The sequence below is a fragment of the Zalophus californianus genome, chromosome 5, assembly GCF_009762305.2.
Source record: "Zalophus californianus isolate mZalCal1 chromosome 5, mZalCal1.pri.v2, whole genome shotgun sequence".
NCBI classification, from domain to species: domain Eukaryota; kingdom Metazoa; phylum Chordata; class Mammalia; order Carnivora; family Otariidae; genus Zalophus; species Zalophus californianus.
In genome coordinates this window covers 64,241,794-64,385,972 of record NC_045599.1, presented here as the reverse complement: position 1 = coordinate 64,385,972, position 144,179 = coordinate 64,241,794, and positions in this window count along the sequence as shown.

Sequence of the window (144,179 nt, the reverse complement as noted above, 5' to 3'; positions counted from 1 at the left end):
AATAGGCAGGTGGAATCCATCCAATTCATATGTTTATGAATAACCATATCTAGAGTTTTCTTTTTGAACTTGTAGCTTTATTAAACATACTCCCTAATTAACATCAAATGACTAAAAACACACAGAAAATGAGTTTCCTAAACCTTTGGCGCCATAATATACCAAAATTTGCAGTATCAGTAGGTAGTTTCTTTTTTCCATTGAATTCATGATTAACATAGATAAAGGAGGGATAGTTAGATTATTTTTCCAGGGACTGGGGATCAATAAGCCTGTCCTCTTTAGAACCCACATATCCTGGATATTTGCTTCTTTTCTTTGAACATTTATCACTTAGCTCAAGGGTTTAATGTAGTTTCTCAAAGTTTTGTTTTTGAAAATGGAGTCATTAATTACTCCGAAAATGGTGCTTTCTTGCAATAAAAAAAAATGTTGCAGATATTGACTGCTCTCTTCACCAGCTCTTCCTAGAATGGTTGAAGAGTGCTGGTCCTCTCTGTATGCTTAAATCTGAGCTCTCTGGGCCTCTTGGCCTCTTTACCTAAAGGCTTCCCTTGACCACATTTTGGATTTTGGTGCCAAGTGGGGGCGGTGTAAACCCCTTTTGAATTACTTACAGGACTAGCTATTGTAGTTAATAGAAAGGCACTTGGTACCTCAAATGGTTAACCATTTTCTCAGAAGAAATAGGTGACAAGCCTTAATATTTAATTGTCCCTTTCCCCATAGTGTGAAGGCTACATTTAAATAGCTTTATTTAACTTAAATAAACTTACAGCTTCTACCTTTTAATATCTGCTAAATGCTTCTATCATTAGTTCACTTCAAATTTTATTATTTGCTCTTTAAATCTTTCTAAATCTGAATGTAGCTAGAACAGTGGTATTCTAGTGGTTCTGGAGCAGTGGTTCTCAAACTTGAGAATTTACTTTTCTAACAAACTCTCTGGTAATGTAAATGATGCTGTATCTGGGGGCCCATTTACAAAACTACACCTTGAAGAAGAGGCAAGACATTTCTCTCTTTTTTTTTTTATTAAAGATTTTATTTATTTATTTGACAGAGATACAGCGAAAGAGGGAACACAAACAAGGGGAGTGGAGAGGGAGAAGCAGGCTTCCTGCCGAGTGGGGAGCCCGAGATTCAGGGCTTGATCCCAGGATCCTGGGATCATGACCTGAGCCAAAGGCAGACGCTTAATGACTGAGCCACCCAGGCGCCCCAAGGCATTTCTCTTTTTTGCAGGGAAAAGTCTCCACCAACATATGATTAATGATTCTTATACTTACTTGTTAAACATATTCACAAACTACAAATACTCATAGGGTCAAACATTAAAAAAGTCTTAGGCAAAACAAATAAGAAAATATGTAAAGAAGAAAATATGAAATATAAGAGAGGCTAGAACATTAAGTAGCCAGTTACAAAGCTGAGATTAAAATTAAGGTTTCTAAACTCTCAGTTCATTGGCCTTTTCTCCCATAAATTTTTCTTCATTTTATGTAGCTAATAGTATATAATATCAATAATATATGAAATGCCAATTTTAATTTGATATTTTGATTTTCCAGAGTCCCAGCATGCAGTTTACTATTGGGTGGTTTTAGTCTATGAAGTTTCTCATAACTCTCATGCTTTCTTTGAATGATAAAATTAGGGAGATTTATAAAAACATCTTTTTATAGGTCTACACTGGAAATGGCATGGTTAAAAAAAAAAGGCATTGCACAAGGAGTCAGGAAACTGTTGTCAATTGGCTGTAATTCTTGAGCAATTATATCCCTTATCCTAGGCAGTTTTGCTTTTAGACCCTGCCCTGAGCCACTAGTGTCAGGGTATTATTAAATACGAGGATATTAAATGCTTCATAGAAGCCCAGAAAACACTTCAGATCTCTTGCCCTTTGTCTTTAACACAAGGCAATAATATTTAACTGAAGTGAAGATGTGCAGGTGGTGCCGTAGCGAAGGTGGGAGCTAGACAGACACTGCTTCAGAGCATGGGGAGAATTGGAGTGAGAGAGGTATACAGATAAAAGACAAATTAACTTGTCAAATTCCTCCTTTCAGAGAGTATGAATGCAGCAGCCTTTTCCATAAAGAAGTGTCATTTTCTGTCATGCTAAGTGTCCATTTTTCTTCTTTTATGGTTCTAGAGATAAAACAAATTACTGCATATTCGCCATGGTAGCAATGATGGCTAAGGAATGTTTGGTATTATTAAATAATTTACATGCTTTGTATATACTTAGGCCTAGATGCACATGCATGAAGAAATTCTAAAAACTCAGTATTTAAAAGAATCTAAAATAATAAACACAAGCTTATGACAATGTAATGGGCTTTGGCCCCAAATCTTGAAGTATATTTTGTGTGTATGCACGCGCCATTTATAGTGTTTAGTTTAAATTTGCTTGTAGGGGTCATGGCCTCAGTTGTGCTTACAATGATGACATTTTTGGTAACAAATCATAGTTTCAATATAGTATATTCTGAATCTACCCCAAAATAAAATATCTTGGTGAATGAAACATAGGTCAAACTTGACCTTGCAGGCACTCTCAGACACAAAATATGAATTTCAGCTAAATGTGTTAAAGCAATTTGATTAAGTTTATCAAAATGCTTAAGAAAAACTGCAATGACCATTTTTAAGAGCAAATTGTAGTTTCTGTAAACTAAATTAGTCTCATTTTATTCTACACATAGTTGTGTCAATGGCAAGTCCTGTTCCCTGGCCTCTGTTCTTGAGGGTAGGCTAGAAAGAATTCAGAGCCACATTCTGAAGCAAGCAAGGGTTTTAATAAAGTGTAAGTATGCTCTAGAGATAGGAGAGTGGGTAGGCCCAGAGGTGGCACCAGTAGCAGGGAGTCAGGGTTGTCTTTCTCTGTTTTAATAGGTTATGGGACATTGCGGGGGCGGTTCTTGACTAGGGTTGCAGCCATTCATCTAAGGGACTCCTACGAGTTGGAAGGGGGAGTTTGGGGTGCTACATGGTCCTTGTGGAAACTGTCATGGCAGTCTTCCTCCGCCAGGGGGGTTAAAACCGCAATGAAATGTATTGTAATGAAGCTATAGGTTACTGTAGGGTGCTGGTCATAGGGGAAAATACATGCGCATCCCCTGGGGTGTGTCCCTGCTGTTCAAAGGTGGTTTTATCAGTCAGAAAGCACTTGTTCCCTGCTCATATCTAACTGCCTACTCTATCACGAGTGTATAAACTTCTATTTGCTGTTAATATTAGTAAAAACTTAAGAAAACTGTTTGACAGTTGTCCTTAAAAATAATTGTTTAAATATTTATAAAATGTTTACAGAAAATTGAGATTTTCTAGACAAATACATGACAAAATTGATCTTCTAATATAATGAAAATACAGCAAGGAAACAAACATTTCTGTGACTATGGAAACTTATTCAAGAAATGCTGAAATTAATTGCTCCTTACACCATTATTTTTGCCTTTATATGTTATAAAGAAAAAAAAAAACTGTTGCTTTCTCCCAGACATGTGCAGTAATCATTAAATTCAATTATTTAGAATATTTTTACCAAGTTTAAGCATATTAAAAACATAGGTTTTTTGATTGTTATGTTGATACTTGTAGATTGTCAAGGAAGGAGGAGAAAACATGTTTTACTTAAACATGTGGCTTAATTCATGACCCTTAAGATTAGATATATACACTGGCCTCTATTTACATTCTTGGACTAGGCCCTACAGATGCTAAAGATAAACCTGAGCTTACATCTCAATTTCTTCAATAAGAGTTGTGAGTTAGATCTCTAACTGCATCATATATAAGCTGTTGGTTTGTTTTGTTTTGTTTTGTATTTTTGTGGTTTTTTTTTTTTTTTTTTTATGTAATCTCTACACCCAATGAACTCATGACCCCAAGATCAGGAGTCACATGCTCCACTGACTGAGCCAGGCAGGTGCCCCCATATATAAGTTTTTGTTTACAAAGAGAAGAGAATTACCACTGGCCTTTCCTGGAGAAGCCAACTGAGTGACTGGGCCTCAAGCCTCCCATAGGCTTAGTAGTTTTGATTAGCACCATCTACATAAATAATGTAATGATGATTAAGCCTCTTAGTCTTGCATGTCTCTGCTAAACAGCTTTTGGTACAGCTGTCATCTTCCCTGACAACCATAGAGTTAATTGAAAAAATGTGATTGCAGCTCACACTTTTTCTTCCTAGAAAGAGTGTGGTAAATACTCTGATTTTCTGTCTCGATGTTGAATCTTTATCTGCACTGGAATTATCTCAGATTATTTCTTTAAATACGTTAAGTATTCTCAAATCATTTGTCTTTGAGTTATTTCAGGTTCAATAAATAAACACAGCTTCAGATTTTGGCCTCATTCTACCCCTGCTGATAATGAATGAATAGAACAGAGTATGATTTCACTTAACTATTTTACTTCAAATGGTAATGACAAATACAAACTTTTGTTAGCTCAGAGATGAGTGGAAGAAGGCTTTAAATGGGGGGTTTTCTACGAAAGACTGAGTCTCCTTCTCCAGCTTCCGAGTTTGGAAACAAATAATGAAATTTCCTTTTTTGTTCAAAGTTACCGGTTTCTCCTGGGTTATATTTGCATAGTTGTACTATCAGGTGAATTTCAGGAATAAGCCATTTTCTTTGAGAATGTCAATAGAGAGATAAGTAACTTTTCATGGTGAGATAGCTTCAGGACTCTCGACACAAATGGAAGTTTATGATTTGCTGCCGAGTACAGCATCCCGAATTAGTGACACCCACTGGCCAGATCTAGTTGTTGCAGATGTTTCCGTTTTTATTTCCTCTATTTTTTAAAAGCATGAAGAGACTACAGGCATTTTTTTTCTTTTTTGGAGATTATTGCACTGTTCCTGATGACTGAAATCATTTGCACTTCAGCCTTAACTCTTGTAAAGATTTTGTGGAGATAGAGGAAGGCACTTGTTGTCCATGTCTTATTGCTCAATTATGAAGCACAGAAAAGGTTCCTTCATGGGTATCACAATAACAAAATGGGTTCATACCTAATAAATCAGGAAACGGACTCTTCTAGTGTTGGCAAAATTCATGCATAAATGAGAACTCACAGACTCATTTTTTTTCTTAGGGAATCTGAACTTTTCATTAACCAATTTTGAAAATGAGAAAATCTGTATTGGTACTAAAGCACTGATAGATGTATCGCTTAGTAAAATAAAGCTTAAATTAAGAATTATGTTCACTGAAGAATCCTATTAAGAAAGAAAAAATATCTAAAAAGATGAATTCACATCTCACTTTATTTAATTACAATAAACGATATCACAAGTACAGCCAGACTCTCCACATAAGAGCAGTAATCTAAAATCTGAAATTCTGCTTTGCAGACTACCTAGGAGAAAAGTTCTGGAGTGGAATATAGTCATCTTTCAATGAGTTCTTTCCATGAACTCATATAAAGTCTTATTTATTACCATATTATTGCCTGTTTGGCCTGAAGCAACCTCTAAGAGAACAATTTCAGCTGATTTTTTTTTTTCTATCATACTCCAAGAGATAAAGTCTCTTGTTTAGTAATGCAAATTACCAGAGTCCTGCAAGGTTTTTGGCCTGAACAAAATTAGGCTTAGCCTGAGATGAATTATAAGCTTGAAAATCTCCTGTTACAACTGACATCGTGACTCAGGAATCTTTATTGAAGTTATCAGTTTCTTCGCTGACATATCCTTCAATATTGTGATGTTAAGTTCAGCCTGCTGTACTGAGTATCAGCATTTTTCCCCATAGCCATTGTCAGGATCATGTTTATTTTTCATTTGTTTTTGACTGTCCCCTCCAATAAAATGTAAACTTAATGTGCTATTCATACCCAAATCGTGGCACTTGGCACAATGCCTGGCAGTGATATATTGAATAAAGGAGTAAAAGATTGTTTGTTAAATATTAAGCCACAGTATTTTTCTTAATTTTTAACAGTTTCATTACACTAAGATTAACATCTATGTTTTGCTTTGAAAGACTGACTCCATACTGTATTTTTGACGCTATTCCTAGATCTTATATGTTTGTCAGAGTATTTACACTTGGGTTGTTTGGGCATTTTATGAGGGAGAGTTTGCAAAGGCACTGCATGATAATGAGGCTACATGAGGAACCTAGGTTCTTCCTTATTTACTGAGACAGTAACTCCTTTTATATTGGTGAAAGCAGGTGAACTATTAGAAATGTTCATATTTCTTAGAGTTTGGAAGAACAGGAACTTGGGAGTTTTTCATTTACAGACTGAAGTTTTTATGTTCCACACAGATGAAAGCATAAATGGCATGAATCAATGATGACAGGACATCCCCAACCCCTGAGAGAATCTCTCACGTGAGAAGAAATTTGCTCTGACTCTTGTGATACACCTGTATACTGGGTTGGCTCATGCATTCCACTTAATCTCAACTTTATCCTTGGGCCAGGATAGAGCATTAAAGAGCTTCGGAGTTGGAGAGAAGCGACCACTTACTGGAAGGTAGGACATGCGGAGAAGTGAATCCGAGGCGATATTCAGGAGGATAGATGGAGGGGGAGGGGGCCTCTGTCGGCCGCTTCTGGCAAGTGATAGAGCCGCTGAGCACAAAATCGGAACTTTGAGAAGTCGGCTCCGCTGAGGGACGTTGCGCCAGTGGCTAAGTGGGGGGTGGAACCCTCCCTGAGACAGTGGGGTCTCAGGACCCTCTGGGTCTCAGAAAGACGGGGGGGTGCCTGGGTGCGGCAGAGCTCCCATATATCGGAGCGGGGAAGTCAGCTGCAGTGATGCAGCCAAGGCTCGGGCTCTCAGCTCGGGGTTGCCATAAACCGTGATCCACGGCCCAGTCGGGCCACTGCTCCTCCAGCAGGGACCCAACAAGCAGCAGAGCCGGGGAGACTCCCCCTCACCTCGGGAGGAGCTGCGCCGGAGCGCACCGCAGGGATCTGCTGAGTTTGGAGACTCCACACGGGGTCAGGTGCCAGAGATAGAAACGCTCGGTCACAGGCCGGGTGAGCACGGAGTTCCGCCAGAGACCAGGGAGACGGGAGTGACTGCTTTTCTCTGGGGGCGCACTGAGGAGCAGGGCCCCAAGTTCTCAGGTCCTCCGGGCGGAGATTGGGAGGCCACCATTTTCACCCTGGTCCTCCAAAGCTGTGCCGAGAGCTTGCAGGGAACAAAACCTCCCGAGAGCAAACCCGAGCAGCTTCCTTAGCCTGGACCGACAAGGGCGGGGCAATTCCGCCTCCGGCAAAGACATTTAAGAACCACGGCAACAGGCCCTCCCCCAGAAGATAAGCATGAACAGCCAGCAAGCCAAGACCAAGTTTACCGATCAACGAGAATGGGAGAACTCCAGCGCTAGGGGAATACTGCACATAGAATTCATGGCTTTTTTACCATGATTCATTAGTCTTTCAAAGTTAATTTTTTAACTATATTTTTTTTGAATTTTTCTTTTTCCCTTTTTCAACCAACATCTTATCAATCCCTTTTTTATAAAAACATTTTTTATTTTTCATTTTTAGAGTCATATTTTATCCCTTCATAGTAGTTACCCTTATTTTTGTCATATATATATAAGTTGTTCTCTCTTTAAAATTTTGAGATACAGTTTCTTCTAACAGACCAAAATATACCCCAAATCACTAGTTTATGGCTTTGTTCTAGTCTCCTGCCTGATCACATTCTCTCCCTTTTATTTTTCTTTCTTTTTTTAAAAATCTTCTTTCTTTTTTCAAACAACTTCTTATCTTATCAATTCCTTTTATAAAATCTTTTATAATTTTCCTCTTTACAGTCATCTTCCATCCCTTCATTGTATCAACCCTTATTTTGTACATTTAGGAGTCTTTCGTCCTTTAAAATTTTAGGAGGCACTTTCTTCTAACAGACCAAAATACGCCCAAAATCTAGTGTGTGGCACTGATCTATGCACTAGGCTGATCATATTTGATCATATTCTGTTTTTTTTGCTTTGTTCTGTTTTTGTTTGTTTTTATCTTTTTCTTTTTCTTTTCCTTTTCTTTTTTTTTTCTCTTTCTTTTTTCTTTCTTTCCCTTTCTTTTCCCCTGGCTTCAGGTCTTTTCTGATTTGTATAGAGTATATTTGCTGGGGACGTTGTTAACCTGTTAGCATTTTGTTCTCTCATTCATCTATTCTCCTCTGGACAAAATGACAAGACGAAAAAAATTACCTCAGCAAAAAGAACAAAGGGTAGTACTGTCTGCCAGGGACCTATTCAATATGGACATTAGTACGATGTCCGACCTAGAGTTCAGAATCATGACTTTAAAGATACTAGCTGGGCTTGAAAAAAGCGTGGAAGTTATTAGAGAAACCCTTTCTGGAGAAATAAAAGAACTAAAATCTAACCAAGTCGAAATCAAAAAGGCTATTAATGAGGTGCAATCAAAAATGGGGGCACTAACTGCTAGGATAAATGAGGCAGAAGAGAGAATCAGCAATAAGAAGACCAAATGATGGAAAATAAAGAGGCTGAAAAAAAAGAGAGAAACAACTACAGGATCACGAGGGCAGAATTCAAGAGATAAGCGATAAGGTAAGACGAAACAACATTAGAATAATTGGGATGCCAGAAGAAGAAGAAAGAGAGAGAGAGGCAGAAGGTATATTGGAGCAAATTATAGCAGAGAACTTCCCTAATGTGGTGAAAGAAACAGGCATCAAAATCCAGGAGGCACAGAGAACCCCTCTCAAAATCAATAAAAATAGGTCAACACCCCGACATCTAATAGTAAAACTTACGAGTCTCAGAGACAAAGAGAAAATCCTGAAAGCAGCTCGGGAGAAGAGATATGTAACCTACAATGGTAGAAACATTAGATTGGCAACACACCTATCCACAGAGACCTGGAAGGCCAGAAAGGACTGGCATGATATCTTCAGAGCACTAAACGAGAAAAATATGCAGCCAAGAATACTATATGCAGCTAGGCTGTCATTGAAAATAGAAGGAGAGATAAAAAGCTTTCAGGGCAAACAAAAACTAAAGGAATTTGCAAAAACGAAACCAGACCTACAAGAAATATTGAAAGGGGTCCTCTAAGCAAAGAGGAACCTAAAAGCAGCATAGATCAGAAAGGAACACAGACAATATACAGTAACAGTCACCTTACAGGCAATACAATGGCACTAAATTCATACCTTTCAATAGTTACCCTGATTGTAAATGGGCTAAATGCCCCAGTCAAAAGACACAGGCTATCAGATTGGATTAAAAAACAAGACCCATGAATATGCTGTCTGCAAGAGACTCGTTTTAGACCCAAAGATACCCCCAGATGGAAAGAGAGGGGGTGGAAAACCATTTACCATGCTAATGGACACCAAAAGAAAGCTGGGGTGGCAATCCTTATATCAGACAAACTAGATTTTAAAACAAAGACTGAAATAAGAGATGAAGAAGGACACTATATCCTACTTAAAGGGTCTATCCAACAAGAAGATCTAACAATTGAAAATATCTATGCCCCTAACATGGGAGCAGCCAATTATATAAGGCAATTAATAACAAAAGCAAAGAAACACATCGACAACAAAACAATAATAGTGGGGGACTTTAACACCCCCCTGACTGAAATGGACAGATCATCTAAGCAAAAGATCAACAAGGAAATAAAGACTTTAAATGACACACTGGACCAAATGGACTTCACAGATATATTCAGAACATTCCATCCCAAGGCAATGGAATAGACATTCTTCTCTAGTGCCCATGGAACATTCTCCAGAATAGATCACATCCTAGGTCACAAATCAGGTCTCAACTGGTACCAAAAGATTGGGCTTATTCCCTGCATATTTTCAGACCACAATGCTTTGAAACTAGAACTCAATCACAAGAGGAAAGTCGGAAAGAACTCAAAGACATGGAGGCAAAAGAGCATCCTACTAAAGAATGAATGGGTCCACCAGGAAATTAAAGAAGAATTAAAAAAATTCATGGAAACCAATAAAAATGAAAACACAACTGTTCAAAATCTTTGGGATACAACAAAGGCAGTCCTGAGAGGAAAGTATATAGCAATACAAACCTTTCTCAGGAAATAAGAAAGGTCTCAAATACAGAACCTAACCCTACACCTAAAGGAGCTAGAGTAAAAAGAGCAAATAAAGCCTAAACCCAGCAGAAGAAGAGAAATAATAAAGATCAGAGCAGCAATCAATGAAATAGAAACCAAAAGAACAGTACAACAGATCAACGAGACTAGGAGGTGGTTCTTTGAAAGAATTAACAAGATTGATAAACCCCCGCCCAGACTTATCAAAAAGAAAAGAGAAATGACCCAAATCAACAAAATCATGAATGAAAGAGGAGAGATCACAACCAACACCAGAGAAATACAATTATAAGAACATATTATGAGCAACTCTATGCCAGCAAATTAGATAACCTGGAACAAATGGGTGCATTCCTAGAGATGTATCAACTACCACAATCAAACCAGGAAGAAATAGAAAATCTGAACAGACCTATAACCACTAAAGAAATTGAAGCAGTCATCAAAAATCTCCCAACAAAAAAAAGCCCAGGGCCAGACGGCTTCCCAGGGGAATTCTATCAAACATTTAAAGAAGAATAATACCTATTCTCCTGAAACTGTTCCAAAAAATAGAAATGGAAGGAAAACTTCCAAACTCATTTTATGAGGCCACCATTACCTTGATCCCAAAACCAGACAAAGACCCCATTAAAAAGGAGAATTACAGACCAATATCTTTGATGAACATGAATGCAAAAATTCTCACCAAAATACTAGCCAAAGGGATCCAACTGTACATTAAAAGGATTATTCACCATGACCAAGTGGGATTTATCCCTGGGCAGCAAGGTTCGTTCAACATCCGCAAATCAATCAACGTGATACAATACATTAACAAAAGAAAGAACAAGAATCATATGATCCTCTCAATAGATGCAGAAAAAGCATTTGACAAAGTACAGCATCCTTTCTTGATCAAAACTCTTCAGAGTATAGGGATAGAGGGTACATACCTCAATATCATAAAAGCCATCTATGAAAAACCTAAAGAAATATCACTCTCAATGGGGAAAAGCTGAGAGCTTTCCCCCTAAGGTCAGGAACACGGCAGGGATGTCTACTATCACCACTGCTCTTCAACATAGTATTAGAAGTCCTAGCCACAGCAAACAGACAACAAAAAGAAATCAAAGGCATCCAAATCGGCAAAGAGGAAGTCAAACTCTCACTCTTTGCAGATGATATGATACTGTATGTGGAAAACCCAAAAGACTCCACCCCAAAACTGCTAGAACTCATACAGGAATTCAGTAAAGTAACAGGATATAAAATCAATGCACAGAAATCAGTGGCATTCCTAAACACCAACAACAAGACAGAAGAGAGAAAAATCAAGGAGTCGATCCTATTTACAATTGCACCCAAAACCATTAGATACCTAGGAATAAGTCTAACCAAAGAGGCAAAGGATCTGTACTCAGAAAACTATAAAATACTCATGAAAGAAATTGAGGAAGACACAAAGAAATGGAAAAACGTTCCATGCTCATGGATTGGAAGAAAAAACATTGTGAAGATGTCAATGCTACCTAGAGCAATCTACACATTTAATGCAATCCCCATCAAAATACCATCCACCTTTTTCAAAGAAATGGAACAAATAATCCTAAAATTTGTATGGAACCAGAAGAGACCCAGAATAGCCAGAGGAATATTGAAAAAAGAAAAGCAAAGCTGGCGGCATCACAGTTCCAGACTTCCAGCTCTATTACAAAGCTGTCATCATCAAGACAGTATGGTACTGGCACAAAAACAGACACATAGATCAATGGAACAGAATCGAGAGCCCAGAAATGGACCCTCAACTCTATGGTCAACTTATTTTTGACAAAGCAGGAAAGAATGTCCAATGGAAAAAAGACAGTCTCTTCAAGAAATGGTGTTGGGAAAATTGGACAGCCACATGCAGAAGAATGAAACTGGACCATTTCCTTACATCACACACAAAAATAGACTCCAAATGGTTGAAAGACCTAAACGTGAGACAGGAGTCCATCAAAATCCTAAAGGAGAACACAGGTAGCAACCTCTTCGACCTCAGCTACAGCAACTTCTTCCTAGAAACATCGCCAAAGGCAAGGGAAGCAAAGGCAAAAATGAACTATTGGGATTTCATCAAGATAAAAAGCTTTTGCACAGCAAAAGAAACAGTCCTCAAAACCAAAAGACAACCAACAGGATGGAAGAAAATATTTGCAAATGACGTATCAGATAAAGGGCTAGTATCCAAAATCTATAAAGAACTTCTCAAACTCAATACCCAAAGAACAAATAATCCTATCAAGAATTGGGCAGAAGACATGAACAGACATTTTTCCAAAGAAGACATCCAAATGGCCAACAGACACATGAAAAAGTGCTCAACATCGCTCGGCATCAGGGAAATCCAAATCAAAACCTCAATGAGATACTACTTCATACCAGTCAGAATGGCTAAAATTAACAAGTCAGGAAATGACAGATGTTGGCGGGGATGCGGAGAAAGGGGAACCCTCCTACACTGTTGGTGGGAATGCAAGCCGGTGCAACCACTCTGGAAAACAGTATGGAGGCTCCTCAAAGAGTTGAAAATAGAGCTACCATACGATCCAGCAATTGCACTACTGGGTATTTACCCCAAAGATTCAAATGTAGGGATCCGAAGGGGTATGTGTACCCCAATGTTTATAGCAGCAACGTCCACAATAGCCAAACTGTGGAAAGAGCCAAGATGTCCATCGACAGATGAATGGATAAAGAAGCAGTGGTATATATACACAATGGAATATTATGCAGCCATCAAAAGGAATGAGATCTTGCCATTTGCAAGACGTGGATGGAACTGGAGGTTGTTATGCTAAGTGAAATAAGTCAATCAGAGAAAGACATATATCATATGACCTCACTGATATGAGGAATTCTTAATCTCAGGAAACAAACTGAGGGTTGCTGGAGTGGGGGTGGGGTGGGAGGGATGGGATGGCTGGGTGATAGACATTGGGGACGGTATGTGCTATGGTGAGCGCTGTGAAGTGTGGAAGACTGTTGAATCACAGATCTGTACCTCTGAAACAATTAATACATTATATGTTAAGAAAAAAAAAAGATAGCAGGAGGGGAAGAATGAAGGGGGGGAAACTGGAGGGGGAGACGAACCATGAGAGAGGATGGACTATGAAAAACAAACTGAGGGTTCTAGAGGGGAGGGGGGTGGGGGGATGGGTTAGCCTGGTGATGGGTATTAAAGAGGGCACATTCTGCGTGGAGCACTGGGTGTTATGCACGAACAATGGATCATGGAACACTACATCAAAAACTAATGATGTAATGTATGGTGATTAACATAAGAATAAAAAAGTATAAAAAAAAGCTTTGGATTTGGATTGTACCATTCGGGTTTTTCATCTAATTGCTTTTGTGAAATTGAGTTCTGGTTTTAGGCTACCAGCCGACACTAAAGGGCATGGAAAATAATAAATACTATAAACTTGTAATTATTTTTACTGTGGAGATGCTGTTGAGACCATGCTGCAGTGTATCTTTTATTTTATTTTATTTTTATTTTATTATGTTATGTTAATCACCATATACTAGTGTTCCATGATTCACTGTTTGTGTATAACACCCAGTGCTCCATGCAGAACGTGCCCTCCTTAATATCCATCACCAGGCTAACCCACCCCCCACCCCCAGAACCCTCAGTTTGTTTCTCAGAGTCCATAGTTTCTCATGGTTCATCTCCCCCTGTGATTTCCCCCCCTTCATTCTTCCCTTCCTGCTATCTTCTTCTTCTTCTTTTTTTTTTTAGCATATAACGTATTATCGGTTTCAGAGGTACAGATCTGTGATTCAACAGTCTTACACAATTCACAGCGCTCACCATAGCACATACCCTCCCCAGTGTCTATCACCCAGCCACCCCATCCCTCCCACCCCCCACCACACCAGCAACCCTCAGTTTGTTTCCTGAGATTAAGAATTCCTCATAACAGTGAGATCATATGATACATGTCTTACAGTGCCTTTTTATTTTTTTTATTTTTTTTTAATTTTTTTTAATTTTTTTATTGTTATGTTAATCACCATATATTACATCATTAGTTTTTGGTGCAGTGTTCCATGATTCATTGTTTGCTCATAACACCCAGTGCTCCATGCAGAATGTGCCCTCCTCAATACCCATCACCAGGCTAACCCATCCCCCTACCCCCCTCCCCTTTATAACCCTCAGTTTGTTTTTCAGAGTCCATCATCTCTCATGGTTCGTCTCCCCCTCTGACATACTCCCCTTTTCTTCCTCTCCTGTTATCTTCTTCTTTTTCTTTTTTCTTAAAATATGTTGCGTTATTTGTTTCAGAAGTACAGATCTGTGATTCAACAGTCTTGCACAATTCACAGCGCTCACCATAGCACATACCCTCCCCAATGTCTATCACCCAGCCACCCCATCCCTCCCACCCCCAAACACTCCAGTAACACTCAGTTTGTTTCCTAGGATTAAGAATTCCTCATATCAGTGAGGTCATGTGATACATGTCTTTCTCTGATTGACTTATTTCACTCAGCATAACACCCTCCAGTTCCATCCACGTCGTTGCAAATGGCAAGATCTCATTCCTTTTGATGGCTGCATAATATTCCATTGTGTTTATATACCACATCTTCTTTATCCATTCATCTGTTGATGGACATCTTGGCTCTTTCCACAGTTTGGCTATTGTGGACATTGCTGCTATAAACATTGGGGTACACGTACCCCTTCAGGTCCCTACATTTGTATCTTTGGGGTAAATACCCAGTAGTACAATTGCTGGATCGAACGGTAGCTCTAATTTCAACTGTTTGAGGAACCTCCATACTGTTTTCCAGAGTGGTTGCACCAGCTTGCATTCCCACCAACAGTGTAGGAGGGTTCCCCTTTCTCCACATCCCCGCCAACATCTGTCGTTCCCTGACTTGTTAATTTTAGCCATTCTGACGGGTGTGAGGTGGTATCTCATGGAGGTTTTGATTTGGATTTCCCTGATGCCGAGCGATGTTGAGCACTTTTTCATGTGCCTGTTGGCCATTTGGATGTCTTCTTTGGAAAAATGTCTGTTCATGTCTTCTGCCCATTTCTTGATTGGATTATTTGTTCTTTGGGTGTTGAGTTGGATAAGTTCTTTATAGATTTTGGATACTAGCCCTTTATCTGATATGTCATTTGCAAATATTTTCTCCCATTCTGTCGGTTGTCTTTTGGTTTTGTGGACTGTTTCTTTTGCTGTGCAAAAGCTTTTTATCTTGATGAAATCCCAATAGTTCATTTTTGCCCTGGCTTCCTGTGCCTTTGGCGATGTTTCTAGGAAGAAGTTGCTGCGGCTAAGGTCGAAAAGGTTGCTTCCTGTGTTCTCCTTTAGGATTTGGATGGACTCCTGTCTCACGTTTAGGTCTTTCAACCATTTGGAGTCTATTTTTGCGTGTGGTGTAAGTACATGGTCCAGTTTCATTCTTCTGCATGTGGCTGTCCAATTTTCCCAACACCATTTGTTGAAGAGACTGTCTTTTTGCCATTGGACATTCTTTCCTGCTTTGTCAAAAATAAGTTGACCATAGAGTTGAGGGTCCATTTCTGGGCTCTCGATTCTGTTCCATTGATCTATGTGTCTGTTTTTGTGCCAGTACCATACTGTCTTGATGATGACAGCTTTGTAATAGAGCTGGAAGTCTGGAATTGTGATGCCGCCAGCTTTGCTTTTCTTTTTCAGTATTCCTCTGGCTATTCTGGGTCTCTTCTGGTTCCATAGAAATTTTAGGATTATTTGTTCCATTTCTTTGAAAAAAGTGGATGGTATTTTGATGGGGATTGCATTGAATGTGTAGATTGCTCTAGGTAGCATTGACATCTTCACAATGTTGATTCTCCCAATCCATGAGCATGGAACGTTTTTCCATTTCTTTGTGTCTTCTTCAATTTCTTTCATGAGTATTTTATAGTTTTCTGAGTACAGATCCTTTGCCTCTTTGGTTAGATTTATTCCTAGGTATCTAATGGTTTTGGGTGCAATTGTAAATGGGATCGACTCCTTGATTTGTCTCTCTTCTGTCTTGTTGTTGGTGTATAGGAATGCCACTGATTTCTGTGCATTGATTTTATATCCTGCTACTTGACTGAATTCCTGTATGAGTTCTAGCAGTTTTGGGGTGGAGTCTTTTGGGTTTTCCACATACAGTATCATATCATCTGCAAAGAGTGAGAGTTTGACTTCCTCTTTGCCGATTTGGATGCCTTTGATTTCTTTTTGTTGTCTGATTGCTGTGGCTAGGACTTCTAATACTATGTTGAATAGCAGTGGTGAGAGTGGACATCCCTGCCGCGTTCCTGACCTTAGGGGAAAAGCTCTCAGCATTTCCCCATTGAGACTGATATTCGCTGTAGGTTTTTCATAGATGGCTTTTATGATATTGAGGTATGTACCCTCTATCCCTATACTATGAAGAGTTTTGATCAAGAAAGGATGTTGTACTTTGTCAAATGCTTTTTCTGCATCTATTGAGAGGATCATATGATTCTTGCTCTTTCTTTTGTTAATGTATTGTATCACGTTGATTGATTTGCGGATGTTGAACCAGCCTTGCAGCCCAGGAATAAATCCCACTTGGTCATGGTGAATAATCCTTTTAATGTACTGTTGGATCCTATTGGCTAGTATTTTGGTGAGAATTTTTGCGTCCATGTTCATCAAAGATATTGGTCTGTAATTCTCTTTTTTGATGGGGTATTTGTCTGGTTTTGGGATCAAGGTAATGCTGGCCTCATAAAATGAGTTTGGAAGTTTCCCTTCCATTTCTATTTTTTGGAACAGTTTCAGGAGAATAGGTATTAATTCTTCTTGAAATGTCTGATAGAATTCCCCTGGGAAGCCATCTGGCCCTGGGCTTTTGTTTCTTGGGAGATTTTTGATGACTGTTTCAATTTCCTTAGTGGTTATAGGTCTGTTCAGGTTTTCTATTTCTTCCTGGTTCAATTTTGGTAGTTGATATATCTCTAGGAATGCACCCATTTCTTCCAGGTTATCTAATTTGTTGGCATAGAGTTGCTCATAATATGTTCTTATAATTGTTTGTATTTCTTTGGTGTTGGTTGTGATCTCTCCTCTTTCATTCATGATTTTGTTGATTTGGGTCATTTCTCTTTTCTTTTTGATCAGTCTGGCCAGGGGTTTATCAATCTTGTTAATTCTTTCAAAGAACCAGCTCCTAGTTTCGTTGATCTGTTCTACTGTTCTTTTGGTTTCCAGTTCATTGATTTCTGCTCTGATCTTTATGATTTCTCTTCTCCTGCTGGGTTTAGGCTTTATTTGCTGTTCTTTCTCCAGCTCCTTTAGGTGTAGGGTTAGGTTGTGTATTTGAGACCTTTCTTGTTTCTTGAGAAAGGCTTGTATTGCTATATACTTTCCTCTCAGGACTGCCTTTGCTGTATCCCAAAGATTTTGAACAGTTGTGTTTTCATTTTCATTGGTTTCCAGGAATTTTTTTAATTCTTCTTTGATTTCTTGGTTGACCCATTCATTCTTTAGTAGGATGCTCTTTTGCCTCCATGTATTTGAGTTCTTTCCGACTTTCCTCTTGTGGTTGAGTTCTAGTTTCAAAGCACTGTGGTCTAAAAATATGCAGGGAATGATCCCAATCTTTTGGTACCGGTTGAGACCTGATTTGTGACCTAGGATGTGATCAATTCTGGAGAATATTCCATGGGCACTAGAGAAGAATGTGTATTCCGTTGCTTTCGGATGGAATGTTCTGAATATGTCTGTGAAGTCCATTTGGTCCAGTGTGTCATTTAAAGTCTTTATTTCCTTGTTGATCTTTTGCTTAGATGATCTGTCCATTTCAGTCATTACAGTGCCTTTTTAAAGACGACTCTGAGGAGAAACTTTTCTCAGCTGTTTTAGAGAATGTTCATCCTTAATAGTTATTTGCTTTTTTCTCTTTGGGTTTAGAATTTGGCAGCTGACTGCCTTTTCCTCTTTTCAATTAGGATATTGCGAATCATTCAGTTTTCTGTCTTTATTTGATGGATATTGGGAATCATTCAGTTGTCTGCCTTTCTTTATTTGGCATTCAGGAAGCTCAGAATCAAATTTGGCCCTTCATGCTAACTGTATACAGTAGATATATGCATTCTAGGTTTGCTAGGTTGGCCCAGGCTCTATTATCTTCCTACCTTGTTCTTGACTCTCTCACCTATTAATTTCATTCTTTTTTACCATCTTTATTTTCCTAAGCCATCTCAAATCCTTTGCTGCCAGAGAGATGTGTCTGAGTCTCCTCATGGCATTCTTTCTTGACAATGTTCAATGTTTTTGTTTATGAGACAAAGTCTAAATAACTTTATAGCCTATAAGACTCCCCAAACTGGTCATCTGAGTCTACCTCATCCTCCCCTTTCATTCCAGGACCCTCTGTTCCAAGACGATCCATTTAGTTTCTCTAGCAAACCATGCTGTTCCATGCCTCTGTACCTTACTTCCTATCTCTGTGCTATCTTAGATACTATATCATTTCTTTTCATCTTCTTAGCTCGCATCCCCCCATCAAGTAACATTGACACATCTCCTTTGTTCTACTCTATGTTTTATAAATCTCTATCTTAAAATTAAAGCAGATACTTCGATATATCTCTTTCACCAAATCTATCTCTGTCACTAGACAATATAAACTCTTTGAAGGCAGAAGTTTGGTTTTTAAAATGAAATTTTACATATTTCCTGGCATATTATGCATATTTGATATGTTTGTCATATGAATAATAGGTGGATGAGGTAACATATGAATGTGTTATTGAATACTACAGAGTCCACTGTAAGCATTACAGTTCAAAAATGGGGCCAGATAGTGGGTACCTGATTGCCCATGCTGTGTTCGTTCTTTCAGTCTCTGGACCTATACTATATGAAAAAAATGATGATAAAAATAATGGAATACTGGGGTCATATACTGAGACAACGAATTTATCTAGAAAGTTTTCAAATTTAAAATGTTAAAGTACAGACATTATATTTGTGAATATATACATGAAGGAGTATTCAATTTTCATAAATATGCCAAAATTTATGTAAATATAGATAGAATCCACCTGTTGCTATAGTTGTTTTGATTTCCTGGGAGCTCACCACCATCATATTTATTTTTTCTTTAATTTGCAATAATAATTAGGAATGATGCTTTAACTCATATGTTACTGAATAAAACTTTAGGGTCGTGAAACCCAAATTAAGTACGTTGGGTCAAGTCATTGTTTCAGTAGAAAGAAATGAAACATGTAAAATAGACCTCAAGGTTTCATTCTGTGGGCCGTCAATTTCTAGTCAATGATTCTGATTTCCCAAAGCTTTCTAGGACTTCCATTTTCAGAAACAAGTAGATGAGACCATGAATAGGAGTTTTTCAGTCAGTTTTCATTTTAAAAGCATTTCAGAAAGACTTTGGAATGAAACTTAGTATTACTACATGCTGAAATACAATGAACTTTTATTATTTGACTATATATTTGCGTTCTATTAAGGGTGATTTTTCTTAAGACTTATTTTGTTTGTTTTAGAGAGTACGAGTGCTTGTGAACACAGGGAGCGGCAGAGGGAGAAGGAGAAGGAGAGGCAGACTACCCGCTGAGTGTGGAGCCCAGTGCAGAGCTAGATCCCAGGACCCTGAGATCATGACCTGAGCTGAAATCAGGAGTCAGAGACCTAACCGACTGAACCACCCAGGCACCCCATACATGATTTTTTGAAAACTTTAAATGTATGTAGCCTTTCAGACTCCTTCAGTTTAACTGACACTTAGTAGATGACCCTTAAACTCTTTAATCATGGGTTATGAGATTATATAATCTTACATATTGTTACATATTGAAGGGATTTTATGACCCACTTTAGTTTAACCCCTTTCATTAATACTGATTTAACTAAGGCCCAGATAATTTAAGCAACTGGCCAAAACTTTGACAGGATTTATGATTTTGGGGGAAGAAAAAGTAAATTCCTAGCCATGGATAAATGCTTTACTTTTGTTCAGATAGTAGTATATTAATAAAACTGCATTCCATATGTAAATCACAGATATATTGAATGTGTAATTAGGACCACAGAGATAAGAGTGCTGTTCTTACTGATACAGAATTTCCATTTTACAGCCTTGGCAATTCACATTAATTCATGAAAGGTATATATGTAGTGACTGGCTTAGTTTTGTCAGGTTTAAAATTGTTTATAACTTCTTCTTAATTGTCCTTTGAAAATTGTGAATTCTAGGAAATGTGATTGAAAATGTCAGTAATTATTAAGAATACACACATTGAAACATTACTTAGGGTAATAGATTAAGAAGCATAATGAAGGAACTTAATAGACTAGCAGATCAAGTCCTATATAAGGCACTTGAAACTGGGAAGCAATTATATAGATTAGCTTCCCAATATTAGTGATGATATTATATTTCCAAGTATATTTTTTTCCTATTCCTTAGACCTGCTAGGGCTATTGCAATTATGTTACAGAATGTAACAAATGTGAAAATCATAAAGTTTTAAATTTTGTGTTAAAGGATACCATTTTAGAAAGAAGCAAGATCTGTAGATGACAATATCTTATATGTAGAAAATCCTAAAGATTTGATGAAATACTACTAATAAATTCAATAAAGTTGCAGGCTATAAAAGTACACAAAAATTAGTTGTATTTCTATGCACTAAAAATGAACAGTCTCAACAGAAAATTAGGAAAACCCATCTATAATAACATGAAAAAGAATAAGGTACTGAGGAATAAATGTAACCAAGGATATGAAAGACTTGTGCACTGAAAACTAAAACTGCTGAAAGAAACTAAAGAAGATACCAGTGAATGGAAAGACAACCCATGTACATAGATTGGGATATTTAGTATAGATAGGATATCAATATTACCCAAAGTGATCTACAGATTTAACTTCATTTCTATTAAACTCCCAATGTCATTTTTTGTAGAAATACAAAAATTCATCTTAAAATACATATGGAATCTCAAGAGACCAGAATAGCCAAAACAATTGTTAAAAAAAAAAAAAAGGTTGAAAGACTCACACTTCTTATTTCAAAACTTATACTACAAAACTATAGTAATCAAAACAGTATGGTACTGGTATAAAGACAGACAAATAGACTATAAGAATATAATAGCCCAGAAATAAACCCACACATATATGGTCAAATGATTTTCAAGGATGCCATTATCACTCAATAGGAAAAGGACTGTCTTTTCATAAAATGGTGCTGGGGAAATTGGATCTTCACATTCAAAAGACTGAAGTTGGACTCTTACCATATACAAAAATTATCTCAAATCAAGATCTAAATGTAAGACCTAAAACTATAAAACTCCTAGAAGAAATTACAGAGAAAAATCTTTATGACATTGGAATTGGCAACAATTTCTTGGAAATGACACCAAAATCACCAGCAACAACAGCAAAAATAGACAAATGGGACTATATCAAACTTGAAATTGTGCTTAAAAACACAATAGAGTAATAGACAAGCTATGGAATCAGACAAAATATTTGCGAATCATATATCTGAAACGCAGTTAATATCCAGAATGTATAAAGAACTTCTATAACTCAACAAGAAAATTAATTAACTTGATTAAAAAATGGCCAAAGGACTTGAATAGAAATTTCTCCAAAGACAATATACAAATGGCCCACAAGCATATGAAAAAGATATTCAACATCACTAATGATCAGAAAAATTTAAATCAAAACCACAATGCAATCCCTCATACCTGTTAGGATGGCTACTATCAACAAAACAACAAACAAAAAAATAGTAAAGTGTTGACAAGGACATGGAGAAATTGAAGACTTGAGTACTATTAGTGAGGTTATAAAATGGTATAACTGCTATGGAAAATACTGTGGAGTTTCTTCAAAAAATTTGAATGAGAACTACCATATGACCCAGTAATCCTACTTCTGGATATATATACAAAAGCATTTTTGAAAGCTGCATCTTGATGAGATATCTGCATTCCCATGTTTATAGAGAACTGTTTACAATTGCTGAAAGGTGGAAACAACCCAAATGTCCGTTGATGAGGGAGTAACCAAAATGGTACATACACACAATAGAATGTTATTCAGCCTTAAAAAGAGAAATTTTGTCACATGACACAAAGTGGATAAATCTTGAGATGACATGCTAAGTGAAATAAACCAGTGACAAAAAACATATAAGATTTCACTTATGTGAACTTTGTTTCTAAAGTAATGAAATTTATAGAAATAGAAAGTGCTTCTACAGTGGTTACTAGAGGTTAAAGGGAGGGGGAAAGAAAGGAGTTGTTTCCTGGGTATAGAGTTTGATTTATAAGATAAAGAAATTCTGGAGCTTTGTTTCACAACAATGTAAATACACTTAACATTCCTGAATTTTACACCTAAAAATGATTAAGATGGTAAATTTCATGTTACGTGCTTTTACCTAAATTTTATAATTAAATTCTCTACATGTTTCTCCCTTGATTCAAAATCATTACGTTATCTTTAAATATCCAATAATTAAAATGAAAATAAAACTTTGCTCTCTGTATAGAGACATAATAATGTGAAAACATATGGTACAAAGTTCAACATCTGAAGGAAGCTCAGATAGGGAAGAAATAGCTGCATAGTAAATTTTACATTTCATCTATGGAAGTTCCAAAATTCTTATACTATGTTTAGTTGCTTAGAAAAATCCCTGAACCAGTTCTTAGCCTTAACACTTACATATAAAATAAGGATGACTAATAATCTGGAAATAAGATGAAACTATATATAAAGCCATATGAAAGCATAGAGAAGTAGTTTAATTTTACACACATGCACACAATTTTAGAATATATCAGCATCAAGTACAGAAAATAAAAATGTAAATGAAAAAGGGAGCAAATTGGTTGAAAACTAGACAGTATCAAATTTCTGAAGGATAAAATCTTTTAAGTTTTGATCTGGATTCCTGTATAGTTAATATACAGTGTTATGTTAGTTTTAGGTGTACAATATAATGTATACCTATAAATGTACATCTATACATTGCTCAGTGCTCATCATTACAAGTGTACTCTTTAATTCCTATCACCTATTTGACAATTCCCCCCACCCACTTTCCCTCTGGTAACCATCAGTTTGTTTTCTGTAGTTAAGAGTCTGTTTCTTTGTTTATTTCTCTCTTTTCCACCCCTTTTTTTGTTTTGTTTTTTAAATTCCACATGTGAGTGAAATCCTATTGTATTCTCTGATTTATTTCACTTAGCATAATAATCTCTAGCTCCATCGATGTCAATGCAAATGGCAAGTTTCATTCTTTTCTGTGGCTGAATAATATTCCATTGTATACACATATCACTTCTTTATCCATTCATCTATCATTGGACACTTGGGCTGCTATCATAATTTGGCTATTGTAAATAATGCTTCAGTAAACATAGGGGTACATATATCTTTTCAATTGAGAGTTTGTTGTATTCTTCGGCTAAGTATTGAGTAGCATGATGACTTATCTTTCTAATTGAGAGTTTGTTGTATTCTTCGGCTAAGTATTGAGTAGCAGGATGACTGGATGGTAGAGTAGTTCTATTTTTAATTTTTTGAGAAACATCCAAACTGTTTTTCAAAGTGGCTGCACCAGTTTGCATTCCTACCAACAGTGCATGAGGAGGGTTCCTTTTTCTCCACATCCTTGCAAACACTTGTTTCTTGTATTTTTTTATTTTAGCCATTCTGACAGGTGTGCAGTGATACAGTAGTTTTGATTTGCATTTCACTGTGTTGAGTGATGTTGAGCATCTTTTCATGTGTCTGTTTACCTTCTGTATGGCTTCTTTGGAGAAATGTCTGTTAATGTCTTCTGCCCATTTTTTAATTGGATTGTTTCTTGAGTGTTGACTTTTATAAGTTCTTTATATATTTTGGATACTATCCCTTTATCAGATATGTCATTTGCGAATATTTTCTCCCTTTCAGTAGGTTGTCGTTTAGGTTTTTTGATTGTTTCCTTTGCTGTGCAGGAGCTTTTTATCTTCATGAAGTCCCAATAATTCATTTTGCTTTTGTATCCCTTGCCTGCAGAGACATGTCTAGTAAGAAGTTGCTATGGCCCATATCAAAGAGGTTTCTGCCTATGCTCTCTTCTGGGATTTTTATGGTTTCCTGTTTCACATTTAGGTTTTTAATCCATTTTGAGTTTATTTTTGTGTACGGTGAAGGAAGGTGGGCCAGTTTCATTCTTTTCCATGTAGCTATCCTATTTTCCCAACACCATTTGTTGAAAACTATCTTTTTCCCATTGCATGTTCTTGCCTCTTTTGTGGCAGATAATTGACCATACATAATCATTTGTTTGTTTCTGAGGTCTCTGTTTTGTTCTTTTAATCTGTGTTTATTTTTGTGCCAGTACCATATTGTTTTGGTTACTACAGCTTTGTAATAGAACTTGAAATCTGGAATTGTGATACCTCCAGCTTTCATATTCTTTTTCAACATTGTTTAGGCTAATCGGGGTCTTTTGTGGTTCCACATAAATTGTAGGATTGTTTGTTGTAATTAGGTGAAAATGCTGTTGATATTTTGGTAGGGATTACATTAAGTCTTTCGATTGCTTTGGTTAGTATGGACATTTTAACGATATTCTTCTAATCCATGAGCATGGAATGGCTTTCCATTTGTTTGTGTGATCTTTAATTTCCTTGATCAATGTTTTATAGTTTTCAGAATACAGATCTTACACTTCCTTGGTTAGGTTTATTCCTAGTCATCTTATTATTTTTGGTATAATTATAAATGGGATTGCTTTCTTAACTTCTCTTTCTGTTGCTTCATTATTGCTGTATAAAAATGCAATGGATTGTTGCATTGATTTTGTATCCTGTGACATTACTGAATTCATGTATTAGTTCTAGTCATTTCTTGGTGGAGTCTTTAGGGTTTCCTTTTTATTGTATAATGTCATCTGCAAGTAGTGACAGTTTTACTTCTTCCTAACCAATTTGGATGTCTTCTTTACCTTTTTCTTATCTGATTGCTATGGCTGGGAATTCTAGTACTATGCTGAATAAAAGTGGCAAGAGTGGACATCCTTGTCTTCTTCCTAATCTTAGGGTAAAACTCTGTTTTTCACCGTTGAGTATGATGTTATCTATGGGTATTCATATATGGTCTTTATTATGTTGAGGTATGTTTTCTCTAAACCTGCTTCATTGAGTGTTTTTATCTATTGAAATGATCACATGGGTTTTACTCTCTTATTGATATGATGTAGCACAGTGATTGATTCATGAATATTGAACCACACTTACATCCCAGGAATAAATCCCCCTTGATCGTGGTGAATGATTTTTTTTTTAAACTATTGTTGGATTCAGTTTGCTAATATTTTGTTGAGGATTGTTGCATCTGTGTTCATCAGAGAGATTGGCCTGTAGAGTTCATTTGTTCTCTCTCTCTCTCCCTCTTTTATTTTATTATTATTATTATTATTATTATTATTAATTATTATTATTATTACTTTTTGGTAGTGTCTGTTTCTGGTTTTGGTATCAGTAATTCAGGCCTTGTAGAATGAATTTGGAAGTTTTTCTTCTATTTTTTGCAAGAGTTTGAGAAGAATAAGTATTAACTCCTGTTTATATGTTTGGTAGAATTAACCTGTGAAACCATCTGGTCCTGTACTTTTGTTTGTTGAGAGTTTTTTGATTACTGAATCCATTTCATTGCTGGTTATTAGCCAGTTCTAATTTTCTATTCCCGATTCCATTTTGGGAGGTAATATGCTTCTAGGAATGTATCCATTTCTTCTAGGTTGTCCAGTTTGTTGGCATATAAGTTTTCATAATATTCTTATAATCCTTTGAATTTCTATGCTGTTAGTTATTTGTCTCATTTCTGATTTTGTTTTGAGTCCTCTTTTTTGTTGTTGTTGGCTCTGGATAAGTGTTTATCAATTTCGTTGAACTTTTCAAAGAACCAGCTTCTGGTTTCATTGATCTGTTCTATTTTTTTAGTTTCTACTTCATTTCTTTCTTTTTTTTTTTTTTTTAAAGATTTTATTTATTTATTTGTCAGAGAGAAAGAGAGCACAAGCAGGGGTAGCGGCAGGCAGAGGGAGAAGCAGGCTCCCCGCTGAGCAAGGACCAACTTAAGACGCTTAACCAACTGAGCCACCCAGGTGTCCCTGTTTCACTTATTTCTGCTCAAACTTTTAACATTTCCTTCCATCTCCTGGTTCTGGTTTTGTTTGTTGTTCTTTTTCTAGCTCCTTTAGGTGTACAGTTAGGTTGTTTGAAATTTTTCTTGTTTTCTTGAGGTATGCCTGTATTGTTGTAATCCTCCCTCTTAAAATGGCTTTTGAGACACACCAAAGATTTTGGACCATTTTGTTTTCATTTTCATTTATCTACATATATATTTTTTTACTCACTTTTTGATTTCATGGTTGACCCATTCATTGTTTAGTAACATGTTATTTAATCTCCATGTATTTGTTCTTCCCAGATTTTTTCTGGGGGATGATTTCTAGTTCCATAATGTTGTGGTCAGAAAAGATGTATGGAATGACTTCAAAAGACTTGTTTTGTGGCTTAATATGCAGTCTACTCTGGAGTGTGTTCTGTGTGCCCTTGAAAAGAATATGTATTCTGCTGTTTTAGGATGGAATGTTCTGAATGTATCTATTAAGTCCATCTGGTCCAGTGTGTCATTCAAAACCACTGTTTCCTTTTTGATTTTCTGTTTGAGGGGTCTGTCCATTAATGTAGGTGGGGTGTTAAAGTACTCTACTATTGATTATTTCCTTTATGTTTGTCAATAATTGTTTCACATGTTGGGTGCATAAATATATACAATTGTTTTATATTCTTCTTGGATTGTCTCCAAATGATTATATGGTGTTTTTGGTTTGGTTTTGTTTTGTTTGGCTCTTGTTACAGTGTTTAAAGTCTATTTTGTCTGATACAGGTATTGCTACTCTGGCTTTCTTTTCACATGTTGTTTGTCCATCCCTTCAATTTCAGTCTGCATGTGTCTTTAGGCCTGAAATGAATTATTTTTTAAGATTTTATTTATTTATTTGAGAGAGAGAAAGAGAGAGCACACCAAGGGAGAGTGAGAGGGAGAAGCAGACTCCCCACTGAGCAGAGAGCCTGAGGTGGGACTTGATCCCAGGACCCTGAGATCATGACTTGAGCTGAAGGTAGACACTTAACCAACTGAGCCACCCAGGCACCCCATGAAATGAATATCTTGTAGGCAACATATAGATGAGCCTTTTTTGTTTGTTTGTTTGTTTTGTTTTTGTTTTTTTTTAAAGATTTTATTTATTCATTTGACAGAGAGAGACACAGCGAGAGAGGGAACACAAAAGGGGGAGTGGGAGAGGGAGAAGCAGGCTTCCCACGCAGCAGGGAGCCCAATGTGGGGCTCGATCCCAGGACCCTGGGATCATGACCTGAGCCGAAGGCAGACGCTTAACAACTGAGCCACCCAGGCACCTCTGGGCCTTGCTTTTTTACCATTCTGTCACCCTGTGTGTTTTGATTGGAGCACTTCGTCCATTTACATTCAAAATAATTATTGATGTGTATTTATTTTATTGCCATTTTGTTACTTGTTTTATGGTCGTCTTTGTAAATTCTTCTCTGTTCCTTTCTTCCCTTGCTCTCTACTTACATGATAAGTTGGCTTTCTTTAGTGATATACTTGGATTCCTTTCTCTTTATTTTTTGCATATCTATTACTTTTTTTTGATTTGTGATTACCATTTGGTTCGTACACAACCTTTTCTGTATGTAGCAATCTATATTAAGTTAATGGTCATTTAAGGTGGAACCCATTCTTTACTCCTCTCCTCCCCATATTTTAGGTGTATTGTGTCATACTTCACATCCTTTTATTTTGTTAGTCCCTTGTCTGATATTTACAGATACACTTACTTGCACTGCTTTTGTGCTTCCTACTTTCCTTACTCTTACTTATGGTCTTTATTTCCACTTAGAGTCCCCTTTCATTATTTTGTGTAGGGCTGGTTTAGTTGTCATGACTCCCTTAGTTTTGTTTGTCTGGGCAACTCTTTACCCTTCCTTCTATTCTGAATGGTAGCTTTCTGATTAGAGTATTCTTGGTTGCAGATTTTTTTCCTTTCAGCAATTTGAATATATAATATCACTTCCTTTTGGCATGTAAAACTTATGCTGAAAAATCAGTTTATAGCCTTATGGGGTTTCCCTTGTATGTAACTGCTTTCTTTTCTCTTGCTGCTTTTAAAGTTCTCTTTATCATTACTTTTTACCATCTTAATTAGTTTGTGTCTTGGTGTGGACCTCCTTGGTTTGATTTATTGGGGCATCTTTGTGACTCCTGGATCTGGATTTCTATTTCTTTCCTTAAAATCAGGAAGTTTTCAGCTATTACCCCTCAAATAAATTTTCTCCCCCTTCCCCTTTTTTTCTTCTCCTTCTGAGATCCATATAATGCAAGTGTTACTATTCTTGATGGTGTTCCCGAGTTCTCTAAGTCTTTTCTCAATTTGTGTGTGTGTGTGTGTGTGTGTGTGTGTGTGTGTATTTTTTTTTTTAACTCTCACCCAACTTGACTGCTTTCCATTACTCTGTCCTCCAGGTTGCTGATTCATTCTTCTGCTTTTTCTAGTCTATTATTTATTTCATCTAGTGTACTTTTATTTCATTTATTTTGTTCTTTGTCTCTAATTGATTCTTTTTAATCTCATTGATTAAGGTCTTACTGATGTCATCCACTCTCTTCTCAAGTCCATTGAATATCTTTAGGATCATTACTTTAAATTCTCCATGAGGCATATTACTTCTCTCCATTTCATTTAGGTCTCTTGCTGTGATTTTGTCCTATTCTCTCATTTGGGATATGTTTTTCTGTCTCCTCATTTTGTCTAACTCTCTGTGTTTCTGTGTGTTAGGAAAGACAACTATATCTCCTGCACTTGAAAATAATGGCCTTATGAAGAAGAGGGCCTGTAGTTCCCTGCTGTGAAGTGTTCCCTGTTCATCTGAACCTGGAGCTCAGGAGCATCTCCTATGTGTGAATCATGTGCCCTGCTATTGTGGCTGAGTCACTTTTTCCTTCAGTCCAATTTTCTGCAATAACTCTTTGCTTGTTGTCAGCAGTGATTGGTCCCTGTGGTGTTAGTAGGCCTGTCTAAGGGTGCCTTGGGCTTGAGTCAGACCAGGTGTTTGCCAGAGATGGAGTGGCACCAAACAGCAGGACACTTTCCCTGTGTTGTCCCCTGAGAAGCTTTCATTGGTGGGTGGGGCCTGCAACCAGACCAGCTGTCTGCCTCCAGCCCACTGCTAGGTCTTTGTCTGACTATTGTAGGTAGTTATCTTTCCCTCTCTCTGGGGGTAGGAACCACTTTGGAGTAGTAATGGCCACTGTAGGGGCTGCTTGCCTATGCCATGCCTGTGGCACCACCCTGTATGGGCTCTGATCAAGAGCATGTTGGAGAGGGTAGATCTGCTGAAGCACGGTGGGGATGGAGTGTGTGTGGGATGAGTGCAGTGGTGCTAGCAAGTTGGAGGGAACTGAGGTGGGCTGTCCAGAGGAGTGGGTTAGTGGAAGACACAGTGGGGCCGAGTGGGTTGCGGTGCTAGCAAGTTAGGTAGTGAGTCTGCAGGTGGCCCTGCATTTATGCTGGGGGATTGGAGAGGGAAATGGTGCCTGCCAGTTCCTTTATTTCTGGGGTTTCCCAGAAATTTCTGTTCCTCTGGGATAGGCTCTGAGATTAGTAAATAATTTTACCTCTTGTATGTCTCAGGCCCCTTACTTAGCTGCTGCTTCTGTGCTGTATTTCTGAGGGCTCTTTGTTGTGTTGTCTCTTTAAGGGGGGGGGGGCTCAGTTTCCTCTTGGCCCCTTAGCTCTCCCGGAGCCCAGCTTGCTGATTTTTTAAAATTCCAGGTTTTAAGTCCTGCTGGTGGTAAGAACTCACAAAATGTGGCCCCTCTGATTTTCAAAGCCAAATGTTATGGGGATTCATCTTCCCCATGCTGGGTCCCCAGTGTGGGGATACTGTTTCTCTCCCCTCTCCATGCCCGTGATATCTTTTCTCCTGCAGATAGTACCACGATTCCCTTGAGTTCCTGACCACATGTCCTCCCTTCCTACCCTCTTTGTTGTTATGCCTCTTCTCTACATTTAGTTGTGGAGTTTATCCTGCCAATCATTGGATCATTTTCTGGGTTATTTACACTCATGTGAGTGTTATCTAATTGTATGCATGGGATGAGGTGAGCCGAGGATTCCCTCTACTCTGCCATCCTCCCAAGAAGTCTCCAAAGAATAAAATCTTTATAAATTTCTATTTCAAACTTGAAATTTTATGTGTTTTCGGCTTCCCCAGAGATATATAGAAATTTATTATTAAAAACAGTTTGTCAATTTTTGAATAATTCTTTGCATTAATTTTCTTCCTGAGAAGGGTTTTATTTTGGAACCAAGAACTCTGAAAACAATATAGATCATGAAAGAGCTCCTACCTTTCTAATGCTCTTGGCAAGAATCAAAGCTCCTTTAACAGCGCTTAGAACCTCCTCCTCACACATACTTCCAGCCATCTAAAAAAATAATAATAATTCCATTTACAAATAGATTTAATGCAAATTATGTGCCATAAAACATGTTTTAATGAAAGTGAAATTCCTGATGGTCCATAATGGAGATCATTGCTCCTGAGAAAATCTTTCATATTTTAGTTTTCCAATGTGAGTCCTCTGCTAGATGACTTGATACTAATTTTTATCAATAAATTGAATTGTGTCACATTAATCCAGTTTTCACGTGTTGTCCATTTATTTTCTGTAGAAAAAAAAAGTTAACTTTTAAACTGAAAGGAAGTCCAAACCACATTTTTGCTAATCTTTGATTTCTCTTGAAGTGTATCCTCAGGACTCTGCTGCTTCGAAAGCAGTGTAGAGAAATTAAGTGGTATTATAAGAAGGTAAACTTGGACACCTGAATAAAGGTTGCAAAAGAGCTCCCACTTCCCAGAGCTTTTTCTTTCCCAGATTCTCAGAATGCAAATTGGAAGAATGCAAACTTTGCTTCTTGGTTAATCAGTTATTCCCTCAAGAAACATTTAAAGCAATACTTTACCTCCATTATCAAGTCTTTAGAAAGGACTAAAAATTCCCAAGCCTTCAGATAATAAGCCACAGGCCACTTAAAGGTACTACAGAGAGTAAGAAGTTTGGCATTAGAATATTTAGTCACAGATGGTAAATGGAATTTCCACTGTCTGTTGCATCCCAGATACAGAGATTAAATCTCTCTCTCACATTTGTCTCCACATCTTTTAAACTGTTTTTTTGTTCTATAAAGTTTATTTTGTTCTGCAGCATTTTAAGTTTGAGCTTCTGAAGAGGTTGGTACTTTCTCATTTTCCGGGGAGGAAAAGTGATAGATTGCCTTTGTAAATGAAGACTCATGCTGTTATTGTCTACGGTTCGTAGTAGTCATGTTAGATTAAACAGCATTCTGTTGTGGGCTCCTTATTAATTATGATGCTTCCTGCTGCCATGCTGATTCTTTTTTTTTCTGATGGCTTCACTGTGGAGAAGCACAGCTTCTTTCAAAGAAGCCCATCACAATGCAAGCAGCTCATTAACTTCAGCCTTCCTCCCAGTTTCCTGTGACAAGCTGAAGAACCTTTCCTAACTAACTTTAGAGAGAGATAATAAAGTTTTATTTCCCTTTCACAGCATTTCAAGGGCAGTTTATCATGTTCTTTTCTTCCAGACAGAATTTTGAACAGAAGCAGAGAGACTCAGAACTTTACTTTTTAATCTCTGAATGTCACGAAATTGGAAGTTCCTATAAATGACACTTCCTTAGATTTAGTAGTTACCTTATCTTATTAAAAAAAAAAGTGGGCATATCTTTGTATGCATTTGCTTCAGAGAATAATGAACTGAAATGGAAATCCTGTGACTGTCTTTCCAGACTCAAGTTCTATGGCTATTTTTCGGTAGTTTTTGTTTTTTGTTTGCTAGCAAGCAGAAGAGTACTTGCCTACTATGGAACCCTTCAAATATGAATACTCCTTAGGTCTCTTAAATTCTAAAATCCCACCATTATGTATTCTTTCCTTTGGTGTGTTTCTCCACACATTTTCTAACACTGTAAATTCTTTAGAAAGGATACATACCTGAGTGAATCCTTTATGCAGTCTGAATCGGCTATGTTACGCTATAATAACATATAACCCCCAAAAATCTGAGTGGTCAAATACCATAAAAAATTGTGTTTCTCTCATGCTACAAGTGCAATGTGAGTTGGCATTATATTTGCTCAAGGATGAAGGTTCATGGAAATTCCATTTCCTTACATGTCTCCATGATTGCTGGAGCAGGAAAAGGGAAGACATTGGATTAAAAACTAGCTTTCACAATTCCTCAGAAAGGTGGCATATGCAGTCAGCCAAAGTGAGTCCCATGACCATGCCTAACTTCAAGATGGTAAGAAAGTACAGTCCTACTCAGAAAGAGAAGGAATAGAATATTCATGAACATCCCCAGTGATCCACAGCACTCTGTTGTAAATTAGTTTCTTATACCACGTCCTAGCTGACAGCCACTTGGGTTAAAGAATAGGAATTTGTAAGTGAGGGGTAAAAGAAAAATAGGCTTTTAGAGTATAAAAGACAAACCTAACAGACACAGAAGAAATGTGAGGCTAGGCACCTATGCCAGTGACAGGAGGGGTTATGCGGAATCAGTATCTCACCTCACCAGCCTTTGGGGTTCTTCACTAAAAATGGTAATTATTAGGTAAATAATTTTCTGAATAATAGAACTGCAGCAAAATGAACACAATCAATTAGTACATAATAAATGATACATGGCTTTTTAAATCATAACTTTCTTAAGTGAAAACATTAAATTGTTGATGATAAAATGGTTAGGAACTATGGACCTACAGTAGAAGACTTAAAAGGGAACAAGGGCTGTGTCTCCAGTTGCTAAGTTACAGCCGACTGTATTTGTTCTAGAGCCTAAAAAGAGCATGGGAACTAAAAGGCCTAAGTTTGAGTCCTTGTCTGACCACTTACTTGCTGAGTAATTATGAGCAAGTAGCTATTGCTTTTGCCTACTTAGCGTTCATGTCTCCTTTTGCTGATAGTGTCTTAATCCCCCTCCCCCACCTCCTGGATGACTATAAACATTCATTCAGTCCATGTGGTTCCATTGGGCTTCCATCTCTTTTCTGGGATAATAGATTTCTCAACATAGCCTTTCCCTATGGTCACAGTGATTGTTTCAGAAAGTGGTGCATGTTCAACATTTTCCATTGGAGACTTTTTTTAACCCATAGGAAAGAAAAACTCATATTTATCTGACGGCTGCTGAACGGATATGATACAAATCTAAAGTGGTCAGCTACCATATTGCCCAAAAAAGGGGAAACCCTGTCTGAGAAAGGAAACAATGCAGGAAAAACTCTAAATGGAATTGGGGGGGTGGGGAGAGAGGTTATGAATAACAGACTAAAGTAATTGTTTGAGTCCTATGTGATTTGACTTTGACCTTTTAATTATAGGACACAATTCATGTCCTTCTCATTGAACTATTTGGAGTTGCAGTCTTTAAAACATGAAACATCCTGACAAACCTTCCTGAGTATGTTTCTGTGTGTATAAAATGAAGCATTGCTGTAATAATATGTGGATTTCCCTAAAATAACTACAAATCCTTAAAACTTATATATGAAGTATGTTTGTGGAAGATTATAAATCCAGTTTGTGGAAATGTTGGGTTTTAGCTGCCTGTAGTACACGTTAGCAGAAATAAACATTTAAGTTGGATATACTTGTCGAGAGCCCAGGAAATACATACGGGAGGGAGATACAGATTTGGGAGTGAGTCATCAACATAGAAGTGGTAATCAAAGCCAAGGTGATATATAAAAGTGCCCTGTCAGAATGTATGTATACTAAAATGAGAAGAAGGGAATACTGTATATTTTAAGTTTGATAGAGCATAAACAGCAGAGGGGCCTGGGGGAGAGGGACCTTTTTTTCTGAAGTTGGCAAGAGAATACATTGGCCAGTTTATGTAGGGTCTGGACCTGAAGCAAGTTATTAAGGAACTTAGATTTATCACTTAGGCCAATAAATGGAGGTTGAAGAAAGGTTTCAAGCAAGAGACAGAATAGCACTTCTACTTTTATTAAGATCACTCTTGTGGAAGAAGAGAGAGTATAAGTCGAAGTGAATGATGTCAGATACTAATCAATTATTCTAATTATTTAAGCAAAAGATAATGAGGACTTAAATTAAGGCAATAGTGGTAGGAATTAAGATGAGGATATGGTTGGAAAGAGATTTAGGAGAGATTCTTACATGATTAAAGGTGTTTGAGGGCTGAGGGTGAGAAATAATTTCAGTATAAGGATTTTTACTAGAGTAATTGAAAGAATAGTGACAATTCAATTAAGAGAGGCAATACAAAATGAAGAATAAAGTTGGAGCAAATTTTAGTTTTGCATAGGATGGTACTAAGATATAAAACCAAGAGAAGAATTTGGAGTTCATTTGCCCACAAATAGGTATTAAGACCTGTGACATAAGTTTTTGTTGTTGTTATAAATCTAAGAGGTGATATAGTATGACAAAAGGATGAACTCTGAGGCTGCAGCCCTACAAAGGCCAGGGCTCTGAGAAGACTTAAGAATGAAAGAACCTAACAGTAGAAGGAGAAACAGAAGACTTTGGATGCCCCCTAACACAAAGAGAATATTAAGCCTGAGATAATGGCTGCTGGACCACCATATATGCTGGAAAAAAAAAAAAAAAAACTGGGGAAGAACTTGAGAAACAAAGTGTTCACTAATAAGATAGTTCTACTCTGAAGACCTCAATAATCATTCTCAAGTGCAATTTATTACTGTTTACACAAATTTCTTTAGTTTTAATCAATTCTGCCTGGCAATAAGAAAGGACTGTATGTTTCCTCTTGAAACCCCTTTCTTCTATTCCTGTTTAAATGTCCCATTCTCTGGGCTCTTAAAATAACCCTCTGTGTACACTTTCTTCACACTTAAAACTCTCCATTTTAATTACTGATTATATTATTTTACTTTACTAAAAACTGTAAGGTTCTTGAGGATAGGATTTCTTTTCTTTCTTTATTCATACCACTAACTACCTGGCCTGGCTCAGAAGAATGTTTATTGAATGTGTCTCCTTAATACCTACCATTCCTTTTTCTAAGTGTGGTTTCTCTTAATGTACCAATTAGAAGTCTTAATTTTCCTGTTTCTCCTACATGGTTGCCCTCTTATGTTTGCCATGTCTTAAGTCAGCCCCATCACTAATGACAGCCACTGGTCTTCATGTAGTAGACCACTGAATATGTCAACACCCCGTCTTCCATTGAACCCTGAAGGAAATCGGATGAAGCATAGCCAAACCATTTAATCATGTCGACTTTCAAAAGACCAGTGATTGGACTGCAATTCAAATGTAAAACTCAAGACTAATATATAGACAACAACTACAATATAGTAGGAACTAGGTGGAAATTCTAGTTAACTTAAACTTTCCCTAATACCACATTAGGGTAGAATATTTAAGACAAGGGATTTCACGAGAAGAATTGAACTTGCAAATTCTCTGTGAGGTCTGCATGCCTCAACGAATACCTCCATCTTTTTAAATCTCTTTGTCCAGTAGAACACACTTGCTTCCTTTGGGAAAGTACCTACCTGATTGACAGGAAAATATCTTGGGTCTTTCCTGAATCCTTATTCCAGGCGGTATGGGCAATGAGAACTCCCTCTACTCACATTATAAATTTTCAGGAGATTTCACACTATAATCAAGCATTAAGTAGGATCTCAGATTCTAGTCCACCTTTCTACCAACAAGAGTCATGCCACAGATTTCTTTATCTGGTAAATAATTCACTGTCTTCAAAATATATTATCTTCCTCTGAGACATCACAATCTAATTGCATTTTTTAAGAGAACTTTCTGCACATTAACAAAACTCTGGACATGCCATTATGGAACAGGGCTTCTTGTCTGCTCTACTTGGGACTTCAGTAACATTTATTGCCTATTTATTGGCTAATTCCTCTTGAAAAGTGATTCCAATTATTTTGATTCAACTCTTGATTCAGATTTTGATTTGTATCTTGCTGTGATATGGAGGTCAGTTGCCAAATCTGTCCCCTAAGAATGAATGAATGAATGGATCTTGTTTATATTAGATATATTTTACCACACTAAATTCTTAAATAATACCTACATCCACTGCTCTTTTTAATGGTTTCATATGATACTGGTGCAACTATAACTCACTTGACTCTAAGTACTCTGTCTAGAATAAAATTGGGCTTGGTTCCTTATAGACAATGATTTAATGGGAGGGGGGCATTTATTACACATGTAAGCCCACTTGCCTGCTGGGATTAAGTATTTAAAAAGATGAGGCAGCTGTAATTGTTTGCATGCTAATTTACCATGAAATCTTTTTCCAGCCCTAAGGACACAAAAGCTTTATGTTTAATATTTTAGTCCAGTGTAACAGATAATTTAAAAAATCATTAGGACCAAAAAGTTTTTTTTCTTCCGTAACTTCTCCATATTTATTACTACCATCATTGCACCAATTCTTAACTATTAGACAGAAACCTAGGTTTTATCCTTTGCTGTTTTCTTTTCTTTCCACCTATGTCCATCATTATGTCCAGTTTATTTTACTTTCTCAATGTCTCTAGAATTGGTAGCCACCTTCATCATCACTGGTTCTACTTAAGTCCACGTCCTTACTAATCATACATGAATTATATCATTCTTAACTGACTTCCTTGTTTCTAATCATTTCAAGGCATTTTCCAAAAAACAACCTGATGTTACTTTAATATAAATCCTTTAAGTGCTTACTATTATTGTCTTATGAAATCCACAGACTTTTGTTATCTGGTTCGCTTCAAACTCTCCAGTCTCGTTTGTAGCAGTCCTTTATGCCCCAACATTGACCTTCTTCTCTAGCCATACTAAACTATTCAGTCATCACCTTTGTGTGTCTTTACAAATACTGTTCTCCTGATTAACTCAGGTTCCTCCATCTTGTATTCTTGGCTAACTACTTCTCCATCTCCAAAACACCTGAGTGTCCTCATTGAGAAGCTAGATTACACCTCTGCTTTGGCTTTGCCCAACGTAGTGCATGGGCCTATATCTTCATTTTTTTCACCAATATTGTACTTGCTTCTTTACTCCTTTGCGTAAACAGAGTACTAGTAAATTCCCATTCCATTGTAAATCCAGACATTAGAAGAGAACTGGGTATTCAAGAATGCTTATGCATTAATTCATGAGTTAAAGAATACTTTGAGGTACATTTTACTTTTTATTTTTCAATTTTTCCATTTTAATTGAAGTTTAGTTGACATACAATATTATATCAATTTCAAGTGTACAATCTAGTGATTTAACAATTCTATACATTATGCAATGCTTGCCACAAGTTTAGATACCATCTATCACCATACAATGTGATTTACAGTATTGTTAACTGTATACCCTGTGCTGTACTTCTCATCCCCGTTACTTATTTTATAACCAGCAATTTGTACCTCTGAATCCCCTTCACCCATTTCACCCTACTCACTTTCCTCTGGCAATCATTCGTTAGTTCTCTGTATTTATGAATCTGTTCCTGTGTTTCATTTTTTTTTTTTAGATTACACGTATATATGAATCATGTGGTGTTTGTCCTTTTCTGACTTATTTCACTTAGCCTAATACCCTCTAGGTCCATCCATGTCCCAAGTGGAAATACTTCATTCTTTTATTTTATGGTTGAGTAAGATTTCACTGTGTGTGTGTGTGTGTGTGTGTGTGTGTGTGTGTGTGTGTGTGTGTGGTGTGTACACAAACCCCACATCTCCTTTATCCATTCATCTACTGATGGACAGTTGGGTTGCTTCCATATTTTGGGTATGGTCACTGCTACAGTAAACATAGAGGTTTATATATCCTTTCAAATCAGTGTTTTCATTTTTCTTAAAGTACTTTTTAAACAATGTGTTGTTTTATTAGTGTTAGGAAAGTGGACTATTTGTCTTAAGCACTTTATTCTTTCTCACTAGAAGATTTTTTTGAAGATCTTTATTCAGGGAAAACAGAGCAGAAGAAAATACACTAGACAGCATTTCCCTCATTTTATGATGCTTCCTAAAATTTATGTATATACTCCTCCAGGATTTACCTTTCTTTGTGCTATGGAAGTTCAAACCTTCTCTAAGATTTCTATAAACTGCTGGGGAGAAGGTGCTATGTTCTCTGAATTACTTCCAGCTCAAAATGCCACCTCCCAATTACCTTAAATAGTTTAGGTATTACTTTCAATCCTGACAATTCTGTCTTTGTTTCATTCTTTGTCAACCAAGGTGTAAAACTTAAGCTTTGTCTCAATTTTCTGAAAAAGTTCAGGCTCACAGGGCATTTGTGAGTAGAATAGACTTCACTGAAGTTTCTTTTGTTTTTGTTTTTGTTTCAGGATCGTAGGTAAGGAAGAGGGTTCAGGAAAGTTTTTTAAAACCTATCCATGCTAGTAGTAAACATGCCTCTTGTGTAAGTTCCTTCAGTTATCCCTCCTCTATCAATACTCTGCAATTCATCTCACTCTAAATTGTTATCCCGTCATTATGCCATTTTAGTCCCTCATTTATTATTCATCAGTAATTGTTATTATCCCTTGGAAATCAATGATTTTAGGTTCCAAGATTTCTAAACCAGAAAATTCCTAAATCACAGAGACAAAAATCATAAATTTTGTGAATAGATCCTGAGGTATAATACTATGAGAGGACATAGTTACATTCACCTACATATTGCAAGATCACTTTATCCCCCCACAGCTGTTTTTATTGATATCATTCTGGTTTGTTTCTTGTTATAATAACTAGTCCAGAAATCACATGTACATATCGCCTGATGGTTAAGCTGCCACTTCTTATATTCTAGACTCTGTCATGCCCTTTGAAATAGAGATGCATATTTCAGTGGTAGCGTTGTATACCTAAATCCCTGACTGATAGAGGACAGATGCTTTGGTGTTTTCAAGGATGTTGGTGCACCCCTCACTGGTGTATTTTGCAGTGCATTGAAAAAATAAATGTCCTTTTTTATCTTCTCAGAAAATAGGAAGTGTGAGAGTGGGTTGTATTCTTACCTCCCTAAATTTTTAAAAAAAATTTTTTAGTGTTATGCTAATCACCATACATCATTAGTTTTTGATGTAGTGTTCCATGATTCATTGTTTGTGCATAACACCCAGTGCTCCACGCAGAACATGCCCTCTTTAATACCCATCACCAGGCTAACCCATCTCCCCACCCACCTCCCCTCTACAACCCTCAGTTTGTTTTTCAGAGTCCATCGTCTCTCATGGTTCGTCTCCCCCTCCGAATTACTCCCCTTCATTCTTCCCCTCCTGCTAACTTCTTCTTCTTTTTTTTTTCTTAACATATATTGCATTATTTGTTTCAGAAGTAAGATCTGTGATTCAACAGTCTTGCACAATTCACAGCGCTCACCACAGCACATACCCTCCCCAATGTCTATCACCCAGCCACCCCATCCCTCCCACACCCCACCACTCCAGCAACCCTCAGTTTGTTTCCAGAGATTAAGAATTCCTCATATCAGTGAGGTCATATGATAAATGTCTTTCTCTGATTGACTTATTTCACTCAGCATAACAACCTCCAGTTCCATCCACGTCATTGCAAATGGCAAGATCTCATTCCTTTTGATGGCTGCATAATATTCCATTGTGTATATATACCACCGCTTCTTTATCCATTCATCTGTCGATGGACATCTTGGCTCTTTCCACAGTTTGGCTATTGTGGACGTTGCTGCTATAAACATTGCGGTGCACGTACCCCTTCGGATCCCTACATTTGAATCTTTGGGGTAAATACCCAGTAGTGCAATTGCTGGATCGTATGGTAGCTCTATTTTCAACTCTTTGAGGAACCTCCATACTGTTTTCCAGAGTGGTTGCACCAGCTTGCATTCCCACCAACAGCGTAGGAGGATTTCCCTTTCTCCGCATCCCCGCCAACATCTGTTGTTTCCTGACTTGTTAATTTTAGCCATTCTGACTGGTGTGAGGTGGTATCTCACTGAGCTTTTGAATTGGATTTCCCTGATGCCGAGCGATGTTGAGCACTTTCTCATGTGTCTGTTGGCCATTTGGATGTCTTCTTTGGAAAAATGTCTGTTCATGTCTTCTGCCCATTTCTTGATTGGATTATTTGTTCTTTGGGTATTGAGTTTGATAAGTTCTTTATAGATTTTGGATACTAACCCTTTATCTGATATGTCACTTGCAAATATTTTCTCCCATTCTGTCGGTTGTCTTTTGGTTTTGTGGACTGTTTCTTTTGCTGTGCAAAAGCTTTTTATCTTGATGAAATCCCAAGAGTTCATTTTTGCCCTTGCATCCCTTGCCTTTGGCGATGTTTCTAGGAAGAAGTTGCTGTAGCTGAGGTTGAAGAGGTTGCTACCTGTGTTCTTCTTTAGGATTTTGATGGACTCCTGTCTCACGTTAGGTCTTTCAACCATTTGGAGTCTATTTTTGTGTGTGGTGTAAGAAAATGGTCCCGTTTCATTCTTCTGCATGTGGCTGTCCCAATTTTCCAACACCATTTGTTGAAGAGACTGTCTTTTTTCCATTGGCCATTCTTTCCTGCTTTGTCAAAGATGAGTTGACCATAGAGTTGAGGGTCGATTTCTGGGCTCTCGATTCTGTTCCATTGATCTATGTGTCTGTTTTTGTGCCAGTACCATACTGTCTTGATGATGACAGCTTTGTAATAGAGCTGGAAGGCCGGAACTGTGATGCCGCCAGCTTTGCTTTTCTTTTTCAATATTCCTCTGGCTATTTGGTGTCTCTTCTGGTTCCATACAAATTTTAGGATTATTTGTTCCATTTCTTTGAAAAAAGTGGATGGTATTTTGATGGGGATTGCATTGAATGTGTAGATTGCTCTAGGTAGCATTGACATCTTCACAATATTTGTTCCTCCAATCCATGAGCATGGAACGTTTTTCCATTTCTTTGTGTCTTCCTCAATTTCTTTCATGAGTATTTTATAGTTTTCTGAGTACAGATCCTTTGCCTCTTTGGTTAGATTTATTCCTAGGTATCTTATGGTTTTGGGTGCAATGGTAAATCGGATCGACTCCTTGATTTGTCTCTCTTCTGTCTTGTTGTTGGTGTATAGGAATGCCACTGATTTCTGTGCATTGATTTTATATCCTGCTACTTTACTGAATTCCTGTATGAGTTCTAGCAGTTTTGGGGCGGAGTCTTTTGGGTTTTCCACATACAGTATCATATCATCTGCAAAGAGTGAGAGTTTGACTTCCTCTTTGCCGATTTGGATGCCTTTGATTTCTTTTTGTTGTCTGATTGCTGTGGCTAGGACTTCTAATACTATGTTGAAGAGCAGTGGTGCTAGTGGACATCCCTGCCGTGTTCCTGACATTAGGGGGAAAGCTCTCAGCTTTTCCCCATTGAGAATGATATTCACCTTGGGTTTTTCATAAATGGGTTTATGATATTGAGGTATGTACCCTCTATCCCTATACTCTGAAGAGTTTTGATCAAGAAAGGATGCTGTACTTTGTCAAATGCTTTTTCTCCAGCTATTGAGAGGATCATATGATTCATGTTCTTTCTTTTGTTAATGTATTGTACCACGTTGATTGATTTGCGGATGTTGAATGAACCTTGCTGCCCAGGGATAAATCCCACTTGGTCATGGTGAATAATCCTTTTAATGTACAGTTGGATCCCTTTGGCTAGTATATTGGTGAGAATTTTTGCATTCATGTTCATCAAGGATATTGGTCTGTAATTCTCCTTTTTGATGGGGTCTTTGTCTGGTTTTGGGATCAAGGTAATGCTGGCCTCATAAAATGAGTTTGGAAGTTTTCCTTCCATTTCTAATTTTTGGAACAGTTTCGGGAGAATAGGTATTAATTCTTCTTGAAATGTTTGGCAGAATTCGCCTGGGAAGCCATCTGGCCCTGGGCTTTTGTTTGTTGGGAGATTTTTGATGACTGCTTCAATTTCCTTAGTGGTTATAGGTCTGTTCAGGTTTTCTATTTCTTCCTGGTTCAATTTTGGTAGTTGATACATCTCTAGGAATGCACCCATTTCTTCCAGGTTATCTAATTTGCTGGCATAAAGTTGCTCATAATATGTTCTTATAATTGTTTGTATTTCTTTGGTGTTGGTTGTGATCTCTTTCATTCATGATTTAGTTGATTTGGGTCATTTCTCTTTTCTTTTTGATAAGTTTGGCCAGGGGTTTATCAATCTTGTTAATTCTTTCAAAGAACCAGCTCCTAGTTTCGTTGATCTGTTTTACTGTTCTTTGGTTTCTATTTCATTGATTGCTGCTCTGATCTTTATTATTTCTCTTCTCCTGCTGGGTTTAGGCTTTATTTGCTGTTTTTTCTCTAGCTCCTTTAGGTGTAGGGTTAGGTTGTGTATTTGAGACCTTTCTTATTTCCTGAGAAAGGTTTTATTGCTATATACTTTCCTCTCAGGACGGCCTTTGTTGTATCCCAAAGATTTTGAACAGTTGTGTTTTCATTTTCATTGGTTTCCATGAATTTTTTTAATTCTTCTTTAATTTCCTAGTTGACCCATTCATTCTTTAGTAGGATGCTCTTTTGCCTCCATGTCTTTGAGTTCTTTCCGACTTTCCTCTTGTAATTGAGTTCTAGTTTCAAAGCATTGTGGTCTGAAAATATGCAGGGAATGATCCCAATCTTTTGGTACCAGTGGAGACCTGATTTGTGACCTAGGATGTGATCTATTCTGGAGAATGTTCCATGGGCACTAGAGAAGAATGTCTATTCCATTGCCTTGGGATGGAATGTTCTGAATATATCTGTGAAGTCCATTTGGTCCAGTGTGTCATTTAAAGTCTTTATTTCCTTGTTGATCTTTTGCTTAGATGATCTGTCCATTTCAGTCAGGGGGGTGTTAAAGTCCCCCACTATTATTGTATTGTTGTCGATGTTTCTTTGCTTTTGTTATTAATTGCCTTATATAATTGGCTGCTCCCATGTTAGGGGCATAGATATTTTCATTGTTAGATCTTCTTGTTGGATAGACCCTTTAAGTAGGATATAGTGTCCTTCTTCATCTCTTATTTCAGTCTTTGTTTTAAAATCTAATTTGATATAAGGATTGCCACCCCAGCTTTCTTTTGGTGTCCATTAGCATGGTAAATGGTTTTCCACCCCCTGACTTTCAATCTGGGGGTGTCTTTGGGTCTAAAATGAGTCTCTTGCAGACAGCATATTCATGGGTCTTGTTTTTTAATCCAATCTGATAGCCTGTGTCTTTTGACTGGGGCATTTAGCCCATTTACAATCAGGGTAACTATTGAAAAGTATGAATTTAGTGTCATTGTATTGCCTGTAAGGTGACTGTTACTGTATATTGTCTGTGTTCCTTTCTGATCTATGCTGCTTTTAGTCTCTCTCTTTGCTTAGAGGACCCCTTTCAATATTTCTTGTAGGTCTGGTTTTGTGTTTGCAAATTCCTTTAGTTTTTGTTTGTCCTGGAAGGTTTTCATCTCTCCTATTTTCATTGACAGCCTAGCTGGATATAGTATTCTTGGCTGCATATTTTTCTCGTTTAGTGCTCTAAAGATATCATGCCAGTTGTTTCTGGCCTGTCAGGTCTCTGTGGATTGGTCTGTTGTCAATCTAATGTTTCTACCATTATAGGTTACATATCTCTTCTCCTGAGCTGCTTTCAGGATTTTCTCTTTGTCTCTGAGACTTGTAAGTTTTACTATTAGATGTCGGGGTGTTGACCTATTTTTATTGATTTTCAGAAGGGTTCTCTGTGGCTCCTGGATTTTGATGCCTGTTTCCTTCCCCACATTAGGGAAGTTCTCTGCTATTATTTGCTCCAATATACCTTCTGCCCCCCTCTCTCTTCTTCTTCTGGGATTCCAATTATTCTAATGTTGTTTCGTCCTATCGTATCGTTTATCTCTGGAATTCTGCTCTCGTGATCCTGTAGTTGTTTCTCTCTCTTTTTCTCAGCCTCTTTATTTTCCATCATTTGGTCTTCTTATTGCTGATTCTCTCTTCTGCCTCATTTATCCTAGCAGTTAGTACCCCCATTTTTGATTGCACCTCATTAATAGCCTTTTTGATTTCGACTAGGTTAGATTTTAGTTCTTTTATTTCTCCAGAAGGGGTTTCTCTAATAACTTCCATGCTTTTTCCAAGTCCAGCTAGTATCTTTAAAGTCATGATTCTGAACTCTAGGTCGGACATCGTACTAATGTCCATATTGAGTAGGTCCCTGGCAGACAGTACTACCTCTTGTTCTTTTTGCTGAGGTGATTTTTTTCATCTTGTCATTTTGTCCAGAGGAGAATAGATGAATGAGAGAACAAAATGCTAGCAGGTTAACAACATCCCCAGCAAATATACTGTATACAAATCAGAAAAGACCTGAAGCCAGGGGAAAAGAAAGGGAAAGAATGAGAAAAGAAAGAGAAAAAAAAAAAAAGAAAAAGAAAAAGATAAAAACAAACAAAAACAGAACAAAACAAAAAAAAACAGAATATGATCAAATATGATCAGGCTAGTGCATAGATCAGTGCCACACACTAGATTTTGGGCGTATTTTGGTCTGTTAGAAGAAAGTGCCTCCTAAAATTTTAAAGGATGAAAGACTCCTAAATTTACAAAATAAGGGTTGATACAATGAAGGGATGGAAGATGACTGTAAAGAGGAAAATTATAAAAGATTTTATAAAAGGAATTGATAAGATAAGTTTTTTGTAAAAAGAAAGAAGAAGTTTAAAAAAAAAGGGAGAGAATGTGATCAGGCAGGAGACTAGAACAAAGCCATACACTAGTGATTTGGGGTATATTTTGATTTGTTAGAAGAAACTGTATCCCAAAATTTTAAAGAGAAAACTACTTATATATATATGCCAAAAATAAGGGTAACTACTATGAAGGGATAAAATATGACGCTAAAAATGAAAAATAAAAATGCTTTTTTTAAAAAACGGATTGATAAGATGTTGGTTGAAAAAGGGAAAAAGAAAAATCCAAAAAAAAATTTAAAAAAATTAACTTTGAAAAACTAATGAATCATGGTAAAAAAAAGCCATGAATTCTATGTGCAGTATTCCCGTAGAGCTGGAGTTCTCACGTTTTCCTTGATCGGTAAACTTGGTCTTGGCTTGCTGGTTGTTCAAGCTGATCTTCTGGGGGAGGGGCCTGTTGCCGTGGTTCCCAAATGTCTTTGCCGGAGGCGGAATTGCCCCGCCCTTGTCGGTCTGGGCTAAGCAAGCTGCTTGGGTTTGCTCTCAGGAGGTTTTTTTCCCTGCAAGCTCTCGGTACAGCTTTGGAGGACAAATATGGAAATGGTGGCCTCCCACTTTCCGCCCAGAGGAGCTGATAACTCGGGGCCCCACTGCTGAGTGCACCCCCAGAGAAAAGCAGTCAGTCACTCCTGTCTCCCCAGTCTCCGGCTGCACTCCGTGCTCACCCGGCCTGTGACCGAGCATTTCTATCTCTGGCACCCGACCCCGTGTGGAGTCTCCAAACTCAGCAGATCCCTGCGGTGCACTCCCGCGCCGCTCCTCCCTGGGGAGGAAGGGGAGTCTCCCCAGGTCTGCCGCTTGTTGGGTCCCTGCTGGAGGAGGAGTGGCCCGACTGGGCCGCGGATCATAGTTTATGGCCACTCCGAGCTGAGAGCCTGCGCCTCAGCTCAGTCTCTGCAGCCAACTTCCCCGCTCCGATATCCGGGAGCTCTGCTGCATTCAGGCATCCCTGGTCTTTCTGTGACCCTGAGGGTCCTGAGACCACACTGTCCCACGAGGTTTCCACCCCCTGCTTAGCCACTGGAGTGAGTTCCCTTAGGGGAGCCGACTTCTTAAAAGTTCCGATTTTGTGCTCCGCAGCTCTATCACTTGTCAGAAGCGGCCGACGGAGGCCCCTTCCCCCGCTGTCTATCCTCCCGAATATCGCCTCGGATTCACTTCTCCGCATGTCCTACCTTCCAGTAAGTGGTCACTTCTCTGTTCAGAGTTGTTGCTACTCTCTTCTTCGATCTCCTGTTGAGTTCGTAGGTGTTCAGAATGGTTTGATCCCTATTCAGCTGAATTCCTGAGACCAGAAGAAATCCAGGTCTCCTACTCCTCTGCCATCTTGCTCCGCCCCTACCTCCCTAAAATTTTATACTCTTTTACCCACACTAAACATAGAAATTTTTAGAATCTCAGATTCATATATTATATTCCAAATTTCAGTTAAACTACCGTTTAAAGTTGCAACTACTCCAAGGTGCTTGACCATATCTTAAAATCTAGATTTTCTTGAATCTTATCCATATAGATACAGTAGACTAAATCCAACATTGTTTCTTTTTCCCTAGAGCATCATTTTTTCCCCAAAGATAACCAAGGGAAGGTAAATACAGGATTTACATCAGGGAACTCATTTGGACAAAAATGCTTTATAACATTTAATTAAAAAATATTTGATGGGATAAATTTAACAACTAATATAAAACAGATCTGTTGGTCTTATATTTTTTGTGCACAAGTAAATCCGGAACGTGCTCTCTGCCCTTGTGCTCCCCCCCTTTTTTAAATTCAATTTAGTTAACCTATATTGTATTATTAGTTACAGGGGTAGAATTTAGTGATTTATCAGTTGCATATAACACCCAGTGCTCATTACATCAATTGTCCTCCTTAATGCCCATCACCCAGCTACCCCATCCCCGCACACCTCTCCTCCAGCAACCCTCAGTTTGTTTCCTATAGTTAAGACTCCCTTATGATTTGCCTCCCTCTCTGTTTTCATCTTATTTTATGTTCATCTCTTTTGTTTCTTAAATTCCACATATGAGTGAAATCATATGATATTTGTCTTTTTCTGACTTATTTCACTTAGCATAATACCCTCTAGTTCCATCCATGTCATTGCAAATGGAAGGATTTCATTCTTTTTGATGGCTGGGTGATATTCCAGTGTGTGTGTACATATACACACATGTACACACATACAACATCTTGTTTATCCATTCATCTGTCCATGGACATCTGGGTTCTTTCCATACTTTGGTTATTGTGGACATAGCTGCTGTAAACACTGGGGTGCATATGCCCCTTTGAATCGCTATGTTTGTATCCTTTGGATAAAAACCTAATAGTGCAATTGCTGGATCGTAGGGTAGTTGTATTTTTAACTTTTTGAGGAAGCTGCATACTATTTTCCAGAGTGGCTTCACCAGCTTTCATTCCCACCAACAGTGTAAGAGGGTTCCCCTTTCTCTGCATCCTTACCAACATCTGTTGTTTCCTGAGTTGTTAATTTTAGCCATTCTGACAGGTATTAGATGATGTCATTGTGGTTTTGATTTGTATTTCCCTGATGCCGAGTGATGCAGAACATTTTTCATGTGTCTGTTAGCCATTTTTATGTCTTCTTTGGAGAAATGTCTGTTCATATCCTCTGCCCATTTCTTGACTAGAATTTTTGTTTTTGGGGGGGTGTTGAATTTGATAAGCTCTTTATAGGTTTTAGATACTAGCCCTTTATCTGATATGTCATTTACAAATATCTTCTCCCATTCCGTAGGTTGCCTTTTCATTTTGTTAATAGTTTTGCTGTGCAAGAGCATTTTATCCTAATGAATTCCCGATAGTTAATTTTTGCTTTTGTTTACCTTGCCTTTGAAGACATGTCTAGCAAGAAGTTCCTACAGCTGAGGTGAGAGGTTGCTGCCTCTGTTCTCCTCTAGGATTTTGATGGATTGCTATATCACATTTAGGTCTTTCATCCATTTTGAGTTTATGAGCTTGTGAACTGTCATGTTTTCATTTTCATTTGCTTCCATGTATTTTTTAAATTCTTGTTTAATTTCCTGGTTGACCCATTAATTCTTTAGTAGGATATTCTTTAACCTCCATGTATTGGTGGTCCTTCTAAATTTCTTTTTCTGGTTGACTTTAAGTTTCATAGCATTGTGGTCTGAAAATACGCACGGTATGATCTCAGTCTTTTTGTACCAGTTGAGACCTGATTTGTGACCCAGTATGTGATCTCTTCCAGAGAATGTTCTATGTTCTTGAAAAGAATATGTATTCTGGTACTTTAGGATAAAATGCTCTGAATATATCTGTTAAATGCATCTGGTCCAGTTTGTCATTCAAAGCCCTTGTTTCCTTGTTGATCTTCTAACTTAGATGATCTGTTCATTGCTGTGAGTGGGGTGTTAAAATCCCTTACTATTACTGTATTATCGTCAATGAGTTTCTTTAATTTTTTTGTTGTTTTATATAATTGGCTGCTCTCAGGTTAGGGGCATAAATATTTACAATTGTTAGACCTTCTTGTTGGATATACCCCTTTATTATGATATAGTGTCCTTCTTCATTTTGTATTATAGTCTGGTTTAAAGTCTAGTTTGTCTGATATAAGGATAGCTATTCCAGCCTTCTTTTGATGTTCATTAGCATGATAAATAGTTCTCCACCCCCTCACTTTCAATCTGGAAGTGTCTTGGGTCTAAAATGAGTTTCTTGTAAGTAGCATATCGATGGGTCTTGTGTTTTTATCCATTCTGATACCTATGTCTTTTGATTAGAACATTTAGTCCATTTACATTCATAGTTATCATTGAAAGATACGAATTTAGTGCCATTATATTACCTGTGAAGTTGCTGTTCTTGTAGATTATCTCTGTTCCTTTCTAGTTTTTGTTGCTTTTGGTGTCTCTTTTCTGCTCAAAGGGTCCCCTTTAGTATTTCTTGCAGGGCTGGTTTAGTTTTCACAAATTCACTTAGTTTTGGTTTGTCCTGGAAACTCTTCATCTCTCCTTCTATTCTGAATGACAGCCTTGCTCAATTATTCTTGGCTGCATATTTTTCCCATTTAACACATTGAAAATATCATCCCAGTCTTCTGGCCTGACAGGTCTCTGTAGACAGGTCTACTGCCAGCCTTAGGCGTTTACCCTTGTAGGTTCTTTTCCCCCAAGCTGCATTCAGGTTTTTCTCTTTATCTTTGTAATTTGCAAGCTTCGCTAAATATGTCCAGGTTTTGACCTATTTTTGTTGAGTTTTGAGGGGGTTCTTGTGCACTTAAAGGCCTGTTTACTTTCTCATATTAGGGGTTCTCAGCTATAATTTGTTCAAATAACCTTCTGCCCCTTAGCCCACTTTTTTCCTTCTGGGACTCCTAAAACAGAGATATTATTTCACTTTATGGATTCACTGAGTTCCTTAAGTCTACCTTAGTGATCTAATAGTTTTCTTTGCCTCTTCTTTTCAGCTTTCTTATTTTCCATCATTTTATCTTCCATATCACTGATTCGCTCTTCTGTTTTGTTCATCCTCATCTTTATGACCTCCACTTGGGACTGCATCTTGGTAAGAACATTTTTAATTACAGCCTGACTAGATTTTAGTTCTTTCATCTCCACAGTAAGGGATTCTCTAGTGTCTTCTCTGCTTTTTTTTCAAGCCCAGCTAGTATCCTTACAATCATTGTTTTAAATTCTAGCTCAGACATCTTACTTATAATCGTATTGATTAAATCCCTGCCAGTGAGTACTACCTCCAGTTCTTTCTTTTGGGGTGAATTTCTCCATCTAGTTATTTTGTCCAGAAAAGAACAGAAAGAAAGAGAATACAACAAAAACAATAATAACATCAATAACAACAGAAAACAAAAACAAAAACCTAGATCCTGGATATGTTTTGGTGTGCTTGTTAAAAGAAACTAGATCCCAAAATAAGAAAGAAAAAATGAAGTAACTAAAAAAACTAAAATACTCAAAATAATACTAAAAGACTAAAGAATGAAAATACAAAGAATGCTATATATGGTTTCCCCCAAGAGCTAAAACTTTGCAGCCGTCTGTGATGAGTACACTTGGTGAGAGTGAGTTGTTTGTGCTGGTCTTCTGGGAGGAGCCTGTTGACTGAGTCGCAGGTGGACTTGCCCTATTGGAAATGTGCCTCCAGTGTGCACAGTGGCAGGGCCCAGTGTAAGTTTAAGCACCGTTCTGCTCCCTGAAGGCTTTCAGTGCTGATGGTCAGGATGAATATGGCTTTGCTCCACTCTCTGGTCCTGGAGCTGAAAATTCACACCCCCCTCCCCACTCTTCAGTAAGCCCTCACAGAAAGTGTTGAATCACTCTTGTCTCCCTGGTTTCCATCAGAACTTTGTGTTCATCTGGCCTGAGACCGAGCATTATTTTATCTCAGGCAGGCAACTGAATTTCAAAACTCCAAATTGTAGGGACTCCCGTGGTGTGGACCCGCACTGTACCTTTCAGGGAGGGGGGATCTCACCAGACTGCTGCCTCTTGCAGGACCCCTGCCAGGAAAGCAGTTACACAAGCATGCAGCCTTCACAGTTTATGGCATTACAGAGCAGAAATTTGGCCCCTAGACTCACTGTTATCAGTCAGCCTCCCTGCTCCTGTGCCTGGGAACGCTGCCACACTCAGGCACACCCATTCTTCTTGTGACCCCAGGGATCTTGAAACCATGCTGTCACACCTGAGATTCTGCCCCACTTCACCGCCTGAGCACCTTTAAGCCAGGTACAGCTCCCACTGTAGCAGACTTCTTAAAGTTCTTATTTTGCCCTCCACTGCTTACAATACTTTGCAGTAGTCTCCTTGAGCAGGCTCCCTCACTCTGCCATATCCTCTGCTATATCACACCAGATTCAAGTCTCCAAACCTCCTCCTTTCCAAATGGTGGTCTCTTTGCTATTTATAGACTTGCAGCATTTGTTTTCTCAGATCTCCAATTGATTTCTCAGGTGTTCAGAATGATTTGATAACTCTCTACTTGTATCCAAGGGACAAGACAAACTTAGGGTCCCCCTACTCCTCCACCATCTTAACTCTTCCTCTAGAGCGTCACTTTTAGAGTCTATAACTATATGTCTTTTCCAGCATTCTAATAATACGTTATCGTTTTGCAACTCTCTGAACATATGAGCTTTGGCTTCTTTTAACAGATAGTACCTGATTTTAGCTAAAAATATGGAAGAAATGAAAGACAGTAGTGAAGGAGCATAAAGGAAAATGGGATTTGCTTCCAAGCTAGTTATCTCAGGTACAATCATGGGATCTTTAAGCAAGGCAAGCGCAGCCTCAGTAGATGGAGGCATGGAGGATAGTGAAAGCCTGCTTCTGTTGTCAAGAGAACTCAGTTTTGAGATAACAGACTGTATATGTTCATCTGATTTTTATCCAGTGTTTCATTCAGTTTGTTTCTCAGAGCTTTGGTCATTCCAGATAAATATGTTATACTTTACAGAAAAATATTGGAAGGCTAAGAATCAAACTTGTGCCTGATTTCCAGCTACCTAACCCTCTGTGATCATAGAGACGGGTTTATATTAGTAGAGTCCTAGGAGCCACTTGACCCTCTGTGTATTTCTAAAGCTGGGAATTTAAAGACGGATCCAGCCATTTTCTTTCTGTACTTTGCAGTGCAGTCAGTTGCTAGCCCATCCTAGCACTTGCAGTCATTATTCCTGCTCCATTGATCTCTTGCAACAGTAACTTCATTCACCAATGGTTAGTATTTAGGCACTTTACTCCAGGTGACCTCATAAGAGAATTTAAAAACTAATTAGCCATCTTATGCTGCAGACTTGTAGTAAGCCTTTTCTCCTGGAAAACAACTTAGCACTATGTGCTGCTAGAAAACATGTCGAGTCCTAAACACTGAATCAGTCAGGTTTTAGTAAAGAAAATGGGAATCACTGCATGCATTTTAAAGGGGAGACAGATTTAATGTAGGACTTGTGTATTTACAAACTTATTAAAAGGGCTGGAAAAATGACTTCTAGCCTGAGGGTCACACTCACTATTTACTACAACCGTTTTTAAGGCATGTAGGTCTTTTAAGTACTGGGTTTCTCTCCTCCCTAAGTTGTACATTTTAATATTTCCAACACTGTGACACAGCACTTCTAAAAGGTTGTTATTAAATTGATGGCATGTTAGAGTTGTGGAAATGTAGCATTTACTATCTAATCATCACTTAATTTCCATTCTGTCCTCAGCAAGTTTCTCTTAAGTGGCATTCAATTTGGTTTCTCTAGTAGCCTCTTAGGATGGTTAACTTCTCATCCCAGCCACAGTCCTAATTCCCTTAGTTTTTAAATGCCCTCTTTCTTTAGGCATATACCTTTCAGCCCCTGTTACACTCTGTTCCACATATATATGAATGTAGAAATGAAAGAATAATTCTTTAAATATCCACCATATATTGGAAGAATTTTATTGTTGAAGCATCAAGTGAAATTTTAATTATGAAATATCAGATGCCATTTGTTCATCTCTAAAGTAGTACCCCATGAAAGATATACTTCCTTTTCTTTTTCTTTCTTTGTTTATTTTATTTTATTTATTTATTTTTTTTTAGATTTTATTTAAATTCAAGTTAGTTAACATGTAGTGTATTAGTTTCAGGTATAGAATTTACCGATTCATCAGTTGCCTATAACACCCACAGCTCATTACCACAAGTGCCCTCCTTAATGCCCATCACACAGGTACCCCGTCCCCCCAAACATCTTCCCTCCAGAAACCCTCAGTTCGTTTCCTATAGTTATGGTTTGTCTCCCTCTCTGTTTTTATTTTATTTTTCCTTCCCTTCCCCTACGTTCATCTGTTTCATTTCTTAAATTCCACAGGAGTGAAATCATATAGTATTTGTCTTTCTCTGACTGACTTATTTCACTTAGCATAACACCCTCTAGTTCCATCCATGTCATTACAAATGTAAAGATCTCATTCTTTTGGATGGCTGAGTAATATCCCATTGTGTATATCTACAACATCTTGTTTATCCATTCATCTGTCAATGGATATCTGGGCTCTTTCCATACTTTGGTTGTCATGGACATCGCTGCTATAAACATTGGGATGCACGTGCCCCTCTGTATCACTATGTATCATTTGGATAAATACCTAGTAATGCAGTTCCTGGGTTGTAGGGTAGTTCTATTTTTAGTTTTATGAGGAACCTCCATACTGTTTTCCAGAGTGGTTGCACCAGTTTGCATTCCCCCTAACAGGGTAAAACAGTTTCACTTTCTCTGCATCCTTGCTGACATCTGTCATTTCCGTATATTTGCAAATGACATAACAGATAAAGGGCTGGTATCCAAGACCTATAAAGAACTTATCAAACTCAGCACCCAAAAAAACAAAAAATCTAGTCAAGGAATGGGCAGAAGACATGAACACACATTTCTTAAAGAAGACATACAAATGGCTAACAGATACATGAAAAGTACTCAGCATCACTTGTCATCAGGGAAATACAAATCAAAGCCACAATGAGATACCACCTCACACTGGTCAGGATGTATAAATACATTCAAAGAAGACCTGTAAATCTCCTTATATTATTGTGTTGTGAATTTCTGATATAGATATTCAGTTGTGTTGTGAGTTTCTGATAGAGATACTGTTGCTATTATTTTAATGGCCTTTTCCACATAATAAAAGGCAATGGCAATATAAAATTTTAAAGCTTTATTAAGAGGATTAGGCAGGGATATTATTGGGGCAAATACATATATAGAGGAAGGGTTATAATTAAACACTACTTTGATCATAATGTTCTTTATTTGGAAGCCTTCAGGGGATCCCATTATATTTGGTGTTTTAGAAGGAATTTGAGTCTGTAGACAGAAGAGTCAAGCTCAGAGCCTGAAAGTGCTGCCTTAGGATGATCATAAAACTCCTCTAACCTTCACATTTCTCTTCAGTCAAAGTGACAATAGAAATACCCAACTCTGAGGATTGTTATAAAGATTAAAAGCAGTAAAGCAGTGGTAGAGTCTGACACTGTGTCATCTAGTAAGCTCAAGAATACAGAGTACCTGTGTTCTTTTAGCCTACCTTTCTAATACACAGCCCCAAGTGTAAGGAAGAGGACAAATATTTCCTGCTGATAAGAGCAAGGCATTTAATATTGGTGAGTTCTAAAAGTAGTATATATTTGTTTGAATAATCTAATTTCCCTCTGATGTACTTTTTGTGCTTGCACAGCATGAATTAAAATTCCATAAACAATAAGAGGTAAAAGGACAGAGATGATATTGCCTGAGAATGTGCTTCTTGACATTGTTCAATTAATAAACAGGGTGAAGTCCATAACCTTCAAAAGACTGACTTGGGGACATCTCCTTTCTATGCAAATTTATATCATGAAAGAATGATTGGTATTGCTTTCCTACTGTGCAACAAATTAGTTAAGTGGAACTGATTGAAAATATCATGGCATTTCTCACAGACATAGGGCATGTAAATCAGCTTGCAAATTGAATGGCATCACAAAGAATCATTTGAAAATGACTCTTAAGATTGAAAGTTTCAGGACAGTGTATGGAGTGGTACGTAGAAAGTAGATGCCAGCTCGGACTCAAGTAAATGATACATAGGCCCTGAGAAAGGATCTGTTCCCATTAGGTCAGGTGCATTTGGTGTGCAAGGGTCTGTAGTGCCTGTGTATTATGTTTGAAGAAAACATATTAAATAATTTCATATTCAATGTTGAATTAGAGAATTGTGTAAAGAAATATTTGTAAAGTATATTGAACCAGCACTCTGAAACCATTAATCATGTTCAGTGAATTTAATTTGAGGGTGGAGAGAAATGGTGGGAAGGAATTCCTAATTTCATCACCAAGTAAAATAAATGCTTAGTGCCAGCTTTATCATTCCACTAAAGCCAGATTCACAAGATATTAGAGTCAGGCTGGCCCTCCTGGCAAAGGGACCATGATACTTGACTGCAGCTCTCAAGAACTTGAGACTTGATTGAGAAGAGGAAAAAATGAGTGTGCCTCAAGGGAGGTTGCATCTCTGACTTAATAGGGGATAAAGGAGAGAAGAGCCGGAGGTACTAGATTTATGGTAGGATAGTTGGCTACTATGTGTATATAATTCACAAAATCTTTTAATTCAAATGGATTGTGGAGGTCATTGATTCCAACCCTCCTTAAGTTCATGACTCCCTTCAACAAAATCACCGGTAAGTGGTAATTTGATCCTGCTTGACTAACTCTGCTAATAAAAACTCACTAAATTTGTGGGGAAACCTGTTCAATAATTAGAGCTTTGTAATTATTCAGAATCACTTCTTTATGTATGACTAGCTACTTCAGTATACCTTTTCCTCTGCTCTTTCTCTCTCTCAGACACACACACACACACTCTTGCCTTTTATCTATAGGCAAAAATAGACTTTCAAAAGGTACAGTTATTTTATTCTTTGTAATCCTCTTTTAACCAGACTAAACACACTCTGAATTAGTGAAATGATACTTTCTCCTAATGATGACAGCAATGGCAGGCATAAAATTGTCCAGCAATTGTTGCTGTGCTTGGCTTGCCACATATAATTCCTACAATCTCATTTTTACCAGATAATGAAAAGGAAGCACAGAGAGGCAACAACCGCCCAGTTGACACAACTAAATTTTGTGCCAAGATTTAATTCCAGGCTTTCTATATGCAGGGCCATTGCTCTTAACTGCTCACTTTTGCGAACATAAGATTATCTATTTTAACACGTTTCATTTTCCAAGAAAATAACTCAAATTTAAAAAAAAAGAAAATATGAAAAGAGTCTATAATAAAGAAATGATTAGGAAGGTATAGTTGGTGTACATAATAATCAATAGGATTCTGTTGTTCATCAGTGGATCAGTATTTTTTAATGGATTACTCAAAATTTAGTTGAACTCAAAAATAAAAAAAAAACAATGAAGTTTAGGGAACTGTCAATCTAGGCAAAGGGTAAGGAATTGATTAATTTTTTACTTTTTCATATATAAGTAATAAAGTGATTCAGAAGCTCATGACATAGTCAACCATCAAAAGTTATGTAGAAAACTACCAAAACTGAAAATTACATGGATTTTACAAGTAAGACTAGCTTAATTAAGCTTTTGACTTTGAGGTTCTGCAGTTTTCTCGAGGGGGCTCCTTGTTAGAGCCACAGAGTGGGAAATTTTCTCAACTCTGTATTCATTACATACTATGTAATGAGCCTAGTATCCTGTGCAATTGCCACTGTCGAGAGTCAGGATATTGTTAATGATGTTCTTCTAGGTCTTCTTGCCATGTACAGATACTTCAGAATTTACAAATCAAGATTTAATAATGGAATAAAACCTAGATATCACTCTAACAACTACTTTAATCAGCCACTAAATGTTACTTAATGAACTTTTCACTTTTGAAAATCTTGTAAATAACTTTATAATCACCTTCCTATAAAATGAATGGTCTCTAGCTTCATAACATATGTAAAATAGTTCATATTACTAACCACAAACCTATGTTACACCTTAAAAATTGGTTTTAAAAATGAAAATCGAGTATATGCCAGATTTTTGCCCCTGATGAATCATGTTGCCTATTATTCTGTCTTTTGACGCTCATTCGGTAATTATGTTAAATGACACTTCTTCTCGTGACTAAATTTCTCTCAAATGATAATATGTCTTTGGAAGCTGCATTAATATTTTCGTGTGATCACATCACTGATTAAGAGGAAGCTCCCACCTGATCATTTTACCATCCATAAAAAGTGTTCTTTAGAAAATGTTCTTTATCCCCCTTATCCCTCTCTACCTTAATTCTGTCAGTAACATTAGCATTCTAAAGCATCATCCATAGGTTCCAAACATCAGAACCATCTTTGCCTCTTTTCTTTCACTTATGATTTCCCAGCACAGTATCTGTCTCTCTGTACACTCACTAAGCCTTACTCAATTATGCTTTCATCATAGCTCTCATAAATGTCCTTCTTTACTATTTCCAGTGGGGCCAACCCACTCCAACTTATTTCCAGACTATTCTAATAGCCATTTCATGTTCTTCCTGACCAACCAGCCAACTTCCTATTCAAAAAGAACTTGCAAGAAAAACTCTCCTTGGCCTCTATTATTGACAGGCATGGTATTGATAATAAAAACTTTAAGCTGACCTAATGAGTCATTGAACATTATATCAAAAACTAATGATGTACTATAAAACAAAACAAAACCCTTAAACTCTGCAAAAAAACAAACAAAACAAAAAATGCTTCCCATTGTATCTACACTTCTCTGAATTCTACTTATTCATTTATTTCAGAGATAGAAAGGGGGGGGAGCAGAGGTAGAGGGCCAAGCAGATTCTGAACAGACGCCATGGGGGGCTCATTCTCATGACCATGAGATCATGACCTGAGCTGAAATTAAGAGTCAAATGCTTAACTGACTGAGCCACCCAGGCACCACTGGTTTGTTATTGTTATTTAAATACTTAGTGTATATTTTTTTCTAATTTGTTTATAATCACTGAGTTATATTTCCCTTATATTTCCCTAAAACAAGAACAGCGATAGTACCTATCTCATAGTGTTACTGTAAGAATTAACTGAGCTAATATATGTAAAACATTAAAACAGTGCATGGCACATGGTAAGGTCTTAATAAGTGTTGGCTCTAGCTATTATTTTATTTTTCTTCTAACTTACTATAAATTTGGTCTAGTCAGGAATCTTGTCCATTCCCTGTAAGTAGAGCCAATAGCACACCTGTTAAATCCACACCTGGATTTAAGGCACCAGATTACTGGTGATGGGATGCCTATCAGCCAGAGCTAAGGATTCCAAATGCCTGTATACATGTCTAACCCAAAACATAAATTGGATTACAATCTTCTGTTAACTGACTGAATTACAAACATAACATTCCAGAGCGGTGTCTGGATAGCATAAACAAAGTAAAAGGACTTAGAGTTGTCTGCATTAAAATAAGAGAAGAATTTTGGATCTGGAAAAATTTTGTTTTTTCCCTTTTGGCAAAACATGCCAGTTACCTGTGGAAAGATGGGAAATAAAGGGATGATTAACATTTTTTAAATTTAATTTAATTTTATTATGTTATGATTAACATTTTTAAAGAATGGCTTATCACTTCCAGACAAAATCGAGCAATACGCACTGAATTTACTGCCTGAAACAACTAAAAGATGAACACATTTTATGACAGTAGTTTTCTAGACACTCAGCATCAGGCAACAAAGGATAGTGATCCCTGAGAGATAATAAAATAGGTGAATCCTAGAAATGGCCCAGGAATGTTATGTCCATCTTCATGCTTTGAAAAATTTTCCAGGATATGGCATAGGTAGAGGGACCTATATGGAATCTGGTGGGCTCCAAAATTTGAGGCAGAGCTAAAATTCAGAAAGTTGAAGAAGTGTTAATTGGCAGGTCAGGGTACCAGAGAAAGAGCTTTGCTCTGGAGATCTGCAAAGGGTCTCCATCTAGTGGTTAGCTTCATGCTAATCAGAGTGTGTGTGAGGAAACTACCCAAGGTGGGAGGTAAACTACCCAAAGGTTTATAGGTAACAGTGCCAGGTACTCACACAGGCTTGCAAACTTTGATTCACAGGCATTAGCATTGGGGAGAATGTACAGAAGGGTTTTGTCTCGAGAGTGGGGAACAATAAGCTCTAGATTGGGCACTGTTCCTGTGTCATGTAACACATTTTAAAAGCAAATTCTGAAAGGGCGCCTGGGTGGCTCAGTTGGTTAAGCGACTGCCTTCGGCTCAGGTCATGATCCTGGAGTCCCTGGATCGAGTCCCGCATCGGGCTCCCTGCTCGGCAGAGAGTCTGCTTCTCCCTCTGACCCCCCCCCCTCATGTGCTCTCTCTCTCTCTCTTTCTCTCTCATTCTCTCTGTCTCAAATAAATAAATAAAATCTTAAAAAAAAATAAAAGCAAATTCTGAAAGGGTCAAACTGCCTCCAAATAACTTTCTCAGAACATAGCTCCTCAATATTTATAGAAATATAAAGTTATTTAGGACTCAACAAGGTAAAGTTTACAGTATCTCACTCTAATAAAAAATTATCAGGTATGTAAAAAACAGAAGAATAAAACTAAAAATGAGAAAAATCAGTCCAACTAAACTGATCCAGAACTGACACAAATGTTAAAATTAGCAGACAAGAACATTAAACCAACTATAACTGGATTAGAAATGTATAAATATTTAAATAAAGCCATAGAGGATATGGAAAAAAAAAAAAAGACCCAAGTAGAACTTCTAGAAATGGTAATTACGATGTGGAGGATAAAGAATGAACTGAAGGGATCGGCAGCAGATTAAACACTACAGAAGAAAAATGTCAAGAACTTGAATACATAATGAGAAATAAGACAAATATATCTGCTTGTTACTACCACTATTCAACATTGTACTGGAAGTAAAGTAGGAAAAAGAAATTAAGGTACTCCAGATTAGAAGGAAAGAAATACATCTGCCTTTATTTATAGACATGACAGTCTATATAGAAAAGGTGATAAGAATCTCTACTCAAATTAGTAATTAATACCCATTTGGGATTATTCATTGCTAGTATACAGTACTTTTTTAATAATATCAAACACATGAAATAGTAAAGTACAAATTTGACTAAAGATATAAATCACCTTTACACTGAAAACTACAAAGCGTTGCTGAGAGAAATTAAAGAATACATCAATAAATGGAAAGCTATACCATATTCATGGGGTGAAGGACTCCATATTGTTAAGGTGTCCATTCTCCCAAAAATGATCTGTAGATTGAACACAGTGACAATCTCCAGAAGACCCTGATGTAGGAATTGAAACTGATTCTAAAACTCATATGGAAATGCAAATGACCTATAATAGTCCAAACAACTTGGGAAAAAGTACCAGTATGAAAAACTAACACCAACTGATCAGACAGATTATAAAACTACAATAATCAAGATGGTGTGACATTAGGACAAAGAGAAACAAATAAATCAATAGAACATAGTAGCCTAGAAGTCAACCCACACAAATATAGCAAACTAATTTTTGATGGCTGCAAAGACAATGTTAAAAAGACCAATTTTTTTCAACAAATAATGCTAGAACAACTAGAAATTTATATGCAAAAACAAAACAAAAAACAACCTAACACCATACTGTAACTGCATACAAAAAATTAACTCAAAATGGATCACGGACCTTCAGGTAAAACCTAAAAAATATAAATCTTCCAGAGGAAAATATTAACAAAAACTTTGTGATCTTGAGCAAAGATTTCATAGAAGGAACATTAAGTGTGCAACCTATGAAAGAATAAACTGTTACTTTTTTCTTCATCAAAATTTAAAACTTCTCTTTGAAAGACACTGGTAAGAGAATGAAAAGATAAGCCATCCTGGGGGGAAATTATTTGGAAGTCCTGTTATCTGGTAAAGGACCTGTTTTTAGACTACATAAACTCTAAAAACCCACTAAGGAAACAAACAACCCAACTAAAAATAAATGAAGGGAAAAATTTTGAAAAACCACATTACCAAAGAAGATACACAGATGAGAAGCAAATGGAAAGATGCTCTATGTCAGTCATTAGGGAACCACAAATTTGAACCACAATGAGATTTTACTGCACAGATACTATAATTGTTAAAAAGATCCACCATACCAACTGTTGGTGAGAGTACAGGAAAACTGGAACACTCAGATACTGTTGGTGAAAATGTGAAGTAGTGCAACAACTTTGGAAAATAGTTGGGCAGTTTGTTGAAAAGTTAAACATACACCTCCTGTGGGTCCAGCCATTCCACTTAAGTATTTACCAAGAAAATGAAAGCATATATCCATACAAAGAGGTGTACATAAATGTTCCTAAGATAGCTTTCTTGTCATAGCCAAAAGCTGGCAGCAGCACAGATGTCCGTGAACAAGTGAATGAACGAACAGATTTTAGTTCATCCCTATAGTGAGATGTTACTTACAACAAAGTAATGAAATGTTGACATACACAACAACATGGATAAATCTTAAAATAATTGTGCTGAATGAAAGAAACCAGACAGAAAAACTGTACATACAGTATAATTATGCTTACGTAAACTATAAATGCACACTTATGTATAGTGATACCAGCAAATCTGTGGTTACCTGGGGGTAGCGGCGTAGGTGATGGGGAGAAAGATGATGGGGAATTAAAAGGGGAACTTTTTGAGGAAAATTTTGGGGATGATGGATATGTTTAGTATCTTGATGGTGATGATGATTTCACAGGTGTGTATATAAGTCAAATTTTATCATTATACACTATAAATGTATGTAATTTATTATTTGTCAGTTATACCTCAAAAATATGTAAAAACATGGAACACCAAAGAAAAATCATGAAAATCACAATGAAATGTGTTGATCTGTGAATCAAACTTTTTTTGGAGGAAAAGACTTAGGCATTAGAGGAAAAAAAAGATACCTAAACATTTTTCATTTAAAATTTTTTAAAAGAGAATTGATGCCCCAAAATAACCCCAGCCTGAATTATTATTTTCTAATTAAAGGTAAAAAATATGTATATTGTAATACAAAAATATTGTAAAGGCCACACACATTACTGTTATACATGTTCTCAATTTCAATGTCCTTTATCATAGTCATTCAGTAGACAAAATGAAAAAGACTTCAACGACCCAAAAGTATTATTTTCAAGTGAATTTGAAATGCATTTTTTTGTGCCTCCAGGTGTTTGCTTATCAAGCATAGTGTATTGTTATATTTTAGCCCATTCTTGGAACAGAGGGTCTGAGTTTCGTGGCAGGTGGGGCGGTGTTGAAAGGTATAATGGAGAATTTGGTGTTTGGACAAAGAAAGGGAATTGAAGCAACTCCTAGCACTGGGCTGGGCTGCTACAAACCAGTGAGAAGGTAGAGGACAACTGGAACAGCTGACATGGAGGCGAGGCAAGCAGAGGGGAAAAGGGGAAACGACGCCAAAGGTCCAGCTGTAATTTTGAAGTTACACCTTTGTTCTTTTGTCTTGGATCATTCTGACAGGAACTAATATACTGCATATTTGCAGAAATGGCTCTTGGATGTGAGATATATAAGCAGTGGAACTGTGCTTGCATAATCCACTAAAGATAGACTATACTTTTGAGTGAAAACCTAGAGAAATTTTAATCTGTAAATGTCATAGTCTATTTTTATCAGCAGGCTATGGACCTACTGTTTAGATTTATGCTGTAGTATCTGTCATAACTCCTTGTAAATGTATCACGTCTCAAAAGAGAAGATTGTAAAATGATAATGTTTGAACCTCATATAGGAATGGCCATTCTGCTCAGTTTATTCACCTCTATAGTGTCAAGTCATTGCCTTTAACTAGGAGAGAGACCTACCTTAAGTTTATGTCTTAATAAAATGTGTTATTGGTGGTCATTTCTTAGCAGAGGTTAAGCAGAATAAATGCCGAAAAGTAGGAAATTGATACTCTGTTTAAATAGAGATATGAGGGTCAGTATCAAGTAGAAAGTTTACCTTGCTCATGCTGTTGTAATATGGTCACAGATATCCTCTTTATGATAGGTGTTCAGTACACGTTCTCTTGTGAGTCACATTTGTGGGCTCATCCAGGTCCCGTGGGTCTTGTTCTATGACATATACTCTTACTAACCTCTTCTAACCTCCCTCATGCTCCCTCAAGTGTTTCCACAGTAGCTTACTACAGAGGTTCCCTTACCCTAAAAAGTTATTTTTTTGAGTGGGGTAATTTTAAGATGACCTCAAGCCTGGCGTCCTTTCAGACCATCTACTTAGCCCAATGGAAAAATCCCTTCGTGGGAGTGCAGGCTGCTCCACTTTTGCAATTTTCTCTTTTCCTTTCCTTTAAGGACTACTCCAGGTAGTCTCTGACTTTCAGAAATTTCCAGGAGAAAAAAAAAAAAAAAAGGTGTTAATCTCTACATTAATATATATTCCTCCCACCTCCAGACTCTCAATTCTTCCATTGTGCTCCATGCCAATGGGAGCCCTGCAATGTGCTTTTACGTGTCAGCATGTGGAGGGCACAAAGCACCCAGCCAGGCTCTTGTGGCCGGCACTGGCAGTCCCACTCATTGGTTCTTTTGGAGACTTCCTCTCTCTGCTGCCTACTCTCTGAACATGTGTTCTCCTGAAACACAATGCTAGCCACCATGTCTACAAAACAGTGCCCTTCAAAATTCCCTACGTGAGGGAACTGCCTTCTTGTGTTCTTTTTTATAGACTGGTTTGTGTAACATCCTCCAAACCAGTTCCCTTATATGGGGATAAGGGTAAGAGGATTGGTGGGCTCTACATAAACCTCAGAAAGAGTAAGTGGCCATCCCTTGGAGCTGTCTTTAGAATAATGGTCCTGGGATAATATATACTATTTTCCTTATCTCTTTAAGGAAATCATGAATACAGATACATGTATCGGTATTATGGAACAGGAATACAACATCCTGTTCCAAGTGCTCTTCACTATTTGAATTTTTTTCTCTGTTTTCATTTTTTTCATAATCATGAGACAACGTTTAGAAATATATTGTTTTACTAGTTTACAATATTCATTTTAAAAAAACAATTTTTTCATATAGCCTTATGTTTCAGAGTGAGATTAAAAAAAAGCAGAATTATAAAACTAGCAGATTGTGACTTGGTCATGACAAATTGCTCATGCAAGTCAACAGAAGAAACACTAGAAAAGCACAAAGCCCAACAACAGTAAATGATATGATTTTAACCTCTGTGCATGAGTAGTAGCTGACCTTGACAGAATGAATGTGATTTTGGATACTGGAAACCACTGTATGTGTCCTGGAATGCTGTAGTAGATTGAAAACATAGCTGCATTGTTTTATAGCTTCTTTCATTCAGAGATGATGTCTGTAATCCCCACCCTTTAAATCTGGGCTTGCTTTGTGACTTGCTTTGACCCACTGCGTGTGGGGGAAGTGACACTGTGTGAGAGTTTCAGAACCTCAGCTTTCAGAGGCTTTGTGGCTTTTGTTTTATCTTCTTGGAACACTACCCTGACATGTCTGTGTAAGGAAGACAGTCCATCCTCCCGGAAGCTGACTGGCCACATAGAGTAGACTCGAGGTGCTCAGCCAGCAGGCAGTGTTAACTGCCAGATATATTCACATGCATGAACCCAGGAGAAGCCAAAAGACAAACTACCCAACCAACCAAGGAATCATGAGAAACAATAAAACATAGTTGTCCTAAGTAACTAAGTGGGAAAGTGGCTTGTTACACAGCGATAACCTAAGAAAGAGAAACAAATCGCAGATGACCCTAGTCTCTTAATGTAAGTTTACAAATGTACATTTCACTATGTGGTAGAAAACACATTGTTCTGCATAAGAGTGACTGGGAAGTGAGTATTCTTGGGTAAGTCATAATTTCTATGGGCCAAATTTCTCATCTTTTTATAATTCTGTACGCAGTGCATATACTAGCATCTTTCTGATCCTTTCACCACTAGCAATGACTGAATCGATCTCCCAGAGAAGGGAAAAGAAAGTCAGGGCCATCAGCACTACTGTTTCTCTGGCCAGGTATTCTCAAAGAGTCCAAACCTTCACAGACCTGTTGATCACCGATCTTGATGAGAGTCCTGAGTGTGGGAACAGTGAGGAATACATATTTCTGTACATATGCAGAAAACATGCAAACATACATGGGAAGATGTACTTCAGAACACTTCTTCAAGACGATAGGGAATCAGGACCAGCGCATATGGATTTAAACTTGGTAATGGCTCAGTGCTTTATTTTGAGTTCTTAAGGCAAGCATCATAATCATTGACCCTGGTGCTATAACAAGATCAGAGACCCTTTTCTGTGACTCACAATTTTGAGGTGACACTCCTCAGAGGACAGAATGAATGGCTCTACTAATATCTGTTCATGATCTATACGGTCCATCTGATCATCCTTTCTTATGCTTGCCAAATCTGAGTAGCAGATACTCTTCCTATCTGTAGGGTTAACTGTCTAGTGAGAAGGCAGGTATTGAAAACAAATTGCAGTATTGTGCAAGTGTTATACTAGAGGGGGACAGAATGCTCTGTGAACACAGAGAATGGATGAATAAACCCTGAGACATTAAATGTTCCAGAAAATGTGGTTTGTAGGATTAAAGAGTGACTGTGACCTTGGTAAGTGGAGAAGGGAACGCATGGCATCCATCCTCCAGCCTATCAGTCCATGATTGTGGGAGAGATTAATCAAGTTCAATGTATTTGATATAAAATAAAGTCAGATGTGTGGATTCTATTATGGTTTTCACTCTCAAACTAAATATGTGTTCAAATAGCATAGATTTCTGGTCTTAAATCCTATTAAAATGTCTTGGCCTAAGACTCAGTAAATCCTGTGGCCTTTAGATAACATCAAAAACTATTAAAATGCTAAATCTGAACATTTAATGTATAATATGGTATTTAATGTATCTTTGTGCTTTTCATTGGACAAGATCTAGTATCTATCTTTGTATCATGAAGGATTGCTTATGGTAGCTAGGCAGGCTCTAGGTATAAACTGTAAATAGATTAAGTAACACGTATTTGTTACATATGTCTCAAAATAGCTAAACCATTATCAATTTTGCTACTTGCCCTAACATACTTGCCCAGATGTTTTAACTCAGGAAGAAGGAAAAAAAAATAAACACTTTGAATGATGTCAAAGTTTATATCCACAGAAATTGTTTAGTTGTGGAAAGCCATTCAGTATTTATAACTTAAAGTATTTCTGGACATATCCTCTTGACTTACACTTTAAATGTACTGAAGAGATTGTCAGATTTTAATTAAAATTTTCCATTATAAAGTGCTCCAAAAATTCCTAGACTTTCTTCTCTTTACTAGGAATCAATGAGCTGGAAATTACATGAGCAAGACTGGTACAAGTATTCAGAGTCTCAGCCTTATATTGTCATGCTCCATTAACAACTTCAGAGAGCTCACTGAATTTTCTAAAATTAAGTTTTCAGAACATTTTTTATACTAGTCAACCTGTCCCTCAAGCAGATCCTTCAAATTATTCATGCAAGTAAAAAACTGATCCTTGTTAGAGACCGTAAGTACATAAACTTTTGCCATACTTTAAACTGAAACTATTTTTCTGTTCAAGAAATGATTGTTTCTCTTATTCCAATTATAGGACTTAGAAGTTGGGTTTTGTCTCCCTTTTCACCCACTTGCATTTTTTTTTCCTTTTTCCTTCCTTTTTTTTCTTTTTCTTCCTTTTTCTATATTTCATCCTTCTCTCTCTAAATACACATACACGCATGCACACAATTAGGTTCAAAATTTTAAAATATCTTTGTTTAAGTCTTTTATTTTCTGAAGCCTATGTAATATATTTTTAATATGCTTATTTAATAGGATGTATGCTCACTTACAAAATCATGTTGTAAGACACAAATCTGACCTGGAATCCAATATTCTAATTTATTTTAATATTAGAAAACATCCTCTGTAAAATAGCACCATACCAATTTTATACATAAATTTAACAGTATTGATATTGAAAATATTCTAAAATGAAAAGGTGAAATACTCTGAGGAACTGAGAATTTGAAGCCATACTAATCCTAATATGTGTATTACATATATAATATTTATATATAACTATATATAGCCACATGTCCATTACATATATAATATGTGACCTATTAAATACATATTTATGACCATATGTTACTTAGAGTCATATGGGTTATGTATGTAACAACTTTATATAACCACATGTAGTTATATAATGATGGGAGGAAATGAAATAGAGGAGAGTGTCTGAAAATGCAGAAAAAGCTAAAAATTATTAGCAGTGCATAGTTGGTTAGCCTGGCTATGTTTCAAGGCTCTTCTTGGTAAGTTTCAACTCAAGTGAATGTAGTCCTGTTTCTCCACACTGCCTCCCCAAATGACTGTGTCTGATTTTGCATTTAAAATATTAAAAAAAGAAGAAAGAAAAAATAACAAATAAAACAAGGACAACAACAAAAAGTTGATGGAAAACTCCGTGACATACTCACTTCTGTGTGTAAAGTGCGATGGCTATAGCCTATTTAGAATTCTGTCCTATTAAACACCTCTTGCATCTTGCATCTCTCACCTTTAGCCCTTCAGGTCAAACCAGGCCTGTCATTTCTTCTCTCTCTTACTTGTCTTTTCCTTTCTGGGAAGTAATCTTTCTTCTCACAGCTATGGTCCAAAGCCCAATTTTCCTTACTATGAACATTCACTTTGCAGAGATTCTAAGACATGATTAGGTTATTTTACAAGCACAGTTTTATCACCAGTGACCCAAGTGGTACAGTTGCTGGGAAGAGGTTAGAAAGAGAATTCAAAATAAGAAATCTTGTTTTTGTTAAGATTGAAACTATTTTTGTAATGCGTTCCTTTATCCAGAGTCTCATTTACTTCCTGTGTCTTAGTTAATTTGTAAGTTTATTGGGCATAAAACATCTCATATTCTAGAAGACCAGTTTTTATCTTCTAGAAGAAAAAAATACTGAGATCAGATATCTCCCAATTTTAAGACCATTTAATTACAGTTAGGTGAGGTTGAAGGAAAGCCACAATTTTCATCCTCCAAACACTTTTTATTTACTTTTTGGAACTGACCATGAGGTTCCTAAATTTCAGAGCAAAAGAAATCTCTCCCTAGGTTCTCTGTAGGCAATTTTTTTTAGAGAAATAATTTTTGTTTAAGATAGGAACATTTACTTTTATAATATCATGAGGTGGATCAAGTACTCTGTTATTTATGGGCATGAAGTAGAAAACTCTTGGTGAAGAAAGGAACAGGAAAGTCTCGGATGTCTTTCTCCCCTACAAATTACAGAGATAAATTTACCATATAACAAGTGAATGCTGTGTTATTCTTCCAGTTGAAATACCTAATATTTTCCAAAGAACATATATAACAAGGAAACCATAGCGTTGTATACTTAACTATGTGGCCTGAAAACTCTATTGCCAACTTTAACCCGGGAAAGGAGTATTAAAATTATTGTTACTTGCAGATTACCTTCACAAAAGTAGCCCTTACTGTTATCAGCAGCCTAAATACAAAATGAGTCTAAAATCTTTTAGTAATGGAAGTTCTAGTGCCCCAAACAGAAAGCACTCAGCAGAGCATCACTGTCTAAACACATGCTTTCAGCACAACTCTGTGAAGCATTGAGAATAATAGCATCCAATTCCCATTTATTATGCTTAAAATCATAGCTCACTACACATTGTACTCATTACAGCCACGTGCTGTAGTTTAAATAATAAGTCAGGAGCATAGCAAGGGATTTACTTTTCACATATAATAATTACACACTTCTTGCAGATACTCGATCCACTAATTAACCATCAAAATTTCAGATCAATGCCTGTTGCCTGGATTATTTTGATACATATCCTTGGCATGTTCCTGTCAGGTAATAAACAAAACATCAACAAACCACAAAGGACACAGATTTTCAGGTGTTTTGAGTCGCCATTTAATACTTCCTTATAGCTTTAGAGAAAGGAAATTATGGTAGAATGTGACAATATTTTTTGAAGAAAAATCAGAAGGGGAAAGAGGTTGAGGGAAAAGAGGAGGGAACGAGAGAAGAGGCAGGGGAGGGAAGGAGGAAACTATAAAAATAATAGGGAAAAAGCCTATTATTACAATATGTATCCTAGATATTGGCAAGATACATCTCCTACCATTTAAAAAATACTCTTTCGTTATTCAGAGACATTTCCCTCCTTGATTGATCAGCCATTGGCCATTAGGGCAAAACCTAATTTTAATAATTTTAAATCTCTTCACTTGACACAAGTTGGTGTTGTGACTGGTTGGCTGCCTATAGAAGACAGCATGATTTCAAACCAGTGTTTTCAACCAGCTGTTAAGTTGCATTGAACTCCGACCAAGGGAAAGAAAGCCTGAAGGGGATTCATCAGTAAACAGGGAAGTTATTTAATAACTGCAGAAAATCAAGCAGTTGCCCTACACTCACAACAAAACAGAGTAAAAGAAACAAAAAACTTTTAATCTATGCTTATTGTATTTTTTTTAATTTTGAAGATATAAATTGACTTCCATTTCCTTTTTCTTTCTTCTTCATCCTCCCTCCTTTAATATTACAAAAATCAATGCCACTTGGCTCTCCTCGATTTATTTGAAATTTAGGAAGAATGTGTTACCAGAGATATTTCAATGTGAAAACTTTTTTTAAATTACATGATGAAAGGGGTGCATTATAGGCAGTCATATATTTTTCCTGTGATTCCTGAATCGATATCATAAGGACAACCACATTCTAATGGAAGGTCACATACTAATCAGCTGTAATTAGTTATAACCGTGGGATTATTCTCCATATCAGGAATTGTTCCTCAAGCAGCAGAAAAGTCATTGCTGACCCAGCATCCATGTAGGCTCACTAATGTTGCATGGAGATGGGCGGGAGAGCCACAAAACCTATGAGGCAAGTGTTTGGTAGAACAGGGCTGTGCCAAAATGCAAAAAGGAAGGATGGAGAGAGGGACCATCTTTCCTCCTTAACTAATTTGCAGGTTGTACCTACCTCCCTAAATTATATTATGTATACCTTCTTCACTTGTGCCCCAAATGACAGAAACAATAGCTTGTTGGTAAAATGACAACTTCAGTATCACACGGATCTCTTTGGGAAGGAAAAATGACAAAGGAATAGCCTTTGCCTCATCTGTTTGAGGGATGTCCATATCAGAAATTCAGAAACCAATATAATCTGTATGTTGTTCTGTTTTTATCAGTGAATCCAGAGCATACGTTGCTGTATTTTCTCTTTACTGACAAAACCTGTTTACAAAAGAGCTATTAAACACTAGAATGCTCTTAGACTAGATAGCCTGATTATGTCCATTTCATTTTCTCCCCACCTGGGAACTGCAGGCATCACACTCAGCTCTGCAAGATTTGGAAGTGATAAAGTATTCTGTGCTATAAGGTCTATAGAATACCATGGATTATGACCATCATTATCTAAATATTTTAGTCCCTGAGACATACTGTGAAAACCTCTGAGAAAATAAATGGAACAGGCAGACATTTTTTATTGTGAACCCCATACTACCAAAGCCTATCATAATGTTTTAAACTACGTAAGTAAAGGAAATTTGATGAGTTAAATCACATAATCTCAATAAATCTGAAAATAAGTAGATACTATGTAATGCACTGGATAAAATACCAATGCCCTTTAGATTAGAGAATAAGTAAATTAATGAATAAAACTGTCACTTTTTAAAGGAATATATGTCAATTATATTGATAAGATTATAGTGTTGCTTAAGGCACCATTGCCCACACCATATAAAATAGTTATTTTTCTGAAATACTTACATTATTTATTTTCTGATATTCAAAAAAGGCCTACAATCAGGAATTATGAGAATTTATCATTTTAGAATTGTTCCACAGAAAAATTTCCCCAAGTATTGAAGTCTAATTCAATTATAAATTAAAAAACTGAATTACTGGAGACAATTAAATTTGACATACATTTTATTCTTCAATTAGTTGCCAGTTTTTATTACATTTGAATGCGACTCACTGTAAGAATTCCATTAAAATTAAATTTTAAATTAAGAAAAATGCATTTTCAACTTCTGAGTTTTATTATTTACTTCTTAAGGGAAACTTCTTTCATGTATATTCAGGCCAAAACTTTGCTAAGAGGCGATTTTTTTTTATTAGCTTAGATTTAAATAACTTATTGAAGAGTTTAAAGACAAATATCATTAGACATTAAAACTATTCACCATGACTTTTTCTTGTCATAACATTATTTTTGTGATTCTTGGTTATTTAAACATAGATTCCCTATGTACTTTCGAAACAGCCACTAGGGTTGTAAATAATGGTCAAAGGCAGAGCATGCTGAATGTAAGAGAATCCCATTTCATATTTTTGTCCCAGATGGTTGTACCAAGACCATATTTAGATTAAGGCAATTTCTTTTTCTACTCTGATGCACACAACCTTTTAAAATGCCTGCAACAGAGATATGGGTTTCAATATGAATTGCAAATGACTTTTTAAGGCTTTAAACTATTGCTTATATGTCTTAAGCCATTGCAGAGTTTCACAGTAGGGAAACTTTGTGCTTTTAAGTGTTCTCTGTGTTTACATTCATGTATTACTTTGCATTCCTAATATTCCCCTCCGCACACGTGCCCATGTTCATTACCATTCGAGGGTATAAACATGATGTGCATGAAAACAAACTACTAAATATTCTTCAGAGTGACTTGGGTGCCCACTAACTCTGAAATCTCCCCTATAAGGTCTCTTCTGAACATCATTGCCAGTTAGTAATAGCAACTGAGAGACATGGAGCTAAGTAACATCTGCCTGCTTGGAAGTGACAGACAAGCTCATATGCTTTGATTAGGATTCCAGAATGAATGTGTTTTATCCTAGGCGGAACAGGGGAATATAAAATTTGAATAGCTAAAAGGAAAGAACCAAAAATGGAAGACATTTTTTAAAGTGACTTAGGAATGTTTATAGATATATTTAATATAGTGAATGCTCTTTAATAGTGTCTTGATATCACAGCATCAAGAGTAGGAAGGGTAAAATGAAGGGGGGGAAATCGGAGGGGGACATGAACCATAAGAGACTATGGACTCAGAAACAAACTGAGGGTTCTAGAGGGGAAGGGGGTGGGGGGATGGGTTAGCCTGGTGATGGGTATTAAGGAGGGTACATACTGAATGGAGCACTGGGTGTTATACGCAAACAATGAATCGTGGAACACCACATCAGAAACTAATGATGTAATGTATGGTGATTAACATAACATAAAAAAAAGAGGTAGACTTTATAGATTTACCCATTATAACTAAGATGAAATAAGTATTTCATCAGTTAAAAAATTTTATTTTATTTTATTTTTAAAGATTTTATTTATTTGACAGAGAGAGACACAGCGAGAGAGGGAACACAAGCAGGGTGAGTGGGAGAGGGAGAAGCCGGCTTCCCGCAGAGCAGGGAGACCAATGCGGGGCTCGATCCCAGGACCCCGGGATCATGACCTGAGCCAAAGGCGGTCGCTTAACGACTGAGCCACCCGGGTGCCCCTAAAAATATTTTAAGCACTAATTTCTGTATATTGATCTGAGAATATAGCATCCTACAAGTGTGATGCTAAATCCAAAAGAAGGAGGGCACAAGTCTTGATAAGTCAAATATTTTGTGACAAGTCATTTCATTTCAATTACGTTTGCTTTTTTGGAGTTATGGAGAATTTTATTTTTAAAATGAGTCATCTGACCATTTTAATACATTGTGGTAAAGGAGCTGGCAGAGTACAAAAGTCAGTGGTGCTCAAATTGGGAAAAATATTTTTATAATAGAAAACGCTCTGCTCACCACTGATCCTTAGATCTCATATATTACAAAAATCCCATGAGAGAAATATCATTATTATCATTTGCCTTACACAGATGAGGAAGCTGATACAAATATTATATAACTGTTCTTTGTGGTTAGTAAATAGCAGCATGAGAACTTGATCCAGGCAGCCTGTGCTGGGGCCCATTCTCTTTACCTCTATACCCAGTTTATCCTGAAAAATGTCCCATTAAAGCTTACAGGGGAAAAGAGAGGCACAGGGGAGGAGGCGTACAGATTAGACCACAGAAGGCAGAGGATTGTCAACTTCTCTCTGGAAAGGCGATAAGAAATAATTGATGAACACAGATATTGTATGGAAGGGGTTCTGATTTGGGGGGTTGAAAGCATCCTGTCAATCATCTTATTCTCTGAAAAAAAAAAAGAATAAAAAAGACAATACAAGGTCCCCCGATTCCACTTAGGTACTGTCAGAAAAGATTTGAAACAGCCGTTGCAGGGAATATGTTTGGGAGAAAACAAGAGATAAATAAAAGAAGAGCTGAGAGGTAGTGGGGACTTAGTTTTGGGCTCCTTAGCATTGCAGAATAGTGAGAGTACAGTAAAGATGTTCACGTGACTCAAGAGCTGGGGTGACCTGTCACTGAAAAGGAGACATTTGGTAATTTACGAATGTTCTAAAAAATTGAGAAATGAACGGTTTTAGTAGTAAACAATAGATTTTGTGAACATGAGGTAATGGGAGGTGTAAAATTAAATCTAGGTATCTGAGTCTTTTTGAAAGATGGACAATTACAGTCAAAGCGTTTGGATGTCAAAGTATACAATTTACCATCAATGTGAATGATACACAACCAAAAACTATAACAGATAATAAGAAAAAAAATGGATACCAAGTGCTACTTACATTCTCTCTTGAGAGAGATTGTTGAGAGAGAAGGGCACTGGGAAGCTAGGGGGAATGGTGATGCACATGCAGAGAAAGAAGGTGTAATAGGCACACTCTAAAATTTAGAGTCTGACTCTGTGATGGAACCTTGTACTTGAGAACAGTGAATCCTTTGAGTAACTAAGAAAATCGTGTTCTGGAATTGGTGAACAGGGACCAGGTGCATTTGCTTTTTCTTAGGGGAAAGTCACAAGCTAAAAAAGAAGTTAGTCTTCCTTGGGGCAGGCTCTGTAGGAAAGCGCTATGTGGATTGCAGACATAGAAACGTGATGAAATAGACAATTAGGGAGAATATTTCTGGAAAAGAAGCGTTGTTCCCCTAGGGTAGGAAGTGAAGTGGAGGGAATTTGCTCATTTACAATAAGAAGCTCCCTGGTTTGCAGAAGAATAAAGAGGTCAAGAGATTCATAGGGAAGAAATGATGATTCAGGGAAAAGTACAAAGGACAAGAATTGTGCCCAAGGGCAAGTTTAGCCAATAGTGAACAAGTACTACTAGAAGTTGCGACTTGGCTGCAGGATAGAGAAGGGAAACATAGCCGAGCCAAAATGTGTTCATCAAAAAAAGTGCAAGGGTGAGTGGTCTCCATTTAACACAAATATTTGGGTGCTAGAATGTTGGAGCAGAGACAGTGAAGAGTAGCAGTTTGGAAGACTGGGTTACAATATCCCTGGGACATAGCTTTCCTCAAGTATGTGAGTAGGGAGAAGGAAGGTTGGCTGACTATATAGTAACAGTCCAGGGAGCTGTAGAACTTGACTTTCCTGTATTTTCAAAGCCCCCAAAGAAAGGCATTAGCCAGTAGTCATTTTAGAATTCTTTGAAATTATCATCTTTCACATTCATTTGTGTTTTAAATATTTTAGGTCAAGGGCACCTTCTGATGTTTAGGCTTTAAAACTTTCATTTCTCCCCAAAATAGTCAGTGGCACCGTATCTTATCATATGTGGTATCAGTAAATCTGACTCCATGATAAGACATTTGCTATACAAATCTTTTGTTACTTTTCACCTCACACAGTACATAATCCTATATAGAAATAGTTTCATGCAACTACAAAAGAAATTTTATTTTGAGCAGCACTATTTCCGCATTTTATTTGCCTCTGTAAAACATCAAAGGAGGACTTTTTCATCATTGGTTCAATTTTTCCATGTGGGTTGTTTCTATGTTAGCCCCCAAGGCTCTTTAGAGATTTTTTTCTGTCTCAGCTAATCTTCTGAAATTCTGTGATTTCTGTCACCTAACCCATGTCTTCCTGACAGCAAACAAGTGTTTCAACAAGAATAATTGGTTCCTGGAGGAATGGGAGGCAGCATTCGATGTCCAAACAGAATCATTAAAGAAGTTCTTTGCATTTGGAAACACTGAAGGGAATGTTTCTGAACCAAATATTTTTATAACATTTCAATAGTCAAAAATATTATATAACCTTACCATGAAATTAAAAAAATAAAAGTAAATTGTGTGCAGCATTGTGAGCTCTCTGGTACCGCCCACACCTGACCCTCCTTTCAACATGTTCTCTAGAACTTTTCTGGAGACACCTAGCCTTCTCTCTCCCACTCCACATCTTTCTTTATGATCCCCACAGTAAACTCTGTCTCAGAGACTGAATTAACATTTTACATTTGGTTGGTAAGAACAAATATCATGAATTCTCCATTATTTTGACAGAATTGAAATTGCTCTGGTGATTCATTAATCAACTTTTCAAATATGGAGTGGGATAGTGAATATACTAATTGAAAGTCAAGAAATAGAGCTTAATTGTTTAATGTCAAAAGCTCAGGGACAGATTTCAGGTAATTGCTAGGAAGCCTATTCACATGTGTTTTAAAATATAAGCACTTGATCTGGGTTAAACTAAAGACACTTTTTAATTATTTGGAAAGGCCTGCTCAGGCACACACTTCAATTTGAATTAAATAAGTAACAAATAAAATGATCTGCTTGTGAATAAAATTTTAATTGAAGGCTGCTGTAAAAGTATGGAAGTGAAAACAAATTACATGTATGTGAAAAGAAATTGCCCTGTTAAAAACACACATTAAAAAGAAACTCTAAGAAAGCAGTGCCTGTTACCCATCTTGAGGACATAACTTGTTTTTAATACTTTAGAAGAACTATTTATTTTACATTGGTAACTCATTTGAATATTGACACCATCTCTAAACTTTCAAACTGAGCAGAGGATTTGGAAATTTAGTCTCAACTTAAGGAGACCCTAATTTTTATTAGAACATATTAAAATGGCCTACATATATCAAGGGTATTTTACCTATTTTCATTTGTTTTCTTCAGTCATAAGTCTAGGAAATGAAAGGCCTGGAAAACCTGGAGGCTGAGTAAGTACTTTTAAAATACAAAATTCTAAATGGCTTCAGTAGTTTCTTCTATTGAGAACAACTTCAACCTTCCTTATGTGCCTTTCCACCAAGATGTGTTGCCAGCACTTTGATTTCAACACATGCCCCGATGAACTTTCAGCACAGCTCCTCATCCAAACATGGCCCTCTCCTCTCCTTTTTCGACCATATTTCTGCTGATTGTACCCTCTCTCAGTAATCAAAACTCAAAACCTGGCATGTGTGTGTGTGTGTGTGTGTGTGTGTGTGTGTGTGTGTGTGTGTGTGTGTGTGTGTGTGGTTTTTAATAGACTTTATTGTTTAAAGCAGATTTTGGTTCATAAAATATTTACCAGAAGATACAGAGATTTCTCATCTACTTCCTGCTCCTGCACGTGCACAGCCTCACCCATTGTCAGCATCCTCCACCAGGTGGTATGTTTGTTATAATCAATGAACCTACTTTGACACATCATTTTTATCCAATGTCTGTAGCTTATATTAAGTTCACTCTCGGTGTTGTAAATAATATAGATTTGGACAAATGTGTCAATGATCTCTATCTACCACTATAGTATTATCCGGAGTAGTTTCATTGCCCTAAAATCCCTATGTCCCATTTATTTATATGTCCTCTATGCCCTCAGCCCCTGGCAATTACTGACTTTTTTTTTTTTACTGTCTCCACGGTTTTTCCTTTCCCAGAATGTTATACAGTTAGAATTTGACAATCTGTAGCCTTCTTTTACTTAGTAATGTGCATTTAAGTTTTCTCCATATCCTTTTATGGCTTAGTAGCTCATTCTTTTTTATTAGTACTGAGTGATAAATACTCCACTGTCTAGATGTGTGCCAGTTTATCCATTCACCTACTGAAGGGCATCTTGATTGCTCCCAAGTTTTCATAGTCCTTAAGGAAGCTGCTATAAACGTATGTGTGCAGGCTTCTGTAGGGATTTTCATCTTTCTTTAGTTACATATCAAGAAGCCCAATTGCTGGATCGTAGGCATCATTTCCAGAATTTAGTTTGCTGTTAAATGTTGAGTGAAAAAACAAGATTCCTTCTTGTGTATGTAAATGTACATTAGAAATACAAAATATTAAAGGTGTAGCTATCAACATATGACTTACATATATCAAACTCAGGATAATTGCAACGAGGAGGGTGAGGAATAATACAACTTTTAGTTTTATGTTTGTTTAAGATTAAAAATGAAACCAAATTTTTAGTTCTGTGTGATGGGAATATAGACGTTTAATACATTTTGTATCATTACACTTTTTTTTTAAAATCCTTTCCCCCAAACTAAAAAGATTATATATGTAAGACAACAGTGTCAAAGACTAAAGGACAGAAAAGGGAATCGATGAATGGGAAAATATAATTAATCCAGGACACAGTTAGTACAGAATGTATACGACAAGAGACTCTGTAGTTCAAACCATACAGTTACCAAATTCTTTCTCTATAATATTTGACTTTAGCCTGGTCTCACCCATTCCCGTTTCCCCTATCCTGTTTTCCAACCTCATTATCTTTGTTGTCTGGACAGCCATCCAGACGCTTAACTGATTGAACCATCCAGGTGTCCCAAGAAATGAACATCTTAATTTTAAATGATATTCAAGGTCTATTGTGATCTGGTACATGTCTGTCTTGATAAAAATACTACCATGGCGGGGCGCCTTGGGTGGCTCAGTCATTAAGCATCTGCCTTCGGCTCAGGTCATGATCCCAGGGTCCTGGGATTGAGCCCCGCACTGGGATCCCTGTTCAGTGGGAAGGCTGCTTCTCCCTCTCCCACTCCCCCTGCTTGTGTTCCCTCTCTCACTGTATGTCTCTCTCTCTCTGTCAAATAAATAAATAAAATCTTAAAAAAAAATAGTATCATTGCTACCCAGATCTATGCTGTTTTTCTTTTCTCCTGTCTTATCTACTATCTTCAAGGATAAAAGCCTTGCTCTATGTCTCTATACTGTACTAATCCATCCACATTTTACATTTTAAGGTTCTATTCAAATGCCATCTCATCTGTAGATTCTTTCCCAGTTTTAAATAGTAGAACTGTTATTTCCATCTTCTGCTTTTTTATAAAAATTAGTCTAATTTTCTTGCTTATTAATTTCTGCTTCATAACATAATTAACATATATAACTCATCTTTATTCCAACATCTGAGATCTTGGAGGATGGTGTGTGTGTACTTATTTATCACCTAAAATGCATAGTACAGTATGTGTACTCACTAAATAATCAAAAATATACATTAGTTAAATGTAAGAAATGTTTCATTCAGCCAAATGTCATGCTTCTTCATAATGCCATTTCTCATGATAATCCAAGCAGCACAGTGAGTTCTGGTCACCAACAAAGTCCACTTGCAGCCTTTCACATGGTACAACTTTGTACCTTTGTTGCTCATCAGTATCAGTAGAATCCTTTCTTACCAATCACTAAAAAATGCATCAATAGTGAAATTGAAGAAAGAAAATTGGCAACTGTCAATGCTTTTCTCTCAAAAGGCACTTGGACCAGCATAATCATTTACCCATAGTGTCCCTAAAGACCACTGGACTCTTCATCCCATGAGTTGTGAGATGGTGCAACTTTTACTAAGACAAAAACACCCTATCTAGTCACATGTAATTTTAGAAAATAAACCCATTGTTTTCCAATACTTAAACTGATCCTTTAGTCTCATCCAGTCTCCTTTGTAATAAAAAAATATTCAAGATAGCCATTTGAAATTAGACTTTAGATTATGAACAGAAAAGAGAATAAGACTGCCTATAAGTTGCCTATTGTCTTTTTCACATATATTTATAAGGTGTTTATTTTTTTCAAGAGTAATGTAACCATAAGGGCTCAGGTTTACTCTCTGAGAAATAAAGCAACATGTAACTAATCTCCCTCTTTTCCAGAACAGTGTTAGTAATGCATCCACATTACACAGTTTTGACTTTTATAAGGTCCTATTTTGTGTATGACCAAGTTTTATCTCACAACAACATCATGAATTAGGTAAGGCAGTAATGACATAGACAAATTAGAAAGATCAGAAAAAGAGAGTTTAACTGACTTATCTATATTCATTGGTTGTAGCAGGGTTTAGAGAAAATACAGCCTCACACCTAAATGACAATCCTAACATCCCCTCAGTGTTTTACTCTATTTTCTTTTTGGTATGTCATCTTGTCACTAGACTGTAAACTCACTAAGAGTAGAAATCATTTTTATCTTCCCAAAACACTATGTACATATGATGATTAATTGATTTATTAAGTGTAATACATATTATATTAAGCATATATATTTCTCTCCTGTTATCTCCATTTGACTACGGAAAGTAAACACTGCTTTAGTAGTTAACATAGAAATCTAGTATCCATCCTCCTGACATTCTGTCAAAAATATCACAGAAAGGAATTTAAAAGAAAGGCTTATATAATTAATTATTTTTTTGCAAATAAAAATATGTAAAATTACATAGACATCTATATGTTATAAAACGAAAATCATATTTATACCAAGGTATAGTTTTGGTATACACAGGAGAGTTATGTTTTACATGCATACGTATTTCTACGTTAAATTTGAATCACAATCTGCATATCACTTTGCAGCCTTCCTTTTTACTTGTTCACTTAATAATTTATTCTTTTCACATGTCTTTAACTATAGCAATATACTAACCAAGTATTTAAGGGTACCTTTTAGACTCTGGTTTCAGATTTATACTTTTTGACCAGTACTTAAGCATTCATTCTACTTGATTTAATACATGAGTTTTCTGTTTCCTAGTAGGATGGTATACCATTTTGGGCAAGAATTGGAAGTCTGGGATACACAACACAGAATAAATCCGTCATGGGCGCCTGGGTGGCTCAGTTGGTTAAGCGACTGCCTTCGGCTCAGGTCATGATCCCGGAGTCCCGGGATCGAGTCCCACATCGGGCTCCCTGCTCAGTAAGGGAGCCTGCTTCTCCCTCTGACCCTCCCACCTCTCATGTACTCTCTCTCTCTCATTCTCTCTCTCTCAAATAAATAAATACATCTTTAACAAAAAAAAGAATAAATCTGTCAGTATTTTTAAATAAGTAAGGAGATCAAAATAAAGAGTTTTAAAAATTGTGAAACAAAAGAGATTTGAAAACATATAGATGTAATTAGAAATTTAGAAGGTTTTTTTAACAGCTCACAGGAAAATTCACGAACTGTAAAAACTGAAGAATTATCCAGCATACACCTCGAGAACCAGTGTTAAAAAGTAGAAGGTTTATGAACCTTGTAAGAGTGAGATCTAATAAATGAGGGAAAAGTATTTTAGAAGTAATGGCTCAATATTTTCTGTTGAGAGAACTATGCACTCAAAATCAACAAATGCAGTGAATGCAAAACATCAATGCACATCTAAGTATATCATTTTAAGACTAAATACCAAAGATAAAACATGTTAAGAGACTAGAGGCAAAAGATAAATTACCTAATAAGATTTGGCTGTTCAGTTCACAATAACAAAAACAGAATTGAGAAGGCAGTGGGATAATTTTTTTCAAAATGCTAAGAGAAAAAGTCCATTGAAAAAGTATTTTCAAAAATCTCAAAAATTTTGACTGATATAAAGGCAATTTTAATCATACCAGAATTTGGGAAAGTTTAGTAGTAATAAATCTCAATAAACAATTTTAAAAGCATATTTTTCAAGGAGTAAGAAAATAGTATAAATGCACATTCTCAATACAAGAAAAATTCGGCAAGTAAAGAAAGGTCATTACTTGGATAAATCTAAACTTGTATTGACTACAAAATATAGCATAAGAATGACTAATAATTAGAATAAAAAGGAGAGAAAAACTAGAGCTATGATATTTGATTAAAATACCATGTGAGCCAGAAAAAGAATGATCAGAGACCACTTTCTATAGTCCTTGTATTATTTTAAAAAGATATGTGTTAATAGTTTACCCTGTATTAAATCATGGATGGAATTAAAATGCCAAAGAAAACCATTAAAAGAATAGAAGCAGAATGTGTACCTAACAAATGAACATGGAAGCATTATTCTATAGGAAAATATTTTGGTCAATCATACCTCAAAAAGTATTCTTTAAAAAAAATATATATTTTCAAAAAGGTGAAAGAAAGCATGAAATTGTGATTAAAATCACACTTGATGTTATATCCATGATAGAATAGCTGATATCAAACTAACCTTCCCATAGAAGACAATTATACCAGGTGAACATTGGAAGAATGACAGGTAATAGAGACCAATTTATATATATATATATATATATATATATATATATATATATAAACGTATTACACATGTACATATAAATGTTTATAGACACGTTTATAGATACATCTTATGTATTATATATGTATACTCTGTAAGCGTTACATATACATACATACATATATAGAAATGTTTAAAAATTTTTAAGAAACAACCATGACAACCAGACTTGAGAGGCTAAGAATAGGGAGAACAACACATTGATGGGAACCTTGAATTATCCTTGGGTTTTCCCCTTTGGAACATCTGAGTATTTGAGCTAAGGACATAAAACCCAAATGAAAGGATCATGGTGGTATCAACGGTCTGAGGTAATCAAAAATTAGATTTCAGAGTTTTCAAGCATTCAGTATTTGAGGAATTAAGAACCCTGAGAGGAAAAAAAATAAAAGTAAAAAATAAAACCCCTAAGAATTGATGTTGTTTCTCTTCAAGATACTAACTTCCAAACCAAATGATAACTTTTTTAAAGTAGTAAAGGTTTAAAATCTCCAAATAGGTAATGGTCATAACAGAAATCATAGTAATTATTACAAAATTCTTAAAGTTGAATGATAAAACTTTATAAAAATTCATGAGATGCGACAAAAATGGTACTTTGGAAAACACACTAATTTAGGTGTTATTTAGGGGAAAAAATAATAGAGTTTAGAGGAGAGATTGATGAAACTGAAAATAAAGAAAAATAGAATTAACAAACCAGAAAACTGGTTCACTGCAAAAACAAATTATAGCAGCAATGAGAATGAACCTCACAGACCTCCGTCTAGCTGGAGCATAATTTACCAACAGTAACAGCTGCTGCTTTCTGAAATCCATTGTCTTGTCTGCCCCAAGATCAGGTATCCCATGGGCTTCTCCCAGTCAGTAACTAAGTATATCAGAGATCACAATGCAAGCCTGATCCTGGGACATCAGGGACTCCCCTCATGGCAGACGTAAGCTCAAGGACCCCCCCGTGGCTTTGCTGTATGGTTTTTTTTTTTTTTTTTTTTTTTTTCAGACTGGATAGCAGGTTAGGGTGCTTTGACCCAGCCTTTCCTCTTTCTCTTTATTTCTTGGGTTCATACTTGCACTGTGGTCTGACAGCATTCTCAGATCTTCACATACCCTCCCTGCTTTCTCTTATGAAGGCATTTCCTCTCATAAAACCCTTGCACATTCAATTCCATTTTCCTATCTGCTTCTAGTAGAACCTGAGCTTATACATAAAAAATAGATATTCAAAAATTAATGAGAGAAAAGAAAGCAGAAATAAATAATGGTAGGATTCAAAATATAATGGTAGATATAGCACATTTTTAGAAGACAAGTAAATTGTGAACAGATTTGTACAAATAAAATTAAAACTCTGGAAAAAAAAAGTAACAGGGTCCTAGGGAAATATAACTTAATACAACTGGCTGAAGGGTGGTGGAGGGAAAGCATGTTTAGCTATAAGGAGTTAAGAAGTTAAATGATTTTTGCTGAAATGACAGACAAAATCCAAATAATTGTACTGAGAGTCCTCTCAGACATTGAAGAACATGATAATCCCAGTGTTATAAAAAATACTCTGAAGATTTGAGGGTAGGGAGCCAGGGGGCACAAAATCTACCAGGCACATTTAAAGGGATCAATATTATCTTGATGACAATTCCACTGTAAATTTTAGTCTAAAATCTATTTTGAGTTAATTTTTCTGAAGAGTATGAATTCTGTATCTAGATTCATTGTTTTGCTTGTAGATGTCCAGTTGTTCCAGTACTATTTGTTGAGAAGATTATCTCGAGGTATTGCTTTTGTCTGTCAGTTGACTCTACTTAAATGGGTCTATTTCCAGGTTCTCCATTCTGTTCCACCGATCTCTTAATCTATTCTTATGCCAGTATCATAGTGCATTGGTTACTGTTGCTTTATAGAAGTTTTTGAAGTCAGGTAGTGTCAGTTCTCTGATTTGGTCGTTCTCATACTGTGTTTGCTATTTTGGGTCTTTAGCAAAACTATAAAACTTCTAGAAGATAACCTAGGAGAAAATCTAGGTAACCTTTGGTATGGCAATGACTTTTTAGATACATAACCAAAGGCATGATCCATGAAAGAGAGATTTAATATGTGGACTTCATTAAAATTAAAAACTTCTACTCTGTGAAAGATACCATCAAGAGAAGCCACAGTCTGGAAAGAAATATTTGCAAAAGATATATATCCAATATAGGACTGTTAATCAAAATATACAAAGAACTGTTAAAATTCAGCAATAAAAAATTAAATCTGATTAAAAAAAAGGCAAAAGACCTGAACAGCCATCTCACCAAAAAATGTACAGATGGCAGATAAGCCTATGAAAAGATGTTCATCATATGTTGTCAAGCAAATGTAAATTAAACAGCAAGATAAATATACGTACTAAAATGCTCAAAATCCAGAATGCTGACAACACCAAATGCTGGTGAGAATGTGGAACAACAGGAACCCTCATTCGTTGCTAAAGAGAACTGAAGAACTCTCAACACATAACAACTTGCTGTAAACCTTTGCACTAAAAAATAACTAAAATCTATCATGGCTTCTAACAGCATAAGGCTGTGTGTTTCCGTGATGACCTGAGCTCTTCATTAAATACCTGCCTGAAAAAGCTCAACATTACCAGGAGAGTTTGCCGCTCATTCTAGCCAACACCTGAGCACAGATCCCTGAACTACCTTTCTTCAAGTGTTCCTAAAACTGACTTATAATTGTGAATATGTGGCTCTTAAAATTCAGAAAAATCTGTAAGAACCTGAGACCCATTCCTTTGAAATGCAATCATTAGGAAGGATAGGGCCTCTTTCTCCCAGTCTCTGTGGGAGGATAGAATCCTAACTTTGGTAACTGACAACAACCACAACTGGCCTATTCTCACCTACACTTTGTAATTTTTCATTTATCTGACCCTGCTGAACTCCTACTCACCAAACCCACCCCATTCTCCTTTTTTTTAAAAAACTCCCAGTCAGGGGGTGCCTGGGTGGCTCAGTCGATTAAGCATCCAATTCTTGGTTTTGGCTCAGGTCATGATCTCAGGTCCAGCCCCACCTCAGGCTTGCAGTCAGTGAGAAGTCTGCTTGGGATTCTCTCTCTCTCTCTCCCTCTGTCCCCTCTCCCTGCTCGTGCTCTCTCTCATAAATAAATAAATAGTTAGAAAACAAAAAACAAAAACTTCTAGTCACCTCTGCACAAATGGGAATGAGGCTCAGCTCTTTACCCCACCATCACTACTTACCAAATAAAATCTGTCTTCACCACTTTATCTAACATCTAGCTGCGTTTATCTTTGATAATGGTGGAAATGCAAAATGGTACAGCCACTTTCGAAGACAGTGGGGCAGTTTCTTACACCAGACTAACTTTTTTTGTGATCTAGCAATCATGCTACTTGGTATTTACCCAAGTAAGTTAAAAACTTAGGTCCACACAAAAACCAGCACATGGATGTGTATAGCAGCTTTATTATTGCCGAAACTTGGGAACAGCTAAGATGTCCCTCACCGAAAAGTGGATAAATAAACTGATACATGAAGATAATGGAATATTATTCACCACTAAGAGAAAACAAGCTACCAAGCCATGAAAAGACACGGAGGAATCTTAAATTTATATTACTAAGTGAAAGAAGCCAATCTGAAAAGCCTACATATTGTATGATTCCAACAATAAGACATTCTGTAAAATGTAAAACTATAAAGACAGTAAAAAGATCAGCGGTTGCCTGTGGTTAGGGAAGAGGAAGGGTTGAAGAGGAGGAGCACAGAGGATTTTTAGGGCAGTAAAACTGTTCTGTATGATGCTATAATGGTGGATACATGCCATTATGCTTTTGTCCAAACCCATAGAATCTACAACACCATTTATCTGTATGAAAAGTTGCCAAGACTAGTTTTGTAAAATTGAAATTCATCTGGTTGGGTTTGCCATATTTCATTATATCATGATTTTTAATCTTTCTCAGAAGTGTTCTCAATGGGCAACAGTTAAACTAACCCAGAACAAATTAATTTTAAAATATCAAAATAAAAATATAGTAAAACAAAAATTATTTTAAGTTTTCTGAAGTAAGCCATAATATGTTTGTGTACACCAAAATACAAAGGAAATGAAACAGGACTAAACATATGATTGGACTATATTCCCTCTTTATCCCTCTCCATGCAATTGAACTTAAGCATTTTTAAAAAATAGCTCTATCATTGATATTTCCCTAAACAGTGTGCTGCTTAAAGTTAAGGCAGCGTAATTTTCATTTAATATAAGTGTCCCCTAACACCTTATATAATTCACTTAAAAATATGTTTTACTCAAGTTTAGAGGCACCATAAATGTATATTATAGCATCCTACTCAGCTACTGGCATGAATAGATTGAAAGAGATGTGGGAAAGCCCTACTATTAGATTTGAGCCTTCAACAAGGCTTTTTACTAAGTGCTCTGCTTCAAGCCTGGATACATGTTAAAAAAGATTCAGCGTGTATTTGGCCAATCAAGGTTATCTCCCATTTAAAGTGTTAGGTTGTATAAAGTATTTGTTTATAGCAGTTACCACTCTGGCGGACTAAATGCCCCTCTAATCTATTTAAATTTAGTATTTTGTTTCTTTAATAGGATTGTTATTACCTACCTTTTTCTCACAATATTCTATGAGTTATATGGTAATTACTTCTAGATGTAGTGCAAAGATAGTAAAGGTACTTAAAAAAACACATCAAAATGTGGAAAGGTAGTGTCCTTCCAAATTTAATCCATTAAGTCATTCACATACTTTCACCTGATCGTCTCTGAAGTTCACAAAGTATATTTTTTGAAGTTACATTGTAGATAAACAAGAAACAATAACTGTTTATGTAAAATTCTCTTCAAACACTTGAGCCATCTGGCAGATCTTTTTTTTTTTTTTTTTTTTTTTAAACATCTAGCTTATCTTGTACCTACGGATTCAGCTTCCCTCTAAATCATATTGTCTTGAGGACCACAGAATTGTTAAAACCACCAATAGATTTCTTAAAATTTACTTGACCATAAGACAAAATCAAAATGAAGGACATAAATGAAGTCAGAGAAACAGAGATATCAGTGCCTTCCCTTTGTTTCCCTGTGGCAAACATGCCCTAAAACGAGAGATCCAGTATCTTTCTACACGTTGAGCCACACAGCTGTGCCGCCTTGAGGGCAGCCACACAACATTCAGAACTGTTGAGGTTATGCTGCCAAAAGTACAGAAGGTCTTGGCAGTGAAGAGCAACATTTTGAGGATTTGTACTGTGCCCACTGCAGTGACAGCTGCTGAGACCGATTTCAGTCTTTTACGTCGCCCGTTAGCCACGCATCTCCATCCTTGGCACCTCTTTCAAGAATAGCAAATGTCAGCTGTCCCTTCAGGCCACCCAGGCAATGCGGGGGATAGCTTTCCACCCCTAAGATAAATAAATAAGAAATAAACAACAGTGACAGGAAGTAAAATCTAAGCTGAGATGGGGGCTAACCAACCAAGAAACGTTTCTATTTGTAGTTCCAGCTAACACATCAGTACTTTTGGCTCACACTTTATCCAAAACATCATGCCACTCCTAACCTTTCCTGAAAATACAAACAAATCTGAAAAAAAAAAAATTCTAATAGCTTGGATCATGTGTTATCTGAGGGTTTGGAGGGAATTCAGTACGCTTTTTAAAGAGTGCCAGAAAATATCAATATCCTATAAATCTCAGTAGAAATGCACTGGTTCCTATCCAAGACTTGTTGGTTTCGTAAAACAGTTCTTAAAATACTATGCTATTATTTAATAATGAAAATCCAGTTAATGGGGGGAAAACAGCTTTTTGAAAAAAAATAGAGGCTTGTGGACCCCATGTATATATAGGTTCTTTCTTACTCAACGTAAAACGTGGCACTGATAAAAATAGGGGATGGCATCATGTTTAGTTAAACCTTAAAATACTTATCTATTATTATAAGACCTCCATCAATATTTAATAAGCTTCCTGGTTCTCCTTTTATAAATAGTGTTTTTCATACTTTTTATCTTTTTGATTTAAAATAGACTCATAAATACATTAGCATAACATTGAAAAGAATCTATTTTTACTCAACTCCTACAGTCTGTCAGTAAAAAAGGGAAAAATTAAACTTCCCCATTGGTTTTAAGTTCTACTTTGGAAGTGCATGCTCTTTTAATTATTTTGATAAAATTTCATAACGCACATTGCAATATTTCAAATTAACACTTGAACTGATAAGCATTTTGAAGCTTTCCTATCTCTGATTATATAAGATTTTGGTAGAATGCCTATCATTAAATCCAGTCTTAAATTGACTGAAGAAAAGGAGAATATGATTTTCACTTTTTCTAATTCTTGGTTATATTTCAGTGCCTACTTAATATATTAAAGGAATATGTAAAATATGGAGATGTATCTAAACAAATGAGCCAGTGGCCCAGTAATATGAACAGCCCCTTAAGGAATGACTGTTTTCCTCGTTTAATATATTTTAAACTTCATTCTAATTTAAGACTTAGGAAAATGAGAACGTATCAAAAATCTTGTTGCACACAGGGGATTAAAGTTAGACTGCGCATTTAAAAATTTGTATAATATTGGGGCGCCTGGGTGGCTCAGTTGTTAAGCATCTGCCTTCGGCTCGGGTCATGATCCCAGGGTCCTGGGATCGAGCCCCACATCGGGCTCCCTGCTCCACGGGAAGCCTGCTTCTCCCTCTCTCACTCCCCCTGCTTGTGTTCCCTCTCTCGCTGTGTCTCTCTCTGTCAAATAAATAAATAAAACCTTTAAAAAAAATAAAAATTTGTATAATATCTGAGTCTTAACACATGTGTGCTTTTCACTATTTCCTACCAGATTGTTCTTCTTTCTTATTGTTTTATTTTCCTAGAAATTACTCAGTTCTTTCATTTCAAAGGAGCCAAGCATGTATTCATCCAATACCCAGTTCATTCTTCAAGAAATTTATCCATCTCATATGTAAGGCCCCCTCTCTTTCCTTCAGAGTTAAAAGCTTGCCTGTTTCTCAGTTTGGTTTCACAAAAGCTATCATACTACATTTGGAAAGTAAAATATTCTTCACTTAAGCCCTCTTATTCCTATCAGTGATGTTTTATAGACATTCAAATAATTCCTCCTTTATCCTATGTCCATCCCCCACCCCGCAACCTAGCGTCCTCTCAGAATAGTAACATTTCTAAAACTTGTATTCTTTAAATTTGCAAGCATATAAGCTTCAAAAGTTGAAGCTATTGGTTTAAAGTGTCTCTAATATTACAAATGCAAAAGTGATATTCACATATTTGGTGTTATAAGAAATGCCAATTGTCAGATGGTGCTCTGGCTGAACATCATACAAACCTTACCTATGAATGTTCCATTCATGATTTTAAGACACCTGAGCCACAGGCTCAGCATCCTGCCTTCAAAGAAGTTTATGTGACCTTCTTTAAACATCATTTGGGATGTATTTTTATAATCAATTTCTCCTTAGCAAAAATATTTTGAAAATGAAGCAGTCAGTATGGGATTGACTTGAGTTTACTAAATCCATATAATTTTGAATTCTGATTCCTTCCCCCCACCCCCCGGAAGGATAGATTAAGACCAGAAGTCCTATTTTGTTAATAGCTCAAATCTTACCCTTTGAAAACTGGGAAGCAAGGTTTTGTTTTGTTTTGTTTTGTTTTTGGTACACAACATTTTTGTTTTTTCACACTGTACCTGACTTTTGCTCCAGAGCTTCATTGTCAGAGGGATAACGCCTGTATATCTGAGGAAAGTGATTTATCACCTCTGAAATGCATCTGTAGATAAAATAACAACACAAAAAAGACTACTCTCTAGGTTCTTGGTTGAGAATGTCAAAATAATTTTACTGTCTATGGTTTTCCAATACTTCTGTATTTACTTTTTTAAGTAATTTAACAAATATTTACTTAGCACCTACTACATAACAGACATATTACACACATTATCTGAAAATTTATAACTATCCTGCTTTATGCCTTCAAGGACACTGAAACTCAGATGACCTAAGATACTTGCCCTACAACACATAGCTAGTAACAGAAAAACAAGGCTTTGAATTCATACCTGTTTTAAAGAGCATATTTTTTCTCAACCTTTCCACTTTGCTTTCTGGTTTATCATATTTTTAAACCTAAGTTTATAGGGACAGGACTGGATTTCAAGGTAGGTGGTTGTAGAGACTTCATCCATACCAGCAGTAATTAAGATTTAAAAAGACATAGGTCCGTGCTTTAGTATTTATTAAAAATGAAATAAAGACTTCAAAATGTAGTTAAAACGTAGTTTATGAAAACTTTCTATTTTAATATCAGAGGTAGAAAAAATATTTTACCATAAAATTCTGGAAGTAGAATTAAGTATTTTGTGGTAAATCCTGGACTAGTTAAGCTCTATTTATCTGTTTGATTGTGGCAAATCTGAGGTCTGGCTTTAGTTTTTTGTAAGAGGAGTTACTTCCTTAAAAGGGAATTTTCAGAAGATAGTGGGTTTTCTTCATTTCAGAAATAGATGTGAATAATCAGCCTTTATTTTTTTTCCTCAGAAAGATATAACTTCAGACTGAAGTGTTTTACTGGTTATCTTCTCTTGTATTGGAACCCCAAGAGAAAATGGGGTTACTTAATTAACCCAAGCATTTCATGTGTTTCTCAGAAGTTTCTTTGTCTTAGATATAATTTCTTGGATATTATTTTCTGAGCTCTTGGGGCAATCTAGGTCAACAAATGCGCGCGCGCGTGTGTGTGTGTGTGTGTGTGTGTGTGTGTGTTTGCGCTTGTGTGTGCGCTCGTGTGTGTGTCTGTGTATTCCATAATGGACTTTGGGTCTTATTTTTTGGTGTATCATGGAATTATACTCAGTTATAAGATGTTTCAGACAAGAAACCTTATGCTATGGTACATACTAAAATCAGGTCGATAAAGAATATTTGATTCAAGAGGAAATTATTTGCAGCATTCTATGAAATAACTGTTAGATCCCAACAATACTCATACTCTTATCAAGAATATTCAATGGCAAAGATAGATTCAGGAAATATTAGTAATATACATTTTTGGAGGAAGAAAGCATAGATAAAACATATGCCTGTCATATTGACAAGTAATTCTGTATCAGTCCCCTTATGGGGAAATTATGAGAGCATCAGTCCATGAAATCCCATCAAGACAAAGCAAATTACCACATATGATAGATTCCATCAGGCCAGAGCAGCTGGTAATAGACAAAATAGACAAAGTTGGTAACCAACACGGGGACATATGATAGATTCTTGACCTCCTTATAAGCTTCCTCTGATGATCATTAACAGTTCCCTTGGACTGGAATACATATCCACAGTCAGTACAGGAATTTTAGCTACAATTAGTTGACTCAAGGAAATAGTCCAGATCAAGAGTAAAGAACACTAAGACAAAGTAATTGTATTTCCAAGCTATAATTTTAAGCATATCATGAGACTTTTTATTCTTAATACTATTCAAAAAAAAGTTTGAGACTTTCAGTCTTCTGTGCAAATATATATATGGATGCAAATATATATATATATATATGTATGTATGTATGTACATATATATATATGAAAAGTTCTTTTCCTTACGTATGTGTTTCAAGGAAATTTGAGTTTTGTGATAAATAATAAATCGCACATTGGCTTTGATGTGAATACATGAAAACAAAGATTATCCTGTATCTAAATAAAATTTGAAATTTGATGCATTAGAAAATAAAGCTAAAATTTGAAATTTTGGGAATAGGTTTTCATTTCTCATCCCAATATGCTAAATGTATCTTGTAAATAATTTATTTGTGGATTTTCATTTAAGGATGTGTCTTACATTTCAAAAATTATAAGCTTTTGTTTGAAATGTCATCACCAACACATGGATTACTGCAACTCAGTTCACAAGCCATGATCGTTCCATTTGTTCAAGGATGTAGAAAGAAGACAGCTTGATTTTGTAAAGCTAGACTGCTGAGCAGTAAAAGAGCTATCTGTGCTTTAGCTCATGATTGTATCTAAATGGAATCAGAAGTTAGAGAATAAGCAAATCAAATTATTTCCAAAAGGATGACCTCAAAAATGTTCACTTCTGGGCACCCTTAGAATACCATGTGAAGCCATTCCTATAAAAGGCCTGGTTTATATCCTTAGGAGCAAGCTATTGTTGATTGTCCCTTCCTATTGCATATGATGATGTAAGGAACTTGCAACATGTTCATTACGCTGCATATGTGGTATATCCCAAAGGTTAATGTAGTAAGATTAAAGGCAGTCTGGGAATAAAATTAAATCAAAGAAGTTTAAGACCTTTGACTTTACAATCTCACAATATAGCATTGGAAAATCAAAGCTGCTATCGCCTTGGCATACTTGCATATTTAATAGGAACATTTTCCCTTATTACATATCACAGTAACTGTTATTCATCAGCTAGTCTCATTTAACATTACTTTGCTTACTTGTGATTTATTAACTACAGAAAAAATTTGAAATTTAATGCATTAGAAAATAAAGCTAAAATTTGAAATTTGGGGAATAGGCTTTCATTTCTCATCCCAATATGCTAAGTGTATCTTGTAAATAATTTATTTGTGGATTTTCAAATCCACAATTGCATACTTGCATATTTAATAGGCATATTTGCATATTTAATAGGAACATTTTCCCTTATTACGTATCACAGTAACTATTATTCATCAGCTAGTCTCATTTAACATTACTTTGCTTACTTGTGATTTATTAACTACAGAAAAAACATTGATATATTTAGAATGTTTCAAGGAACATTTGAGGTTAACTCAATTTACACTGATTACATCTTACCTACTCTAAGCAATTAAAGATCCACAGTAGGAGTGGATCCAGTGAAATCTAGAATGAACTTAGTTTTTATAGAAATAAAAGTATGCAGAAGGGTGGTAGAAGAAATCAAAGTCCTAGATTAAACAAGTCACATCTTCAAATTAGCAGGAACTGAGAATCTTAAGTATAAAAATCCTACTTGTATGTATAATAGAGTACCCAGAAGAATTACTTGGAAAAAAATGGCCAGCATTTGGTATTTTTGGTATTTTAAATTTTAGTCATTCATAGGTATGTAGTGGTATGTCATTGCTATTTTAATTTACAATACCATAATGACCTATGATGTGGACCATCTTTTCATCTGCTTATTGCCATCCATTTGATAACCTTCTTTCCCGTGTAATCTTGAGGAAGTCTGACCTACTCTGGATCATGAAAAGTTGGACAAGCAAAGTCGTTCCTATATAAAAAAGTGAGAGTCCCAGAAATTCATGAAGATAAGAAAGGATGTTTAAAATTATTTTCATATATAAAAGTGAAATTGTAAATTGTAAGTCTTTACGTGATTGGGATTACTAAGCCCAGAATGTGGGGAAAATTGGTTGCAGTCAGTAATTGAAATTTATTAGACCAATTCTTTGAAAACATGGGGCCCAGTGTTTTTTCACTATACCTTGTGTATGATATTATCCACATGTCCCTTGCTCATTTGTATAACTGGATCCATCTCTGACTTTTCCCCTCCTTTTCTCATATTAGAACCTTATTTCCATTGTCTTTTTGCATACTCTCAAAATTGTTGGTTACTGGAAATGAGTATTATGATCACACAGTTTACCATTTTGTATATAAAAAGAAAGATAAACATTTCCATTTTCTACAGTAAAAATAGTCCACATTGGAGCAGCTGATGATGCTGCCACATGCTGGGAAAAATATTTCACTGACAGACTCTGTCATCTGGATTATTGCAAATGACAATGAGGCTATTGGTCTGGTAAGTTTCCAGATACATTTCTGACAAAGCCAATCATGTGAATATGTCAAATTAGTTGTGCCACTATTTTAACTTAGATTCCAATCCTAAAATATATTTCTACCATTAGGATTTTGTGGTGTGTATGAACATAGTGTATAACAGTTCTGAATAAAGATTCATGGAACCGTTGGGAAAGCTTATTCACAATAATGTGCTTTTACTTATTGATGACCTTTGGTCAATTTCCCTTCTGCCAACTATTAGTGAAATTGCTTTTTAGGGAAATTTATTACCCAAATCACTTTTTTTGTTTCAGTTTAATTTCTGATTCTGTGTCACAATATTAATGTTTGGTCCCTTTAAGGGATGTTTTCTCAATTTTTTGTCCTGATTGACTGCCATTGAGATTAGGTTCACTTCCCACTATAGTCTTTTTCCAGACAATGCAGATATGGGAGTTGTTGACAAGATAATGGTGTATTCATGGTGGTAAACAGTACCTCTAGGAGTCGGGAAGGGGTAAATATAACAACTGATTTATTCTTGTACCTATAAAATATGTTAATTAAAGATGCATGGTGTAGCTGTATAAGTAGAGAAAATAAAACTCAACAGAACTAAGTTTGAAGTACAGGGAACCACAGAACTGAACAGTAGAAAAATAGGCCTGTAAGCTTTTGAAATAAATAAACCCTAAAGACCTATTTTTTAACAGGATGTTGAAAATTTAATGAATAAGACACAAATCAAGTAAATCACTGAACTCAAATTCCAAGTGGATATAAGGTCAGTTTGTCTAATAGTTGTGTATCCACATGCTATAACCTAGCTTTAGCCACCTACCTTAGAAAATACGCTTTATATGTTTTATATTTCAATGGGTTTTTTCCTCTTAAAAAGGAATAACTCCTCTCCCCTTTATTCTGAGAACTCTCCCTAAATTTTCTTCTACTTAATCCATAATTATTCCTTTATCCATAGGGGCATGTTCTGATCTCTATTTGAACACCTTTTATAGTGTATCATGGTATGTGCCTTTCTCTCTCATTTGGCTGTTAATTTCTCAAGAGCCAGTTCCTATCCTATTTATATTTACATTTCATTTTTTCCACTAACACCTAACATAAGTCTGATAGAAAAAAATCCTCCAGTAATTTAGTTCCATTCCTTCTGTAAGGGGAGAAAATTGTGAATCTTTGTCTTTCATTAGAATAGCCTATATATATATATATTTAATTTTCTATCATGTATAAACACAGACAAATGAGTGGGTAGAATCAGAAGTCACTGTGACTTTCATCTCTTGGCCCCAGCCTTTACAGAAATTTTGACTGTGTCATATAATATACAGTGAAACCACTAAGAAAATATCCATTGCATGATTTCCAACCACAACCTTTGACTCAAGGCAACATGCCAAAGACCTGCTTTGAATTAAGAGTGAGTCAACTCAGTACTCTACTATTAGGGAACAAATTTTTAGGATCTGAGCAGAAAGACTGCTCAGAAATTCTAACTTCTTCTTTACTAAGCGGAAAAAAATAAAGAGAAAAATATTTTAAATAAATTAAAGTCTTGTGAGAGGAGATGAATAAAGCATTGACTAACCTTCTGATTCTCCCAGCAAGATTTCTGTGAGTCCCAAACCTATTTTGGAAAAGCTAAATTGTTCTAGTGACTTAGCATAAGCAAATGAAAACAGTATAATTAATATGTCTTGGTTTAGAAAACAGTATTATTAATTTGATACAGTTTAAGACTGTTTAAAATGCTATTTTTTAAACTGTTTAAAAAGACAGCTTAAAAATGCTAATATGATAGTTGGGACTTGTTTTAGGGAAGTTCAAATGGATAGTGGAAAATAAGCTGTGGAAAGAGTAAAAAGCAGAAAGTTTCCAACTCTTCTGCTTGCCACCTTCAATACTGAGATGATTGAATTGAACGATTAATTATGGCATTTCCTAAGTTTTACTGGAAATAAATCTTATGTGGCTAAGTTCTGTATTTTTCTTTATTTTCATAGCTTATATTGTCTTAAGTGCTGCCTGCAAAAAAAAAAAAAAGATGGTAATAACATTATAAAAGAAAACAATGATTTTGACCACTGAGCCATTTGTATATTTAGCATTAGAGCCTTCATATCCTCTAGAAAACAATCAACATATAAACTAAGAAGTATTTCCTTATCTTTTTCCCTGTATCTTCTGAGTAGAAATCTTGGTATCAGTTGCTAAGTCTTAAGTTCTCACAAAAAGTTTTCTAAGTCCTATACAGCTGTTACTGAGAGACATGATAGAAACCCCTTAGAATAATAATTGGGTGAGATGAAGATATTTACAACTCCATTTTGTCTACGGAAGAGACTGCCACTCTATCTATGAGAAGGATCAGGTGTTGGCTCGAATTTCCTGCATGTTAACTGACTCCAGAGAGGAAGAGCTAAGATGATAGGTCTCTCTCAGCCTCCTGGGTATACAAAGAGGATACAGTAATATGAAGGAAAGAGGGTGGCCTGGGGCAGGAGGGGCAGGAAGGAAGGTACAAAATGATTAATATGCCCTTCCCCCCAAACCACAGCATCTTTTGCTATTGGGCATTTTGGTTTTGTTCTATTAATAAATCCTTTGGAGAGGGGCAAAAAAATTTAATGCTTGCTGTACTCATGATTATTTAGCCACCATGGCTTAAAACAGATAAAAAAAAATTGTAAGCTGATTCATTAAAACTGATTCATCAAATGACTGTTCTAGTTCTCTATTGTTGTGTAGCAAACTATTCTAAAACTTAGTGGCTTAAAACAACTATAATCATTTATTTTTCTCATGAAATCTGCAATTTGGGCAGGGCTCAGTGGGGAAAGGTCATCTCTGATCCATTCAGCATTAGCCAGGGTTGCTTAACTGAGAAGCGAAAGATCCACTTCCAAGATGGTTGACAAATATGTTTGCCAAGTTGGTGTAGGATGTTGCTGAGAATTCAGCTTGGACTGAGGGATGGGGGGGGGTCTCACTTATTCTCATATGGGTCATGATCTGTGGTCAGGGCTTTTCCACAGTATCCTATTTGGATTTCAAGGTCAACCATCCTAAGAGAGAGTTGACAGAAGCTCTGTCACTTTCTCTGACCTAATCTCAGAAGTCTGAATAGTCACTACCTGGCCTACTTGAGTAGTTGAGGTAATTCTAAAGACTCTTCCAATTTTAGGAAGAGGGGAGATAGAATCCAGTAACAAGATTCTGGAAGAGTCTCTGGAATGGGAAATATTGTTTAGTTTATTTTTAGAAAATGAAGTCTGATCTAGAACCACTAGGAAGGATGTAAGGGATGAAGATTAGAATTTAAATAACCAAGGTACCCAATTAAGCAGTCTGGGTCCCCAAGCCCAGTGGTGGACCTGAAGTCTGGAATGGGAGATGAAATTGAAGTACATGAGTGTAGATACAAACTAAAATTCAGAAGGATGAACTGAAACTCACATCAGTCTCTCTCCAGAACTTGCATCTGTCTCTCACTGCTGCCAGGCCTCCAAATTTGATAATGCAGGTGAAATGCAGAAATAGTGATAAACTTTGCCAAAGACCAGTACCCAAACTGGTCCAAGAATTAGCAAAACTGAAGGAGGCAGCATAACCCATGTGACTTGGGACGGTTAATGACCCAGCTGCTACCTCACTACAACAAAGTAAGCCAGTGCATCCCAGACAAGGTACTTGAGCAACAGCATCGTTCTGAGTGAAAACATGGTTGCTGCTTCAGTTCCACACTACACATCTCACAATAGACTCACAATAGGGTTCTTGTGGCCGACTCTGACTTAGAACCGTGCCCGGAAGGAAACTGTAGTTCCAGCTTCGCTAAAATGACAAAATACAAAGCTGTTAGAGCCTAAAATATGGTCCATTTTCGTGAGTGTGTCACATGTACTTAAAAATGGGCTATATTAGAACATTATGGAGCTGAAGAGTATAATGCTAAGTGAAATAAATCAGAGAAAGATAAATACCATATGATTTCACTCATATGTGGAATTGAAGAAGCAAAGCAGCTGAACAATTTAAAAAAGACAAATCAAGAAACAGACCCTTAACTCTAAAGAACAAACTGATGGTTACCAGAGGGGAGGTGGGTGGGGGGAATGAGTGAAATAAGGAAGAGGATTAGGAGTACACTTGTAATGATGACCACTGATTAATACTAGAACTGGGTGATGGGTAGTAAGGAGGGCACGTGTGGTGATGAGCAGGGGGGGTTATATGCAACTAATGAATCGTTGAACACTACATCAAAAAGTAATGTACTATGTGCTGGCTAACTGAACATAATAAAAAAATGATGGAGATTAAAAAATGCTAGAATTGTTGAATCACTATATTGTACACCTGTAACTAATACAACACTATGTTAAGTATACTGGAATTAAAATTAAAAAACTTAAAATCAAAATAGACTGTATTATTTGTATTCAGAACTGGTTATATATCTATAGATTTATGTCATTCTGTTTTTAGGTCTTCTGTAAGCTTACGGGTCACTTGCTCAAACTTGGGTTGGGAGAATATATCATGTCTGTGTATTCCTGTTTCTGCTTGCATAGTTCGTTTTCTGCTTTAAGAAAGTTACTAGTATGTTGTTGGACATAAATATATTTCTATTGTAAATGTAGGCTTTAGTATTGTAATGTGTCCTTCTTTGTTGCTTTTAATACTTCTTATCTGATTTGTTTTATCAGGTATTAATTTTGTCTTTTTCTTGGCATTTCCCTTGTATCTTTTTCCATCTTTTAGATTTTTAACTCTTCTATATGTCTTTAAGTGAGGCTCACATAAATAGCAGAATGTTCAATTAGCTTTGTTAAACAATCACCAATCAGAGATTTTCTGTTTCTTTTTTTTTCTTTTTCTTCCTTAGCTGAGTTAAGCCAACCCACATTATTATACATGGTCATTTATATCATGTTTTCTTTTGTTTCTCTCCTTTGTCTCCCCAGGATCTAAGTTGAAGTAATAGCCTTATTATTCCAGTTAATACCTATATATTCTCCCCTTTCTTCCTCCACTTCTAACAAATTTGGCATATGCACATTGGCAGAATATACAGTATTGCTAGCTATAATTTACTTTTAAGTAAACAGGTAAAAATATATTTAATGCTCACCATCCCTTTTTATGTCAATGTATCCTCATTTTTTGTTTGCCTTAAGTTTGTTGGTTCTTCAGTAAGTAATTATGGGAATATCTTTGCATGTTCTATTCAGTTTATGGAAGCTTACTCATTGAAAATTCCTTTTGACTAGGTAAAAAAATGGATGGTTCACATTTCCTTTCATTAGTTATCATAAATGTTATTTCAATAACTTCTAGTATAAAGTGTAGTTGCTGAAAAATACAACAATCTTAAGTTCTTTTAGTTATAAATGATGTACTCTTTATACTTGAATACCCTAGTGATTTTTTTTTCAAAATCTCATAGTTCGTCTTGTCATTCTCCGTTGTTTTTGCACTGCCTTCTGAGTATGTAGCCTCAAGTTGTCTTTTGTGTCAGGAAGTTTTTCTGGAGTTCTAGTTACTTTTGTTATGTTTCATAGTTTGAGTGTTGGTTTTCTTCTTTAGGATCAATCTCTCTGTCTCTCTCTGTTTATATATATATGTGTATATATATATTTATACATAATATATACATATATACATAATACTTATATTTTACAGATATATAGTGTTTATGTAATCTCTAGCTTCTGTATTTAAATTTTATCTATTGTTATGTTTTTATTTGTAAAATTTTCATACCTTCAATCTTTCTTTCAATAGCATCTGTTTATTTACTGTTTCTTCTAATTTAACTTTATGAAATGAATTGTTTTATTTTGACTGTTTCCTTTATCAAATGTTTTCCTCCAATCTATTTTTGAATTATGTTGTTCTTTAACAGCATCTGTCATTTTTTTAAGTTTTTATTTTAATCACCCTGTTTTTCCCCTTTGCTCATTTGTTTTTTTCTTAAATTCCACATATGAGTGAAATCATAGGGCATTTGTCTCTCTGACTGATTTATTTCACTCAGCATTATATTCTCTAGCTCCATTTATGTTGTTGTAAATGATAAAATTAATTCTTTTTTTATGGCTGAATAATATTCTGTTGTATATATACATATCACCTCTTCTTTATACATAAACTAATCGGTGGACACGGGTTGCTTCCATATCTTGGCTACTGTAAATAATACTGCTATAAAGCATAGGCGAGCATGTACCCCTTTGGATTAGTATTGTTGTATTCATTGGGTAAATACCCAGTAGTGTGATTTCTGGATTGTAGGGTAGTTCTATTTTTAACTTCTTGGGAACCTCCATAATGTTTTCCACTATGGCTGCACCAGTTTGAATTCCCACCAACAGTTCATGGGCGTTCCTTTTTCTACACAACCTCACTGGCATCTGTTGTTTCTTTTGTTGATTTTAACCATTCTGACAAGTGTAAGGTGATATCTCTTTTAGTTTTGATTCACATTTCCTTGATGATGAGTGATGTTGAGCATCTTTTCATGTGTCTGTTGGCCATCTCTATGTCATTTTGGAGAAATGTCTGTTTGTGTCACCTGCCCATTATTTCATTGGGTTATTTGGGTTTTGGGTGTTGAATTTTATAAGTTCTTTATATATTTTGGATCCTAACCCTTTTATCAGTTATGTCATTTGCAAATATCTTGGCCCATTCTATAGGTTGCCTTTTAGTTTCCTTGTTTCCCTTTGGTTTGCAGAATGTTTTTATTTTGATGAAGTCCCAATAGTTTATTTCTGCTTTTGATTCCTTTGCCTCAGTGGAACTATCTAGAAAAAAGCTGCTATCAGATTACTACCTGTGCTCTATTCTAGGATTTTTATGGTTTCTTGTCTCACATTTAGGTCTTTAATCCATTTTGAATTTATTTTTGTGTATGGTATAAGACAGTGGTCCAGTTTCATTCTTTTGTACATCACTGTCCAGTTTTAAGAAACTATCTTCTTTCCCACTGGATATTCTTTCCTGCTTTGTTGAAGATTAATTGGCCATATAGTTGTGGGTTCATTTCTCGGTTTTCTATTCTGTTCCATGGATCTTTGTATTTACTTTTTGCCAGTACCATACTGTTTTGATCACTACAGCTTTGTAATATAACTTGAAGTCCAGAATTGTGATGCCTCCAGCTTTGTTTTTCTTTTTCAAGATTGCCTTGGTTATTCAGGGTCTTTTGTGGTCTCATACACATTTTAGGATTGTTCGTTCTCATTCTGGGAAAAATGCTGTTGTTATTTTGATAGGAATTGTATTAAATGTGTAGATTGCTTTGAGTAGTGTAGACATTTTAACAATATTTGTTCTTCCAATCCATGAGCATGGAATGTTTTTCCATTTCTTTGTCTTCTTCAACATCTTGCATCAGTGTTTTATAGTTTTCAGAGTATGGGCCTTTCATCTCTTTGGTTAGGTTCATTCGTAAGTATCTTATTTTTGGTGCAATTTAAGTGGGATTGTTTTCTTAATTTTTTTCTGCTATTTCATTATTGGTGTATAGAAATGCAACAAATTTTTGTAAATTGATTTTTTATCCTGCCACTTCAATGAATTTGTTTATCAGTTATAGCCATTTTTTTGGTGGAGGCTTTCTGGTTTTCTGTATATTGTATCATGTCATCTGCAAATGGTGGAAGTTTTATTTCTTCCTTGCCAATTTGGATGCCTTTTATTTCTTGTCTGATTGCTGTGGCTGGGCCTTCAAGTACGATATTGAATAAAAATGGTGAGAGTGGACATCCTTGTTTTGTTCCTGACCTTTGGGGAAAGGCTCTCAGTTTTTCCCCAATGAGGATGATGTTAGCTGTGGGTTTTTCATAGATGGCCTTTATTATGTTGACATATGTTCCCTCTATCCTGACTTTGTTGAGGGTTTTTATCATGAATGGATGTTGTACCGTGTCACATGCTTTTTCTGCATCTATTGAAATGATCATATGGTTCTTACTCTTTCTCTTATTAATGTGATGTATCACACTGATTGATTTGTGAATATTGAAGCACTCTTGCAACCCTGGAATAAATCCCACTTGATTATGATGGGTGATTTTTTAAGTGTATTGATGAATTCACTTTGCTAGTATTTTGTTGAGGTTTATGGCATCTATGTTCATCAGAGATACTGGCCTGTAGTTCTTTTTTTGTGGTATCTTTATTAGGTTTTGGTATCAGGGTAATGCTAAACTCATAAAATGAAATTGGAAGTTTTCTTTCCTTTTCTGTTTTTTTAAATAGTTTGAAAAGAATAGGTATTAACTCTTCTTTAAATGTTTCTTGGAATTTGCCTGTGAAGCCATCTGGTCCGTGGACTTTTGTTTGTTGGGAGATTTTTTGATTACTGATTTAATTTCTTTGCTGGTTATCAGTCTGTTAAAGTTTTCTATTTCTTCCTGTTTCAGTTTTGGTAGTTGAAGGTTCTAGGAATATCCATTTCTTTTAGATTGTCCAATTTGTTGGGGTACATTTTTTCATAATATTCTCTTAAAATTGTATTTCTGTGGTGGTTACTATTACTCCTCTCTCATTTGTGATTTTATTAGGGTCCTTTCTCTCTCTCTCTCTCATAAGTTAAACATATCTCTAGATGTTTAGCAGTTTTATTGATACGTTTTATAAAAAAACAGTTCCTGGTTTCCATGATCTGTTCTATTATTTCTTTTATTTTTATATCATTTATATCTGCTCTAATATTTATTATTTCCTTCCTGGGGCTGGTTTTAGGTTTTGTATGTTATTATTTTTCTAGCTCCTTTAGGTGTCAGGTTAGGTTGTTTGGAATTTTTCTTGCTTCTTGAGGTAGGCCTGTATTGCTATAAACTTCCCTCTTAGAACCACTTTAGTTGGTTCCCAAAGGTTTTGAACTATTGAGTTTTCATTTTCATTTGTTTTTTTCTTCTTTGATTTCCTGATTGGCCCATTCACTGTTCAGTAGCATGTAATATAACCTCCATGTATTTGTGGTCTTTCCAGATATTTTTTCTCATGATTGACTTCTAGTTTCATTGCATTGTAGTCAGGAAAGATGCATGATATGACTTTAGTCGTTTTTAATTTTTTGAGACTTATTTTGTGGCCTGTATGTGATCTATCTGGATAATATCCCATGTGCACTTGAAAAGAATGTGGATTCTGTTGCTTTAGGATCGAATGTTCTGAATATATATGTTAAGTCTATCTGGTCCAATGTGTCATTCAAAGCCAATGTTTCTTTGTCGATTTTCTGTTTGATCTGTTCATTGATGTAAATGGGGTGTTAAAATCCCCTAGTATTATTGATTAGTCCCTTTATGTTTGTTATTAACTATTCCATGTATCTAGGTGCTCCCATGTTGGGTGCATTAATATTTACAGTTGTTGTATCTTCTTGCTGGATTGTCACCTTTATGATAATCTAATGTCCTTATTTTTCTCATGTTACAGTCTTTATTTTAAAATCTAGTTTGTTCAATATAGGTATTGCTACTCTCACTTTTTTTTGACATCCATGTGCATGATAGAGGGTTCCCTGTTCCCTCACTTTCAATCTGCAGATGGATCTAAAATGAGTCTCTTGTAGGCAGTATATAAAAGGGTCTTGTTTTTTTTTTTCTTCTTTTTGTTTGTTTGTTTGTAATCCATTCTGTCACCCTGTGTCTTTTGAAGGGAGCATTTAGTCCATTTACATTCAAAGTAATTATTGATAGATATCTATTTATTGCCATTTTATTACCTGTTTTGTGGTTGTTTCTGGAGATTTTCTCTGATCCTTTCTTGTCTTTCTCTCTTTCATGGTTTGCTGGGTATTTTTAGTGATATATTTGTATTTCTTTCTCCTTATTCCTTGCATATTTATTAGTGGTTTTTGATTTGTGGTTACCATTAGGTTTGTATATAACATCTTTTGCATGTAGCAGTCTATGTTAAGTTGATGGTCATTTAAATTTGAACGCATTTTTTACTCCTTTCCTCTCCAAGTTTTAGGAATATCATGTCACATTTTATATCCTTTTATTTTGCGTGTTCCTTTACTGATTTTTACAGAGATATTCATTTTTACTGCTTTTATGTTTCCTACCTCCATACTGTCATTTTTTGTCTGTGCTTTTCACTTAGAGTCACCTTTAGTATTTCTTGCAGGGCTGGTTTAGTGTTCATGAATTCCTTTAGTTTTTGTATGTCTGGGAAACATTTTATCTGTCTTCTGTTCTGAATGATAGTCTTGCTGGATGGAATATTCTTGGCTACAGCTTTTTCCCACTTAGCACTTTAAATATATCATGCTACTCCTTTCTAGTTAGAAAATTTCTGCTGAGAAATCAGCTTATAGCCTTATGAAGTTTCCTTTGTATGTAACTGTCTTCTTTTTGTATTGTTGCTTTTAATATATTTTCTTTATTGCTATATTTTGCCATTTTAATTAATTTAATTAATATGTCTTAGTGTGGGTCTGCTTCTGTTGATTTTGATGGGCATTCTCCCTACCTCCTGCATCTTGATATCTGGACCTGGATATCTGTTTTCTTCCCCAGATTAGAGAATTTTTCAGAGAAGTTATTTCTTCAAGTAAATTCTCTATCCTCATTTCTCTTCTTCTGGGACTCCCATAATACAAATGTTATTATGTTTGAAGTTGTTGCTGAATTCTGTAAGTGTATTCTCATCTTATATCATACTTTCTTTCCCCTCTCTTGTTAAACTTGATTACTTTCCATTACTCTATCTTCTAGGTCATTAATTTGTTTTTCTGCTTCTTCCAGCCTGCTGTTAATCCCATTAAGCATGTTTCTCATTTCATTTACTGATCCCTTTATCTATGCTATGTTATTCCTTTATCTCTGTGTTAATGGTCTCACTGATGTTCTCTGCTCTCTTCTCAAGTACAGTTAGTATCTTTATGATCATTGTTTTAAATTCTCCTTCAGGCATGTTACTTATATCTTTTTTCATTACATCTCTGGCCGTGGCCTTGTCCTTTTCTTTCATTTGGGACACAGTCCTCTGTCTTCTCATTTTATCTAAGTCTCTGTAAGAAAGTCAGAAAGTATAGTCACCCTGTACTTGAGGATAATGACTTTATAAAGAAGACATCCTGTAGTGCCCTGCTGTGTAGCGTCCCTTTTTCCCCAGGGCCTGATGCTTCCAGAAGTGTCTCCATTGAGTACTGTGTGCACTCTGCTATTGGTTCCTGGCCACTTTATCCTTCAGGCCAGTCATCAGCAGAGGCTTCCGTTGCTTGTTGTGGGCAGTGATTGGTCCCTGGTCTGAATGTGGCACATTTTAACTAGATGTGTTCTGGTCTGCTTGTGAAATGAGATCAGTTGCCACTGTAGCCACTGTAACCAAGGCCTCCCAAAACTCCTGGGTCAGGAAACATGATATTGGCAGGGGTTTGGGCTGGTCTTCTGGAGGAAGAGGCCTGCAGTGCTGGGACAGAGGTAAGCATGACTGGGAAGGGCAGTTCTTCAGGGCTACCAGAGATCAGGGATTGGTATAAGGAAGTTAGGTAGTGTTGGCAGTGCATTCTTTCCCACAGGTGGCCTTGTGTTTATGCTGAGGGGCAGGGGAGAAAAGTGGCACCTGCCATTTCCTTTGTTCCTGGAGGGGTTTCTCCATGACCACTGCTTCTCTGGGATATGCTTCAAGATGAGCAACTAACCTTCCCACTGTATGCCCCAGGCACTCTTTAGATTGCTGTTTTCCAGCTATATGTCTCTGGGCTGTTTGCCCTGAATTCTCTCCAAGAGCAGTCCCAATGACCTCTAGGCTCTATTTGAGCTAAGCTCCTGCTAACCTTTAAAACTTCAGGCAGTAAGCCCCACTGGTTGCAAGAGTTCACAAAATTCAACCCCTCTCATTTTCAAAGTCAATGCTATGGGGATTTGTTTTCCCCAAGCACTCCCCTGTGTGCTAATCTGTCTCTCACCCTTCTGTGCAACCACAGCTCCCTTCCCACCACAGTGGCCTTGATTTGTTTCTCTCCCAAGCCTTTCTCTCCTATCTTCCATGTGTTCTCTTCTCTACTTTTAGTTGTAAAGTTTGTTTTGCCATTTGTCAGATCGATTTCTGGGGTATTTAGGACAATTTGATAGTTATCTAGTTGTTTTCATGGGACTAGGTGAGCCTGGGGTCCTCCAACTCCATTGTCATCTTCCTTCTTCTTAGCATCTATCATTTTTAAATTAGTTTTTTATCATTTTTTAAATAGTAGGCTATGGTTTTCATCTCTTCTATAAGCAGATGATAAGATGAACAGATGAGTAGATCATTCAGTGGACTTTTATTGTTGATTGGAATATTGTTCTCTTTCTCATCATTAATTCTATATGAAATTTGAAACCTCTCTGTTGGTTATTTATTACATGAAATTAATTTTCTATACTTTTAAGGTGTTTGAGTTGCTCAGAAGAGCTTTGCTTTTTGTGGGGGGAGAAATAAAATTAAATACAATACATAATCCTCTATAAGATCCAGGGACAGAAAAGGATATTAGTTAAGGTATTAGTGATATTTGAGTAGTGTCTCTAGTTTATTTAATGTTATTCATATCATGTTCTTGATAACCGTATTATAGTTATGTATGTTCTGAAAATTAGTTAAAACTGGGTGAAGAATATAAATGAATTCTGAAGTATTTTGTCAACTTTTTTTCATTTTTTTTTAGTTGAGATATAATTGACATATAACATTGTATTAATTTTAGGTTACAACATAATGATTTGATAAATGTATATAATGCAAAATTATTATCAAAATAAGTTCAGTTAATACCCATCACCAGACATAATTGCAAATGTTTTGTATGTGTGCGATAAGAACTTTTAAGCTGTATTTTTTGTAGCAGCTTTCAAATATATAATACAGTATTGTTAACTGTGGTCATCATGCTGTACATTATATCCTCAGGACTTATTTGTAAGTGGAAACTTGTACCATTTGGCCAACTTCACCTACTTTTCTCATTCTCCATCCCCAGTTTCTGACAACCTTTCAGTCTTTTCTCTGTATCTGTGAATTCTGTTTTGTTTTGTCAAGATTCCACATTCAAGTGATATCATGCAAAGTTTGTCTTTCTCTGTCTGACTTCCTTCACTAAACATGGTGCCCCCATAAAGTCCACCCATGCTGTTGCAGGATGGGAAGATTTCCTTCCTTTTATGGTTGAATAATACTCCATTATATGTATACACCACATGCTCTTTACCCATTCATCCCATTGATGGACACTTAGATTATTTCCATTTCTGGGCTGTTGTCAATAAGGTGCAATGTATGTGGGAGTGCAAGTATCTCTTGAAGATAGTGATTACATTTCCCTGGGATAAATACCTAGAAGTAGAATTGCTAGATTATGTAGCCATTCTATTTTCAATTTTTTTGAGGAACCTCGTTACTGCTTTCCACAGCGGCTACAACAACTTACATTCCCACCAACAGTGCACAAGGGTTTCTTTCTTGCCACTCTCCAAGCATTTGTTACTTCTTGTCTTTTTGATAATGGTCATTCTAACTGGTGTCAGATAACATCTCATTGTGGTTTTGATTTGCATTTTTCTCATAATTAGTGATACTGAGCATCTTTTCATGTACCTGTTGGCCATTTGTATGTCTAGAAAAATGTCTATTCAGTTCCTCTGCCCATTTTTAATTGGATTTTTTTTTTACTTTTGAGTTGAGTTCTTTATATATTTTAAATATTAACCCTGTATCAGATATGATTTGCAGACATATTCTCCAATTTACTGCATTGCCTTTTTACTTTGTTAATGGTTTCCTTTGTCCCACAAAAGGTTCTTAGTTTGATATAGTTTCACTTTTTTATTTTTGCTTTTGTGGTCTTTTGTGTCAAAAAAAAAAAAAAAAACATAGCCAAGATCAATATCAAGGAGCTTATTGCACATGTTTTCTTCTAGGAGTTTTAGGGTTTCGGGTCTTGCATTCAAATCTTAATCCATTTTGAGTTGGTTTTGTGTATGGTGTAAGACCCGGTCCAGTTTTACTGCTTTGCATGTGGCTGTCTAGTTTTTCAAGCACCATTTACTGAAAAGGTTATTCTTTAGTCACTGTGTATTTCTAGTTCCTTTGTCATAAATAAATTGACCATTTAAGCATGGTTTTATTCCTGGGCTCTCTATTCTGTTCTGTGCATCTATGTATCTGTTTTTATGACAAAGCCATATGGCTTTGATTACTATAATTTTGTAATATAGTTTGTAATTAAGAAGTACAATGCCTGTAGCTTTGTTCTTCTTTGTCAAATTTTCTTTGGCTGTTCAGGGTCTTTTGTGTTTTCATATAAGTCTTAGGATTGCTTTATTCCTGTGAAAGATGCCATTGGAATTTTGATAGGGACTGTATTAAATCTGTGTATTGCTTTATGTATTATGGACATTTTAACAACAGTAATTCTTCCAGTCTATGAGCTCTAATTGTTTTTCCATTTATTTTTGTTGTATTCAATTTCTTTCATACATGTCTTATCGCTTTCAAAATACAGGTCTTTTACCTCCTCATATGAGTTTATTCCTAGGGATTTTATTCTTAGCTACTTCTCTGTAAGTCTAAAATTACTTCACATAAAAAATGGGAGATTTTATTTATTTACTTTCGAGTAATCATGATGTTGCCCGGTTGATACCGGTGCTGAGTAGATGCATTGGGTAGGCTTCTATAATGACTCTCAATGATCTTTGCCTTCTGATATTTACACCTTTGTGGAATCCCCTCCCCTGGGTATATGTTGGATCCTGTGGTTTGTTTCTCATATGTAGAATATGGCAAAAGTGATATAATTTCACCTAAAATTCAGTTCTAGAAGACTTTGGCTTTCATCTTTCTGGTATTTTTTTCACTCTTCTCACATGCTTGCTGTGATGAAGAGGATCACTAGCAAGGAGCTGAGGTTGACCTCTGGCTAACAGCCAAGAAATTGAGGATTTCAGTCAAAAGCCTGTGTAAGAATAAAATCCTGCCAACAGATACTGAGTGGTCTTGGAAGGGGCCCTGATCCATTTGAACCTTGAGACGAAAGCAGCCCTAGACAAAATCTTGATTGCAGCCTCCTGAGATCCTGAATCAAAGAGGTCATGCCTGATTCCAGACCCATAGAAAGTGTGAAGATCATAAATATGTGTGATTTTAAGCTGCTTAATTTTGGTGTAATTTGTTATACAGCAACATATAGTTAAATACAGTTAGAATAAAAAGAAACAACGTAGGAATCTGAAGACTAGAACCTAAATGTGAAGTATTTACAATGGAGGGATGAAAATCAATAGAAGACTCACAGAGAAAAAAGGCAGTGTTACCATGGGTGAAATTTCAGAATTATCTGAGGAAAACCTGAGGAGACAAAGTTCTACTCTCTCCACGCACCTGTAGCTTAAAACTGACTCAACCAGTCTTCAAAGAAATTACTATATATTATGTACACTTTTAATACTTAAAAAAATCTTTCTGGGATTATATTTTGAGTCGGAGTCATGTCCTGTTTTTGCTGTAAATAAAAGAAGTATATTGGGGGATCACACAGGGTTGGATTTTGAATACTAGTTCTGTAGTGTAAACATTTTGAATATGATTATCACAGCAAACTGAAGAAGATGAAGGAAAAGAGTTGTTTTTTTTTTTTTAAGTTATTATGCTGCTTAAATTCAAGTACCTTTATTTTTAACAATTAGGGTTCATTCTCCTTTTTCAATTTTGGACTTCCTCTAATATGTCTAGATTGTTAGGATTCTTTGCCTTTTACCTCAGAAAACCATCACCTCTACCAGGTTAATTACATTTCTAACTTAATATGTAGAATCTATTTATACTCTCTTGATTTTTCATTAAATAATGGATAAACATAGTCATGGTCAGGGGAACAAAACAAAAAGTCATCAGTAAAAATACCAACCACCCCCCCCAAAAAAATCTGAAACAATTTTCACTTTCCCATGTAATATCCAACTTTGCGGATCATCAATTTTTCTCTATTTGTGGACAAAATATAATCCTAACCTGGGTTGATAATTTTACACACACACACTCTCTCTCTCTCTCTCTCTCTCTTTCTGATACTAGGGAAATGATGGGAGATACATGGCTCTATTGGAACAAAACCCTCACCACTTTAGAAAATCTCATTGAGGATAGCATTTATATAGGTGGATATATAAAGGATAATATACTTTATTCACCTCTTAGTATAATCCTTCCTGCACTTTTTCACCCAAGCCATAAATTCACTTTCAATCTTCTTATAGGCACTCTATCTAGCATCAAATGTAACTCTCAAGGATGTTTAATGTTGCTCTTCAACTCTAAAATGTACTTTAAAATTGAATTATAGCAAAGAATATCTCCTGCTTTTTAAGCATTCATTTAAACAATTAGGCTTCTTCTGAATTGAATCCGTTTTCATAGTTCTTAGATAAGAAGTCACACTTTTTCAATCACTGTGTGCTTTTTGTGTACTAATTATCCATTGAAAACCAAAAAAGTTACCATTATTTATTCATCTAAATCTAGCAAGAAATTCATATTGGTTCATATTTTCTCATCTGTTTTATATTATTATGTACCTCACTACATATTGGTTTTATTTCTAGCAAAGGCCTCCGCTGATTCCATTATCCTCATTATCTCAAGAAGAAATCCCAGCACAATGTGGTCCAATCCTCTAGCCACATCTGAGTGAATTAGGTGTAGGCATATGATCCATGCTGGGGAAAGGAGTACATTCCATATGAATTTGAACTTGGTACTCAGAAAATCAAGTTAGTTTCCCTCAGGGATTCAGGACTTCAGTGTGAAAAGTAGCAATATAATGGAGCCTCTGGAATCAGACTGACTCAGTTTGATTCTTTTCTTTATCACCTAATAGATGTGTAACCACATCAGTGTCTGCTTTCATGTATATAAATTGGTGGTAATAAAAGTATTTATCTCTTGGGATTCCTGTGAGGAGTACATAGGGTAAAATATATGTAGAGTACCTGGAACTTAGTACATACTCAGTAAATAATGGTTGTTATTGCTGTTATTTTTGTTCCGTTTTTGCTTGGGAATATTATAGACCAAAAATTAGAGCAAGCCTACCTGCATCTAGAGAACATGAATCAAGAAATAACTAAATTTATGGCACTGGAGTCCTTGTCTTCTCTAGTCTTCAATGTCTATTCCTCTCCTTAGTTTCCATGAGCCACTCTGTTAATCTCATAATAAGACTTCTTTGTGTGCTTAAGATTATTTGAAATAGATCCTATCAAGCAGAAGAGACATGCTTAATATGAGAAACCTACATATACCCGCAATATTATCTACATTATTAATTCACTTTTTATAGAAAAATAGGAAATAGTCTGTGACTTCTTAGAAAGTTTATCATATTTAAGGAAGATAAAACTGTAAAACTATAAGTAACAATTGTTCATAGCATTGGTTGCTTTCCCTTAGATAATAAATGTGCACTTTATATTTAGACAGTAGAGTTACTTATCATTCTATCTATCCACCTTCAAATTTTATCGACCCTGTCTCAGTGGAGCAGCTAACGAGTGGACACTTGTGACGGTGAGAAATTATGTGGCAGCCTACATGATTGTAATAAACACATCATTTTAAACCTTTACTATCTGTCCTTTGTTCTAATTATAGTTGTAAGATGAGTATAATTATGAATTATATCACAAAATAAGACACAGTCATTTAAATGTTTTACATTTTTAATCAGTGGTTTTCAACTAGTATTATTTTGTTCATTTTTTAAATAAGTAAACAGGCACATACAAACTGAAAAATATCTTCAGTTTCTCACAAAAAAGGATGCTTGAACATATTGAGACATTTAAATAATAGAATATATAGAGTGACTTATATGATACTATATATAGAGAGAGATTTTTGTGAAATTTTCAAAATATGTTGATAGTAAAGAATAAACTTGTTACTAAATGACTCATATATATTAGACACCTACATTTACCCAGAATATTATCTATATTATGTAGATATATGTGTGTTACAGTGTGTGTGTTTATATTCGTCCAGAAGCTGATCCTAAGAAAAATATTTGAGTCTATGTGGTAAATTTAAGGGTGCATTACTTACCTGTTTGTGATAAATTAACTAAAACCATAGTATCTTAAAACTAACATTATCTCACACAGTTTCTGAGAGTTGGGAGTACAGAAATGGTTTAATTGGACAGTAGTGATTCAGGATCTGTCCTGAGGTTGCAATCAAGATGCTAGCCTATCATCTGATGCCCAAACTAAGAGGCTCTGCTTCCATCAGGGCTCACACACATAGCTATTGGCAGGAGCCCTAGTTCCTTGCTGGCTGTCAACTGAACATACCATCACTTCTGTTACATTCTCTTTATTAGACTCATGTGATTAATTCCAGCTCACACTTGAGGGGTGAGGGATTAGGTTCTACCTCTTGAAAGAAGTACCAAAACCTGGGTTATTTATTTTAAAACTACCACATCAATTTAATCTTAGAAAGGATTGGTATATGAATTGGAAAATGAAACATGGAATGCAAAGTATTCAAAACAGTATGTGCTAATGTGCAGGTTAATAATTAATGGTACAACTGGGCTCAGTTCCTCCTGGGAACCTCTAGGCGATGGTGTGAAACATGCCTGTGTTAGTTTGAGTGCTCTGAGAAGCAGGTCCCAAACTGAAATTAGATGAGCAACAAATTGGGGAAATTCTTGTGAAAGAATTAAAAAAAAAAAAAAAGGGAAGAAAGAGTAGGTACAGAGAGCATATAGGATACAATGCAGACATGATATCTGTGAATGGGGAGGGGAGTGGAAAGTGGTTTTGATAGGAAGAGTCTAAAATAGCAACGCAGTTCTAAAAGTTTCAATCAGGCCATTTGGGGGGATTGCCCATTAGAGGTTGTCCCAGCTACTGCGAAAAGGGCTGACGTTAGCAATCCGCCATGCTTGGTCATTCACTGAGAGCAGCCGTGGGGAAGTGTGAGTACAGCACAAATGTGGTATTGGGTCCAGAAAGGTGGTGGTAGTAAATGCTAGTCAGCTATGATCCCTGCAGAATAAGATCTGAACAGAGTGTTTTCTACAGTCCACACATTGTACTGCATACATCTAATTTTCAATGTAGCTTTAAAGAATAACTCCGGTACTGTTGGTATAGCCCTTTCTTTTTGAGGGGAAACTTGGAAGAGAGCCATCAAGGACACCACCTATAACGCCCACCACTACGTTGGTTTTGGAGTCATGAATCCTACCCATCGTCTTTTCCATTCTCCATTCTGAAAATCTCCTCACCCTCAGCTATCACCTTGGCAGGTTTTCATGACTGACCCTGAGGGCGTAAGCCCTTGACAGTCATCGCTTCTTGGGCCTTTGTTGTTAGAAATGCCCATTCACAGTTACAATAGTCATGAGCATACAGAGGAGCACATAAATATCAGCAGGTTCCATAAATATTTCTATCTACCACACTTGTATAAAAGCAGCTCCACCCTCCTTCTGCTCAAGAGGGTCAGTTACTCTGGCCAGGATGATGACTCCTTTTTTTCACCTGGAGTCCAAAGTTCCCTTGTCCCAAGAGAGGTAGTTGTAGCTTGTTAATGATTTCCTTATCTTGCCAATGGCATCTTTGCTTTTTGAATGATCATTTGGCCAGTCCTAAAACTTACCTCTCATTTTCTCTAACTACTCCTGGCACCACCTCTGTTGGTTTAGATTTCTTAAAAAATAGTCAAAAGGTTTAGATAGAAAAGATATTTATTGGGGAAACACCTGTGAAGAATATAAAAGAGGAAGAGGAGTTAAACAGTCTTCAGACCATAGTGCAGATCTATGAAAAAAAGAAGCGGAGGAAAGAGGATTGGGCAGGAAGAGACTCAGTGAGCCTTGGCGGGCTCAGGGCAAGTTCTCCAGCCTTTGTTGTTCTTTGGGGGGGCCCAGGGCTCATAGGAGTGGGCCATGACAACATCTTAGAGTCATCCCACCTGAATTTCAAAGAAGCTAAGTTTGCCATCTTTTAATTTTTATCACCATTGGACAAGGACTGCCCCCTGGGGAAGAAAGTTCTCAGGCAGAGCCTCATGGGTGCTTTCAAGAAGATATCATCAACATGTTTCGGTGAGGCTCTAGGGTACATTTGGGGTGAACCAATGGAATTTCTTACAAATATGCATATAGTCATATATTTTTAGAAAGCAGAAAATCTGAAAACTAAAATGTTAACAACGATAATATTTGGATGGTTAGATTTTGGGTTAATGTTTAGCTTTTCAATGTTTTTTGGCCTCTCTGATAACCTAAGGTAGTAATAGAACTTGGTTAACATGCTACAGAGCAGAATGGAAACTGCTTATGATATATTTTTGGAAGTCAGGACATTAGGGCATAGATTATATCTATGGAAATACATTTAAGCAAACACAGAAGGAGGAAACAGACACAAAGTTATATTTATTATTACAGTTATTTTTATTTTCACAAGTGGGAAATTTATTGGCACAGGTAAAGAATTTGTTTTTAATAGCTTGTACGTTTTAGCAAATCTCAAGTACATATCTTAGAATTTCTGATTACAACTTTTATGTTTTACCAAATTGAAACACAATTTGGGACTCGATTTGCCCTGTGAGATGTTAGAAAATTGAATTTGCTTTAAATTGTAATTTGGAGAAAATCATTTTAAAAAAGAATCTGGTTGAAATAAAGTAATGCTGATATTACTACAAAAATTCTGTATTAAACTACATCTGTGAATTAGCATTTCAGTGGCCACAGAAGAAAAACACCAGGCTGGGGTAGTACAGAGATAACCCCCTTGTGGAACACCATTGAAGGTTCTATTCCCATTGTAGTCAAACTTCTCTGCAGGAAGAGCAGATAGTTAAGGCCCTTCCTTCTCTCCTGCAAGGCAGCTCCTTTTCTGTTGGCAAAAAGCAGAAAAAACTTTCCTACTTCATGATGCTAAAAGTAAGATTGAATGAAAATCATTTCGAGTGTAGATGGAAGTCAGTTTATATCAAAGGACAAAGATCTGGCTGCCAAATAAAACTAAATCTCCAAAAAAAGAATTTTGAACATATTTGACCTTTTCTTTCCGACCTGAGTTTGTTTTGGGTTCTGAATTGACTAGAAGTAAGTTGGATACTCTTGAGCTCTGGTAGTTCTGCATTCTGTTCTAACCCCAACCCACCTTCAACATGACTCCACCTTCCTTCCATCATTATTCTTCAAATGAACTCTTTTTATATTTCTACAAGGGAGGAAAAGAAATAAACATAAAAGGACCTGCATTGTAACTGCTACTCCATAGTTTTCATTTTTATAAATTCATTTTGGTTTTTGTTTTTAAACATTTTTTCTTAAATTTCTCTTGTTTTGATGCTCTAACATCATGTTTAGAGAATTTTCCATTTTGTTTTTATACTTAATTTTTTGTCACATTGTCTACTGACATGTATTCTGATGGGTGGTAGTTTTAAGTTTTTTGTTGTTGTTGTTGTCTGTGTTGTGTTTATAACTGATTTAATATTCCACTACTGAGTTCTGCAGCTTTCTGAGAATTTCCAAACATAACCTAGGAGATCCTCAGTACTCAGCAATAGAACCCTAAAAATTTTTTTAAGTGTATGCTGGATCATCTAGATACCTAAGACCAAAAATCCCTCTATTTGAGTGCTACATTGTGTTTATTATATGATTGAGTTGGCAATAATACCATTTTGTCACAAGCTAATGGGGGAAAAAACAGGACACAGTAACACAATTCATACTAAGAGAACAGTAAATGGTGTCACTGTTCTACACATAAAATCTTAGTATACTCTGAAATTGAAAATTTTATGACAGTTGGAAGAGCCTATGCCTAAGAAGCAACAATTCACATCATGAAAGGCAATTTAGTTTCAGCAAAACAACGTTATTTGTCAAACAAAATTGATATTGTTAATTTGAATTTTATTGTTTTTATAGTTTATATTTAATTTGTAAAATTGTTTGACTTTACAATTTTGCCAGAGCTAAAAGCATAAGGGACTTCTATTTGGGTTTATTTTTCTATGATTTTAAATACTATTATAATTAAAATATCTTATATCATCACCATGAATTCATGATTTTTTTCCTTTAAAAGTGATAACTTTATTTTTTCAAGGATGAGAAACAATGAATTAAAATGTAGCTGAAAGTGAAAAATTCTGAAAACCCAAAGTAGAAAGTAAATAACCTAATAATGCACACATGCAGATTTCCGATGTTTCTTTGTATTCCCTATGTCAAGTCTGTGGACCCAGATTTCTTGACTCTGTGCTTCTCTCTGATCCATCTCAGAGATCCTGGAGAGTGCATACTGGCTAAGTAGCTCTTCTTATAATACTACCATTTCTTTTATTCCAAGTAATGACTACACTTCTACTTTATCCCTTCATTTCTAACATGTTTGAAGAGTATTTCCCAGAAACCATTTCATATTTTTTTAGACGCTTGTTCTGTTGCCACTGTCTCTTTTGATAAAAATCGTCGGTGATGAAAATAGTCATACCTTGAAGATATTCATGTTCACTTTATCTATTCCCTATTATGGCTCAAGGATATAAGGTTGTTTCATGACTCATAGAAACATTTTACAGTATAATTGGCCCTCACATTTTCTCTGGAAAATAAAAAAGGATTATTGTTATTAAAAATTTGACACATTACAGAATTATTATTTTAATATTGCATACTGGATATGTATCCTCTGTGGAGGAAATGATACTTTAAAACGGTAGCATTTTTATATTAGCAAAACATGATAAGAATGACATGGAGTGAGTAGAGTAATATAAAAGAGTATGATCATTGTAAACCCATTAGGTTAAGTCAGGGGGAAAAATGCTATTTATTTTCTCAAAATAGTTCCATCTTCATGAGCTCACCTTGTTGAATTTCTCTTGATTACGCACAGGACATACAGTTCTCCTGAAAATCTTCAGCATTCTTTGTTCTCTAAATCATATGATTCAACAATATAAAATAGAAATAGAAAAACTGCATCATTACCTAACCCACTCATTGACGAATAATGCTTTTGTTCTCATAATCAGTTTGGGGTCTAGGGAAAAATTAAAACCAATGAAGAAAGTTCAGTAACAAGAACCTTATTTATTTGAAAGCATTCAGTACATATCTGAACATAAAATCTTCCCCATGTTAAAAATCTAGAAAAGAACTAAATCATTTATTAAAAAATACAATTATAAAAATAAAAAATATAAAACTTCTTAACTATTAGATAAAGGCAATAAATATTGGTACATACAAAAAGCAAAGATTTAAATATTTCTCTGAAAATTATTTTTCTTGTTTCACTCCAGAGACATAAGAATAAAAGTAAATGACTATATATTTAGTTCCAATAAGGTAAATCTTTACATGCTGTCTGTCTGATAATGAGAGCTCAAAAAATTGTTCTTGGCTGCTTGAATTAAAATAGGATAATTGATATTTATAATGATAATCCATCAAGCACTCCAAGAGCTTAAACTGTAGTTCCCGTTATGCAGTTTGACCTTTCATCCCTATAATTTTAATTCTAAATGGGTTTTGTTTTATATTTAATATGTGGGAAATCATTAATATATAGCAAGTACACAGACATGTACTGAAATAATTGACTAACAAAAAGGTCCTATTTCTAATACATCTGATAAATTTACCTTACAAGAGTCTTACTGTATGTGTGGATCTGAGGAGGTAGATGGCAAATAACACTGCTTTACTAAGAAAACTAATGTTCCAGAATATCTTTCCAAATAGGACCTTCTCCAGAACTCGTACAAAGCTAGAATTTCTCCAATTCAGTCAGTATATCTCAAGCTTTCACTACTCACAATGCATTGTTTTTTGTGTTAAAGGGTTATAAATGTGAATTAGGCAGTGAAGTCTTACTCCCTCCCAGAAGACTGTTGTTTAATGGGTACAACTGACTATCTAGATGTGACTTGGTAGAACCCAGGAATTTTACCTACTGCCCATCTTCCCATGTTATACTTGGCACCTACTGCCTCATCACTGTCCCAGAGACCTTCTTTATAAGTAGACTTAAACTGGTTTGAATTATTGTACTCTAAAAGGACTTACAAGAAGTTTGCAATTAATAATTTTTTTGTTTATGTCAAAAGCTTATGTTACCAAAACCTAAAAAGAGAACCAAAAGACAGAGTCAAATGACCAACACATCAAGTACATGGTATAAGGCAGATATTCAACTAATATTATTAGAATGGTTACTAGAATTAATAGCTAATATTACCATTAGTTTGTTATACTCTAATGAGAGCTATACACAGCACCCCAGGCCATCAGAAGTCATCACTGGCTGTAGAAACACAGGGTTCATGCCCTATTGCTTCTGTCTTGGAAATGCTTAAAAGAGACATTACTTCTACATTGTTCCACAGAAGACTATCCTTGTCTGTTACAAAATAAACCATAGAACTAAGGAATTTTGATACATAATGGTAAGTGGCTGATAAACATGAGAAATGCCAGGTTTCATTTCTTAATTTTGGGGGAATGTGGAAAATATCCATTTCATTTACTAAATAAGTTGACATCTGCAGGTTAGATATCTTGATGCTTTTCTCTTCAGGTTAGTGAAAGAAACATTGTTTCTTTATATATTCACCAGCAGAAGTAGTAGAAAACGTAAAAGATAAGGACATTCCAATATCATATGTTCTTTAAGGAAATAAAAATCAGATAAGAGTCAGATTCTGTGATGCCATGCTCTTTTAGAAAATTCAGACATTTGCCATTAGTCCGTGCTACATCTGCAAGTTTTCTTATCAATGATATGAAGGTTACTGTGACGCCTTTGGCAACAAGTCACATTTTTCTGTCTCTGGGAAACTGATCCACATTTTAAAAGAAATGCTGGCTCTGCCAATATCAATATTCGACATGTGTCCTTTTTTTCTTTCACAATATTTTTAAGATAGCTATTTGCTGATTTTATGCCTCAATTTTCTCAAATACATTCTTTTCCTCTACATTACCGCCATGTTCTAAGTAACATTTGTCTTAAAAAAAATAACAAGTTAAAAATGAGTTAAAATACAAAGAAATGCAACCAGTGCAAAATGAGACAGATGGAGTAAATGAGATTCTTTTCCCATTTCTTTGCCGCTATTTCAGACATGAGCAAAGCCACAACTATTTTGAAAAGCTACTGTAATGATATCAGCTTTCCAGTAATGAATACTTGATAAATCTGTAATATTTTAAATCCTCTTTCATCTAATGGAATTACCGGCATATCCTTTTCTAGTGACGACTATATAACAAATATACTTTAGCTGACAACTCAACACATTCATGAAATACAGGCTGCTGAGCACGGAGAAAATGGCACAACAAAAGCATATTGAAAGGCTCGCTCTCAGAGTCAGAAGAGGCTGAGATGAATCAGGGCCACAGAAGCCTAATGCTTTGGATCACTGCTGGAAATGTGCAATGACCACAGGAAACATAATTCCCAAAGAGCAGTGCGAGGCATGCAACACATGGATGGTTATCCTTCAATATAGATCTCCTACCTAGCCACAAAAATGGGTACACATGTGATTAGAGTTTGGAAGTTCCATAGTTCTTTTGCAATGAAAGAATCAGTCTTTTCTATTTAAAATTAATGTACAGTAGATACTAAACAGGTAGTCAAATCATCATGAGCATAAGTCACCCATAATTTAAACATTTTTTTAAGGTTTTATTTATTTGTCAGAGAGAGAGAGCACAAGCAGGGGGAGCGGCAGACAGAGGGAGAGGGAGAAGCAGACTCCCCGCTGAGCAGGGAGCTTGATGTGGGGCTTGATCCCAGGACCCCGGGATCATGAACTGAGCCGAAGGCAGATGCTTAACGACTGAGCCCCCCAGGCGCCCATAATTTAAAAATAACTTTTTTTTTTAAGGATTTCTTCCTTTAAATATAAACATAAGTAGGGAACATGGCTGATCTCTTTTTGGGAAAACAAAGAAAGGCAGAGAGGAGGGAGGGGAAAGAGAAGGAAAAAAAGAAGAAAGCAGTGAAGCGAGGGAGGGAGAGGAATCAAAAGAGAACATTCATTTTTGAAAGCCTTGTTTTTCCTGAGCCTCTAAGCCTCACATACAATGCAGTTATATTTCAGAAGCAGAATAAAATGAATGTAGATTACTCGCAAACTTCATCTAATTCAAGCACTCAATATTCAGTCACTAAAGTGAATGCTAAAAACAGTAATGCTCAGGAAATTAATTAACCTTCTATCAAGTTTCCTATCCTGGGGGAAACAAAGCCAGGGATATGTCTGTATTTTGATTTACTACCACTGAAAAGCAAATTTTATTATTGAGAAGAAACTTTTTAAAGGGCAATATAAAAATAAAATAGGTGTATGTTCTATCTTCATCCCAAGTGCTGTATGATGATTTTCCTTTGTTTTCATCTGGAGAGAAGAGTCATTTCAAATTTTCCTAAATTTGGAGTCTAATAGGAGATAAATGACAATTAAAGGAAAAAGCTCAAATTATTTTCTTTAGTGTTTACCATATTCTTCACATCAAAGGCTTTTCTTGCTTTGAAACTAAGCCTCAAGTCTAGAACACAGTAATAAGTATAATTTTTATCCACTGCATACTTTCTACAATTTGCCTCTAACCCTATTACTCTGCCATTGATTTAGCCACATGGTCACACAACCTTTCAGGAAACAAGTTTCACTTCACTGTATGAATCATAAATTGATCTGCTTCTTTTTGCCCTGCCAACTTGCCTTTGCCTCATTACCTGTTTATGAGTCTTTTTTCCTCCAGTTTTACCCATCTGTAAAGATGACAGAAATTAAATCATGACAAAATAGAAAAAGAAATACTTTCTCCTTAGACCGCAAGGAAGTATAATTTTTGTTTTGTCTTGTTTTCCTGTGAGTTTTTGGAATATGCTAAGCATTTTATTCTCACATTCCTACCTAAGCTAGGTACTTTATTGGTCCACTTCTAACAGCTAGGCAAACAGGCTAAAAGTGATGATGCAAATATTCTTTTTTGCTCATTTCCTGATGTATGGAGCTGCCTTTAAAGCCTATGTGACAAGAGGATTTTTGCTCAGAGAGCCATGCCTGTGTTTCCTGCAGCATTTGAGGCACGGATCGAATGCAGGTAAATATGTGTCAAATGCAGGGATCATATCCTCTTTCCCTTTGCCCACGTTCCATGGTACTTGACTTACCCTGTGCAGGAACATTCAGATGGATGTAGGATGAAGTGAATAACCCTAATACACCTCCTTTGTACACTTAGCAGCCTTTAGAGAAGCTCGGTTGCCACTCTCAAATGTCTTCAGAAAATTGCCTTTTTAGATTTTCATTGTGCCTGTTGTAATATCTCTTAGAGTTCGTGTCCCTTGCACAGAGAACTTGTTTGAATGCAGGTTTTACAAATGAAGACGTACATAAGCCTCAGACAAAATAGCAGCAAATGACTCAGAGCAATATTTGGTATGTTACATCTCCTTACTTAGGAAATGGTAACAGATTTTTACTTCACACTTTGTTGTATAGATTTGAGTCCTAATTTAAATGATCTTAAAAATATTAAAGACCACATTTCTACAAACTAGGTGTTTATGCGTAGCCATAAGGGGTGAATTGAGCATAGAGAGCACACACTTGAGATTCCAAATTGAATAATTTGATTTGTAAACAGGTACTTAGTGTACAAGAAGCCATTACACATGCAATTATCTGTCTTCAATTAATTGTGTGCATCTCTAAGGAGCAACTTAAGAATGTTTCAATTTCACTGGCTGTAAGGCCTGGTATCTATAAACATTTATTTTACTTATGCTATAGCTTTGAACTTTAGAAAAGTACATTGCTAACAGCAATTATTATGTGCCTGTGAGGAAACACTGGGGCTGGAGTAAGCATACCTAGGTTTAAGTCCCCCTCTTCTAATCAGTCCCTCTCCCCGCTCACAAACACACGTGCCTAGAAAGAAATCAAGTTCAGGCTTCTCACTAGGATGGCAAGCCATGTGTTAAAAAATCTATATTTGTAAATATGGAGTTGCCCTCAGTTTAAAAATTCTTCATACTGAGTGTATTCTCCATCTAACTGCAGGAATAGCAGAGACCTTGTTAAGGTTGTTTGATCACCTGCATTAATACTCCTATAATGAATTGGATATTGATTGTGACTAGAACAGGGCGCCTGGGTGGCTCAGTTGTTAAGCATCTGCCTTCGGCTCAGGTCGTGATCCCAGGGTCCTGGGATCGAGTCCCGCATCGGGCTCCCTGCTCAGCAGGGAGCCTGCTTCTCCCTCTCCCACTCCCCCTGCTGCGCTCCCTGCTTGTGCTCTCTCTTTCTGTCAAATGAATAAATAAATCTTAAAAAAAAAAAAAAAAAAACTAGAACAAAGGTAAGACACAATATGACTTCTAAGAATGCTTCAAAGCATCATTTTAGGGAGAACCCTCTCTCCTATCCCTTCAGACATGAAAAGACATTTCTCACTTAACTGCTAAGAGAACCATTATTTTCTGTGTTTCTGTTTGCTTAGAAATTTAGTTCCACTAATGTGTGACTGACTGATCCTCCTCCTCCTGTTCTCCTCACCTTCTTCCATCTCTACTCCCTCCTCCTCCCGCTTCCTTGCAACCCCACAAAGCTGGAAATTCACATTTCCTAACAGGAAGGAGGAAAGACTCCCTATGGACTCTATAGCCCTCCTAGGCAGAGCCCAGACCTTAGGTATCTTTCTACCCCCAGCCTTTAAATGAGTGATTGGCACATTCATAATAAGGAATCATTGCTAAATGAATGTGTATTTTCCCCTTTAAACATCAGAATGGTGATGTCATTCTGGAAATCTTCCTGAAGTTGCCAATCTTGCTGTGCTGCCCATCAATCTACTATTTTCCTATATTTTCATCTATTGTATAAAATTCAATGGATGAAATTCACTTTTGACATTGGGTTATAACAAAATAGGCATAGTCCATATCACATATTGAAGACAAAACTGCTATAAAAACTATAGCAAAGATATGCACAGAAGGCTCTGTAATACTCAGACAAATCACTGTTAGGTCAAACTCTTATAATGATGATTTTACTGGTATGCTGAGGAAAACCATTCATTCACTCAACAAATGTTTCTTGAACACCTCTATGCTGCAGGCATGGTTCTAGGTGCTGGGATATCAAGAGAGAAAAAAAAAAAAAAAAACAGAGGGGCACCTGGGTGGCTCAGTCATTGAGTGTCTGCCTTTGGCTCAGGTCATGATCCCAGGGTCCTGGGATCGAGCCCCACATCGGGCTTCCTGCTCAGCGGAAAGCCTGCTTCTCCCTCTCCCACTCCCCCTGCCTGTGTTCCCTCTCTCACTGTGTCTCTCTCTGTCAAATAAATAAATAAAATCTTAAAAAAATAGAAAAACAGAAATTCCAGCCCTCATAAAGCTTAAATTCTAGTGAGACAGAAAATAATCCATATAAACATGTAGAATATATATTCTAGAAGATGGTAAGTGCTAAAGAGAAGAAAAAAGGAAGGAAGCAAGGAAGTAGATGTGAAGCATCAGAGAGGAGTTGCTATTTTCGATAGAGTGCCCAGGAAAGGCCTCCCTGAGGTGAGTTTTGAATAAAGACCTGATGAGAGGAAGAGAGAGCCATGGAGATGTGGCAGGGACTATCATTTTAGGTAAAGGAAACGACATGTAGAGGCCCAAATGTGGGAATAGCCAAGCTTGCTCAAAAATCAGCGAGGAATCAGTGTGGTTGGATAAATGTGACAGAGGGGTAGAGTAATAGAATATGATGCCAGAAAGGAAAGGAGTCAGAGCAACGTAGATTATGGTGGTCTCAGGATTTTATTCTATGTCAGTTGTGAAGCCAGTAAAGGGTTTTGAGTAGAGATTAAGTGAGGTAACATTGGCTGTTGTGTTGAAAATTGACTTCAGGAAAGACAAAGGCAGTAGAGCAGTTAGGAGGCTATTGATTTTCCAGGCAGAAAAAGATAATGGCTCTGACTAAACTGGGGTCAGTAGGTGTAGGCTCACTTCTATGGACTGAACTGAATCCCTTGGAAATTCATATGTTGAATCCCTGACCCCTAGTACTTCAGAATGTGATTCTGTTTGCAGATAGGACCTTTAAAGAGGCAATTAAGTTAAAATAAGGCCATTACGGTGGATTTTAATACAACGTGATTGGTATCCTTATAAGAAAAGGAGATTAGGGCATGCAAAGAGACAGCAGGATGTACACACAGAGAAGAGGCCATGTGAGGACACAGGAAGAAGGCAAACCAGGAGAGAGACCTCTGAAGGAGCCAAACCCACAGGCACCTTGGTCTCAGACTTCCAGCCTCCACAACTGGGAGAAAACGAATGTTTGTTTGTTGAGGCCACTCTATGGTATTTTGTTATGGCTATCTGAGCAGATGAACACAGTCACTAAGGATGGAGATGATTGGTCAAATTCTAGATATATCTGAAATAGATTCTATAAGATTTTCTGATGAAGCTAGTGTGAAGTGTGAACAAAAGGAGAAGAAGCAAGAATGATACCTTGGAATTTAGTCCAGCAGCTGGTAGAATTGAACTTTTCATTGACTGACACTTCTTGGAAAGACTCCAAGAAGATTGAGTTTGTAGGGAATCTCAGTTTGGATTCTGTTCAAACACAAGGATTTGAGTGCAACCGTGAACTTGGGAAGTTGAAGGAATGTAGGTAGGGAAGTGTGGAGGTAAAATAAGGGAAGCCTGCCCGTACGGATGATCTCTGTCAGCCATCTGACCAGCGAGTGTCTGAGGCTTACTGCTGTGTGAAAACTCTGGGAAAGAGCTCCGTAGATAGCTTCAGTTTGTCCCATGTTGGCAGTGAGAGAGCCGAGATGCTTGTCCACTCCCAGTTGCTGGCCGGATGGTTGTTAATTCCACAGCACTTTGAGCCTCAGAGTGGGTTTCTAAATGTTGGGGAAAGAGTCCGTAGGTGCAGCGATGCAAACACTGGCAGTTGGAAATGGAAGGCAGCCAGAGCTTTTAAATGAGTGAGTTGAAGCAAGTTTGAGTGAATGGAGGCACATGGAGGAGGCAATGATAGAAATTACTTCAAGGAGGAAGAAGTTGCTCCTGTGGACCACATGAAATCTGAGTTCTATTAGACATCCAATTCAAAATGTCAGTCTGGCTTTCATCCATAACTGCTAAGAGGGCAAGTGCAAGCATTGCCACCATGGTACATAGAGTGGCAGCTTTAATCCAAGGAGTCGATAAAAGAAAGTAGAGAAAAGTAGTCTCCTTGTGAGGTAACTGAATTTGAGTCGTAACGCATAGTGTTTAACTTAAGGTAAATGAAAGTATTTATTCCACCATTTACCAAAAATTAAAGTATTATTTTCTGCAGTAAGGTCAAAAAAACAAATTCTGTCATCATAATTCAAGATGCAGAATGATAGTCATTGTCCTCTCTCAACTGTCAGGATTTAAAAATTACAGCCTATAATTTCAAAAGGATTTTGTTAAGAATTTGTTTATTTTTAAAAGATTTTTTAAATTTATTTGAGAGAGAGATTGTGTGTGCATATGCACACAGAGGTGCAAGTGTAGAGGAGGGTCAGAGGGAGAGAGAGAAGCAGACTCCCTGCTTAGCAGAGAGCCCCACACGGCTCAATCCTGAGATCCTGAGATCATGACCTGAGCAGAAAGCAGACGCTTAGCTGACTGAGTCACCCAGGTGCCCCTATTTATTATTTTATTAGAAGGTTGCTGGTTTAAAAATCGATTGATTTTAATGACTCAAGTCAAGTTGTATGTAAATCTCCAACATCAATACTCATAGAAGCTTGACAAGAAAAGAAAATCTGAAACGTTATATGGATAATTCCATTAAATCTAAATCTTGCTCCAGATGGGCTCAGAAGACTTCATCTCACCTAGTTTATTATGTCCACAGAATTATTTCATAAACATCACGGTAAAAATTATAAAAAAATAAAAATTATAAAATATAAAAATTATATAATATATATAATTATAAATTATATATTTTATAATTATAAAATTATATAATTATAAAATATATAAAATATAATAAATTATAAAATATTAAAAATTATAAAAATAAGTAGTCTTCCTACTTATTCATTGAAAACAAAACTTTCCTAGAATTAGAGAGAGATTTCTGGAACAAGTTATTCACAAATACCTAAAATGCAATATGTTTAAATATTAAACCCAATATATCCCAGAGAAAATGTGTTCTTTCCTATGGATTACATATTTATAATGCTTATTACCATCCACTCAGTTTTCCAAACAAGAATACATCCTCCTAATCAGTCTCCTTACTTCAGCCTATCACTCCACCTACAGTCTACTCTATACATCAGAATGATGTTTTTAAACATAGAAATTGGCTAATGTTGGACTCCTTTATTACAGCTGTATAATAGTTTTTCATGACTTCAGAATAAAATCCAAACTTACTAGCCCAGTTTACAAAACTCCACATAATCTGGTTCCTGACTGCCTCTCTGATATTCTGACATCATTTCATATCACTGTACCCCATCGCCTGTGCTCAGATACACTGACCTTTTTCTTATTTTAACCCATCTAACTCATTTCAAAATTTTAGATAAGGGTGTTGTAAAGAATAAGGAGAACTAAACCAAGTAAAGTGTAGGAATGTGAGATCAAAAAGCATTTTGGTGAATGTGGTTGTAATGAACCCAGCCGTGGGGTGTTCTGGGGACTATGAGCAGTTTAAATCTGCTGCAGCATAAATAGGGAATGATGAGAAGCAAGGCTGGAAGGGTAGCAGGAATGAGATTATGAAAGGTCTTCTAGGCTTTGCTAAGGACCTTGGATTTTAAATTCTTGGCAAGGATATGTGATCAAGACTCATTGCAAAATGACAAAAAACTGTATGTCCTCCTAGGGGGAAAGGGGGACACCATTTAGCAACATTTTAACATTTTGCATACAGATTCATGGGGTCCCCATCCCTGAACAGTATTCTTGGACCAGGGTTAAAAATCCTTGCTAGAGTCCTTTGGAATCATTGAATTATGTTAATCAGGTGGCATTTTAAATAATGTATCATGTTGGACTTGGTCAATAGAATGGATGTGAGAAAGGCAATATTGGAGATGGGAAGAATGGTTAGGAAGTTATTCAAAACATTCAGAAGTGATGATAGAAAAATGATGGATTATAGAGACAAATAATTTGTCAGATGATGTCCACAGGAAAGAGTGATGGATTATATATGGAGAATGATGGGCAACAAGGAGTAAATGTCTGTCCCCAGGTTTCTGGTCTGGTTCCTCACACACCACAGCCATTTTGATTTCCTCTGGTCACCTTTAACTCCTATGTGTAATGCCACCTATGTAATAATCATGTGTGGTTTTACTTTATATTCTTACTACTCAGTTTGAAATTTGAGTGGAGAAATTTTCTAAGTACTTAAATACAGTCAGTCCTCATTATTCTCAGTAGTTATATTCTATAAATTCACTGCAAACACTAAATCAGCTTATACTGAAGGATTGTTCCTAGGGGAAAAACAGGGTTAGGGCTCTACAAACCACATGTTTCCTCAATAGACCAATACATAACCTTGTTTTATATGTGTTTCTATTTAAAGACACCTTATTTAATATATTTTGTTTCTCAATACTGAATTCACTATTAAGAGCACTATATCCCATGCTGAACAAAGCTAATCTAACATTTTTTTTTTTTCCTCCATAGGAACACCACAGCCTTCTCGAGTTTAGGAACACTAGCTAGCACTTCAGTACTACACTTGAGGGGGGAGGGTGGCATTTTAAACAGCAAAATCATCAAAAACAAGCACAAAAATGCACAAAACATAACACTAAATAGACTGCAAAAAGGACATTTGTTTATATATGAGAGCTGAATCATGATGGCAGAGCGTAGCCTTGTTTAACCTTAGCTGGGAAAATACGCTTTTGGAGGACTCAAATTTTTCAGCACTCTGTCCATGTTTGCAAATGACCACAAAGGCACCACAAGCATCGATTTTGGTGTTACTAATACAGATTCTGAAAATGAGGATCAAATGTATTTTGTTCTGTATTTGAATATTTTAAAATATCCAAAAAAGAACAAAATACATCAATCCAATGTACTCAACACCCAGACACACCACTTGTCAAGATCTTGCCACATTCCTCTACTGATCACTTTTTCTTCCCTATTGTTCTTTGCTGAAATGTTTTAGGCGTTAATTCCAAATACCAAGTTATTTCAGTCCTACATATTTCTACAAAAATAAGGACATTTTATCTTATAATTGCAATGCCGTGATCACACCTTACAAAATTAGCATTCTTTTGAATCTCCTAATAAAGATTATAAATATTTCTGTTGTTTAAAAAAGGATAAACTATGGGTGCCTGGGTGGCTCTGTCGCATCTGCCATTGGTCCAGATCTTGATCTCAGGGTCCTGGGATGGAGCCCCATGTGGGTCTTCCTGTTCAGCGGGGAGTCTGCTTCTCCCTCTCCCTCTTCCTCTGCTGCTTGTGCTCACTCTCTCTGTCAAATAAATAAATAAAATCTTAAAAAAAAAAGGACAAGCTATATACCAGTGTTTATAGCAACATTATTCACAATAGCCAAAAGGTAAAAACAACCCAAATGTCTATCAGTGGATGAATGGATGAACAGAATGTGTTTTACACATAACACTGGAATATTAGCCTTAAGAAGGGTGAAATTCTGATACATGCTATAACGTGGATGAATCTTGAAGAGAACTATACTAAGTGATACAGGCGAAACACAAAAGGATAAATATTGTATGATTCCCTTATATGAGGTACCTAGAATATTGAAATTCATAGAGACAGTAACCTAGTGGTTAGCAGAGTCTGGTGGGAGGGAGGAATCAGAAGTTATTATTTAATGAGTAGAGTTTCAGTTTGAAATGATGAAAAATTTCCAGAAATGGAGAGTAGTGATGGTTGCACAAAAATGTGAATGTACTATGGTGAGCGCTGTGAATTGTGCAAGACTGTTGAATCACAGATCTGTACCTCTGAAACAAATAATGCAATATATGTTAAGAAAAAAAAGAAAAAGATAGCAGGAGGGGAAGAATGAAGGGGAGTAAATGGGAGGGGGAGACGAACCATGAGAGATGATGGACTCTGAAAAACAAACTGAGGGTTCTAGAGGGGAGGGGGGTGGGGGGATGGGTTAGCCTGGTGATGGGTATTAAAGAGGGCACGTTCTGCGTGGAGCACTGGGTGTTATGCACAAACAATGAATCATGGAACACTACATCAAAAACTAATGATGTACTGTATGGTGATTAACCTAACGATAAAAAAATTTAAAGATAAAAAAATAAAAAAATAAAAAATAAAAAAAAATTTAAAAATGTGAATTTACTTAATGCCACTGAATGCTACACTTAAAAATACTTAAAATGGTAAATTTTGTGATAGTTTATCATAATAAAAATGTTTATCTGACAGCACAATGACAGTAAAAAAAAAATACTCCCATAAGGACCTAAAAAAGGTTAAAATAATTTTCCTTTGCCAAATCTCACATTTTTGCTTTGTCTGTTGATGCTTCCTAGTGTCATCTGACATGTCTTCTATCCCAATGCTAATTAAAAAATGGATGCCAATCAGCAATATGGATTTCTAGATAGCTGAGAGCCTGAGAGCTTATTATAAATGCAGAATCTTGAGCTATTCCCTAGACCACAATTAGAATCCTCATTTTAACAAGATCCTTAGGTGATTTTTATACACATTCAAATTTGAAAAGCTCTTGTCTCTCACCTGAATTCCCTTATGTAAATGGAAGTTATCTCCATAGGCTTGATCATATTCAAATTCTGCTAACTTGGTTCTTAACCTTGAGGGCACACTAGCATCACCTAGGAGAATTAACCACCCCACTTTCCCAAGGATAAGTCTCACCTCCAGAGATAGATGTAAGTGGTCTGAAGTGTGGATTGGGCATTCTTTATTGCTGCAGTTGTTATTTTCTCAAAGCTCCTCAGGAAGCTCTCCTGTACAACCAGGTTTGAGAACAACTGTCCTATTAGGGGCACACAATGTCAGGTTTCCCCACGGCTAGTGATGCGAAGGATTTTGATGAGGACAACATATCCCTCCTATGCAATGATCACCAATCACCTTTGATGGGTATCTTTTGAATTCAGTTGATTTTAGGACATTACATCAGAACTCTATGATGCCAATAACCAAACTGTTTTATTAGGTATCCCTTAGTGCCTTACAGGGATTTTTTTCTCCAAAAACATTTAACTTCATACCAAATACAGTTGAAAAATCAAACTGAACAATTAAAACAAAGCTTCAAACACATAACTTAAATTTTTGAAAGAAACTTAGAAATGTTTGCTAATTTCAACTGAACCTTATCAGAAATAAAATACCCACACATTAATGTAAGAAAACTTTTTAAACAATTTAACAGAATGATTTATATAACATGTAAGTTCCAGTGCTTGAGTAAATGGGCTCTAAACAGATGAGATTATTGTGACCCTAAAAGTGGTAAAGCCATAAAACAGATATTAATGCTAAATTCATAAAAAACAGAAAAGAGTACAAAGTTTAAAATACATAGATGAAGCTTAATCCGAGAAAATTAAAATACATCTTTAATGTACATGGTAAAGTTTTGCATTATTTACAACAATCTGGCTTCAAAAACAAACTTTAATCTTTTACTTGACAAGTTAAAAATCGAGGTAAAATGTTCACCTTCATCTCTGAGCTCTATGCTGCCATTTTCTTGAGTGGAAGAGAAGACAAGGAAGACTTGGCAAAACCTTAAAACATTTTGGAGGTTTATTGTCTGTACTACTACTTTCTGCCTGTGACTTAGTGAATAATGACCTAATGATAGCCCGTTTTATTGTATCTCTTTATCTATTACAGATTGCTTTCCACTTAATATATAATTTGAGCCTCACTGTAGTTTATGCATTAGATAGGGACAGTATTGTTGTCCCTAAAGAAATTACAGTTTAAATGTTTGACTTGCCCAAGGTAACAAAGCTTATACATTTTGAGATTCGTACCACTTGTAGATCAAGAGATTTGCAATGTGATGGGCATGTAAATGAATGGAGCCAAGCTTATTGTTGGGAGAACTGTGTTTGTACCTTTTTAAAAAATTCATAGAGGAGCTATGAATAGCTCTTGCTAATGCTCTCCGGGATCTCTTTATACAGGTTCCACACAGTGGAAAGACTCACAATACAAACTAAAGGAAAGGAAAGAAACATAAAACAACCTATGAATGGAAGGTTAGAAATAGACGTAGAGGCATATTATTCTTTAGGAACAAAGAAATATAAAAAGAAAGCAGAAGGAGTGTGGGTTATAGACTTGTACATGGTAATAAGCAATAAAATTTACTAAAACCATAAATAAAAACAGCAAGACCTGTGGATGCAATTATCTGTGTCTTAGAACTCTAAAACATTACCTACTCCGATGAAATATAGCTCTCTTTATTTTAATTGAATGAACCTGCCTAGTTGGAAACATTTTTCTGACAGTTATTTTGTTGAAGTCTCAATGTTTTTGAGTTAACTAAAAGATGTGCCCTAGGAAGAAGAAACAATGAGACAAGGACAGGAGGGAATTGGGAAAGTGTGGTGATCAAGAAGGAGGCCAAATTAAATGTACTGTCTGGGTGTATTAACAAGCATTACGCTGAGCAGGAAAATATGTATGTACATAATTTTTATTTTTATATATTTGATTTCATTTTAGAAAGGAGTGTAATTATAACAAATTCTGTCTGTTTGATTACTCTGGGTGGACAGAGATTCAGCCTGAAAGCTGCCTGCTGTCTCCTTATATTTCTTTTATAAATTCCTTTCTGGAAGTCTTGGGGCAACAGTTCAATTGACAGACCTGATCTTATCTCCAGTCTTCAGTCAGGAACTAAATACAATTTAGTAAGTTTAAATTAGGCTCAATAGGACTTAAATTATCAGTGTGCGCATGAGTAAGCAAGTATTCGTCGTATAGGAAGACCTCTATGAGGAGCATTAAGGAAGAGAACTGAATACAGTAGTCCCCCCTTAACCACAATTTCACTTTCAGCAGATTCAGTTAGGGTCAACTGGTCATCAGAAGCAGATGATCCTTCTCCTGACATATTGTCACTCTGCGTCACAATGCCTACATCGGTCACCTCCCTTCATCTCATTACCATCATTATGAGAAAAAGGACAAGTACAATGCAGTAAGATATTTTGAGAAAGACAACATTCATATAATTATTACTTTATTGATATATTGTTATATTTGTTGTATTCTACATATTGTTATAGTCTAGTTTGTATATTATTATAATTGTTCTATTTTTACTTATAGTTGTTAATATCTTACTGTACCTAATTTATAAAATAAACTTTAGCACGGGTATGTATGTATAGGAAAAAAACATAGTGTGTATAGAGTGAGATACAATCTGCCCTTTAAGGCATACACTGGGGTAGGTCTTCGAATGTATCCCCCGTGGATCAGGAGAGACTCTGGCACTGCAGAAGTCTCAGGTTCAGTGGAAACCAACTACAGCAAAGCGACACTGGGTTCCATTGAGCTGGAAAGTATTAATTAGCTTTTGTTAGAATATATGAGCTAAGATAACCTAGTAACTTAGGACCTTATTAAAACCCTATGACGTCATGTTTTTAATAAGTAGTTAGGTAAAACCTAAATAACTTTTGGAAGATTTTTCACTACACTTTTTAAAAAGGAAGATGGAAGATATACATTTAGATCCTGGTAGCATTTCTGCTATTTACTAGTTATGTAGCATTTAGAGATTCCTTTAAATTATGTGGCCCTGTTTCCACCTATGTATAATAAGGTTGGATTAGAACCATATGATGTATTCACTTCTTTCTGGCTATTAAAAATACAAAAATCAGCTATTGCACAGTTAGATCTGTTTTGGAGAGGTGAAAGTACACCTCATTGTATTAGAAGCAAATCAATATTGACCAAATATTTTCTGAAAAACATGTTAATCCATTGGTGATTTAAGAATTTCTAATGGATTCTTTCTCTGGTTATGTACTGGCATTTAAAATATAATGTCCTCAGGTTACTATATTTGCCGAGCACTCTTCATTAAATTATTTATCCATTTAACCAATACTTATGGAGCAATGTCTATGTTTCGAGTACTGTGCCATGCATTGGGCATATAACAGTGCTTCTTGCTGCCTGGGATGTAGAGACTACTGCAAGAATTGGAGAGTAAGCAAGGAAAAAAAAATACAAAAATGCAGTTACATGTGGTGAAAACTAATAGAAGAACGAGGTGCTCTGAGAAGTAATAATGGTGAATCTACTTTTGATTTGGAGAAGAGGGAGGGCCTACCTGGAAATGAGAAGAGGCTTTCCAGCAGCCTAACTGCAGGAGTGAAAGAAGGCCTGAGATGAGGTGAGAAAGAGCTTGTTATGTTTGAGGAAGTGAAAGGACATTGTGGAGTAAGTGTGCTGAAGAGGAAGGCAGCCTAAGAGAAGAATAAGAAGCAGATAAACAGGCTGTGTAATGTCAAGTTTTAAACTTCGTAAGGGGTTTTAGGCTACTACTTAAGGACGAGTGAAGGCCATTACAGGCTTTGAAGTTGTAAATAGTGGGAGGAGATTTACACTTTACAAGATCACTGTGAAAGTTAGTCAAAGGTTAAATAGTAGGGAGGTCAACAGCAAAGGTTGGAGACTAGTATAGAGCAAGACATCAGGAACAAGAAGTTGGTGAGAGTGGGAGAGAAGATGGAAGGAAACTTGACTAATATGTAAGAGGTGATCATGCATTTACAGTGAAACCAACCTCCCCAGTTGTGGAATTTTATTTAGTTTTGGATTGGATTTCTTTTGTTTTTATTGATTGGGATTATTCAGTTAATGGGCCAAGCATAAGAAAATAGCATGCAAGAATATGATTATCATAAATCATGAAATGTAGGTATGGTGAGGAGAGCAACGAAGGAAGGAATTGACAGAAAGCAGTGGGATTCATGGGCTGGCAGTCTCAAAATGTTATAGAATTATATATAACATAGGGAAAAGGCATTCTTTAGCACATGAACAGAAGGGATAAAATAATGTGCTCAGAAAGTAGAGTATTTCAGTGAGAGATTTTAGAGATGGTGCATCATTCGTACTGTGGATGTCACCAAGTGGTGAATGGCATTAAAAGAAACTAGAAGACTGGAGCATGACTGCATCAGTAGATAAATGAATGGACTATCATATATATCAGTCTTTGTAGATCAGCTGTGTGCCTTACTGATAACTCCAGCAATTTATAGAAATGTCTGTTACTCAACAGGCTTAGGGTTTTTTAAATAACATTGAGGTGTGTTTTATATTAATTTTATATCAACATCATATTACTAAAAAGCTGTCAAAATCAGTACAAATGAGTGTTAATGCAGAATGAATCTCAGGATTTTAATAGCATCTTTCCAACAACTTTTTAAATTGAACACGTTGTTAGCAATGTACTGGCCTGTCATTTTTTAAAAAATATCATTTGCCTGATTATTTAAAAGAAATAACTTACGACATTTGAAAATATGGTGAGATTAAATAATGTTTGTGAGAAACATCCGTCATTGAGATAATTAATTTCAGAAGGAAATGAAGCCCCATTCCATAATCAAAATATGCTGGTCTATAAATTTATATGCACAAAAGTTAGTGCATTCAAAATTCTTCTGCCCATCAATCACCACCTCTTAAATATAAATAATATGTAACAATTATCTTTGACCACATTTTAGAATCTACATACATGCAGACCTTTAAGTTTTCAGTGTATATGTATGTATATTTATGTGCTATGTTTTATAAGAAATATATACAGTATAATACCTGTGACTTGGTTATTTAAGGATCATCGTCAAAAAGTGTAAAAAAAAAACAAACCTATGTTTAATGTGAGACTTAGATTTAAATTAAAATTATTTTAAAATCAAGATAGAAAAAAATGTTTGAATGTCTTCCATGGGCTAGGTTTCCTGTTATCAATAAGTAAAACTAGGTTATTATCCTCAAGGAACGCAGAGTGTGTTACAGATTTTTTTCCACTTAATTTTTAAAATCTCCTTTATTCACTTGACATTTTTATATTTACAAGAATATAATATTGTGATGTTTACATTGAATCAATGACCTGCCTTTTCATTTTAAACCTAGAAGGAGTAGACAAGTTTTACTTAATATAAAATTTTCTTTAGAATGGCATATTCTCATGAAATCAATAAATTGTTTTTCAAATTCATTTTCAAACACAGTACTCTAATATTATGAAGATTGTCCACACTAAGTAAAAATTACACATCAGTCCTCTGAGAAAGCAACCCTAGCACCTTTTTATTAGCCGCAAACTGCCCTACTAATCTTAGAACAAGAAGAGCAGGGACACGACTTAAAGGTATGAATGTTGCTGTTCCTCATTGTCCTCTCCCTATAACCAAACTATCCATCAAGTATTAACTTCAGTCTCATATCTCAAACATCTCAGTCTTCCTGGGTAACTCCAAGTCATTCAGAGAGATCCTTGTTCTGAACTCATAGCTCTTTCTTGACTCACTAAGCATAAAATACCATGGATCATGTCTTATGTTTGTTATTTAACTTCTCACGGCTTACAATATATTTCTATAATTAGATCACAGATTTTATAAGGACATATACCATGTATTATAGTTTCCTTGATGATAATTTTTCTTTAGTAAGACTTTATTTTTTAAAAAGAAATTTAATGTTCACAAGAAAATTGAGGGGAAGTTACAGAGACTTCCTATATACTCCCTGTTCCCACACATGCATAGACTCTCCAATTATCAACATTCCCGGCCAGAGTGGTACAGTAATTACAACTGAAGTACTGACATTGACATATCATAATTACTCAAAATCCATAGTTTACATTTGGATTCAGTCTTGGTTTTGTACATTCTGTAAGTTTGGAAAAATGTATAATGATATATAGCCATCATTATAATTTTATACAGAGTATTTTCACTGCCCTAAAATCCTTTGGGCTCTGACTATTCATCCCTCTCTCCAACCACTAGGACTAGTAATCTTTTTATTGTCTCCATAGTTTTGCCTTTTTTCAGAAGGTCATATAGTTGGAATCATACAGTTACCTTTTCAAATTAGCTTCTTTTGCTTACTAATATGCATTCAAATTTTCTCTATGTCTTTTTGTGGCTTGATTCATATATATTTTTTAGTCCTGAATAATATTTGATTGTCTGGAGGTAACACACTATCCACTTACCTACTAAAGGACATCTTGGTTGCCTCTAAGTTTTGGCAGCTATAAGTAAATCTGCTTTAAACATCTGAGGGCTTTTTTTTTCTTTCAGACATAAGTTTTCAACTCTTGTGGGTAAATACTGAGGAGTGCAAATTGTTGTAAGGGTATACTTACTTTTGTAAGAAACGACCAAACTGCCCTCCTCCAAAGGGACTATACAATTTTGCATTCTCACAATAATGAATGAGAGTTCTTATTGCTTTGTATCCTCACCAGCATTTGGTGATGTTAGTGTTCCAGAAATTGGCCACTCTAATAGGTGTGTAGTGATGTTTTTCTTCTTTTAATTTGCAATGCCTTGATGACATACAATGTGGAGCACCATTTCATATGCTTCTTTGCCGTCCATACATCTTTTTGCTGGGGTGTCTGTTCAACTTTCTTGTCCATTTTGAAATCAGGTTGGTTTCTTTCTTACTATTGAATTTTAAAAAAAAGTTCTCTGTATATTTTCAAAATGTTTATCATGTGTTTTTCGCAAATTTGTCTTCATAGTCTGACTATGCATTCTCATTCTATTGAAAATGCCTTTTGCAGATCAGAAGTTTTTAATTTTAATGAAGTCCAGATTATCAATTATTTCTTCATGAATTGTGTCTTTGATGTTATATTTTTAAAAGTCTTGCACATACCTAAGGTCTTCTAGGATTTTTCTTATGGTATCTTCTAGGAGGTGTTTTTGTTTTTGTTTTTCTGCACTTTACATTTTGGTCTGTGATCCATTTAAAGTTGATTTTTGTGAAGGATGTAGGCTCTGTGTCTATATTTATCTTTTTTGTATGTGGATATCCATTTGTTCCAGCACCATTTGTGGAAAAGACCATCTTGGCTTCATTGTATCGCCTTTGTTTGTTTGTCAAAGATCAGTTGGCTATATTTATTGGAGTCTATTTCTGGGTTCTCTGTTCTGTTCCGTTAATCCGTTTCTCTATTCTTTGATCAATACCTCACCATCTTGATTGCGGTAGCTTAATAGTAAGTGTTAAAGTCAATTATTGTCAATCCTCTGACTTTGTACTTTTCTTTCAAAATTTTCTTGGCAATTTTGGGTCTTTTACCTCTCCAATAAACTTTAGGATTGGTTTGTTGATAGTCATAAAATAACTTGCTAGAATTTTAATTGGAATTACTTGAATTTATAGATCAAGTTGGGAAGAACTGGTTTCTTGCCCATATTGAGGCTTCATATCTGTGAACATGAAATAGCTCTTTATTTATTTAGTTGTTTTTTTAATTTCATTTATCAGAGTTTTGTAGCTTCCCTCATATAGATTTTATACATATTTTGTTATATTTAAATCTAAGTATTTCATTTTGGGCAATTGATAATGTAAATGATATTGTGTTTTTAATTTCAAATTCTGCCTCTTCATTACTGATATATAGGAAAGCAATTGACTTCTGCGTATTAACCCTGTATCGTTTGTATCCTGCAATCTTGTTCTAATTGCTTACTATTTCCAGGTTTGTTTTTGTTTTGTTTTGTTTTGTCAGTTCTTCTAGATTTTCTGTGTAGATGATCGTGTTATCTGTAAAAAAAAAAACAAAACCAAAACTGTTATTTCTGTCTTTCCAATCTGTATACTTTTCCCTTTTGTTTTCTTTTTGTTGGTTTTTTGTTTTGTTTTGTTTTGTTTTGTTGCCTTACTGCATTAGCAAGAACTTCCAGTATGATGTAGAATGGGAGGGCTGAGGGAGTTATTTTTGTCTTGTACCTGATTTAATGGGTAAGCTTGGAATGTCTCATCATGAACTATGATGAGATCTGTAGGTTTTTGTTAGATAATCCTTATGAAGTTGAGAAAGTTTCTCTCTAGTCCTAGTTTACTGAGAGCTTTTATTATGCTTGGATGTTGGATTTTGTCAAATGTTTTTCTACATTTATTTATATGATCATGAGATTTTTCTTTTTTAGTTGGTTGTTGGATTGTGTTAATAGATTCTCAAATGTTAAACCGTCCTTCCATACCTGGAATGGATTCTACTTGGTCATGGTGTTTAGTTCCTTTTGTATATTTTTGGATTTGACTTGCTAATATTTTGTTGAGGATTTTTGTGTCTCTGTGAATGAAAGATATTGATCTGTAATTTTCTTTTCTTGTGATGTGTTTGCCTGGTTTTGGTGTTAGGGCAAGTCTGGCCTCATAGAAGGAACTAGGAAATACTCCCTCTGCATATATCTCTAAAAGTGATTGTAGAGAATTGGTATAATTTCTTTCTGAAACATTTGGTGGAATTCACCAGTGAAGTCAACTAGACCTCGTACTTTCTACTTTAGAAGGTTATTAACTATTGATTAAATTTCTTTAATAGATACAGGCAAATTCAAGCTATTCTTATGTGAGTTTGGCAAATTAGGGTTTTCAAAAGATTGACCCATTTATCTAGATTATTAAATTTATGACTATAAAGTTTGTAATTGCATTCCTTTATTATCCTTTTAATATCCATGGGCTCTGTAGTAATGTCCCATCTCTTATTTCTGTTAGTAATTGTGTCCTCTTTTTTTCTTATAGCCTGGTTATATATGGAAGCATATTGATTTTATTGATCTTTTCAAAGAACAAGCTTTTGGTGTTATTCATTTTCTCTATTGATTTCTTATTTTCAATTTCAATGATTCCTGCTGTAATTCTTATTTCTTTTTCTCTATTTAGGTTGGATTTAACTTGCTCTTTTTTTTTTTCCTAGTTTCCTAAGGTGAAAACTTAGATTATCATTTTTAGATTTTTATTCTTTTCTAATATATGTATTCAATGCTATAAATTTCCCCCTAAGCACAGTTTTCATAGCATCCAATAATTTTTTGTTTTCATTTTCATTTAACTCAAAATATTTAACAATTTTATTAAGATTTCTACTTTGATCCATGTGTTATTTAGAAGTATATTTTTAATCTCCATGTATTTTGGGATTTGTCCAGTTACCTTCTGTTGTTGAATTCTGGTGTAATTTCACTGTGGTCTCAGGACAGACATTGCATGATTTCTATTCTTTTCCATTTGTTAAGGTGTATTTTATCACCTGTAATGTGATCTATCTTGGTGAATGTTCCATCTGAGCTTAAAAAGAACGTTAATTCTGCTTTTGTTCTATGAAGTAGTTTACGGATGTCAATTATATCCAGTTAATTTATGGTGTTGTTGGTTTCAACTGTGTTCTTCCCCTCTTTTGGATCTGTTCATTTCTAACAGAGGAGTGTTGAAGTCTTCAACTGTGATAGTGGATTTATCTAGTTTTCCTTGTAGTTATAACAGATTCTGCCCCACAGAATTTCACCCACTATTGATAGGCTCACCCATGTTAAGAATTGTTATGACTTGGACAATTGAACCTTCTGTCATCATGTAATGCCCTCTTGTTCCTGACCTTTCCTTGCTTTGTCTGAAATTAATATAACTACTATTTTCTTTTGATTAGTGTAGGTATCATATATTTTTGTCTATTTTATTTTAATCTATATGTGTGTTTGTATTTAAAATGGGTTTCTTGTGTACAACATATGACTTGGTATTGTTTTTTGATCCACTCTTACATCTTTGTCTTTTAACTTATGCACTTAGACCATTGACATTCAGAGTAATTTTTGGAATAGTTGGATTAATAGCCACCATGTGTGGGTTTTGTTGTTGTTGTTGTTGCCCTTGTTTGTCCTGTCTTTGTCTTCCACTCATTTTCTGTGTTGTGGTTTTAATTGAGCACTTTATATTCCGTTTTCTTTCCTCCCCTACTGGGTCTCTTATACATTTTTTTTTAACTTTAGTGGTTCTCCTAGAGTTTGCAATAAGTTCTTTTCTTTAAAAAAGATTTATTTATTTATTTTAGAGAGAGAGAGTGAGAGAGGTGCGAATGAGGGGAGGGGCAGAGGAAGAGAGAGAGTATCCCTGAGCAGACTCCTGGCTGAGCATGGAGCCCAAGGCAGGGCTCCATCTCACAGCACCTGAGACCATGATCTCAGCCAAAATCAGGAGTTGGACTCTCAACAGGCTGAGCCACCCAGGCACCCCAGCAGTAAATTCTTAATAGCTAATCCTATTCCACTTTCAAATTACACTGCAACACTTCACAGGTAATGTAATTTATAATAACAAAATAATGCTAATTATTTCCTCTTATTTTTTTATATTCTTTCTGCCACTCATTTCATTTATTTGTAAGCATACTTAAGCATGTATATATTGCAGTTATATATAAGCAACTGTATATTTAAGCATGAGGATGGCTAGAGTGGGCTGGAGTTGGGATTTACCATCCCCCAGGTTATTTAGGCTCTGATAAAACAGTAGTAGTTTAGTAAAATCTTTTTAACTAGTTTTCCCTGAGGAAAACTGGAGTGCTCTGGAGTGTTTCAAAATGATTCCTTCCCCACCACTCCCCCACCCCCATGGCCTGCAGGAGCAGATTTTTCTCCAGGATTTACTGTGGGATCCTGGTTGAGCTTCTGGAGGTAAATTTCACAATATTTTGGCGAGCTCTTCCATGTCTAGGTCCCCCTGGAGTTTTTAATTCTCAGTGTCCACATCATGTCTCCAGCAATTCAGTAATTATAGTTCCGTTTTCTTCCCCAGATACTGGTTCCTAAGACTGTTTCTGCTGGTAAGTCTCTACTCTGGTAAGCTGTGACTCCTTATATGCGCCTATTTGTCTCTCTGCTCTTGCGGTTCAGTGTTTTGCCCTATATTCTTCCATCTCTTCCTTTTGCCCTTCTCTTCCTTCTTTCACTTAAAGTGGAGTTCTTATTTTTCAGTCTTTTCAGCTTTATTACTTGTTAATATGAAGTGGCAATTTCCAAGCTCCTTTCTTGTTGAACTAGAAGCTGGAAGTTCATTATAATTTTATAGGGTCGCCTGGATGGCTCAGTCCTTAAGGATCTGCCTTTGGCTCAGGTCATGATCCCAGGTCATGATTCCAGGGTCCTGGGATCGAGCCCTGCATAGAGCCCTGCCTCGGGCTCCCTGCTAGGCAGGAAGCCTGCTTCTCCCTCTCCCAATCCTCCTGCTTGTATTCCCTCTCTTGCTATGTCTCTCTCTGTCAAATAAACAAATAAAATCTTTAAAAAAATTTATAGAAATATTTGGGGGTGGGGGACTGAATAACTAGTGTGGAATAATGATGAAATCATAATTTCAGATTCTCTCCCCTTCTCCCACTGTAGTTCATCTTCTATCTTTCTACTCAACCAGATGGTAGAAAAAAAAAGTGGCATATATAACAATTATAAGGCATAATTATAATGATAATTAACTTTTTGAATATTTTACTATATACATTTTGCTTATATTTTTAACATTTGGTCTTTACAGCAACTTATGAGGTAGGTCTTTTAATCAATAAATTTAAAATTAATCAAATTCTCATTTTGATGGACCATGTTGGAATAGCACTTTTTATCTCCACCTCTGGGAGAAATTAGATTTTTTACAATGATTTTAATTTTTTTACCAGTTGCATTTAACCATAATAATTTTATCAAAACTATCTGAAATTTAAATTTTGTTTGAAATATTCTAACTCTATTTTAACAGTGGTGACTCTATTTTAAATCACACAGTTCTATCATCATAACAAGAATTCAAGTTGGATTTCACTTTAAATGTACTATTAAAAAGTGTATTTAAAATTTTTATAAACAATTGGATAACATTTCAGGAGATATTCCTACATCTTTCTTCTTCAAGTGTCACTATTTATCTTATCTATCGTCAGTTATGGCAGGTATTGTTCAGCTGTTCTTTACTCTCTCCATCTTCCATAAGAATAGAATCCTTCAATTTTTATCTTGAAGACCACATTGCCCCAATTCCTTTGCAGCTAGACATGTCCATGTACTATGGTCTGGACAATGAGTCATTAAAAACAAAGTGTTCTTGCTTTTGCAGTACAGTGACTTCCAGAAACCATTCTCAAGGGACAGCTAGCACACATCCATATTCTTGCCTTCTTGGTTCCTTCTACCCTGCTGCTTAAAATGAAGATGATATTGTCTTTGACCTGAGGTTAAGGTCATACACTTGAGGTGTTTGAGTCCCTGACACTGTAGTGCAACCTACATACCCTAACCATGCTTATTTGACTTTTAACTGAGAGAGGAAGAAAAAGTCTATTTATACTTCTCTTATGTTAGGTTTTTTAAGTTTTATTTCATTTTGTCACAGTTTAGCCTAACATAAACTGATATAAAACAAAAATGTTTCCTCTGCTCTCACCATCTTCTTCATCCATATTAGCCATGTTGTTTCTAATTAAAGACTCTACTGGGGCACCTGGGCAGCTCAGGCGTTAAGCGTCTGCCTTCGGCTCAGGTCATGATCTCAGGGTCCTGGGATCAGGCCCCACATCAAGCCCCACATCGGGCTCCCTGCTCAGCGGGAAGCCTGCTTCTCCCTCTCCCACTCCCCCTGCTTGTGTTCCCTCTCTCACTGTGTCTCTCTCTGTCAAATAAATAAATAAAATCTTTAAAAATAAAAAGACTCTATGTATTCTTTCATTACCTTGTGGAATAACTTTACAAAATACACCATCAAACTACATTTTTTATTTTTAACTAGTGTAATCCTGGGAAAGTTCCTTTCTTTCTAAAGTTTTATTTTTTTGTGTAATCATTGAGCTTGGAGATACTTGCCCTTGTCTTGTCTGGTGGCTTTCTTCCTATGGCAACCAAACTTAACCACTCTTGATCAAGAACTTTCTAAACAACATCAGGATACTCTGAGAAAAAATGCCAAATAACTGTGAAATCACTCATGTTGTAAGATAATCTCTTAAAACTCCTTCAGATTTTAAGGGCTTCCTGTAAAATGTTGACCAAGCAACCTCTGCACAGCTGGACTGGTGGGTTAAATGAGACTGTTTTTTTTAAGATTTTATTTATTTATTTGAGAGAGAGAGCACAAGAAAGGGGGGAAGTGTAGAGAGAGAGGAGAAATCGACTCCCTGCTGAACAGGGAGCCCGATAGAAGACACAGGATGTGATCCCAGGACCGTGGTATAATGACCTGAACCAAAGGCAGAAGCTTAACTGACTGAATCACCCAGGCACCCCTAAATGAGGCTGTTTTAAAGGGTTGAATTTAGTCTTACATCTACTTTGGGCTCAAGTATGCTACGTTCCTTTAGAATTTACAGAACATTAATTAGGCAGCAGGCCTCTACATTAAAAAAAATAACAAAATGCTAAAAAATGATATCTTGATTATTAGCTTGGACATATTTTAAAGAAGGTGAAAACTAAGTTTAAAATCAAGACATCTTAACTTTTCCTTAAATATATGTGATGTTAACTGGTGAATGTAGATGCAAGTGGCTTCACTGCAAGGAGACAGTTTTATGTGTCTTTAAATTCAAAACTCCCTATGAATTGAAGGGGGATGTCAGGAGAATGCATCTGTTTAGCTACTTGCAGTTTGGGGAATATTCTTTAGGAATACTGCATTAGCATCAAAATGGCAGTGCACAGATTGGAAGGATATTATAATGGTTCAAAAAGTCTCACCTTCCTTCACTTAAGAACATGAAGGCAGCACCAGAAGCTATCTGGGTTGGAAGCTGTTGGTTGTCTATGTTCTGATATTACTGGTGCTGGCTGCAAAGAAGAAAGGAAAAAAAAAAAAAAAAGGGTTTTCCTGTATATGCCCTCTGGCTGAAGGAAACACCAGACTTGACAAGTCAAAAGAGATAGCATTGAATTATAAGCATTCAAAGCCTATTTAATAAGTAACTGGGATTATTGTTCTCTCTTCAATATATTGCCTTGAGTTCAGGGCTCCATTTGTGGAAGAGAAATGAAGAATAACAGAAGCTGCTCAGTAAATGATACAGAAAAAGAAAATACGAAAAAAAAGCCTGGAGCCCAAGGCAGGGAAGTTGGCTTAAGGCTAAATCATAACCTCCCTTTCATAACCAGTGAAATGTATAAAAGCCATTTCTCAGTGTCTCTGTGTATAAAATGGACCAATGTTAAGCCAAGCTATATATTTATAATCAAAGGTAAATGTGCTGATAACATGATGGTACTGAGGCCTTTGGCACTTTGCATAGCAGAGAAGCACCTTTAATTAAGAGCACTGTTTAATAAATTAGATTAATCTGGAATATTGGCCATCTGCAAATTCACTGTTCTCTTTCCAAGTCAGTCCATTTATTCAGTGGGGAGCAAAGACCCTTTATCTTGCTAATTACATAGTGAAAATAACAGAATCTTGGGGGTACTTTTCGAAGAATCTGACCTGCTTTCTATTAACTTTATTTTTACAGTTTTTGTAAGTATAATTGACATGTATCACTTGTAAGTTTAAGGTGACCAGAATGTTTTGACTCTCGAATATTGTGAAGTGATTACTGCAATAAATTTAATTAGCATCCTTCACTGTTAACCTTCTGATCCAGCTCCCAGTGTGCTTTGTTTTAACCAAAATATACTTCAGTCCAGAAAATTCTGGATCACTCTAAAGAGAATAAAAGCACTGTCTTCCCACTTGGAGGTCAGGCTGCAAAATAATACAAATAATGAGTTATATTATTTTAAATAATCGTAACTGACATTTTAACCGAGATGGACAGTTTACGGTGTGCTCTTGTTTGCATTATCTCCTCTGATGATAGGCTGGCGCCGCCACTGTGTGTCTTACATTTAATAAGAATTCAGAAAGTATTTGCGGATTGATTAACCATATTATCTTCTTGCTAATGCAAGCAGTGAAATGTTCAGTAACCCTGGTTACATTATTACCTGAGCTGTCTGGTCCATCATGATCATTTCCACAGGGAAACTGCCTCCAAGTATAAACTCTACAGCTTGACTGCAAAGGAGGGAAGACAGCCTGGCAATTAGACAGGGGTGCAATTTTTCTGTGTGGTACCAAGGCAAAAACTGCTGCCTTGTTTACCTGGTGTACCAATTCT